This window comes from Schistocerca americana, unplaced genomic scaffold (genome assembly GCF_021461395.2).
Source record: "Schistocerca americana isolate TAMUIC-IGC-003095 unplaced genomic scaffold, iqSchAmer2.1 HiC_scaffold_17, whole genome shotgun sequence".
Taxonomy (NCBI): domain Eukaryota; kingdom Metazoa; phylum Arthropoda; class Insecta; order Orthoptera; family Acrididae; genus Schistocerca; species Schistocerca americana.
In genome coordinates this window covers 8,020,874-8,165,052 of record NW_025725790.1, presented here as the reverse complement: position 1 = coordinate 8,165,052, position 144,179 = coordinate 8,020,874, and positions in this window count along the sequence as shown.

The window sequence follows — 144,179 nt, the reverse complement described above, 5'->3', positions numbered from 1 at the left end:
CCGACTTCTCTCCAAGGGGATATTGCTGCCTCGGGCACCATACGGTCTATCTCCTGTGAGTCTAGATTTTTGAACCCGACGCGAAACTGATAGTTAATTGTAACGTTCATGGGCTCCTAATGACGATGGAACACTCAAATTGCGTCGAGATTAGTTACGTCGCCCTCCAGCCGACTGGTCTCCAAGGGGATATAGCTGTTTCGGGCACCATATGGTCCGTCTCCTGTGAGTCTAGATTTTCGAATCCGACGCGAAACTGATAGTTAATTGTAACGTTCGAGCGTCCTAATGGCGATGGAACACTCAAATTGCGTCGAGATTCAGTACATCGTCCTCCAGCCTACTTGTCTCCAAGGATCTAATGCTGCATCGATCACCCTATGGTCCGACTCCTCTGTCTAGAATTTCGAATCCGACGCAAAACTGATAGTTCATTGTAACGTTCAGGGCATCCTGATGACGATGGAACACTCAAATTGCGTCGAGATTCAATACATCGTCCTCCAGCCGACTTGTCTCCAAGGGGTTATTGCAGCCTCGATCACCATATAGTCCTTCTCCTGTGAGTCTAGAATTTTGAATCCGACGCAAAACTGATAGTTAATTGTGACGTTCAGGACATCCTAATCTCGATGGAACACTCAAATTGCGTCGAGATTGAATACATCGTCCTCCAGCCGACTTGTCTCCAAAGGGAATTGCTGTCTCGGGCACCTTATCCTCCGACCACTGTGAGTCTAGATTTTCGAATCCGACGCAAAACTTGTAGTTAATTGTAACGTTTAGGGCCTCTTAATGACGACTGATCACTCAAATTGCGCCGTGATTCAATTCATCGTCCTCCTGCCGACTTGTGTCCAACAGGATATTGCTGCCTCGGGCACCATGTGGTCCGTCTCCTGTGAGTCTAGATTTTCGAATCCGCCGCAAAAATGATACTTAATTGTAACGTTCAGGGCCTCCTAATGACGAAGGAACACTCAAATTGCGTCGAGATTCAATACATCGTCCTCCAGCCGCCTTGTCTCCATGGGTCTACTGCTACCTCGGTCGCCTTATGGTCGTTCTCCTGTGAGTCCAGATATTCGAATCCGACGCAAAACGGACTGCTAATTGTAACGTTCAGAGCCTCCTAATGATAATGGAACACTCAAATTGCGTCGAGATTCAATACATCGTCCTCCAGCCGACTTGTCTCCAAGGGGTTATTGCAGCCTCGGGCACCATATAGTCCTTCTCCTGTGAGTCTAGAATTCTGAATCCGACGCAAAACTGATAGTTAATTGTGACGTTCAGGACCTCCTAATCTCGATGGAACACTCAAATTGCGTCGAGATTCAATACATCGTCCTCCAGCCGACTTGTCTCCAAAGGGAATTGCTGTCTCGGGCACCTTATCCTCCGACCCCTGTGAGTCTAGATTTTCGAATCCGACGCAAAACTTGTAGTTAATTGTAACGTTTAGGGCCTCCTAATGACGACGGAACACTCAAATTGCGTCGAGATTCAATACATCGTCCTCTAGCCCACTTCTCTCCAAGGGGATATTGCTGCCTCGGGCACCATACGATCCTTCTCCTGTGAGTCTAGATTTTTGAATCCGACGCGAAACTGATAGTTAATTGTAACGTTTAGGGCCTCTTAATGACGACGGAACACTCAAATTGCGTCGAGATTCAACACATCGTCCTCCCGCCGACTTGTGTCCAACGGGATATTGCTGCCTCTGGAACCATGTGGTCCGCCTCCTGTGAGTCTAGATTTTCGAATCCGACGCAAAAATTATTCTTAATTGTAACGTTCAGCGCCTCCTAATGACTATAGAACACTCAAATTGCTTCGAGATTCAATACGTCGTCCTCCAGCCGCCTTGTCTCCAAGGGGATATTGCTGCCTCGGGCACCATATGGTTCGTCTCCTGTGAGTCTAGATTGTCGAATCCGACGCGAAACTGATAGTTAATTGTAACGTTCGTGCGACCTAATGACGATGGATCACTCAAATTGCGTCGAGATCAAAAACATCGTCCTCCAGCCTACTTGTCTGCCTCGGTCACCCTATGGTCCGACTCCTGTGACTCTAGAATTTCGAATCCGACGCAAAACTGATAGTTAATTGTAACGTTCATTGCCTCCTGATGACGTTGGAACACTCAAAATGTGTCGAGATTCAATACATCGTCCTCCAGCCGACTTGTCTCCAAGGGGATATTGCTACCTCGGGCACCATTTAGACAATCTCCAGTGAGTCTAGAATTTCGAATCCGACGCAAAAATGATAGTTAATTGTAACGTTAAGGGCCTCCTGATGACGATGGAACACTCAATTTGCGTCGAGATTCAATACGTCGTCCTCCAGCCTACTTGTCTCCAAGGGTCTATTGCTGCCTCGGGCACCTTATGGTCGTTGTCCAGTGAGACTAGATTATCGAATCCGACGCAAATCTGATAGTTAATTGTAACGTTCAGGACCTCCTAATCTCGATGGAACACTCAAATTGCGTCGAGATTCAATACATCGTCTTCCAGCCGACTTGCCTCCAAAGAGAATTGCTGTCTCGGGCACCTTATCCTCCGACCCCTGTGAGTCTAGATTTTCGAATCCGACGCAAAACTTGTAGTTAATTGTAACGTTTAGGGCCTCTTAATGACGACGGATCACTCGAATTGCGCCGTGATTCAATTCATCGTCCTCCTGCCGACTTGTGTCCAACAGGATAGTGCTGCCTCGGGCACCATGTGGTCCGTCTCCTGTGAGTCTAGATTTTCCAATCCGCCGCAAAAATGATACTTAATTGTAACTTTCAGGGCCTCCTAATGACGAAGGAACACTCAAATTGCGTCGAGATTCAATACATCGTCCTCCAGCCGACTTGTCTCAAAGGGGATATTGCTGACTCGGGCACCATATGGTCCGTCTCCTGTGAGTCTAGATGTCGAATCCGACGCAAAACTGATAGTTAATTGTAACGTTCGTGCGACCTAATGACAATGGAACACTCAAATTGCGTCGAGATCAATACATCGTCCTCCAGCCAACTTTTCTCCAAGGTGAAATTGCTGCCTCGGACACCTTATGTTCATTCTCCTGTGAGTCTAGATTTTAGAATCCGACGCATAAATGATAGTTAATTGTAACGTTCAGCGCCTCCTAATGACGATGGAACACTAAAATTCCGTCGAGATTCAATACTTCGTCCTCCAGCCGTTTTGTCTCGTAGGGGATATTCCTGCCTCGGGCACCTTATGGTCGTTCTCCCGTGAGTCTACATTTTCGATTCCGACACATATCTGATAGTTAATTGTAACGTTCAGGGCCTCCTAATGACGATGGAACTATGAAATTGCGTCAAGATTCAATACATCGTCCATCAGCCTACTTGTCTCCAAGGGTCCATTGCTACCTCGGTCACCTTATGGTCGTTCTCCTGTGAGTACAGATATTCGAATCCGACGCAAAACGAACTGCTAATTGTAAGGTTCAGAGCCTCCTAATGATGATGGAACACTCAAATTGCGTCGAGATTCAATACATCGTCCTCCAGCCGAATTGTATCCAAGGGGATGTTGCTGCCTCCGGCACCATACAGTCCTTCTCCTGTGAATCTAGAATTTCGAATCCGACGCAAAACTGATTGTTAATTGTAACGTTCAGGACCTCCTAATCACGATGGAACTTTCAAATTGAGTCGAGATTCAATACATCGTCCTCCAGCAGACTTGTCTCCAAAGGGATATTGCTGTCTCGGGCACCTTATGCTCCGACTCCTGTGAGTCTAGATTGTCGAATCCGACGCTATACTGATTGTTAATTGTAACGTTCGGGGCCTCCTAATGACATGGGAACACTCGAATTGCGTCGAGAGTCAATATATCGTCCTCCAGGCGACTTGTCTCCAATGGTCTAATCCTGCCTCGGGCACCTAATTGTCGTTCTCCTGGGAGTCTCGATTTTCGAATCCGACGGAAATCTGATAGTTAATTGTAGCGTTCATGGCCCCCTAATGACGACGGAACCCTCAAATTGCGTCGAGATTTAATACATCTCCCTCCAGCCGACTTGTCTCCAAGGGGTTATTGCTCCCTCGGGCACCTTATCGTCGCTCTTCTGTGAGTCTAGATTTTCGAATCCGTCGCAAAACTAATGACGATGGAACACTCAAATTGCGTCAAGATTCAATACGTCGTCCTCCAGCCGACTTGTCTCCAAGGGGATATTGCTGCCTCGGGCACCATATGGTCCGTCTCCTGTGGGTCCAGATTTTCGAATCCGACGCGCAACCGATAGTTAATTCTAACTTTCGGGCGTCCTAATGACGATGGAACACTCAAATTGCGTCGATATTCAATACATCGTCCTCCAGCCTACATGTCTCCAAGGGTCTATTGCAGCCTGTGGCACATAATTGTCGTTCTCCTGGGAGTCTAGATTTTCGAATCCGACGGAAATCTGACAGTTAATTGTAACGTTCAGGACCTCCTAATGATGATGGAACACTCGAATTGCGTCGAGAGTCTATACATCGTCCTCCAGGCGACTTGTCTCCAAGGCTCTATTTATGTCTCGGGCACCTTTTGGTCGTTCTCCAGTGTGTCTAGATTTTCGAATCAGACGCTAAGCTGATGGTTAATTTTAACGTTCATGGCCTCCTAATGACGATGGAACACTCAAATTGCGTCGAGATTCAATACATCGTCCTCCAGCCGACTTGTGTCCTACGGGATATTGCTGCCTCGGGCACCATGTGGTCCGTCTCCTGTGAGCCTAGATTTTCGAATCCGACGCAAAAATGATACTTAAATGTAACTTTCAGGGCCTCCTAATGACGATGGAACAATCAAATTGCGTAAAGGTTCAATACATTCTCCTCCAGCCGACTTGTCTCCAAGGGGATATTGCTACCTCGGGCACCATTTAACCCGCCTCCTGTGAGTCTACAATTTCGAATCCGCGCAAAACTGATAGTTAATTGTACCGTTCAGGGCCTCCTAATGACGATGGAACACTGAAATTGCGTCGAGATTAAATACATCGTCCTTCAGCCGACTTGTCTCCAAGGGTCCATTGCTGCCTCGGGCACCTTATGATCGTTCCCCTGTGAGTCTACATTTTCGATTCCGACACATAACTGATAGTTAATTGTAACATTCAGGGCCTCCTAATGACGATGGAACACTCAAATTGCGTCGAGATTCAACACGTCGACCTCCAGCCGACTTGTCTCCAAGGGGATATAGCTGCCTCGAACACCACATGGTCCGCCTCCTGTGAGTCTAGATTTTCGAATCCGACGCGAAACTGATTGTTAATTGTAACGTTCGGGCGTCCTAATGACGATGGAACACTCAAATTGCGTCGAGATTCAACACGTCGTCCTCGAGCCTACTTGTCTCCAAGGGTCTATTGCAGCCTCGGTCACCCAATGGTCCGACTGCCGTGAGTCTAGAATATCGAATCCGACGCAAAACTGATAGTTAATTGTAACGTTCAGTGCCTCCTAATATCGAAGGAAGACTCAAATTGCGTCGAGATATAATACATCGTCCTCCAGACGACTTGTCTCCATGGGTCTACTGCTACCTATGTCACCTTATGGTCGTTCTCCTGTGAGTCCAGATATTCGAGTCCGACGCAAAAGGGACTGCTAATTGTAACGTTCAGAGATTCCTATTGATGATGGAACACTCAAATTGCGTCGAGATTCAATACATCGTCCTCCAGACGACTTGTCTCCATGGGTCTACTGCTACCTCGGTCACCTTATAGTCGTTCTCCTGTGAGTCCAGATATTCGAATCCGACGCAAAAGGGACTGCTAATTGTAACGTTCAGAGATTCCTAATGATGATGGAACACTCAAATTGCGTCGATATTCAATACATCGTCCTCCAGCCGAATTGTCTCCCATGGGATATTGCTGTCTCGGGCACCATATAGTCATTCTCCTGTGAGTCTAGATTTTCGAATCCGACGCAAAACTGATTGTAATTGTAACGGTCAGGGCCTCCTAATGACGATGGAACACACAAATTGCGTCGCGATTCAATACATCGTCATCCAGCCGTTTTGTCTCCATGGGTCTATTGCAGCCTGTGGCACCTAATTGTCGTTCTGTTGGGAGTCTAGATTTTCGAATCCGACGGAAATCTGACAGTTAATTGTAACGTTCAGGACCTCCTAATGATGTTGCAACACTCGAATTGCGTCGAGAGTCTATACATCGTCCTCCAGGCGACTAGTCTCCAAGGCTCTATTGCTGTCTCGGGCACCTTATGGACGTTCTCCAGTGAGTCTAGATTTTCGAATCCGACGCTAAGCTGATGGTTAATTGTAACGTTCATGGCCTCATAATGACGAAGGAACACTCAAATTGCGTCGAGATTCAATACATCGTCATCCAGCCGACTTGTCTCCAAGGGTCTATTGCTGCCTCGGGCACCTTATGGTCGTTCTTCTATGAACCTAGAAATTTCGGAGCCGACGCATAACTGATAGTTAATTGTAACGTTCAACGCCTCCTAATGAGGATAGAACACTCAAATTGCGTCGAGATTCAATACGTCGCCCTCCAGCCGACTTGTGTCCAAGGGGATATTGCTGCCTCGGGCACCATATAGTCCTACTCCTGAGAGTCTAGAATTTTGAATCCGACGCAAAACTGATAGTTTATTGTGACGTTCAGGACCTCCTAATCTCGATGGAACACTCAAATTGCGTCGAGAGTCAATACATCGTCCTCCAGCCGACTTGTCTCCAAAGGGAATTGCTGTCTCGGGCACCTTATCCTCCGACCCCTGTGAGTCTAGATTTTCGAATCCGACACAAAACTTGTAGTTAATTGTAACGTTTAGTTCCTCTTAATGACGACGGAACACTCAAATTGCGTCGAGATTCAATTCATCGACCAACCCGCCGAATTGTGTCCAACGGGATATTGATGCCTCGGGCACCATGTGGTCCGTCTCCTGTGAGTCTAGATTTTCGAATCCGACGCGAAACTGATAGTTAATTGTAACGTTCGTGCGACCTAATGACAATGGAACACTCAAATTGCGTCGAGATCAATACATCGTCCTCCAGCCTACTTGTCTGCCTCGGTCACCCTATGGTCTGACTCCTGTGACTAGAATTTCGAATCCGACGTAAAACTGCTAGTTAATTGTAACGTTCATTGCCTCCTGATGACGTTGGAACACTCAAATTGCGTCGAGATTCAATACATCGTCCTCCAGCCGACTTGTCTGCAAGGGTCTGTCTCTTGTGAGTCTAGGTTTCGAATTCGACGCACAAATGGTAGTTAATTGTAACTTTCAGGGCCTCCTAATGACGATGGAACACTCAAATTGCGTCGAGATTCAATACATCGTCCTCCAGGCGACTTGTCTCCAAGGGTCTATTGCTGCCTCGGGCACCTTATGGTCGTTCTCCTATGAGTCTAGATTTTCGGAGCCGTCGCATAACTGATAGTTAATTGTAACGTTCAGCGCCTCCTAATGACGATAGAACACTCAAATTGCGTCGCTATTCAATACGTCGCCCTCCAGCCGACTTGTCTCCAACGGTCTATTGCTGCCTCGGTCACCCTATGCTCCGACTCCTGTGACTCTAGAATTTCCAATCCGACGCAAAACTGATAGTTAATTGTAACGTTTAGGGCCTCATAATGTCGATGGAATACTCAAATTGCGTCGAGATTCAATGCATCGTCCTCTAGCCGACTTCTCTCCAAGGGGATATTGCTGCCTCGGGCACCATACGGTCTATCTCCTGTGAGTCTAGATTTTTGAACCCGACGCGAAACTGATAGTTAATTGTAACGTTCGAGCGTCCTAATGACGATGGAACACTCAAATTGCGTCGAGATTCAATACATCGTCCTCCAGCCTACTTGTCTCCAAGGATCTAATGCTGCATCGATCACCCTTTGGTCCGACTCCTCTGTCTAGAATTTCGAATCCGACGCAAAACTGATAGTTCATTGTAACGTTCAGGGCTTCCTAATGACGATGGAACACTCAAATTGCGTCGAGATTCAATTCATCGTCCTCCAGCCGACTTGTCTCCAAGGGGTTATTGCAGCCTCGATCACCATATAGTCCTTCTCCTGTGAGTCTAGAATTTTGAATCCGACGCAAAACTGATAGTTAATTGTGACGTTCAGGACATCCTAATCTCGATGGAACACTCAAATTGCGTCGAGATTCAATACATCGTCCTCCAGCCGACTTGTCTCCAAAGGGAATTGCTGTCTCGGGCACCTTATCCTCCGACCACTGTGAGTCTAGATTTTCGAATCCGACGCAAAACTTGTAGTTAATTGTAACGTTTAGGGCCTCTTAATGACGACGGATCACTCAAATTGCGCCGTGATTCAATTCATCGTCCTCCTGCCGACTTGTGTCCAACAGGATATTGCTGCCTCGGGCACCATGTGGTCGTTCTCCTATGAGTCTAGATTTTCGGATCCGACGCATAACTGATAGTTAATAGTAACGTTCAGCGCCTCCTAATGACGACAGAACACTCAAATTGCGTCGAGATTCAATACGTCGTCCTCCAGCCGCCTTGTCTCCAAGGGGATATTGCCGACTCGGGCACCATATGGTCCGTCTCCTGTGAGTCTAGATGTCGAATCCGACGCGAAACTGGTAGTTAATTGTAACATTCGTGCGACCTAATGACAATGGAACACTCAAATTGCGTCGAGATCAATACATCGTCCTCCAGCCTACTTGTCTGCCTCGGTCACCCTATGGTCCGACTCCTGTGACTCTAGAATTTCGAATCCGACGCAAAACTGATAGTTAATTGTAACGTTCAGGGCATCCTCATGACGATGGAACACTCAAATTGCGTCGAGATTCAATACGTCGTCCTCCAGCCGACTTGTCTCCATGGGTCTACTGCTACCTCGGTCGCCTTATGGTCGTTCTCCTGTGAGTCCAGATATTCGAATCCGACGCAAAACGGACTGCTAATTGTAACGTTCAGAGCCTCCTAATGATAATGGAACACTCAAATTGCGTCGAGATTCAATACATCGTCCTCCAGCCGACTTGTCTCCAAGGGGTTATTGCAGCCTCGGGCACCATACAGTCCTTCTCCTGTGAGTCTAGAATTTTGAATCCGACGCAAAACTGATAGTTAATTGTGACGTTCAGGACCTCCTAATCTCGATGGAACACTCAAATTGCGTCGAGATTCAATACATCGTCCTCCAGCCGACTTGTCTCCAAAGGGAATTGCTGTCTCGGGCACCTTATCCTCCGACCCCTGTGAGTCTAGATTTTCGAATCCGACGCAAAACTTGTAGTTAATTGTAACGTTTAGGGCCTCCTAATGACGACGGAACACTCAAATTGCGTCGAGATTCAATACATCGTCCTCTAGCCCACTTCTCTCCAAGGGGATATTGCTGCCTCGGGCACCATAGGATCCTTCTCCCGTGAGTCTAGATTTTTGAATCCGACGCGAAACTGATAGTTAATTGTAACGTTTAGGGCCTCTTAATGACGACGGAACACTCAAATTGCGTCGAGATTCAATACATCGTCCTCCCGCCGACTTGTGTCCAATGGGATATTGCTGCCTCTGGAACCATATGGTCCGTCTCCTGTGAGTCTAGATTTTCGAATCCGACGCAAAAATTATTCTTAATTGTAACGTTCAGCGCCTCCTAATGACTATAGAACACTCAAATTGCGTCGAGATTCAATACGTCGTCCTCCAGCCGCCTTGTCTCCAAGGGGATATTGCTGCCTCGGGCACCATATGGTTCGTCTCCTGTGACTCTAGATTGTCGAATCCGACGCGAAACTGATAGTTAATTGCAACGTTCGTGCGACCTAATGACGATGGATCACTCAAATTGCGTCGAGATCAAAAACATCGTCCTCCAGCCTACTTGTCTGCCTCGGTCACCCTATGGTCCGACTCCTGTGACTCTAGAATTTCGAATCCGACGCAAAACTGATAGTTAATTGTAACGTTCATTGCCTCCTGATGACGTTGGAACACTCAAATTGTGTCGAGATTCAATACATCGTCCTCCAGCCGACTTGTCTCCAAGGGGATATTGCTACCTCGGGCACCATTTAGACAATCTCCAGTGAGTCTAGAATTTCGAATCCGACGCAAAAATGACAGTTAATTGTAACGTTAAGGGCCTCCTGATGACGATGGAACACTCAATTTGCGTCGAGATTCAATACGTCGTCCTCCAGCCTACTTGTCTCCAAGGGTCTATTGCTGCCTCGGGCACCTTATGGTCGTTGTCCAGTGAGACTAGATTATCGAATCCGACGCAAATCTGATAGTTAATTGTAACGTTCAGAACCTCCTAATCTCGATGGAACACTCAAATTGCGTCGAGATTCAATACATCGTCCTCCAGCCGACTTGCCTCCAAAGAGAATTGCTGTCTCGGGCACCTTATCCTCCGACCCCTGTGAGTCTAGATTTTCGAATCCGACGCAAAACTTGTAGTTAATTGTAACGTTTAGGGCCTCTTAATGACGACGGATCACTCAAATTGCGCCGTGATTCAATTCATCGTCCTCCTGCCGACTTGTGTCCAACAGGATATTGCTGCCTCGGGCACCATGTGGTCCGTCTCCTGTGAGTCTAGATTTTCGAATCCGCCGCAAAAATGATACTTAATTGTAACTTTCAGGGCCTCCTAATGACGAAGGAACACTCAAATTGCGTCGAGATTCAATACATCGTCCTCCAGCCGACTTGTCTCCAAGAGTCTTTTGCTGCGTCGGAAACCTTATGGTCGTTCTCCTATGAGTCTAGATTTTCGGATCCGACGCATAACTGATAGTTAATAGTAACGTTCAGCGCCTCCTAATGACGACAGAACACTCAAATTGCGTCGAGATTCAATACGTCGTCCTCCAGCCGCCTTGTCTCCAAGGGGATATTGCTGACTCGGGCACCATATGGTCCGTCTCCTGTGAGTCTAGATGTCGAATCCGACGCAAAACTGATAGTTAATTGTAACGTTCGTGCGACCTAATGACAATGGAACACTCAAATTGCGTCGAGATCAATACATCGTCCTCCAGCATACTTCTCTGCCTCGGTCACCCTATGGTCCGACTCCTGTGACTCTAGAATTTCGAATCCGACGTAAAACTGATAGTTAATTGTAACGTTCAGGGCATCCTCATGACGATGGAACACTCAAATTGCGTCGAGATTCAATACATCGTCCTCCAGCCGACTTGTCTCCATGGGTCTACTGCTACCTCGGTCGCCTTATGGTCGTTCTCCTGTGAGTCCAGATATTCGAATCCGACGCAAACCGGACTTCTAATTGTAACGTTCAGAGCCTCCTAATGATAATGGAACACTCAAATTGCGTCGAGATTCAATACATCGTCCTCCAGCCGACTTGTCTCCGAGGGGTTATTGCAGCCTCGGGCACCATATAGTCCTTCTCCTGCGAGTCTAGAATTTTGAATCCGACGCAAAACTGATAGTTAATTGTGACGTTCAGGACCTCCTAATCTCGATGGAACACTCAAATTGCGTCGAGATTCAATACATCGTCCTCCAGCCGACTTGTCTCCAAAGGGAATTGCTGTCTCGGGCACCTTATCCTCCGACCCCTGTGAGTCTAGATTTTCGAATCCGACGCAAAACTTGTAGTTAATTGTAACGTTTAGGGCCTCCTCATGACGACGGAACACTCGAATTTCGTCGAGATTCAATACATCGTCCTCCCGCCGACTTGTGTCCAACGGGATATTGCTGCCTCGGGAACCATGTGGTCCGTCTCCTGTGAGTCTAGATTTTCGAATCCGACGCAAAAATGATTCTTAATTGTAACGTTCAGCGCCTCCTAATGACGAAGGAACACTCAAATTGCGTCGAGATTCAATACGTCGTCCTCCAGCCGCCTTGTGTCCAAGGGGATATTGCTGCCTCGGGCACCATATGGTTCCTCTCCTGTGAGTCTAGATTGTCGAATCCGACGCGAAACTGATAGTTAATTGTAACGTTCGTGCGACCTAATGGCGATGGAACACTCAAATTGCGTCGAGATCAAAAACATCGTGCTCCAGCCTACTTGTCTGCCTCGGTCACCCTATGGTCCGACTCCTGTGACTCTAGAATTTCGAATCCGACGCAAAACTGATAGTTAATTGTAACGTTCATTGCCTCCAGATGACGTTGGAACACTCAAATTGTGTCGAGATTCAATACATCGTCCTTCAGCCGGCTTGTCTCCAAGGGGATATTGCTACCTCGGGCACCATTTAGACCGTCTCCAGTGAGTCTAGAATTTCGAATCTGACGCAAAAAAGGTAGTCAATTGTAACGTTAAGGACCTCCTGATGACGATAGAACACTCAATTTGCGTCGAGATTCAATACGTCGTCCTCCAGCCTACTTGTCTCCAACAGGATATTGCTACCTCGGGCACCTTATGGTCGTTGTCCAGTGAGACTAGATTATCGAATCCGACGCAAACCTGATAGTTAATTGTAACGTTCGTGCGACCTAATGGCGATGGAACACTCAAATTGCGTCGAGATCAAAAACATCGTGCTCCAGCCTACTTGTCTGCCTCGGTCACCCTATGGTCCGACTCCTGTGACTAGAATTTCGAATCCGACGCAAAACTGCTAGTTAATTGTAACGTTCATTGCCTACTGATGACGTTGGAACATTCAAATTGCGTCGAGATTCAATACATCGTCCTCCAGCCGACTTGTCTGCAAGGGTCTGTCTCTTGTGAGTCTAGGTTTTCGAATCCGACGCACAAATGGTAGTTAATTGTAACTTTCAGGGCCTCCTAATGACGATGGAACACTCATATTGCGTCAAAATTCAATACATCGTCCTCCAGGCGACTTGTCTCCAAGGGTCTACTGCTGCCTCGGGCACCTTATGGTCGTTCTCCTATGAGTCTAGATTTTCGGAGCCGTCGCATAACTGATAGTTAATTGTAACGTTCAGCGCCTCCTAATGACGATAGAACACTCAAATTGCGTCGCTATTCAATACGTCGCCCTCCAGCCGACTTGTCTCCAACGGTCTATTGCTGCCTCGGTCACCCTATGGTCCGACTCCTGTGACTCTAGAATTTCCAATCCGACGCAAAACTGATAGTTAATTGTAACGTTCAGGGCCTCATAATGTCGATGGAATACTCAAATTGCGTCGAGATTCAATGCATCGTCCTCTAGCCGACTTCTCTCCAAGGGGATATTGCTGCCTCGGGCACCATACGGTCCATCTCCTGTGAGTCTAGGTTTTTGAATCCGACGCGAAACTGATAGTTAATTGTAACGTTCATGGGCTCCTAATGACGATGGAACACTAAAATTGCGTCGAGATTCCTTACGTCGCCCTCGAGCTGACTGGTCTCCAAGGGGATATTGCTGTTTCGGGCACCATATGCTCCGTCTCCTGTGAGTCTAGATTTTCGAATCCGACGCGAAACTGATAGTTAATTGTAACGTTCGAGCGTCCTAATGACGATGGAACACTCAAATTGCGTCGAGATTCAATACATCGTCCCCCAGCCTACTTGTCTCCAAGGATCTAATGCTGCATCGATCACCCTATGGTCCGACTCCTCTGAGTCTAGAATTTCGAATCCGACGCAAAACTGATAGTTCATTGTAACGTTCAGGGCATCCTGATGACGATGGAACAATCAAATTGCGTCGAGATTCAATACATCGTCCTCCAGCCGACTAGTCTCCAAGGGGATATTGCAGCCTCGATCACCATATTGTCCTTCTCCTGTGAGTCTAGAATTTTGAATCCGACGCAAAACTGATAGTTAATTGTGACGTTCAGGACCTCCTAATCTCGATGGAACCCTCAAATTGCGTCGAGATTCAATACATCGTCCCCCAGCCGACTTGTCTCCAAAGGGAATTGCTGTCTCGGGCACCTTATCCTCCGACCCCTGTGAGTCTAGATTTTCGAATCCGACGCAAAACTTGTAGTTAATTGTAACGTTTAGGGCCTCCTAATGACGACGGAACACTCAAATTGCGTCGAGATTCAATACATCGTCCTCTAGCCGACTTCTCCCCAAGGGGATATTGCTGCCTCGGGCACCATACGGTCCTTCCCATGTGAGTCTAGAATTTTGAATCCGACGCGAAACTGATAGTTAATTGTAACGTTTAGGGCCTCTTAATGACGACGGAACACTCAAATTGCGTCGAGATTCAATACATCGTCCTCCCGCCGACTTGTGTCCAACGGGATATTGCTGCCTCGGGAACCATGTGGTCCGTCTCCTGTGAGTCTAGATTTTCGAATCCGACGCAAAAATGATTCTTAATTTTAACGTTCAGCGCCTCCTAATGACTATAGAACACTCAAATTGCGTCGAGATTCAATACGTCGTCCTCCAGCCGCCTTGTCTCCAAGGGGATATTGCTGCCTCGGGCACCATATGGTTCGTCTCCTGTGAGTCTAGATTGTCGAATCCGACGCGAAACTGATAGTTAATTGTAACGTTCGTGCGACCTAATGACGATGGATCACTCAAATTGCGTCGAGATCAAAAACATCGTCCTCCAGCCTACTTGTCTGCCTCGGTCACCCTATGGTCCGACTCCTGTGACTCTAGAATTTCGAATCCGACGCAAAACTGATAGTTAATTGTAACGTTCATTGCCTCCTGATGACGTTGGAACACTCAAATTGTGTCGAGATTCAATACATCGTCCTCCAGCCGACTTGTCTCCAAGGGGATATTGCTACCTCGGGCACCATTTAGACAATCTCCAGTGAGTCTAGAATTTCGAATCCGACGCAAAAATGATAGTTAATTGTAACGTTAAGGGCCTCCTGATGACGATGGAACACTCAATTTGCGTCGAGATTGAATACGTCGTCCTCCAGCCTACTTGTCTCCAAGGATCTATTGCTGCCTCGGGCACCTTATGGTCGTTGTCCAGTGAGACTAGATTATCGAATCCGACGCAAAACTGATAGTTAATTGTTACGTTCAGGACCTCCTAATCTCGATGGAACACTCAAATTGCGTCGAGATTCAATACATCGTCCTCCAGCTGACTTGCCTCCAAAGGGAATTGCTCTCTCGGGCACCTTATCCTCCGACCCCTGTGAGTCTAGATTTTCGAATCCGACGCAAAACTTGTAGTTAATTGTAACGTTTAGGGCCTCTTAATGACGACGGAACACTCAAATTGCGCCGTGATTCAATTCATCGTTCTCCTGCCGACTTGTGTCCAACAGGATATTGCTGCCTCGGGCACCATGTGGTCCGTCTCCTGTGAGTCTAGATTTTCGAATCCGCCGCAAAAATGATACTTAATTGTAACGTTCAGGGCCTCCTAATGACGAAGGAACACTCAAATTGCGTCGAGATTCAATACATCGTCCTCCAGCCGACTTGTCTCCAAGAGTCTTTTGCTGCGTCGGAAACCTTATGGCCGTTCCCCTATGAGTCTAGAATTTCGGATCCGACGCATAACTGATAGTTAATTGTAACGTTCAGCGCCTCCTAATGACGACAGAACACTCAAATTGCGTCGAGATTCAATACGTCGTCCTCCAGCCGCCTTGTGTCCAAGGGGATATTGCTGCCTCGGGCACCATATGGTTCGTCTCCTGTGAGTCTAGATTGTCGAATCCGACGCGAAACTGATAGTTAATTGTAACGTTAGTGCGACCTAATGACGATGGAACACTCAAATTGCGTCGAGATCAAAAACATCGTGCTCCAGCCTACTTGTCTGCCTCGGTCACCCTATGGTCCGACTCCTGTGACTCTAGAATTTCTTATCCGAGGCAAAACTGATAGTTAATTGTAACGTTCATTGCCTCCTGATGACTTTGGAACACTCAAATTGTGTCGAGATTCAATACATCGTCCTTCAGCCGACTTGTCTCCAAGGGGATATTGCTACCTCGGGCACCATTTAGACCGTCTCCAGTGAGTCTAGAATTTCGAATCTGACGCAAAAATGATAGTTAATTGTAACGTTAAGGACCTCCTGATGACGATGGAACACTCAATTTGCGTCGAGATTCAATACGTCGCCCTCCAGCCTACTTGTCTCCAACAGGATATTGCTGCCTCGGGCACCTTATGGTCGTTGTCCAGTGAGACTAGATTATCGAATCCGACGCAAAACTGATAGTTAATTGTAACGTTCAGGACCTCCTAATCTCGATGGAACACTCAAATTGCGTCGAGATTCAATACATCGTCCTCCAGCCGACTTGCCTCCAAAGGAAATTGCTGTATCGGGCATCTTATCCTCCGACCCCTGTGAGTCCAGATTTTCGAATCCGACGCAAAACTTGTAGTTAATTGTAACGTTTAGGGCCTCTTAATGACGACGGAGCACTCAATTTGCGTCGAGATTCAATTCATCGTCCTCCCGCCGACTTGTGTCTAACGGGATATTGCTGCCTCGGGCACCATGTGGTCCGTCTCCTGTGAGTCTAGGTTTTCGAATCCGACGCACAAATGGTAGTTAATTGTAACTTTCAGGGCCTCCTAATGACGATGGAACACTCAAATTGCGTCGAGATTCAATACGTTGCCCTCCAGCCGATTTGACTCCAAGGGGATATTGCTTCCTCGGGCACCATATGGTCCGTTACGTGTGAGTCTACATTTTCGAATCCGACGCGAAACTGATAGTTAATTGTAACTTTCGGGCGTCCTAATGACGATGGAACTCTCAAACTGCGTCGAGATTCAATACATCGTCCTCCAGCCTACTTGTCTTCAAGGGTCTATTGCTGCCTCGGTCACCCTATGGTCCGACTCCTGTGACTCTAGAATTTCCAATCCGACGCAAAACTGATAGTTAATTGTAACGTTTAGGGCCTCCTAATGACGATGGAATACTCAAATTGCGTCGAGATTCAATACATCGTCCTCTAGCCGACTTCTCTCCAAGGGGATATTGCTGCCTCGGGTACCATACGGTCCTTCTCCTGTGAGTCTAGATTTTTGAATCCGATGCGAAACTGATAGTTAATTGTAACGTTCATGGGCTCCTAATGACGATGGAACACTCAAATTGCGTTGAGATGCCTTACGTCGCCCTCCAGCCGACTGGTCTCCAAGGGGATATTGCTGCGTCGGGCACCATATGGTCCGTCTCCTGTGAGTCTAGATTTTCGAGTCCGACGCGAAACTGATAGTTAATTGTAACGTTCGAGCGTCCTAATGACGATGGAACACTCAAATTGCGTCGAGATTCAATACATCGTCCTCCAGCCTACTTGTCTCCAAGGATCTAATACTGCATCGATCACCCTATGGTCCGTCTCCTGTGAGTCCAGATATTCGAATCTGACGCAAAACGGACTGCTAATTGTAACGTTCAGAGCCTCCTAATGATGATGAAACACTCAAATTGCGTCGAGATTCAGTACATCGTCCTCCAGCCGACTTGTCTCCAAGGGGATATTGCAGCCTCGGGCACCATATAATACTTCTCCTGTGTGTCTCGAATTTTGAATCCGACGCAAATTTATAGTTAATTGTGACGTTCAGGTCCTCCTAATCTCGATGGAACACTCAAATTGCGTCGAGATTCAATACATCGTCCTCCAGCCGACTTGTCTCCAAAGGGAATTGCTGTCTCGGGCACCTTATCCTCCGACAGCTGTGAGTCTAGATTAACGAATCCGACGCAAAACTTGTAGTTAATTGTAACGTTTAGGGCCTCTTAATGGCGACGGAACACTCAAATTGCGCCGTGATTCAATTCATCGTCCTCCCGCCGACTTGTGTCCAACAGGAAATTGCTGCCTCGGGCCACATGTGGTCCGTCTCCTGTGAGTCTAGATTTTCGAATCCGCCGCAAAAATGATACTTAATTGTAACGTTCAGGGCCTCCTAATGACGAAGGAACACTCAAATTGCGTCGAGATTCAATACATCGTCCTCCAGCCGACTTGTCTCCAAGGGTCTTTTGCTGCGTCTGAAACCTTATTGTCGTTCTCCTATGAGTCTAGATTTTCGGATCCGACGCATAACTGATAGTTAATTGTAACGTTCAGCGCCTCCTAATGACGATGGAACACTCAAATTGCGTCGACATTCAATACATCGTCCTCTAGCCGACTTCTCTACAAGGGGATATTGCTGCCTCGGGTACCATACGGTCTTTCTCCCGTGAGTCTAGATTTTTGAATCCGACGCGAAACTGATAGTTAATTGTAACGTTTAGGGCCTCTTAATGACGACGGAACACTCAAATTGCGTCGAGATTCAATACATCGTTCTCCCGCCGACTTGTGTCCATCGGGATATTGCTGCTAGGGAACAACGTGGTCCGTCTCCTGTGAGTCTAGATTTTCGAATCCGACGCAAAAATTATTCTTAATTGTAACGTTCAGCGCCTCCTAATAACTATAGAACACTCAAATTGCGTCGAGATTCAATACGTCGTCCTCCAGCCGCCTTGTCTCCAAGGGGATATTGCTGCCTCGAGCACCATATGGTCCGTCTCCTGTGAGTCTACATTGTCGAATCCGACGCGAAACTGATAGTTAATTGTAACGTTCGTGCGACCTAATGACGATGGAACACTCAAATTGCGTCGAGATCAAAAACATCGTCCTCCAGCCTACTTGTCCGCCTCGGTCACCCTATGGTCCGACTCCTGTGACTCTAGAATTTCGAATCCGACGCAAAACTGATAGTTAATTGTAACGTTAAGGGCCTCCTGATGACGAGGGAACACTCAATTTGCGTCGAGATTGAATAGGTCGTCCTCCAGCCTACTTGTCTCCAAGGGTCTATTGCTGCCTCGGGCACCTTATGGTCGGTGTCCAGTGAGACTAGATTATCGAATCCGACGCAAAACTGATAGTTAATTGTAACGTTCAGGGCCTCCTAATGACGATGGAACACTCAAATTGCGTCGCGATTCAATACATTGTCCTCCAGCCGACTTGTCTCCATGTGTCTATTGCTACCTCACTCACCTTATGGTCGTTCACCTGTGAGTCCAGATATTGGAATCCAACGCAAAACGGACTGCCATTGTAACGTTCAGAGCCTCCTAATGACGATGAAACACTCAAATTGCATCGAGATTCAATACATCGTCCTCCATCCGACTTGTCTCCAAAGGGAATTGCTGTCTCGGGCACCTTATCCTCCGACCCCTGTGAGTCTAGATTTTCGAATCCGACGCAAATCTTGTAGTTAATTGTAACGTTTAGGGCCTCTTAATGACGACGGAACACTCAAATTGCGTCGAGATTCAATACATCGTCCTCCCGCCGACTTGTGTCCAACGCGATATTGCTGCCTCGGGCACCATGTGGTCCGTCTCCTGAGAGTCTAGATTTTCGAATCCGACGCAAAAATGATTCTTAATTGTAACGTTCAGGGCCTCCCGATGACGAAGGAACACTCAAATTTCGTCGAGATTCGACACATCGTCCTCCAGCCGACTTGTCTCCAAAGGTCTATTGCTGCCTCGCAAAACCTTATGGTCGTTCTCCTATGAGTCTAGATTTTCGGATCCGACGCATAACTGATAGTTAATTGTAACGTTCAGCGCCTCCTAATGACGATAGAACACTCAAATTGCGTCGAGATTCAATACATCGTCCTCTAGCAGACTTCTCTCCATGGGGATATTGCTGCCTCGAGCATCATACGGTCCTTCTCCTGTGAGTCTAGATTTTCGAATCCGACGAATAACTGATAGTTAATTGTAAGGTTTAGGGCCTCTTAATGACAACGGAACACTCAAATTGCGTCAAGATCAAAAACATCGTCCTTCAGCCTACTTGTCAGCCTCGGTCACCCTATGGTCCGACTCCTGTGACTCTAGAATTTCGAATCCGACGCAAAACTGATAGTTAATTGTAACGTTCATTGCCTCCTGATGACGTTGAAACACTCAAATTGCGTCGAGATTCAATACATCGTCCTCCAGCCGACTTGTCTCTAAGGGTCTGTCTCCTGTGAGTCTAGGTTTTCGAATCCGACGCACAAATGATAGCTAATTGTAACTTTCAGGGCCTCCTAATGACGATATAAAACTCAAATTGCGTCGAGATTCAATACGTCGCCCTCCAGCCGACTTGTCTCCAAGGGGATATTGCTGCCTCGGGCACCATATGGTCGTTACCTGTGAGACTAGATTTTTGAATCCGAAGCGAAACTGATAGTTAATTGTAACGTTCAGGGCCTCCTAATGACAATGGAACACTCAAATTGCGTCGAGATTCAATACATCGTCCACTAGCCGACTTCTCTCCAAGGGGATATTGCTGCCTCGGGCACCATACGGTCCTTCTCCTGTGAGTCTAGATTTTTGAATCCGACGCGAAACTGATAGTTAATTGTAACTTTCGTGCGTCCTAATGACGATGGAACTCTCAAATTGCGTCGAGATTCAATACATCGTCCTCCCGCCGATTTGTGTCCAACGGGATATTGCTGCCTCGGACACCATTTGGACCGTCTCCTGTGAGTCTAGATTTTCGAATCCGACGCTAAAATGATACTTAATTGTAACATTCAGGGCCTCCTAATGACGAAGGAACACTCAAGCTGCGTCGAGATTCAATACATCATCCTCCAGCCGACTTGACTCCAAGGGTCTATTGCTGCCTCGGGCACCTTATGGTCGTTCCCCTATGAAACTCGATTTTCGGATCTGACGCATAACTGATAGTTAATTGTAACGTTCAGCGATTCCTAATGACGATAGAACACTCAAATTGCGTCGAGATTCAATACGTCGTCCTCCAGCCGACTTGTCCCGAAGGAGATATTTCTGCCTCGGGCATCTTATGATACGCCTCCTGTGAGTCTAGATTTTCGAATCCGACGCAATACTGATGGTTAATTTTAACGTTCATGGCCTCCTAATGACGATGGAACACTCAAATTGCGTCGAGATTCAATACATCGTCCTCTAGCCGACTTCTCTCCAAGGGGATATTGCTGCCTCGGGCACCATACGGTCCTTCTCCAGAGAGTCTAGATTTTTGAATCCGACGCGAAACTGATAGTTAATTGTAACGTTTAGGGCCTCTTAATGACAACGGAACACTCAAATTGCGTCGAGATTCAATACATCGTCCTCCCGCCGACTTGTGTCCAACGGGATATTGCTGCCTCGGGTACCATGTTGTCCGTCTCCTGTGAGTCTAGATTTTCGAATCCGACGCAAAAATGATACTTAATTGTAACGTTCAGGGCCTCCTAATGACGAAGGAACACTCAAATTGCGTCGAGATTCAATACATAGTCCTCCAGCCGACTTGTCTCCAAGGGTCTATTGCTGCCTCGGAAACCTTATGGTCGTTCTCCCATGAGTCTAGATTTTCGGATCCGACGCATAACTGATAGTTAATTGTAACGTTCAGCGATTCCTAATGACGATAGAACACTCAAATTGCGTCGAGATTCAATACGTCGTCCTCCAGCCGACTTGTCTCGAAGGGGATATTTCTGCCTCGGGCATCTTATGATACGCCTCCTGTGAGTCTAGATTTTCGAATCCGACGCAATACTGATGGTTAATTTTAACTTTCAGGGCCTCCTAATGATGATGGAACACTCAAATTGCGTCGAGATTCAATACGTCGTCCTCCAGCCGACTTGACTCCAAGGGTCTATTGCTGCCTCGGGCACCTTATGGTCGTTCCCCTATGAAACTCGATTTTCGGATCCGACGCATAACTGATAGTTAATTGTAACGTTCAGCGATTCCTAATGACGATAGAACACTCAAATTGCGTCGAGATTCAATACGTCGTCCTCCAGCCGACTTGTCTCGAAGGAGATATTTCTGCCTCGGGCATCTTATGATACGCCTCCTGTGAGTCTAGATTTTCGAATCCGACGCAATACTGATGGTTAATTTTAACTTTCAGGGCCTCCTAATGATGATGGAACACTCAAATTGCGTCGAGATTCAATACGTCGTCCTCCAGCCGACTTGACTCCAAGGGTCTATTGCTGCCTCGGGCACCTTATGGTCGTTCCCCTATGAAACTCGATTTTCGGATCCGACGCATAACTGATAGTTAATTGTAACGTTCAGCGATTCCTAATGACGATAGAACACTCAAATTGCGTCGAGATTCAATACGTCGTCCTCCAGCCGACTTGTCTCGAAGGAGATATTTCTGCCTCGGGCATCTTATGATACGCCTCCTGTGAGTCTAGATTTTCGAATCCGACGCAATACTGATGGTTAATTTTAACGTTCATGGCCTCCTAATGACGATGGAACACTCAAATTGCGTCGAGATTCAATACATCGTCCTCTAGCCGACTTCTCTCCAAGGGGCTATTGCTGCCTCGGTCACCCTATGGTCCGACTCCTGTGAGTCTACAATTTCGAATCCGACGCAAAACTGATAGTTAGTTGCAACGTTCAGGGCCTCCTGATGACAATGGAACACTCAAATTGCGTCGAGATTCAATACATCGTCCTCCAGGGACTAGTCTCCAAGGGTCTATTGCTGCCTCGGGCACCTTAAGGTCGTTCTCCTGTGAGTCTAGATTATCGAATCAGACGCAAAAATGATAGTTAATTGTAACGTTCAGGGCCTCCTAATGACGAAGGAACACTCAAATTGCGTCGAGATTCAATACATCGTTCTCCAGACGACTTGTCCCAAAGGGTCTAATGCTGCCTCGGGCACCTGATGGTCGTTCTCCTGTGAGTCTAGATTTTCGGATCCGACGCATAACTGATAGTTAATTGCAACGTTCAGCGCCTCCTAATGACGATAGAACACTCAAATTGCATCGAAATTCAATACATTGTCCTCCAGCCGAACTGCCTCCAAGGGGATATTGCTACCTCGTGCACTATTTAGTGCGTCTCCTGTAAGTCTAGAATTTCGAATCCGACGCAAAAATGATAGTTGATTGTAACGTTCAAGGCCTAATGACGATGAAACACTCGAATTGCGTCGAGAGTCAATACATCGTCCTCCAGGCGACTTGTCTCCAAGGGTCTATTGCTGTCTCCGGCACCTTATGGTCGTTCTTCAGTGAGTCTAGATTTCGAAGCCGACGCTAAACTGATGGTTAATTGTAACGTTCATGGCCTCCTAATGACGATGGAACACTGAAATTGCGTCGAGATTCAATACGTCGTCCTCCAGCCGCCTTGCCTCCAAGGGGATATTGCTGCCTCGGGCACCATATGGTCCGTCTCCTGTGAGTCTAGATTGTAGAATCCGACGCGAAACTGGTAGTTAATTGTAACGTTCGTGCGACCTAATGACGATGGAACACTCAAATTGCGTCGAGATCAATACATCGTCCTCCAGCCTACTTGTCTGCCTCGGTCACACTATGGTCCGTCTCCTGTGACTCTAGAATTTCGAATCCGACGCAAAACTGATAGTTAATTGTAACGTTCATTGCCTCCTGATGACGTTGGAATACTCAAATTGCGTCGAGATTCAATACATCGTCCTCCAGCCAACTTGTCTCCAAAGGTCTGTCTTGTGTGAGTCTAGGTTTTCGAATCCGGCGCGCAAATGATAGTTAATTGTAACTTTCAGGGCCTCCTAGTGACGAAGGAACACTGAAATTGCGTCGTGATTCAATACATGGTCCTTCAGCCGACTTGTTTCCAAGGGTCCATTACTGCCTCGGGCACCTTATGGTCGTTCTCCTGTGAGTACATTTTCGATTCCGACACATAACTGTTAGTTAATTGCAACGTTCAGGGCCTCCTAATGACGATGGAACACTCAAATTGCATCGATATTCTATACATCGGCCTCCAGCCCGTTTTGTCTCCAAGGATCTATTGCTGTCTCGGGCACCTTATGGTAGTTCTCCAGTGAGTCTAGATTTTCGAATCCGACGCAAAACTGGTGGTTAATTGTAACGTTCATGGCCTCCTAATGACGATGGAACACTCAAATTGTGTCGAGATTCAATACATCGTCCTCCAGCCGACTTGTCTCCAAGGGTCTATTGCTGCCTCGGGCACCTTATGTTCGTTCTCCAGTGAGTCTAGATTTTCGAATCCGACGCAAAACTGGTGGTTAATTGTAACGTTCATGTCCTCCTAATGACGATGGAACACTCAAATTGCGTCGAGATTCAATACATCGTCCTCCAGCCGACTTGTCTCCAAGGGTCTATTGCTGCCTCGGGCACCTTATGGTCGTTCTCCTATGAGTCCACATTTTCGGATCCGACGCATAACTGTAACAATTGTGACAATCAGCGCCTCCTAAAGACGATAGAACACTCAAATTGCGTCGTGATTCAATACATCGTCCTCCAGCCGACTTGTCTCCAAGGGTCTATTGCTGCCTCGGGCACCTTATGGTCGTTCTCCAGTGAGTCTAGATTTTCGAATCCGACCCAAAACTTGGTGTTAATTGTAACGTTCATGGAGTCCTAATGACGATGGAACACTCAAATTGCGTCGAGATTCAATACATCGTCCTCCAGCCGACTTGTCTCCAAGGGTCTATTACTGCTTCGGGCACCTTATGGTCATGCTCCTATGAGTCTAGATTTTCGGATCCGTCGCATAACTGTAACAATTGTGGCATTCAGCGCCTCCTAATGACGATAGAACACTCAAATTGCATCGAGATTCAATACATTGTCCTCCAGCCGACTTGTCTCCAAGTGTCTATTGCTGCCTCGGGCACCATATGGTCGTTCTCCTGTGTGTCTAGATTGTCAAATCCGACGCAAAACTGATAGTTAATTGCAACGTTCAGGGCCTCCTAATGACAATGGAACACTGAAATTGCGTCGAGATTCAATACATGGTCCTTTAGCCGACTTGTCTCCAAGGGTCCATTGCTGCCTCGGGCACCTGATGGTCGTTCTCCTGTGAGTCTACATTTTCGATTTCGACACATAACTGATAGTTAATTGTAACGTTCAGGGCCTCCTAATGACGATGGAACACTCAAATTGCGTCGAGATTCAATACGTCGTCCTCCAGCCGAATTGTCTCCAAGGGGATATTGCTGCCTTGGGCACCATATGGTCTGTCTTTTGTGAGTCTAGATTTTCGAATCCGACGCGAAACTGATGGTTAATTGTAACGTTCGGGCCTCCTAATGACGATGGAACACTCAAATTGCGTCGAGATTCAATACATTGTCCTCCAGCCCATTTGTCTCCAAGGGTATATTGCTGCCACGGTCACCCGATGGTCCGACTCCTGTGAGTCTAGAATTTCGAATCCGACGCAAAACTGATAGTTCATTGTAACGTTCAGGGCCTCCTGATGACGATGGAACACTCAAATTGGGTCGAGATTCAATACATCGTCCTCCAGGCGACTTGTGTCCTATTGGGATATTGCTGCCTCGGGCACCAAGAGGTCCGTCTCCTTTGGGTCTAGGTTGTCGAATCCGACGCAAAAATGATACTTAATTGTAATTGTTCAGGGCCTCCTAATGACGAAGGAACACTCGAATTGCGTTGAGATTCAATACATGGTCCTCCAGCCGACTTGTCTCCAAGGGGATATTCTGTCTGCTTTGAGTCTAGATTTTCGAATCCGACGCAAACCTAAAGGTTAATTGTAACGCACATGGCATCCAACCGACGATGGAACACTCAAATTGCGTCGACATTCAATACATCGTCATCCAGCCGACTTGTCTCCTAGGGGATGTTCCTGCCTCGCCCACCTTGTGGTGGTTCTCCTGTGAGTCTAGATTTTCGAATCCGACGCAAAACTGATAGTTAATTGTAACGTTCATGCCCTCCTAATGACGATGGAATACTCAATTTGCGTCGAGATTCGATACATCGTTCTCCGTCCGACTTGTCTCCAAGGGGATATTGCAGCCTCAGACACCATAAAGTCCGTGTCCTGTGAGTATAGAATTTCGACTCCGACGCAAAACTGATTGTTAATTGTAACGGTCAGGGCCTCCTAATGACGATGGAACACTCAAATTGCGTCGCGATCCAATACATCGTCCTCCAACCGATTTGTCTCTAAGGGTCTATTGCAGCCTCTGGCACCTAATTGTCGTTCTCCTGGGGGTCTAGATTTTCGAATCCGACGGAAATCTGATAGTTAATTGTAACGTTCAGGGCCTCCTAATGAGGATGGAACACTCGAATTACGTCGAGAGTAAATACATCGTCCTCCCGCCGACTTGTGTCCAATGGGATATTGCTGCCTAGGGCACCATGTGGTCCGTCTCCTGTGAGTCTAGATTTTGGAATCCGACGCGAAACTGATAGATAATTGTAACGTTCGGGACTCCTAATGACGATGGAACACTCCAATTGCGTCGAGATTCAATACAGCGTCCTCCAGCCTACTTGTCTCCAATGGTCAATTGCTGCCTCGGTCACCCTATGGTCCGACTCCTGTGAGTCTAGAATTTCGAATCCGACGACAAACTGATAGTTAATTGTAACGTTCAGAGCCTCCTAATGACGGTGGAACACTCAAATTGCGTCGCGATTCAATACATCGTCCTCCAGCCGACTTGTCTCCATGGGTCTATTGCTACTTCATTCACCTTATGTTCGTTCTCCTGTGAGTCCAGATATTCGAATCCGACGCAAAACGGACTGCCAATTGTAACGTTCAGAGCCTCCTAATGACGATGGAACACCTAAATTGCATCAAGATTCAATACATCGTCCTGTAGCCGACTTGTCTCCATGGGTCTATTGCTACCTCGCTCACCTTATGGTAGTACTCCTGTGAGTCCAGATATTCGAATCCGATGCAAAACGGACTCCCAATTGTAACATTCAGCGCCTCCTAATGACGATAGAACACACAAATTGCATCGAGATTCAATACGTCGTCCTCCAGCCGACTTGTCTGCAAGGGGATATTGCTGCCTCGGGCACCATATGTTCCGTCTCCTGTGAGTCTAGATTTTCGAATCCGACGCAAAACTTATAGTTAATTGTAACGTTCAGGTCCTCCTAATGACGATGGAACACTCAAATTGCGTCGAGATTCAATACATCGTCCTCCCGCCGACTTGTGTCCAACGGGATATTGCTGCCTCGGGCATCATGGGGTCCGTCTACTGTGAGTCTAGATTTTCGAATCCGACGCAAAAATGATACTTAATTGTAACATTCAGGGCCTCCTACTGACGAAGGAACACTCAAGTTACTTCGACATTCAATACGCCCTCCTCCAGCCGGATTGTCTCCAAGGGGATATTGCTGCCTCGGGCATCTTATGGTTCGGCTCCTGTGAGTCTAGGTTTTCCAATCCGACGCGAAACTGATAGTTAATAGTAACGTTCATGGCGTCCTAATGACGACTGAACACTCAAATTGCGTCGAGATTCAATACATCGTCCTCCAGCCGACTTGTCTCCAAGGGGAAATTGCTCCCTCGGGCACCATATGGTCGTTATCCTGTGAGTCTAGGTTTTCGAATCCGACGCACAAATGATAGTTCATTGTAACTTTCAGGGCCTCCTAATGACGATGGAACACTCAAATTGCGTCGAGATTCAATACATCGTCCTCCAGGCGACTTGTCTCCAAGTGGAAATTTCTGGCTCGGGCACCATATGGTCGTTCTCCTGTGATTCTAGATTATAGAATCCAACGAAAAACTGATAGTTAATTGTAACGTTCAGGGCCTCTTAATGACGATGGAACACTGAAATTGCGTCGAGATTCAATACATCGTCCTTCAGCCGACTTGTCTCCAAGGGTCCATTGCTGCCTCGGGCACCTTATGGTCGTTCTCCTATGAGTCTACATTTTCGATTCCGACACATAACAGATAGTTAATTGTAACGTTCAGGGCCTCCTAATGACGATGGAACACTCAAATTGCGTCGAGATTCAATACATCGTCCTCCAGCCGACTTGTCTCCATGTTTTTACTGCTACCTCGGTCACCTTATGGTCGTTCTCCTGTGACTCCAGATATTCGAATCCGACGCAAAACGGACTGCTAATTGTAACGTTCAGAGCCTCCTGATGATGATGGAACTCTCAAATTGCGTCGAGATTCAATTCTTCGTCCTCCAGCTGACTTGTCTCCAAGGGTCTATTGCTACCTCGGGCACCTTATGGTCGTTCTCCTGTGAATCTAGATTTTCGGATCTGACGCATAACTGATAGTTAATTGTAACGTTAAGGGCCTCCTAATGACGATGGAAACTGAAATAGCGTCGAGATTCAATACATCGTCCTCCAGCCGACTTGTCTCCAACAGGATATTGCTGCCTCGGGCACCATGTGGTCCGTCTCCTGTGGGTCTAGATTCTCGAATCCGACCCAAATCTGATAATTAATTGTAACGTTCAAGGCCTCCTGATGACGATGGAATACTCAAATTGCGTCGAGATTCAATACATCGTCCTCCAGCCGACTTGTCTACAAGGGGATATCGCTACCTCGGGCAACTTATGGTCCGCATCCTGTAAGTCAAGATTTTCAAATCCGACGCAAAACTGACGGTTAATTGTAACGTTCATGGCCTCCTATTGACGATGGAACACTCAAATTGCGTCGAGATTAAATACATCGTCCTCCAGCCGACTTGTCTCCAAGGGGATATTGCTGCCTCGGGGACCTTATTGTCGTTCTCCTGTGAGTCTAGATTTTCGAATCCGATGCAAAACTTGTAGTTAATTGTAACGTTCAGGTCCTCCTAATGACGATGGAACACTCAAATTACGTCGAGATTCAATACACCGTCCTCCCGCGACTTGTGTCCAAGGGGAAATTGCTGCCTCGGGCACCATATGGTCGTTCTCCTGTGAGTCTAGGTTTTCGAATCCGACGCATAACTGACAGTTAATTGTAACGTTCATGGCCTCCTAATGACGATGGAACACTCAAATAGCGTCGAGATTCAATACATCGTCCACCAGCCGACTTGTCTCCAAGGGACTATTACTGCCTCGGGCACCTTATGGTCGTTCTCCTGTGAGTCTAGATTATCGAATCCGACACAAAACTGAGAGTTATTTGTAACGGTCAGGGCCTCCTAATGACGATGTATCACTCAAATTGCATCAAGTAACAATACATCGTCCTCCAGCCAACTTGTCTCCATGGGTCTACTGCTACTTCGGTCACTTTAAGATCGTTCTCCTGTGAGTCCAGATATTCGAATCCGACGCAAAACGGACTGCTAATTGTAACGTTCAGAGCCTCCTAATGAAGATGGAACACTCAAATTCCGTCGAGATTTAATACATCGTCCTCCAGCCGACTTGTCTCCATCACGATATTGCTGCCTCGGGCACCATGTGGTCCGTCTCCTGTGAGTGTAGATTTTCGAATCCGACGCAAATCTGATAGTTAATTGTAACGTTGAGGGCCTCCTGATGACGATGGAACACCCAAATTGCGTCGAGATTAAATACATCGTCCTCCTGCCGACTTGTCTCCTAGGGGATATTGCTATCTCGGGCACAATTTAGTCTGTCTCCTGTGAGTCTTGAATTTCGAATTCGACGCAAAACTGATATTTACTTGTAATATTCAGGGTCACCTAATGACTGAAGTTGCGTCTATATTCAATACATCGTCCTCCAGCCGACTTGTCTAAAGGGGTCCATTGCTGATTCGGGCACCTTATGGTCGTTCTCCTGTGAGTCTACATTTTCGATTCCGACACATAACTGATAGTTAATTGTAACGTACAGGCCCTTCTAATGACGATGGAACACTCAAATTGCGTCGAGATTCAATACATCGTCCTTCAGCCGACTTGTCTCCAAGGGTCCATTGCTGCCTCGGGCACCTTACGGTCGTTCTCCTATGAGTCTCCATTTTCGATTCCGACACATAACAGATAGTTAATTGTAACGTTCAGTGCCTCCTAATGACGATGGAACACCCACATTGCGTCGAGATTCAATACATCGTCCTCCAGCCGACTTGTCTCCATGATTTTACTGCTACCTCGGTCGCCTTATGGTCGTTCTCCTGTGAGTCCAGATATTCGAATCCGACGCAAAACGGACTGCTAATTGTAACGTTCAGAGCCTCCTAATGATGATGGAACACTCAAATTGCGTCGAGATTCAATTCATCGTCCTCCAGCCGACTTGTCTCCAGGGGGATATTGCTGCCTCGGGCACCATATAGTCCTTCTCCTGTGACTCTAGAATTTCGAATCCGACGCAAAACTGATAGTTAATTGTAACGTTCAGGACCTCCTAAACACGATGGAACACTCAAATTGCGTCGAGATTCAATACATTGTCCTCCAGCCGACTTGTCTCCAAGGGGATATTGCTGCCTCGGGCACCATATAGTCCTTCTTCTGTGACTCTAGAATTTCGAATCCGACGCAAAAGTGATTGTCAATTGTAACGGTCAGGGCCTCCTAATGACGATGGAACACTCGAATTGCGTCGAGAGTCAATACGTCGTCCTCCATGCGACTTGTCTCCAAGGGTCTATTGCTGTCTCGGGCACCTCGTCGTTCTCCAGTGGGTCTAGATTTTCGAAACCGACGCAAAACTGATGGTTAATTGTAACGTTTATGGCCTCCTAATGACGATGGAACACTCAAATTGCGTCGAGATTCAATACATCGTCCTCCAGGCGACTTGTCTCCAAGGGTGTATTGCTGCCTCGGGCACCTTGTGGTCGTCTCCTTTGAGTCTAGATTTTCGGATCCGACGCATAACTGATAATTAATTGTAACGATCAGCGCCTCCTAATGACGATAGAACACTCAAATTACGTCGAGATTCAATACGTCGTCCTCCAGCCGACTTGTCTCTAAGGGGATATTGCTGCCTCGGGCACCATTTGGTCCATCTCTTTCGAGTCTAGATATTCGAATCCGACGCGAAACTGATAGTTAATTGTAACGTTCGGGCCTCCTAATGACGATGGAACACTCAAATTGCGTCAAGAATTAATACATCGTCCTCCAGCCTACTTGTCTCCAAGGGTCTATTGCTGCCTCGGTCACCTTATGGTCGTTCTCCTGTGAGTCTAGAATTTCGAATCCGACGCAATACTGATAGTTAATTGTAACGTTCAGGGCCTCCTGATGACGATGGAACACTCAAATTGCGTCGAGATTCAATACATCGTCCTCCAGGCGACTTGTCTCCAAGGGTCTATTACTGCCTCGGTCACGTTATGGTCGTTCTCCTGTGAGTCTAGATTACCGAATCAGACGAAAAACTGATAGTTAATTGTAACGTTCAGGGCCTCCTAATGATGATGGAACACTCAAATTGCGTCGAGAGTCAATACATCGTCCTCCATGCGACTTGTCTCCAAGGGTCTATTGCTGTCTCGGGCACCTCGTCGTTCTCCAGTGGGTCTAGATTTTCGAAACCGACGCAAAACTGATGGTTAATTGTAACGTTTATGGCCTCCTAATGACGATGGAACACTCAAATTGCGTCGAGATTCAATACATCGTCCTCCAGGCGACTTGTCTCCAAGGGTGTATTGCTGCCTCGGGCACCTTGTGGTCGTCTCCTTTGAGTCTAGATTTTCGGATCCGACGCATAACTGATAATTAATTGTAACGATCAGCGCCTCCTAATGACGATAGAACACTCAAATTACGTCGAGATTCAATACGTCGTCCTCCAGCCGACTTGTCTCTAAGGGGATATTGCTGCCTCGGGCACCATTTGGTCCATCTCTTTCGAGTCTAGATATTCGAATCCGACGCGAAACTGATAGTTAATTGTAACGTTCGGGCCTCCTAATGACGATGGAACACTCAAATTGCGTCAAGAATTAATACATCGTCCTCCAGCCTACTTGTCTCCAAGGGTCTATTGCTGCCTCGGTCACCTTATGGTCGTTCTCCTGTGAGTCTAGAATTTCGAATCCGACGCAATACTGATAGTTAATTGTAACGTTCAGGGCCTCCTGATGACGATGGAACACTCAAATTGCGTCGAGATTCAATACATCGTCCTCCAGGCGACTTGTCTCCAAGGGTCTATTACTGCCTCGGTCACGTTATGGTCGTTCTCCTGTGAGTCTAGATTACCGAATCAGACGAAAAACTGATAGTTAATTGTAACGTTCAGGGCCTCCTAATGATGATGGAACACTCAAATTGCGTCGCGATTCAATACGTAATCCTCCAGCCGACTTGTCTCCAGGGGGATATTGCTACCTCATTCACCTTATGGTCGTTCTCCTGTGAGTCCAGATATTCGAATCCGACGCAAAACGGACTGCCGATTGTATTGTTCAGAGCCTCCTAATGACGATGGAACAGTCAAATTGCGTCGAGATTCAATACATCGTCCTTCAGCCGACTTGCCTCCAACGGGATATCGCTGCCTCGGGCACCATGTGGTCCTTCTCCTGAGAGTCTAGATTTTCCAGTCCGACGCAAAAATGATAGTTAATTGTAACTTTCAGGGCCTCCTAATGACGAAGGAACACTCAAATTGCGTCGAGATTCAATACATCGTCCTCCAGCCGACTTCCCTCCAACGGTCTAATGCAGCCTCGGGCACCTTATGGTCGTTCTCCTGTGAGTCTAGATTTTCGGATCCGACGCATAACTGATAGTTAATTGTAACGTTCAGCGCCTCCTAGTGACGATAGAACACTCAAATTGCGTCGAGATTCAATACATCGTCCGCCAGCCGACTTGTCTACAAGGAGATATTGCTGCGTCGGGCATCTTATGGTCCGCCTCGTGTGAGTCTAGATTTTCGATTCCGACGCAAAAGTGATTGTGAAACACGTATGTAACATAGCAGCGATGGCGAGGCATTGTAGCATCTGTGACCAGAGAGTATGCGCTATACCGCGCGAGTGTTGCGTGCAGTTCGCTAGTTGTCGCTATGCAGAGCAGTACTCTGTCAGTTAGTCGTTGCGAGTCGGTCAGTCAGTCGTTGCGAGTCTGTAGCACGGTTTAGTTGCGAGCAGTCGGTCAGTAGTCGTCATGTAGTGCTGTATGCTAATAGTCGTCATGCAGGGCAGTCGGTCAGTAGTATCACCCCAGTGCGGTTGTGTGATGTAGGCGGTCGGCAACACTGGTCAAGATGCTGAATGAGGTATACTGTTAATTAACATAATCATTAGATAATGTAAAATTTATTTATTGTAATTAATCTCCAACAAATCCCCCAATAATAATTTTGATTTCAAAAGCATTTTTCAAAAATTTTATTTTTTATTGAACTAAAGATTTAATTGCACTTCCCATTTCATTCCACTTCTTTTAAAGAAAATTTTCAGTAAAATCACAGAAAAAAGGAATATTATTATTTGCAATGCAGTTCCTCTAAGCCGTGCGCAAAGATAAGAGCAGAAATTTGAGATCCAGTTATTCTGAGGTAAGACTTTAATTCTGATTGTTTTGCACAGGGCCAAAGACCGATGTTTCGGTTTAATTGAATTTTCTTATCACTGAATGGACTTTAAATTTTCGTGAAGAACTTATATTTGAGTCAGATTGCGAATTTCACATTTTTGTTGCCATTGTCAGTACATTTCATTGTGGGCAGGTTACGCTTAGCGCAATGTCCATTAGCATTCTTAAATAATATTTCTGTCTTGTAAATTTTTTGTGGGGAGGTTACACTCGGCTCCCATTTCTATTAAGTATTGTCATGTTTATTTCCCTATAATATTACTGTTGGGAGGTTACACTTGGCGACACCCAGTCCAGGATCGTATTTCGTTGAGAGTCTTTTGAGCGACAGTCAGATATCTGCTCTTATTTGCTTAGATATAATTAGGATTTGGCGCAACGCTTTTATTAACTTGTGACTTTCTTTCTACAGGTCAACGGCAATTCTTTGCTCTGTTGTATTTGTGTGTTACTTTTGCATTGTGCTTATTTGTTTTGTGAATAATTGTGACTATTGCAAAAATGCCGCGAAAGACTGTGAATAGTGTATCGCGAGGTGTTATGAATGAAATTACCGACGCAAACAATTTTACCGATAGGACATGTGACACGCAGTGTAATGATGACAATCCTGCGTTCACTAACAATCAGTGCATTCCAACCACTAGTGATGATTTTTACCTTGATAATGAACAAACGAACTCAATTGTCTCGTCTGTTAATTTGACGACAATTGATGACGCAGAACGCTCTATTGCAATGAGCGCTGCCGAGCTTAGCACACCCGATTTAGAAAATCCAAGTAATGTACAGACAAATTTGTCTAATGTAAATGGACAGTGTTCTGAAAGTACGACGGATCCATTTAATTCCGAAATAATGACCGACAGTGTACGTTCGACTGACAAATCTTTTTGCAAATTACGGAATGACCAAATGGTCACACAAAGCGCGACAATTCCAAGTTCACAATCAAACAGCACAGATAATGGAGTAGGTAATGTTACTTTGGAACAATTTATGGCAATAATGCTACAGTTTAGGAACGAACAGAACGAAAAACAAGACAACTATAGTAAAGATCTCAAACAACTTAGTGAACAGGTCAGACAACAGAGGGAAGATAGCAAACAAGATAATGAAGATTTCAAACAACAATTTAGTGAACAGGATAAAAAATTTAATAAAATTAATGAGAAACTTGACAATAATGATGAAAATTTCAAACAACTTAGGGAACAGAACAGGCAGCTTAGTGAACAAATTAGAGACGTTGCCGCGCAGTGCCATGACACTAAGGAACAGTTGCGCGTGGAAATTGAGGCTTGTTCTCAAAAAAATAGCGAAGAAATTAAGTCTGTTGCGCAAGAATTAAGGGAAATGCAGACAGCCGCAACAGAAACACTCAGAGACGAAATTAGCGGAGTCGCTAAACAATGCTCTGAAAAAGCTACACAATTACGGGAAGAGTTTAAACCTATGACGGTAGAACTTTCGCGCACAGTGGACGCAAAGATAGACGCGAAATTCGAACAGCAGAACACTCAGATGAACGAGCGCTTTAATCAGCACATAGAGAACAGTGATACGCGTTTCCGCAGATTTATTCAAGATCAAAACAAAGTAAAACGACAAGTCATGGAAACAATCACTGCACAAAGACAAGAGGACAAACGTAAAATGTTCGCGAAAGCAAAAACGTATGTAGACAATAATATTACTACAGTGTCCGACAAAATTAATACCATAGAACAATTGAACGCGGAATTACGGGATGAAATTTCTGATCTTAAATCAAAAACAGATACACACACAGTAAATATTCAAACAGTGACAGACAGATTCGAACAATTAGATCTAACACAGGATTGCGATGTCATCAAAGCTGATGTTAAAAAACTGAGCGAAACTACGCGCAAGTTGCAAAAACAGATTAATGCGTCTTATTCTAAAACCGATGATCAGGTTAAAATACTGACTGAAAAATGTGATGAATTGGCCAGTCGTATTGAGGTTATCGAAAATACTAATGACAATAAATCAGACGATACTGCACCGGTTTCATTTATCCAAACACCTGAATTTCAAAATTTGCAGCAGACAATTAATGAGATCGATTCATCTAACAACACGTTACGTAGGAAGTTATCAAATTTACAACAAGAAGTAACAGAGATGAAAAACATTTCAGTTAATAACATGCCACAACAGACGCCACTTTATGAACATGAGTCAGACTCACGCAGTGCGTATAATTTGGGTAATCTACAGAGAGTACGGGACTTAGATTCCGATCAACCACAGTTCAATAGATTCTCTTACGATCCTGAACCTGTTCCATCACACAGAGATGATAATTTCGACTACAAACATTTTCTGTCAGTGAGAAAGTTTAAGGTTTTCAAAAACGATAGAACGCAGATTAAACCACTGGATTGGATTCAACAATTTAGCTTTGCTTTTCCACCGACTTGGCCTGTAACACATAAACTTGAATTTATTTGCAGTTTTTTGGAAGGCGAACCGGCAACTCGTATGAGACCGATCGCGAGGCAATGCTATTCAGTAGAGGAATTTCAGAATGCTTTTCTGTCAGCGTACTGGTCGAAGACGACACAGCGCGGAATTAAAGATCAGTTGATTAGTTTGCCGAATTACGAGAACTCCAATTTTCCCAGTGTGACGCAATTTTTTGAGCACATGGTACAACAAAACCAGTACCTAAGTGAACCGTACAGTGAATCCGCACTTATACAATTATGCATCTCTAAATTACCACGGTCATTACGAGTGTCACTTCTAACGGGCCAGCAAAAAGAAAACATTTCAGCATTCAGAGATCTTTTACAGCTCCTGGAAGTACAGCAATCTGATTATTCTTTTGTAAACAAAAACCTTTCGTATAATAACCAAGGTCAACAAACTTACGGTAATTATGATAAAGGACGTAACTTCAATAGGAAAAATAACAGACGCTTTAGGAACGGCAACTACCAGAACTTAAATCACAGACAAAATTCAGATTATCAATATCGTCAAAATTTTCAGCAACAGGAATCACATTTTGGTAACAATAGACGTTTTCCACCACAACAGCATGAAAGTCAGCCGGTTGGAATACATAACCAACAATGTAATGCACAAGGTCAACCAGGCTTTAATGTTCCGCCGCGTGCGCATATAGTCCAAGATCCAACAAATAGTAACGTACGGCAGCAAGGAAACAACTACGTACAAAGAAGACAGTATTTCAATTCCTATCGTCATGCACCGTATAGGAATGACTTTCACGACAGACGTAAAAACGATGAGCACAATTATCAGCGTACATATAACAACAGTCGGTCTCACCAACAGCAAAATCATACGCAAGAACATATTCTCATGAATCAACCCGACAGTAGGTACCATCCAGAGCGTAACACGTCTGGAAGGAGTAATAGGACAGTTCAAATAGTCGAAATGCCACAGAATCCTCCTAATAATAATAACACGTCAGATAGAATCTGACTAGATACTGTACAGATCGCATCTTCCAATAACACAAGCACTACCTTTGACACGCAAAATGTTGTTCACGAAAACGTAATTACTTTTGACGATATCAGAGACACTCTCTTGCAGGAAAGACCAGTTATTCAGAAAACCATTTCACATCCTGTTATCGAAATTAAGATTGGTTCATCGAAATTCTCAGCAGTAATTGATTCCGGCTCACCTATATCTGTAATAAATGAGGAGACTTTCAACGAGTGCAACAAAGAGAATACGTATCCGACATTACCTTTAGGCAAAACAAAAGTGAAGGGAGCAGTATCGAGTAAAGGTGTAGACGTTAAATTACAGACGCATTTATCATTTTGTATTGGAGGTCATACTTTCCACTCTAATTTTTGGATTGTTCCTTTATTGACAACAGACATAATTTTAGGTACGAATTTTCTGGTACAACACGACGCAGTTATTGATTTTCAGAATTCTTATTTAATGTTAAAGGATGAAAACGTACAACTTGCTTTAGAATTTCAGCACTCATTATCTGCGGAAGAACAAACAATTAACCGCACAGAGGTCATTTCCGCAACACGTAACATAGACTGTAATCCCACATTGTTCACGGATACGTACGTACATAACTATAATACTCCAGACGAAGCTGACTACGACGTTATGCAGTTGATTTCTGATAAGGTTAAAGAGAGCAGTGCAACTACAGACGACGAACGAACGCAATTACACAAAATTCTTTTACAGCAAGCACCAGTTTTTGACAACATTCCTGGTACTATGTCCGGCTTTATGTATGAATTTCAAGTCAAACCGCACGACACATTTAAAGCAAAGCATTATCCCATTCCGTATATTCACAGAGAACAAGTTAAAAAAGAATTGCAGGATATGCTCGATCAAGGAATTATTGAACCAGCAGTTAGTCCGTACATAAACCCGCTACATATTGTTAAGAAAAAAGATGGCTCACTTCGCCTTGTACTTGATTCACGTCACATTAATGACATTATTATTAACGAAACAGATCGACCACAGACACTAGAGGAACTTTTACAGAAATTTCATGGTACAGCTATTTATTCTACACTAGATTTGAAATCGGGATTTTGGCAAACTCAACTTCATCCGAATTGTAGAAAATATACAGCTTTTCTCTGTTTCGGCGACTGTTATCAATTTTGCAAATTACCGTTCGGCTTAACTATTTCTTCTGCAGCCTTTATTCGCGGTTTGAACACTATACTTCCGACAGAACTTAAAGACAGAATTACGACGTACGTAGACGATATTCTTATCGCAGAAGCTAACTGGTCTGAACACAATGTGATTTTAGAACGTCTGTTACAAACTTTCCATGCACAAGGACTTACAGTTAATCTTAGTAAATCGCATTTTGGCAAAACTTCCATAAAATTTCTTGGACACGTAATTTCAGCAGAAGGCATTACGCCTGATCCGGAAAAACTTCAAGCTCTACGTGACATTACTGTTCCTACGACAAAGAAACAACTACGCAGTTTTTTGGGCTTAATTAACTTTTTTCGCAAATTTATTCATCACTCCGCTTTAGACACGCCTAGATTATGCCAATTAACAGGTAAAAACACTATTTGGTCATGGGATAAGCAAGCACATTCTGAATTTATGAACCTGAAATATGCTCTGTTGAATGCACCACTTTTATCGCACCCAGATCTTACCAGAAATTTTTCCATTGCCACCGACAGTTCCAACACCGCTTTAGGCGTACACATTTTCCAGGAAATTGAAGAAGATGGTTCTACAGTAATTAAAAACATCGCATTTGCAAGTCGCATTTTGTCACCTGCTGAGCGAAATTATTCCGTTACAGAACTTGAAACATTATGTGTTGTATGGGCTTTTATGAGATTTCGGCACTTTCTTTATGGCAGACATACCACCGTTTACACAGACCACAGAGCGATACAATTTTTACTCTCGGCTAAATTTACTCACGACAGGTTAAGTAGATGGAAACTTTATTTACAGGAATTTAATTTTACAATTGTTCACATTCCCGGCACACAAAATGTTATAGCAGACGCACTATCGCGTTCTCTCGGCAACAATCAGCAAGACGTAGCAACCAACTTCTGCAAAACAAATTTCAGTGTCATGTACATTCAGCAAGTTGCATTTGAAAACTTTATTTCATCGTCATTACAGGACATAGCAAAGGAGCAAAATAAAGACAATGTGTGGAAAGAAATTAAACACCTTTGGGAAGATAGAAAAAATGTTACGATTAGGAACCACTACACAGTACGCAATGACATTCTGTTTCGCCGCTCTCATCCTGACAGCAACAATTGGTTATTATGCATTCCTGACGAACTGGTTAACAAATTAATTTGGTACACTCATTTAAGTTACGCACATTACGGAGCACGAAAATGTTTTCTTATACTGAGACAGAACTGTTATTTTACTAACATGGAAAAACGTATACGACGAGTTTTAGCGTCTTGTAAAATTTGCCAGAAAGCTAAATCAGACACCACTTCACATATTCCTCCTTTATATCCCATTGTTCCTGTTAAATTAAGACACATGGCCGCAGTAGATATTTTTGGTCCGATTCCGAAAACTAACAGAGGTTTTTGCTACATTTTTATCGCTGTTGAGCTCACTTCAAAATTTGTTACTTTCACTCCGTTACGCAAAGCTACTGCTAAAACTGTTTCTAAAGCATTTGTAAAACATTTTCTATTTCATGTAGGGCATGTGATGAAAGTAATTTCTGACAATGGATCACAATTTCGTAGTAGCGTATGGACACGCATGTTACGAGCTAGAAACATTTCTCCGATCTATATATCCAAGTACCACGCTTCTTCGAACCCCTGTGAAAGATTAATGAAGGAAATTGGTAAACTGTGTAGAATATACTGCCACAAAAGACATATTGATTGGGATACACACATACTCTCATTCCAAGATGTAATTAATTCCATTCCAAATGAATCCACTATGCTATCTCCGACTGTTATACTAAAAAACGTTGAACCACCAAACAAAATTAAAGAATTAGTAAAATTCCCTAAATGTCGTCGCCTACGACACCATGAAATAATTGACATTGCGCTGAAGAACATCAAACGTGCCGCAGAGCGCCGGAGAAGACAGCAAAAACAGGTTTGTACACGCCGCGACTTTCACGTTGGACAGAAGATATTAGTACGTACACACTATTTATCCAGCAAATTAAAAGGTAAGTGCACTAAATTTGAACTTCTATACGCAGGTCCGTATCGGATTCGCAGCATCCCTCACCCCAATGTTGTACACGTCGAAACTTTGAGAACTAGAAAATCGAAAGGCAATCACCATATCTCAAACATTAAACCGTTTATTGAGTGAAACCACTGTATGATTCAACACACTATGATGCCATTTACTAATGCAATTATTTCACCTGACTAATTACTGATGATTATCGTATTTTTTCTTGGCAAGTGCCCGGCAAGGTAAGGTTAGCAGGTCGCTTTTCTTGTCGTTACACATCAGACCGTGCATATTTTTCTAAATGAACTTACGTATTTTATGAATAATTATGCAATTCTATGTAATGACGTATTAATTTTATCAAATTCTCTTTCCATTAAAGTCTTTAATTCTCGCCTCGATTAACTACACTACATACAAGCTGAACACAACGAACGTCACATTTTGTCTTTTTATGTATGATTGTATTCCAGTTTTGTTTATATGCACTGTGAAATAGTTAAGATATAACACACACCAGTCGACTTTGACTTTCCCTTTTTTTTTTTTTGCCCTATGATATCTCAACATCGTGACTGTTTTACATTTTTCCTTTTGCTGCTGCATTGTGATATTCTGTGTACATTTTTTGCATCTGAACACTGTCAATGTCTTTGACATATTACGTTTTCTGTCATGTTATGCTGTATGCTTAAGTATGTTACCATAAACCAGTCCTTATTTAGTGGGTATATGATTTAAATGCAGGACATTAATCTCTGTCATCAATTTCAGAAAGAAATGATGCATGTAAGAAATAAATTCAACAGGAATGGGAATTTCACCTACGGGATAAACGAAAGGAGATGCAATAACTTTATGAGGAAGAGTAAATGGATCAGGATTAACAAGCATTAACAAGACTATACTATACTCATCACAGAATAGCAGTCTTAACTAATTTTTTCTTTCAGAATACAAGGTGATTGATGCAGGCTGTCAGACTGAACTACAAATTTTAGTTTTAGTGATGAAATATGCTAGAGATAAGGAATAGTTATGTAATGAGTAATGAAGTGATTTTTTGCAGATGATAATGAATACTGATGAATAATGATAAAGGAAATGGTATTATGAATAATGAAGTTTTTCTTTACAGATGATGATAATAGTGAAGTTATGATGATATGGATAATGAAGTTTTCTTTACAGATGAGGATAATGTTGAAGTTATGTATTTATGTTATGTAGTTATTTAAGTATTTGTTGCAGTTTGTTTTGACAGCAGGTGTTATATTGCATAGTAGGATGACGGAAAGTTTTGGAAAGGACAGCTATGGAACACATTTTTATACACATTTCACTACCTGTTAATTCGAAGTTCACTACTTTTCAGCATAGTGTGCGTTTCTTCTTTCAGGTCAATAATCCGTTTTTGTATTTTTTCCAGGAGAAGTTTTTCATGATACTTACTAAACCTGTTACTTATTATACCTGTTCTAGTACTTGCATTTTTTTTGTATTTTACCCATTTGTGTTTATCATTTATAAATGTGATCACATGTACTGCCTTGTTACATAATCTTGCTACAGCTGACTCTTGACGAATGACGTTACCTATCCTCATTTGCAGCAATAGGTCAAAAGCAAATAGTGTTATGTCTCAGCAATTAATTATCGATCCCAACGCAATGCATTGCTAACAAAAAAAAATGTATTACCAGTCCCAAGTAGTGATACCAGTTTGAGAAAATTCTGAATAATACTGATTAGCTCTGAATAGTATGTCACTTGAGTAATGACCTCTTAATGAGACAAAAAAAAAGAAGTATATATTTAAAATAATGCTTTGTCACTAGTTAATAACTGCCACTGTTTATTGTAATGAGACTACTTATAATGCCTGTGATTATTAATGCTATGACTGTAATTAGCTGATTTTTAATAATGACTTCGTAATGATCTGAATAATACTGAATGATGAAGTATGTTCTATTCTATTCAATACTTGCTGGCCACTGAGTGCCAATAATTAATGTCACTTGAAGAATTGTTATTAATTATGCCATTAATTAGCCCTTTTTTTCCATGTTGAGTTTTCATGTTTTGGTTAATGGCCAATGAGTGCCAATAATTTGTATCACTCAATGTATTATGTTAATGCTAGGCCAACTCTCCTTTTCAACTAAGACTTCTGATGAACATTATTCTGTCATACTAAATATACTTTGTAACTGGCCAAGGACCGCCATTGTTTATTGTAATACGATTACCCATGATGCCAGCTAGTGATTCTTAATAGATTGGAATGACACATAATTAATTAACTATGGTACTGTTTAATAATGCTTTGTAATTAGGAGAAGACTAATGATTCTTACTATATTAGAATGACAAATGATTAATTAACGACAAATGATTAATTAACTGTAATTAGACAAATGATTAATTAACTGTAATTAGACAAATGATTAATTAACTGTAATTAGACAAATGATTAATTAACGACAAATGATTAATCAACTGTAATTAGCAAAAGGCTAATGATTATTATTGGAATGACAAATGATTAATTAACTGTAATTAGGAGAAGGTTAATGATTCTTAATTATACTCTGTAACTGAAAAGAATGCGATTATTTCATAATATTTTGTAACCAGGAAAAGAAGGCTACTGATTCTATGTAAAACAATTAATGAACATTTTTCTGTAATACTACATACTTGGTACAGAAATGTTCAATAACTGGGCTATGAATGCCACAAACTATCAATGAAGACTGTAATTGTCAATATTATGTGACATAATGTCCTTCACCTCATGAGTTAACTACCCTGAATTACTGCAATGTCCATTTGTCCTGTTTATCCCACTGATCATGGAGCACTGTATTTGGTTTTGCACTAATTCTACGTGGGTGTGCCTTGTAAGAGCGTGGTGTTGACACGACATGCTGTCCACCACCGTGAGCGATGAAGACGTTATTACGGTCCCACTGTTTGGTGTACCTAATGTACTGCCAAAATGAAAACATGGAACATTACTACGACAGTTCAGTGTCTTGGCTACACTGATAAATTCTGATGGGAAAAGAACTTCAAGTTGTGTCACTTGGTGTTGTACTTCTGTGGAAAGATATGGACTTTCAGAACAGCTGTGTGCAATCTAAAGTGCTACAACCATGATGCAATCCTTCCCTTTCCTATCCTAATTCTTGTCACATAATGAAAATAATTTTTTTTGGTTAACAGCATTTATGTTCGTAGGTTATACATTTTTTTTTCGATTCACTGAACTCCAGTGTGAGTACACTTATGTCACTTGTCATCATGATATTTTTTCTTACCAGTCTGTTTATTTGTTCTGAATATGCTAAAGAATTTTTTCAGTGCCTGTGCACTTTGTTATCTGTCAAATAATTTGTATATACATTTTTCTGATTTGCTACTATGTTTTGTACTCACATTTTGTCTTTGTCTTATATATTTTGTACTTAGTGCGTGTGCACAACATTTAAATATTCTGTAAGTTGTAGAATTTTGTTAATTAAGGAAAAATTTTGCCGCGCTTGGCAAGTCCAAATGACTCACCATCGCTGCCAAATTTTTGCCCCCCCAGTGGAGGGTTATGAAACACGTATGTAACATAGCAGCGATGGCGAGGCATTGTAGCATCTGTGACCAGAGAGTATGCGCTTGACCGCGCGAGTGTTGCGAGCAGTTCGCTAGTTGTCGCTATGCAGAGCAGTACTCTGTCAGTTAGTCGTTGCGAGTCGGTCAGTCAGTCGTTGCCAGTCTGTAGCACGGTTTAGTTGCGAGCAGTCGGTCAGTAGTCGTCATGTAGTGCTGTATGCTAGTAGTCGTCATGCAGGGCAGTCGGTCAGTAGTATCACCCCAGTGCGGTTGTGTGATGTAGGCGGTCGGCAACACTGGTCAAGATGCTGAATGAGGTATACTGTTAATTAACATAATCATTAGATAATGTAAAATTTATTTATTGTAATTAATCTCCAACAAATCCCCCAATAATAATTTTGATTTCAAAAGCATTTTTCAAAAATTTTATTTTTTATTGAACTAAAGATTTAATTGCACTTCCCATTTCATTCCACTTCTTTTAAAGAAAATTTTCAGTAAAATCACAGAAAAAAGGAATATTATTATTTGCAATGCAGTTCCTCTAAGCCGTGCGCAAAGATAAGAGCAGAAATTTGAGATCCAGTTATTCTGAGGTAAGACTTTAATTCTGATTGTTTTGCACAGGGCCAAAGACCGATGTTTCGGTTTAATTGAATTTTCTTATCACTGAATGGACTTTAAATTTTCGTGAAGAACTTATATTTGAGCCAGATTGCGAATTTCACATTTTTGTTGCCATTGTCAGTACATTTCATTGTGGGCAGGTTACGCTTAGCGCAATGTCCATTAGCATTCTTAAATAATATTTCGGTCTTGTAAATTTTTTGTGGGGAGGTACACTCGGCTCCGATTTCTATTAAGTATTGTCATGTTTATTTCCCTATAATATTACTGTGGGGAGGTTACAATTGTTAATTGTAACGTTCTTGTTCTCCTAATGACGATGGAACACTCAAATTGCGTCGAGATTCAATACATCGTCCTCTTGCCGACTTCTCTCCAAGGGGATATTTCAGCCTCGGGCACAATACGGTCCTTCCATTGTGATTTTCGAATCCGACGCGAAACTGATGGGTAACTGTAACATTCAGCGTCTCCTAATGACGATGGATTACTCATATTGCGTCGAGATTCAATACATCGTCCTTCCGCCGACTTGTCTCCAAGGGTCTATTGCTGCCTCGGGCACCTTATGGTCGTTCTCCTGTGAGTCTACATTTTCGATTCCTACACATAACTGATAGTTAATTATAATGTGCAGGCCCCCCTAATGACGATGGAACACTCAAATTGCGTCGAGATTCAATACATCGTCCTCCTGCCGACTTGTCTCCTAGGGGATATTGCTATCTCGGGCACAATTTAGTCTGTCTCCTGTGAGTCTTGAATTTCGAATTCGACGCAAAACTGATATTTACTTATAATATTCAGGGTCACCTAATGACTGAAATTGCGTCTATATTCAATACATCGTCCTTCAGCCGACTTGTCTAAAGGGGTCCATTGCTGATTCGGGCACCTTATGGTCGTTCTCCTGTGAGTCTACATTTTCGATTCCGACACATAACTGATAGTTAATTGTAACGTACAGGCCCTTCTAATGACGATGGAACACTCAAATTGCGTCGAGATTCAATACATCGTCCTTCAGCCGACTTGTCTCCAAGGGTCCATTGCTGCCTCGGGCACCTTTTGGTCGTTCTCCTATGAGTCTCCATTTTCGATTCCGACACATAACAGATAGTTAATTGTAACGTTCAGGGCCTCCTAATGACGATGGAACACTTACATTGCGTCGAGATTCAATACATCGTCCTCCAGCCGACTTGTCTCCATGTTTTTACTGCTACCTCGGTCACCTTATGGTCGTTCTCCTGTGAGTCCAGATATTCGAATCCGACGCAAAACGGACTGCTAATTGTAACGTTCAGAGCCTCCTAATGATGATGGAACACTCAAATTGCGTCGAGATTCAATTCATCGTCCTCCAGCCGACTTGTCTCCAGGGGGATATTGCTGCCTCGGGCACCATATAGTCCTTCTCCTGTGACTCTAGAATTTCGAATCCGACGCAAAACTGATAGTTAATTGTAACGTTCAGGACCTCCTAAACACGATGGAACAGTCAAATTGCGTCGAGATTCAATACATTGTCCTCCAGGCGACTTGTCTCCAAGGGGATATTGCTGCCTCGGGCACCATATAGTCCTTCTTCTGTGACTCTAGAATTTCGAATCCGACGCAAAAGTGATTGTCAATTGTAACGGTCAGGGCCTCCTAATGACGATGGAACACTCGAATTGCGTCGAGAGTCAATACATCGTCCTCCATGCGACTTGTCTCCAAGGGTCTATTGCTGTCTCGGGCACCTCGTCGTTCTCCAGTGGGTCTAGATTTTCGAAACCGACGCAAAACTGATGGTTAATTGTAACGTTTATGGCCTCCTAATGACGATGGAACACTCAAATAGCGTCGAGATTCAATACATCGTCCTCCAGGCGACTTGTCTCCAAGGGTCTATTGCTGCCTCGGGCACCTTGTGGTCGTCTCCTTTGAGTCTAGATTTTCGGATCCGACGCATAACTGATAATTAATTGTAACGATCAGCGCCTCCTAATGACGATAGAACCCTCAAATTAAGTCGAGATTCAATACGTCGTCCTCCAGCCGACTTGTCTCTAAGGGGATATTGCTGCATCGGGCACCATATGGTCCATCTCTTTCGAGTCTAGATATTCGAATCCGACGCGAAACTGATAGTTAATTGTAACGTTCGGGCCTCCTAATGACGATGGAACACTCAAATTGCGTCAAGAATTAATACATCGTCCTCCAGCCTACTTGTCTCCAAGGGTCTATTGCTGCCTCGGTCACCTTATGGTCGTTCTCCTGTGAGTCTAGAATTTCGAATCCGACGCAATACTGAAAGTTAATTGTAACGTTCAGGGCCTCCTGATGACGATGGAACACTCAAATTGCGTCGAGATTCAATACATCGTCCTCCAGGCGACTTGTCTCCAAGGGTCTGTTGCTGCCTCGGTCACGTTATGGTCGTTCTCCTGTGAGTCTAGATTACCGAATCAGACGAAAAACTGATAGTTAATTGTAACGTCCAGGGCCTCCTAATGATGATGGAACACTCAAATTGCGTCGCGATTCAATACATCGTCCTCCAGCCGACTTGTCTCCAGGGGGATATCGCTGCCTCGGGCACCATGTGGTCCTTCTCCTGAGAGTCTAGATTTTCCAGTCCGACGCAAAAATGATAGTTAATTGTAACTTTCAGGGCCTCCTAATGACGAAGGAACACTCAAATTGCGTCGAGATTCAATACATCGTCCTCCAGCCGACTTGTCACCAAGGGTCTATTGCGGCCTCGGGTACCTTAAGATCGTTTTCCTGTGAGTCTAGATTTTCGGATCCGACGCATAACTTATACTTAATTGTGACGTTCAACGCCTCCTAATGACGATAGAACACTCAAATAGCGTCGAGATTCAATACATCGTCGTCCAGCCGACTTGTCTACAAGGGGATATTGCTGCCTCGGGAACCTTATCGTCGTTCTTCTGTGAGTCTAGATTTTCGAATCCGACGCAAAACTGATGGTTAATTGTAACGTTCATGGCCCCCTAATGACGATGGATCATTCAAATTGCGTTGAGATTCAATACATCGTCGAGTAGGCCAACTTGTCTCCATGGGTCTAATGCTGCCTCGGGCACCTTATGGTCGTTCTTTGTAACGTTCAAGGCCTCCTAATGACGAATGAACACTCAAATTGTGTCGAGATTCAATACGTCGTCCTCCAGGCGACTTGTCTCCAAGGGGAAATTGCTGCCTCGGGCACCTTATGGTCGTTCTCCTGTGGGTCTAGATTAACGAATCCGATTCAAAACTGATAGTTAATTGTAACGTTCAGGGCCTCCTAATGACGATGGAACTCTCTAATTGCGTCGAGATTCAATACAGCGGCCTCCAGCCGACTTGTCTCCAAAGAGTTATTGCTGCCTAGGGCACCTTATGTTCGTTCTACTGTGAGTCTAGATTTTCGTATCCGACGCAAACCTGATGGTTAATTGCAACGTTCATGGCCCCCTAATGACGATGGATCACTCAAATTGCGTCGAGATTCAATACATCGTCCACCAGCCGACTTGTCTCGAAGGGTCTATTGCTGGCTCGGTCACTATATGGTCGTTCTCCTGTGAGTCTACATTTTCGATTCCGACACATAACTGATAGTTAATTGTAACGTTCAGGGCCCCCTAATGACGATGGAACACTCAAATTGCGTCGAGATTTAATACATCGTCCTCCAGCCGACTTGTCTCCATGGGTCGATTGCTACCTCGCCCACCTTATGGTCGTTCTCCTGTGAGTCCAGATATTCAAATCAGACGCAAAAGGTCTGCCAATAGTAACGTTCAGAGCCTCCTAATGACGATGGAACACTCACATTCCATCAAGATTCAATACGTCGTCCTCCAGCCGACTTGTCTGCATGGGTCTATTGCTACATCGCTCACCTTATGCTCGTTCACCTGTGAGGCCAGATATTAAAATCCGACGCAAAACGGACTGCCAATTGTAACGTTCAGAGACTCCTAATGACGATGGTACACTAAAATTGCATCGAGATTCAATGCATCGTCCTCCAGCCGACTTGTCTCCAACGGGATATTGCTGCTATGGGGCACCATGTGGTCCGTCTAATGTGAGTCTAGATTTTCGAATCCGACGCAAAAATGATAATTAATTGTAACGTTCAGGTCCTCCTAATGACGAAGGAACAACCAAATTGCGTCGAGATTCAATACATCGTCCTCCAGCCGACTTGTCTCCAAGGGGCTATTGCTACCTCAGGCACCTTGTGGTCGTTCTCCTGTGAATCTAGATTTTCGGATCCGACGCATAACTGATAGTTAATTGTAACGTTCAGGGCCCCTATTGACGATGGAACACTCAAATTGCTCCGAGATTCAATACATCGTCCTCCAGCCGACTTGTCTCCATGGGGCTATTGCTACTTCGCCCACCTTATGGTCGTTCTCCTGTGAGACCAGATATTCGAATCAGACGCTAAAGGACTGCCAATAGTAACGATCAGAGCCTCCTAATGACGATGGAACACTCACATTCCATCAAGATTCAATACATCGTCCTCCAGCCGAATTGTCTGCATGGGTCTATTGCTACCTCGCTCACCTTATGCTCGTTCACCTGTGAGTCCAGATATTCAAATCCGACGCAAAACGGACTGCCAATTGTAACGTTCAGAGACTCCTAATGACGATGGAACACTCAAATTGCATCGAGATTCAATGCATCGTCCTCCAGCCGACTTGTCTCCAACGGGATATTCCTGCCTTGGGCACCATATGTCCGTCTCATGTGAGTCTAGATTTTCGAATCCGACGTGAAACTGATAGTTAATTATTACGTTCATGGCCTCCTAATGACGATGGAACACTCAAATAGCGTCGAGATTCAATACATCGTACTTCAGCCGACTTGTCTCCAGGGGTCCATTCCTGGTTCGGGCACCTTATGGTCGTTCTCCTGTGAGTCTACATTTTCGATTCCGACACATAACTGATAGTTAATTGTAACGTTCATGGCCTCCTATTGACGATGGAACACTCAAATTGCGTCGAGATTCAATACATCGTTCTCCAGCCGACTTAGCTCCAAGGGGATATTGCTGCCTCGGGCACCTTATGGTCGTTCACCTGTGAGTCTAGATTTTCGAATCCGACGCAAAACTAATAGTTAATTGTAGCGTTCAGGGCCTCCTAATGACGATATAACACTCAAATTGCGTCGAGATTCAATACGTTGTCCTCCAGCCGACTTGTCTCCAAGGGGATATTGCTGCCTCTGGCACCATACGGTCCTTCTCCTGTGAGTCTTGATTTTCGAATCCGACCCGAAACTGATAGTTAATTGTAACGTTCAGGGAATCCTAATGACGATGGAACACTCAAATTGCGTCGAGATTCAATACAGCGGCCTCCGGCCGACTTGTCTCCAACTGTCTATTGATGCCTGGGGACCTTATAGTCGATCTCCTGTGAGTCTAGTTTTTCAAATCCGACGCATAACTGATAGTTAATTGTAACGTTCAGGGCCTCCTAATGACGAAGGAACACTCAAATTGCGTCGAGATTCAATACATCGTCCTCCAGCCGACTTGTCTCCAAGGGGATCTTGCTGCCTCGGGCACCTTATCGTCGTTCTTATGTGAGACTAGAATTTCGAATCCGACGCAAAACTGATGGTTAATTGTAACGTTCATGGCCCCATAATGACGATGGATCACTCAAATTGCGTTGAGATTCAATACATCGTCCACTAGGCCAACTTGTCTCCAAGGGTCTATTGCTGCCTCGGGCACCTTATGGTCGTTCTTTGTTACGTTCAGGGCCTCCTAATGACGAATGAACACTCAAATTGTGTCGAGATTCAATACGTCGTCCTCCAGGCGACTTGTCTCCAAGGGGAAATTGCTGCCTCGGGCACCTTATGGTCGTCCTCCTGTGGTTCTAGATTATCGAATCCGACGCAAAACTGATAGTTAATTGTAACGTTCAGGGCCTCCTAATGACGATGGAACACTCTAATTGCGTCGAGATTCAATACAGCAGCCTCCAGCCGACTTGTCTCCAAAGGTCTATTGCTGATTAGGGCACCTTATGGTCGTTCTACTGCGAGTCTAGATTTTCGTATCCGACGCAAAACTGATGGTTAATTGCAACGATCATGGCCCCCTAATGACGATGGATCACTCAAATTGCGTCGAGATTCAAGACATCGTCCACCAGCCGACTTGTCTCCAAGGGTCTATTTCTGCCTCGGGCACCTTATGGTCGTTCTCCTGTGAGTCTACATTTTCGATTCCGACACATAACTGATAGTTAATTGTAACGTTCAGGCCCTGCTAATGAGGATGGAACACTCAAATTGCGTCGAGATTCAATACATCGTCCTCCAGCCGACTTGTCTCCATGGGTCTACTGCTACCTCGGTCACTTTATGATCGTTCTCCTGTGAGTCCACATATTCGAATCCGACGCAAAACGGAATGGTAATTGTAACGTTCAGAGCCTCCTAATGAAGATGGAACACTCAAATTGCGTCGAGATTCAATACATCGTCCTCCAGCTGATTTGTCTCCAACAGGATATTGCTGCCTCGGGCACCATGTGGTCCGTCTCCTGTGAGTCTAGATTTTCGAATCCGACGCAAATCTGATAGTTAATTGTAACGTTCAGGGCCTCCTAATGACAATGGAATACACAAATTGCGTCGAGATTCAATACATCGTTCTCCAGCCGACTTGTCTACAAGGGGATATCGCTACCTCGGGCACCTTATGGTCCGCATCCTGTAAGTCAAGATTTTCAAATCTGACGCAAAACTGATGGTTAATTGTAACGTTCGTGGCCTCCTATTGACGATGGAACACTCAAATTGCGTCGAGATTCAATACATCGTCCTCCAGCCGACTTGTCTCCAAGGGGATATTGCTGCCTCGGGCACGTTATGGTCGTTCTCCTGTGAGTCTAGATTTTCGAATCCCACGCAAAACTAATAGTTAATTGTAGCGTTCAGGGCCTCCTAATGACGATAGAACACTCAAATTGCGTCGAGATTCAATACGTTGTCCTCCAGCCGAATTGTCTCCAAGGGGATATTGCTGCCTCGGGCACCATAAGGTCCTTCTCCTGTGAGTCTTGATTTTCGAATCCGACACGAAACTGATAGTTAATTGTAACGTTCAGGGAATCCTAATGGCGATGGAACACTCAAATTGCGTCGAGATTCAATACAGCGGCCTCCAGCCGACTTGTCTCCAAGGGGATCTTGCTGCCTCGGGCACCTTATCGTCGTTCTTCTGTGAGTCTAGATTTTCGAATCCGACGCAAAACTGATGGTTAATTGTAACGTTCATGGCCCCCTAATGACGGTGGATCACTCAAATTGCGTTGAGATTCAATACATCGTCCACTAGGCCAACTTGTCTCCAAGGGTCTATTGCTGCCTCGGACACCTTATGGTCGTTCTTTGTAACGTTCAGGGCCTCCTAATGACGAATAAACAGTCAAATTGTGTCGAGATTCAATACGTCGTCCTCCAGCCGACTTGCCTCCATGGATCTATTGCTACCTCACCCACCTTATGGTCGTTCTCCTGTGAGTCCAGATATTCGAATCAGACGCAAAAGGACCGCCAATAGTAATGTTCAGAGCCTCCTAATGACGACGGAACACTCGCATTCCATCAAGATTCAATACATCGTCCTCCAGCCGACTTTCTGCATGGGTCTATTGCTACCTCGCTCGCCTTATGCTCGTTCACCTGTGAGTCCAGATATTCAAATCCGACGCAAAACGGACTGCCAATTGTAACGTTCAGAGTCTCCTAATGACGATGGAACACTCAAATTGCATCGAGATTCAATGCATCGTCCTCCAGCCGACTTGTCTCCAACGGGATATTGCTGCCTCGGGGCACCATGTGGTCCGTCTCATGTGAGTCTAGATTTTCGAATCCGACGCAAAAATGATAGTTAATTGTAACGTTCAGGTCCTCCTAATGACGAAGGAACACTCAAATTGCGTCGAGATTCAATACATCGTCCTCCAGTAGACTTGTCTCCAAGGGTCTATTTCTACCTGAGGCACCTTATGGTCGTTCTCCTGTGAATCTAGATTTTCGGATCCGACGCATAACTGATAGTTAATTGTAACGTTCATGGCCTCCTAATGACGAAGGAACATTCAAATAGCGTCGAGATTCAATACATGGTCTTCCAGCCGACTTGCCTCCAAGGGGATTTTGCTATCTCGAGCACCTTATCGTCGTTCTTCTGTGAGTCCAGAAATTCGAATCCGACGCAAAACGGACTGCCAATAGTAACGTTAAGAGCCCCCTAATGACGATGGAACGCACAAATTGCATCAGTATTCAATACATCGTCCTCCAGCCGACTTGTCTCCAAGGGGATATTCCTGCCTTGGGCACCATATGTTCCGTCTCATGTGAGTCCACATTTTCGAATCCGACGCGAAACTGATAGTTAATTGTTACGTTCATGGCCTCCTAATGACGATGGAACACTCAAATTGCGTCGAGATTCAATACATCGTCCTTCGGCCGACTTGTCTCCACGGGTCCATTGCTGGTTCGGCCACCTTAAGGTCGATCTCCTGTGAGTCTACTTTTTCGATTCCGACACATAACTGATAGTTAATTGTAACGTTCAGGCCCTCCTAATGACGATGGAACACTCAAATTGCGTCGAGATTCAATACATCGTCCTCCAGCCGACTGGGCTCAATGGGTCTACTGCTACTTCGGCCACTTTATGATCGTTCTCCTGTGGGTCCAGATATTCGAATCCGACGCAAAATGGACTGCTAATTGTAACGTTCAGAGCCTCCTAATGAAGATGGAACACTCAAATTGCGTCGAGATTCAATACATCGTCCTCCAGCCGACTTGTCTCCAACAGGGTATTGCTGCCTCGGGCACCATGTGGTCCGTCTCCTGTGAGTCTAGATTTTCGAATCCGACGCAAATCTGATAGTTAATTGTAACGTTCAGGGCCTCCTGATGACGATGGAACACCCAAATTGCGTCGAGATTGAGTACATCGTCCTCCAGCCGACTTGTCTCCTAGGGGATATTGTTATCTCCATCACAATTTAGTCCGTCTCCTGTGAGTCTAGAATTTCGAATCCGACGCAAAACTGATAGCTATTTGTAATATTCAGGGTCTCCTAATGACTGAAATTGCGTCTAGATTCAATACATCGTACTTCAGCCGACTTGTCTCCAGGGGTCCATAGCTGGTTCGGGCACCTTATGGTCGTCCTCCTGTGAGTCTACATTTTCGATACCGACACATAACTGATAGTTAATTGTAACGTTCAGGCCCTCCTAATGACGATGGAACACTCAAATTGCGTCGAGATTCAATACATCGTCCTCCAGCCATCTTGCCTCCATGGGTTTACTGCTACCTCGGTCACTTTATGATCGTTGTATGTATTGAATCTCGACGCAATTTGAGTGTTTCATCGTCATTAGGAGGCCCTGAACATTACAATTAACTATCAGTTTGCGTCGGATTCAAAAATCTAGACTTACAGGGGAACGACAACAAGGTGTCCGAGGCAGCAACAGACCCTTGGAGACAAATCGGCTGAATGTCGATGTATTGAATTTCGACGCAATTTGAGTGTTCCATCGTCATTAGGAGGCCCTGAACGTTACAATTCACTATCAATTTTGCGTCGGATTCGAAAACGTAAAATCACCGGAGACGGACCATGTGGTGCCAGAGGCAGCGATATCCCCTTGGAGACAAGTCGGCTGGAGGACGACGTATTGAATCTCGACGCAATTAGAGTGTTCCATCGTCATTAGGAGGCCCTGGACTTTACAATTAACTATCAGTTATTTGTCGGATTCGAAAATCTAGACTCACAGGAGAACGACCACAAGGTGCCCGAGGCAGCAATAGACCCTTGGAGACAAGTCGGCTGGAGGTCGATGTATTGAATCTCGACGCAATTTGAGAGTTCCATCCTCATTTGGAGGCCCTGAACGTTACAATTAACTATCTGTTTTGCGTCGGATTCGAAAATCTAGACTCTCAGGAGAACGACAATAAGGTGCCCGAGGCAGCAATAGACCCTTGGAGACAAGTCGGCTCGAGGCCGATGTATTGAATCTCGACGCAATTAGAGTGTTCCATCGTCATTTGGAGGCCCTGAACGTTACAATTAACTATCAGATTTGCGTCGGAATCGAAAATTTAGACTCACAGGAGAACGACCATAAGGTGCCCGAGGCAGCAATAGACTTTGGAGACAAGTCGGCTGAAGTACGATGTATTGAATCTCAACGCTATTTGAGTGTTCCATCGTCATTAGGAGGCCCTGAACGTTACAATTGACTATCACATTCGCGTCGGATTCGAAAATCTAGACTCACAGGAGACGGACAATATGGTGCCCGAGACTGCAATATCCCCTTGGAGACAAGTTGGTTGGAGGACGATGTATTGAATCTCGACGCAATTTGAGCGTTCCATCGTCATTAGGAGGCCCTGAACTTTACAATTATATAGAAGTTATTTGTAGGATTCGAAAATCTAGACTCACAGGAGAACGACCACAAGGTGCCGGAGGCAGCAATAGACATTTGGAGACAAGTCGTCTGTAGGCCGATGTATTGAATCTCGATGCAATTTGAGTGTTCCATCGTCATTAGGAGGCCCTGAACGTTGCAATTAACTATCAGTTATGCGTCGGATTCGAAAATCTAGACTCACAGGAGATCGACCATAAGGCGCCCGAGGCAGCAATAGACCCTTGGAGACATTCGGCTGGAGGCCGATGTATTGAATCTCGACGCAATTTGAGTGTTCCATCGTCATTAGGAGGCCCTGAACGTTACAATTAACTATCAATTTCGCGTCGGAGTAAAAAATCTAGACTCACAGGAGACAGACTACAAGGAGCCCGAGGCAGCAATATCCCGTTGGAGACAAGTCGTCTGGAGGACGATGTATTGAATCTCGACGCAATTTGAGTGTCCCATCGTCATTAGAAAGCCCTGAGCGTTACAATTAACAATCAATTTCGCGTCGGATTTGAAAATCTAGATTCACAGGATAGCGACTATATGGAGCCCGAGGCAGCAATATCCCCATGGAGACAAGTCGGCTGGAGGACGATGTATTGAATCTCGACGCAGTTTGAGTGTTCCATCGTCATTAGGATGCCCTGAACGTTACAATTAACTATCAGTTACGCATCGGATTCGAAAATTTAGACTTACAGGAGACGGACCACATGGAGCGCGAGGCACCAATATACCCTTGTAGACAAGTCGGCTGGAGGCCGATGTATTGACACTCGACACTATTTGAGTGTTTTATCGTCATTAGGAAGCCCTGAACGTTACAATTAACTATCAGTTTCGCGTCGGATACGAAAATCTAGACTCACAGGAGACGGACCATTTGGTGCCCGAGGCAACATTATCGGCTTGGAGACAAGTCGGCAGGAGGACGATGTATTGAATCTAGACGCAATTTTAGTGTTCCATCTTCATTAGGAGGCTCTGAGAGTTACAATTATCCATCAGTTATGCGACGGATTCGAAAATCTAGATTCACAATAGAACGACCATAAGGTGCCCGAGGCAGCAATAGACCCTTGAAGACAAGTCGGCTGGAGGCGGATGTATTGAATTTCGACGCAATTTGTGTGTTCCATCGTCCTTAGGAGGCCCTGAACGTTACAATTCACTATCAGTTTTGCGTCGGATTCGAAAACGTAAAATCACCGGAGACGGACCATGTGGTGCCAGAGGCAGCGATATCCCCTTGGAGACAAGTCGGCTGGAGGACGATGTATTGAATCTCGACGCAATTTGAGTGTTCCATCATTATTAGGAGGCTCTGAGCGTTACAATTAACTATCAGTTATGCGTCGGATTCGAAAATCTAGACTCACAGGAGAACGAACATAAAGTGCCCGAGGCAGCACTAGACCCTTGAAGACAAGTCGGCTGGAGGCCGATGTATTGAATTTCGACGCAATTTGAGTGTTCCATCGTCATTAGGAGGCCCTGAACGTTACAATTCACTATCAGTTTTGCGTCGGATTCCAAAACGTAAAATCACCGGAGACGGACCATGTGGTGCCAGAGGCAGCGATATCCCCTTGGAGACAAGTCGGCTGGAGGACGATGTATTGAATCTCGACGCAATTTGAGTGTTCCATCGTCATTAGGAGGTCCAGAACGTTACAATTAACTATCAGGCTCGCGTCGGAGTCGAAAATATAGACTCACAGGAGACGGACCACATGGAGCCCGAGGCAGCAACATCCCCTTGTAGACAAGTCGGCTGGGGTTCGATGTATTGACTCTCGACGCAATTTGAGTGTTCCATCGTCATTAGGAGGCCCTGAACGTTACAATTAACTATCTGTTTTGCGTCGGATTCAAAAATCTAGACTCACAGGAGAACGACCATAAGGTGCCCGAGGCAGCAATAGACCCTTGGAGACAAGTCGGCTCGAGGCCGATGTATTGAATCTCGACGCAATTTGAGCGTTCCATCGTCATTAGGAGGCCCTGAACTTTACAATTAACTATCAGTTATTTGTAGGATTCGAAAATCTAGACTCACAGGAGAACGACCACAAGGTGCCCGAGGCAGCAATAGACATTTGGAGACAAATCGTCTGTAGGCCGATGTATTGAATCTCGACGCAATTTGAGTGTTCCATCGTCATTAGGAGGTCCTGAACGTTGCAATTAACTATCAGTTATGCGTCGGATTCGAAAATCTAGACTCACAGGAGATCGACCATAACGTGCCCGAGGCAGCAATAGACCCTTGGAGACATTCGGCTGAAGGCCGATGTATTGAATCTCGACGCAATTTGAGTGTTCCATCGTCATTAGGAGGCCCAGAACGTTACTATTAACTATCAGTTTCGCATCGGATTCGAAAATTTAGACTCACAGGAGACGGACCACATGGAGCCCGAGGCACCAATATACCCTTGTAGACAAGTCGGCTGGAGGCCGATAGATTGAATCTCGACACAATTTGAGTGTTCCATCGTCATTAGGAAGCCCGGAACGTTACAATTAACTATCAGTTTCGCGTCGGATACGAAAATCTAGACTCACAGGAGACGGAGCATATGGTGCCCGAGGCAGCATTATCCCCTTGGAGAAAAGTCGACTGGAGGACGATGTATTGAATCTTGACGCAATTTGAGTGTTCCATCTTTATTAGGAGGCTATGAGCGTTACAATTAACTATCAGTTATGCGTCGGATTCGAAAATCTAGACTCACAGGAGAACGAACATAAAGTGCCCGAGGCAGCAATAGACCCTTGAAGACAAGTCGGCTGGAGGACGATGTATTGAATCTCGACGCAATATGAGCGTTCCATCGTCATTAGGAGGTCCAGAACGTTACAATTAACTATCAGTTTCGCGTCGGAGTCGAAAATCTAGACTCACAGGTGTCGGACCACATGGAGCCCGAGGCACCAACATCCCCTTGTAGACAAGTCGGCTGGAGTTCGATGTATTGACTCTCGACGCAATTTGAGTGTTCAATCGTCATTAGGAGGTCCAGAACGTTACAATTAACTATCAGTTTCGCGTCGGAGTAGAAAATCTAGACTCACAGGAGACGGACCACATGGAGCCCGAGGCAGCAACATCCCCTTGTAGACAAGTCGGCTGGAGTTCGATGTATTGACTCTCGACGCAATTTGAGTAATCTATCGTCATTAGGAGGCCCTGAACGTTACAATTAACTATCTGTTTTGCGTCGGATTCGAAAATCTAGACTCACAGGAGAACGACCATAAGGTGCCCGAGGCAGCAATAGACCCTTGGAGACAAGTCGGCTCGAGGCCGATGTATTGAGTCTCGACGCGATTTGAGTGTTCCATCGTCATTTGGAGGCCCTGAAAGTTACAATTAACTATCAGATTTGCGTGGGATTCGAAAATTTAGACTCACAGGAGAGCGACCATAAGGTGTCCGAGGCAGCAATAGACTCTTGGAGACAAGTCGGCTGAAGGACGATGTATTGAATCCCAACGCTATTTCAGTGTTCCATCGTCATTAGGAGGCCCTGAATGTTACAATTGACTATCACATTGGCGTCGGATTCGAAAATCTAGACTCACAGGAGACGGACTACAAGGAGCCCGAGGCAGCAATATCCCGTTGGAGACAAGTCGTCTGGAGGTCGATGTATTGAATCTCGACGCAATTTGAGTGTTCCATCGTCATTTGGAGGCGGTGAACTTTACAATTAACTATGATTTTTAAGTCGGATTCGAAAATCTAGACTCACAGGAGACGGACCATATGGTGCCCGAGGCAGCAATATCCCCTTGGAGACAATTAGGAAGCCGTGAACGTTACAATTAACTATCAGTTTCGCGTCGGATACGAAAATCTAGACTCACAGGAGACGGACCTTATGGTGCCCGAGGCAGCATTATCCCCTTGGAGACAAGTCGACTGGAGGACGATGTATTGAATCTTGACGCAATTTGAGTGTTCCATCTTTATTAGGAGGCTCGAAGCGTTACAATTAAGTATCAGTTATGCGTCGAATTCGAAAATCTAGACTCACAGGAGAACGATCATAAAGTGCACGAGGCAGCAATAGACCCTTGTAGACAAGTCGGCTGGAGGACGATGTATTGAATCTCAACGCTATTTGAGTGTTCCATCGTCATTAGGAGGCCCTGAACGTTACAATTGACTATCACATTGGCGTCGGATTCGAAAATCTAGACTCACAGGAGACGGACCATATAATGCCCGAGACAGCAATATCCCTTTGGAGACAATTTGGCTGGAGGACGATGTATTGAATCCTGACGCAATTTGAGTGTTCCATCTTTATTAGGAGGCTCTGTGCGTTACAATTAACTATCAGTTATGCGTCGGACTCGAAAATCTAGATTCACAGGTGAACGACCAAAAGGTGCCCGAGGTAGCAACAGACCCTTGGAGACATGTCGGCTGAAGGGCCGATGTATTGTATCTCGACGCAATTTGAGTGTTCCATCGTCATTAGGAAGCCCTGAACGTAACAATTAACTATCAGTTTCGCGTCGGATTCGAAAATGTAGTGTCACAGGAGAAGGACCATATGGTGCCCGAGGCAGCAATATCCCGTTGGAGACAAGTCGGCTGGAGGACGATGTATTGAATCTCGACGGAATTTGAGTGTTCCATCGTCATTAGGAGGCGCTGTACGTTACATTTAACTATCAGTTATGCGTCGGTTTCGAAAATCTAGATTCACAGGAGCACGACCATAAGGTGCCAGGGGTAGCAACAGACCCTTGGAGACAAGTCGGCTGGAGGCCGATGTATTGAATTTCGACGCAATTTGAGTATTCCATCGTCATTAGGAGGCCCTTATTGTTTCAATTAACTATCATTTTTGCGTCGGATTCGAAATTCAAGACACACAGGAGAACGACCATAAGGTGCCCGAAGCAGCAATAGACCCTAGGAGGCAAGTCGGCTGGAGGACGATGTATTACCTCGACGCAATTTGAGTGTTCCATCGTCAATAGGAGGCCCTGAACGTTATAATTAACAATCATTTTTGCGTCGAATTAGAAAATCTAGACTCACAGGAGAACGACCATAAGGTCCCCGAGGCAGCAATAGACCCTTGGTGACAAATCGGCTGAAGGACGGTGTATTGAATCCCGACGGATATTGAGTGTTCCATCGTCATTAGGAGGCCCTGAACGTTACAATTCACTATCAGTTTTGCGTCGGATTTGATACCGTAGAATCACCGGAGACGGACCATGTGGTGCCCGAGGCAGCGATATCCCCTTGGAGACAAGTCGGCTGGAGGACGATGTTGTGAATCTCGACGCAATGAGAGTGTTCCATCGAAATTATAAGGCCCTGAACGTTACAATTAACTATCATTTTGCGTCGGATTCGAAAATCTAGACTCACAGGAAAACGACCATAAGGTGCCCGAGGCAGCAATAGACCCTTGGAGGCAAGTCGGCTGGAGGACGATGTATTGACTCTCGACGCAATTTGTGTGTTCCATCGTCATTAGGAGGCCCTGAACGTTACAATTAACTATCATTTTTGCGTCGAATTAGAAAATCTAGACTCACAGGAGAACGACCATAAGGTGCCCGAGGCAGCAATAGACCCTTGGAGGCAAGTCGGCGGGAGGACGATGTATTGGCTCTTGACGCAATTTGAGTGTTCCATCGTCATTAGGAGGCCCTGAAGGTTACAATTAACAATCATTTTTGCGTCAAATTAGAAAATTTAGACTCACAGGAGTACGACCATAAGGTGCCCGAGGCGGCAATAGACCCTTGTAGACAAGTCGGCTGGAGGCCATTGTATGACTCTCGACGCAATATGGGTGTTCCATCGTCATTAGGAGTCGGTGAACGTTACAATTAACTATCTTTTTTGCGTCGGATTCGAAAATCTAGACTCACAGGAGACGGACCATACGGTGCCCAAGGCAGTAATATCCCGTTGGAGACTAGTCGACTGGAGGACGAAGTACTGAATCTTGACGCAATTTGAGTGTTCCATCCTCATTAGGAGGCTCTGAGCGTTACAATTAACTATCAGTTATGCGTCGGATTCGAAAATCTAGACTCACAGGAGAACGAACATAAGGTGCCCGAGGCAGCAATAGACCCTTAAAGTCAAGTCGGCTGGAGGACGATGTATTGAATCTCGACGCAATTAGAGCGTCCCATCGTCATTAGGAGGCCCTGAACTTTACAATTAACTATCAGTTATGTGTAGGATTCGAAAATCTAGACTCACAGGAGAACGACCACAAGGTGCCCGAAGCAGCAATAGACATTTGGAGACAAGTCGGCTGTAGGCCGATGTATTGTATCTCGACGCAATTTGAGTGTTCCATCGTCATTAGGTGGCACTGAACGTTGCAATTAACTATCAGTTATGCGTCGGAATCGAAAATCTAGACTCACAGGAGTTCGACCATAAGGTGCCCGAGGCAGCAATAGACCCTTGGAGACAAGTCGGCTGGAGGCCGATGAATTGAATCTCGACGCAATTAGAGTGTTCCATCGTCATTAGGAGGCCCTGAACGTTACAATTGACTATCAATTTAGCGTCGGAGTCGAAAATCTAGTCTCACAGGAGACGGACCACATGGAGCCCGAGGCAGCAATATCCCGTTGGCGACAAGTCGTCTGGAGGACGTTGTATTGAATCTCGACGCAATTTGAGTGTTCCATCGTCATTAGGAAGCCCTCAGCGTTACAATTAACAATCAATTTCGCGTCGGATTCGAAAATCTAGACTCACAGGAGAGCGACCATATGGAGCCCGAGGCAGCAATATACCCTTGTAGACAAGTTGACTGGAGGCCGATATATTGACTCTCGACGCAATTTGAGTGTTCCATCGTCATTAGGAGGCGGAGAACGTTACAATTAACTAGCATTTTTAAGTCGGATTCGAAAATCTAGACTCACAGGAGACGGACCATATGCTGCCCGAGGCAGCAATATCCCCTAGGAGACAAGTCGGCTGGAGGCCTATGTATTGAATCTTAACGCAATTTGAGTGTTCCATCCTCATTAGGAGGCTCTTAGCGTTACAATTAACCATCAGTTATGCGTCGGATTCGAAAATCTCGACTCGCAGGAGAACGACCATAAGGTGCCCGAGGCAGCAATAGACCCTTGGAGACAAGTCGGCTGGAGGACGATGTATTGAATCTCGACGCAATGTGAGTGTCCCATCGTCATTAGGAGGCCCTGAACTTTACAATTAACTATCAATTATGTGTCGGATTAGAAAATCTAGACTCACAGGACAACGACCACAATGTGCCCGAGGCAGCAATAGACCCTTGGAGACAAGTCGTCTGGAGGCCGATGTATTGAATCGCGATGCAATTTGAGTGTTCCATCGTCATTAGGAAGCCCTGAGCGTTATAATTAACAATCAATTTCAGGTCGGATTCCAAAATATAGACTCACAGGAGTGCGACCATATGGAGCCCGAGGCAGCAATATCCCCATGGCGACAAGTCGGCTGGAGGCCGATGTATTGAATCTTGACGCAATTTGAGTTTTCCATTTTCATTAGGAGGCTCTGAGCGATACAATTAACTATCAGTTATGCATCGGATTCGGAATTCTAGACTCACAGGGGAGCGACCATAAGGTGCCCGAGGCAGCAATACACCCTTGGAGCTAAGCCGGCTCGAGGACGATGTTGTGAATCTCGACGCAATTTGAGGGTTCCATCGTCATTAGGAGGCCCTGAACGTTACAATTAACAATCATTTTTGCGTAGAATTAGAAAATCTAGACTCACAGGAGAACGACCATGAGGTGCCCGAGGCAGCAATATCCCGTTGGAGACAAGTCGGCTGGAGCCCGATGTATTGAATCTCGACGCAATTTGAGTGTTCCATCGTCAATAGGAGGCCCTGAATGTTACTATTAACAATCAGTTTGCGTCGGATTCTAAAATCTAGACTTACAGGGGAACGACAATAAGGTGCCCGAGGCAGCAATAGACCATTGGAGACAAATCGGCTGAATGTCGATGTATGGAATTTCGACGCGATTTGAGTGTTCCATCGTTATTAGGAAGTCCTGAACGTTACAATTAACCATCAGTTTCACGTCGGATACGAAAATCTATACTCACAGGAGACGGACCATATGGCGCCTGAGGCAGCATTATCCCCTTGGAGACAAGTCGGCTGGAGGACGATGTATTGAATCTTGACGCAATTTGAGTGTTCCATCTTCATTAGCAGGCTCTGAGCGTTACAATTAACTATCAGTTATGCGTCGGATTCGAAAATCTAGACCCACAGGAGGACGACCATAAGGTGCCCGAGGCAGAAATAGACCCTTGGAGACAAGTCGACTGGAGGACGATAAATTGAATCTCGACGCAATTTGAGTGTTCCATCGTCATTAGGAGGCCCTGAACTTTACAATTAACTATCAGTTATGTGTCGGATTCGAAAATCTAGACTCACAGGAGAAGGACCACAAGGTGCCCGAGGCAGAAATAAACCCTTGGAGTAAAGTCGGCTGGAGGCCGATGTATTGAATCTCGACGCAATTTAAGTGTTCCATCGTTATTAGGAGGCCCTGAACGTTACAATTAACTATCAGTTTCGCGTCAGATTCGAAAATCTAGACTCACAGGAGACAGACCACAAGGAGCCCGAAGCAGCACTATCCCCTTGTAGACAAGTCGGCTGGAGGACGATGTATTGACTCTCGACGCAATTTGAGTGTTCCATCGTCATTAGGAAGCGCTGAACGTTCCAATTAACTATCATTTTAGCGTCGGATTCGAACATCTACTCACTGGAGAAGGATCATTTGGTACCCGAGACAGCAATACCCCCTTGGATACAAGTCGGCTGGAGGACAATGTGTTAAATCTCGACGCAATTTGAGTGTTCCATCGTCATTAGGAGGCGCTGAACGTTACAATTAACAATCATTTTTGCGTCGAATTAGAAAATCTAGACTCACAGGAGAACGAGCATAAGGTGCCAGAGGCAGCAATAGACCCTTGGAGACAAATCGGCTGAAGGACGAAGTATTGAATATCGACGGAATATGAGTGTTCCATCGTCACTAGGAGGCCCTGAACGTTACAATTCACTATCAGTTTTGCGTCGGATTCGAAAACGTAGTATCGCCGGAGACGGACCATGTGGTGCCCGAGGCAGCAATAGCCCCTTGGAAACATGTCGGCTGAATGTCGATGTATTGAATTTCGACGCAATTTGAGTGTTCCATCGTCATTAGGAAGCACTGAACGTTACAATTAACTATCAGTTTCGCGTCGGATACGAATATCTAGACTCACAGGAGACGGACCATATGGTGCCCGAGGCAGCATTATCCCCTTGGAGACAGGTCGACTGGAGGACGATGTATTGAATCTTGACGCAATTTGAGTGTTCCATGTTTATTAGGAGGCTCTGAGCGTTACAATTAACTATCAGTTATGTGTAGGATTCGAAAATCTAGACTTACAGGAGAACGACCACAAGGTATCCGAGGCAGCAATAGACATTTGGAGACAAGTCGGCTGTAGGCCGATGTATTGAATCTCGACGCATTTTGAGTGTTCCATCGTCATTAGGAGGCTCTGAACGTTGCAATTAACTATCAGTTATGCGTCGGATTCCAATATCTAGACTCACAGGAGATCGACCATTAGGTGCCCGAGGCAGCAATAGACCCTTGGAGACAAGTCGGCTGGAGGCCGATGTATTGAATCTCTACGCAATTAGAGTGTTCCATCGTCATTAGGACGCCCTGAACGATACAATTAACTATCAATTTCACGTCGGAGACGAAAATCTAGACTCACAGGAGACGGACCACATGGAGCCCGAGGCAGCAATATCCCGTTGGAGACAAGTCGTCTGGAGGACGATGTATTGAATCTCGACGCAATTTGAGTGTTCCATCGTCATTAGGAGGCCCTGAACGTTACAATTAACTATCAGTTTCGCGTCGGATTCGAAAATCTAGAGTCACAGGAGAAGGACCATATGGTGCCCGAGGCAGCAATATCCCGTTGGATACAAGTCGGCTGGAGGACGATGTATTGAATCTCGACGCAGTTTGAGTGTTCCATCGTCATTAGAAGGCGCTGAACGTTACATGTAACTATCAGTTATGCGTCGGATTCGAAAATCTAGAGTCACAGGAGAGCGACCATATGGAGCCCGAGGCAGCAATATCCCCATGGAGACAAGTCGGCTGGAGGACGATGTATTGAATCTTGACGCAATTTGAGTGTTCCATCTTCATTGGGAGGCTCTGAGCGTTACAATTAACTATCAGTTATGCGTCGAATTCGAAAATCTAGACCCACAGGAGAACGACCATAGGGTGCCCGAGGCAGAAATAGACCCTTGGAGACAAGTCGACTGGAGGACGATGAATTGAATCTGGACGCAATTTGAGTGTTCCATCGTCATTAGGAGGCGCTGAACATTACAATTAACTATCAGTTTCGCGTCGGATTCGAAAATCTAGACCCACAGGAGACGGACCACAAGGAGCCCGAAGCAGCAATATCCCCTTGTAGACAAGTCGGCTGGAGGACGATGTATTGACTCTCGACGCAATTTGAGTGTTCCATCGTCATTAGGAGGCACTGAACGTTACAATTATCAGTCAGTTTTGCGTCGGATTAGAAAATCTAGACTCACAGGAGAACGATCATAAGGTGCCCGAGGCAGCAATAGACCCTTGGAGACAAGTCAGCTGGAGGACGATATATTGACTCTCGACGCAATTTGAGTGTTCCATCGTCATTAGGAGGCCCTGAACTTTACAATTAACTATCAGTTATGTGTCGGATTCGAAAATCTAGACTCACAGGAGAAGGACCACAAGGTGCCCGAGGCAGAAATAAACCCTTGGAGTAAAGTCGGCTGGAGGCCGATGTATTGACTCTTGACGCAATTTGAGTGTTCCATCGTCATTAGGAAGCGCTGAACGTTACAATTAACTATCATTTTAGCGTCGGATTCGAACATCTACTCACTGGAGAAGGATCATATGGTACCCGAGACAGCAATATCCCCTTGGATACAAGTCGGCTGGAGGACAATGTGTTGAATCTCGACGCAATTTGAGTGTTCCATCGTCATTAGGAGGCGCTGAACGTTACAATTAACAATCATTTTTGCGTCGAATTAGAAAATCTAGACTCACAGGAGAACGAGTATAAGGTGTCAGAGGCAGCAATAGACCCTTGGAGACAAATCGGCTGAAGGACGAAGTATTGAATATCGACGGAATTTAAGTGTTCCATCGTCACTAGGAGGCCCTGAACGTTTCAATTCACTATAAGTTTTGCGTCAGATTCGAAAACGTAGTATCGCCGGAGACGGACCATGTGGTGCCCGAGGCAGCAATAGCCCCTTGGAAACATGTCGGCTGGAGGCCGATGTATTGAATCTCGACGCAATTTGAGTGATCCATCGCCATTAGGAGACCCTGAACATTACAATTAACTATCAGTTTCGCGTCGGATTCTAAAATCTAGACTTACAGGGGAACGGCAATAAGGTGCCCGAGGCAGCAATAGACCCTTGTTGACAAATCGGCTGAATGTCGATGTATTGAATTTCGACGCAATTTGAGTGTTCCATCGTCATTAGGAAGCACTGAACGTTACAATTAACTATCAGTTTCGCGTCGGATACGAAAATCTAGACTCACAGGAGACGGACCATATGGTGCCCGAGGCAGCATTATCCCCTTGGAGACAAGTCGACTGGAGGACGATGTATTGAATGTTGACGCAATTTGAGTGTTCCATGTTTATTAGGACGCTCTGAGCGTTACAATTAACTATCAGTTATGAGTAGGATTCGAAAATCTAGACTTACAGGAGAACGATCACAAGGTATCCGAGGCAGCAATAGACATTTGGAGACAAGTCGGCTGTAGGCCGATGTATTGAATCTCTACGCAATTAGAGTGTTCCATCGTCATTAGGACGCCCTGAACGATACAATTAACTATCAATTTCACGTCGGAGACGAAAATCTAGACTCACAGGAGACGGACCACATGGAGCCCGAGGCAGCAATATCCCGTTGGAGACAAGTCGTCTGGAGGACGATGTATTGAATCTCGACGCAATTTGAGTGTTCTATCGTCATTAGGAGGCCCTGAACGTTACAATTATCTATCAGTTTCGCGTCGGATTCGAAAATCTAGAGTCACAGGAGAGCGACCATATGGAGCCCGAGGCAGCAATATCCCCATGGAGACAAGTCGGCTGGAGGACGATGTATTGAATCTTGACGCAATTTGAGTGTTCCATCTTCATTGGGAGGCTCTGAGCGTTACAATTAACTATCAGTTATGCGTCGAATTCGAAAATCTAGACCCACAGGAGAACGACCATAAGGTGCCCGAGGCAGAAATAGACCCTTGGAGACAAGTCGACTGGAGGACGATGAATTGAATCTGGACGCAATTTGAGTGTTCCATCGTCATTAGGAGGCGCTGAACGTTACAATTAACTATCAGTTTCGCGTCGGATTCGAAAATCTAGACCCACAGGAGACGGACCACAAGGAGCCCGAAGCAGCAATATCCCCTTGTAGACAAGTCGGCTGGAGGACGATGTATTGACTCTCGACGCAATTTGAGTGTTCCATCGTCATTAGGAGGCACTGAACGTTACAATTATCAGTCAGTTTTGCGTCGGATTAGAAAATCTAGACTCACAGGAGAACGATCATAAGGTGCCCGAGGCAGCAATAGACCCTTGGAGACAAGTCAGCTGGAGAACGATGTATTGACTCTCGACGCAATTTGAGTGCTCCATCGTCATTAGGAGGCGCTGAACGTAACAATTAACTATCATTTTAGCGTCGGATTCGAAAATCTACTCACAGGAGAAGGATCATATGGTGCCCGAGACAGCAATATCCCCTTGGATACAAGTCGGCTGGAGGACGATGTAGTGAATCTCGACGCAATTTCAATGTTCCCTCGTCATTAGGAAGGCCTGTACGTTACAATTAACTGTTTTGCGCCGTATTCGAAAATCTAGACTCACAGGAGAAAGACCATAAGGTGCTCGAGGCAGCAATAGACCCTTGGAGACATGTCGTCTCGAGGCCGATGTATTAAATCTCAACGCAATTTGAGTGTTCCATCGTCATTAGGAGGCCCTGAACGTTACAATACACTATCAGTTTTGCGTCGGATTCGAAAATCTAGACTAACAGGAGACAGACCATATGGTGCCCGAGGCAGCAATATCCCCTTGGAGACAAGTCGGCTGGAGGCCGATGTATTGAATCTCCACGCAATTTGAGTGTTCCATCTTCATTAGGAGGCCGTGAACAGTACAATTAACTATCAGTTTGCGTCGGATTCTAAAATCTAGACTTGCAGGGGAACGACAATAAGGTGCCTGAGGCAGCAATAGACCCTTGGAGACAAATCGGCTGAATGTCGATGTATTGAATTTCGACGCAATTTGAGTGTTCCATCGTCATTAGGAAGCCCTGAACGTTACAATTAACTATCAGTTTCGCGTCGGATACGAAAAACTACACTCACAGGAGACGGACCATATGGTGCCCGAGGCAGCATTATCCCCTTGGAGACAAGTCGGCTGGAGGACGACGTATTGAATCTTGACGCAATTTGAGTGTTCCATCGTCATTAGGAGGCTCTGAGCGTTACAATTAACTGTCAGTTATGCGTCGGATTCACAGGAGAACGACCATAAGGTGCCCGAGGCAGCAATAGACATTTGGAGACAAGTCGGCTGTAGGACGATGTATTGATTCTCGACGCAATTTGAGTGTTCCATCGTCATTAGGAGGCACTGAACGTTGCAATCAACTATCAGTTATGCGTCGGATTCGAAAATATAGACTCTCAGGAGATCGACCATAAGGTGCCCGAGGCAGCAATAGACCCATGGATACAAGTCGGCTGGAGGCCGATGTATTGAATCTCGACGCAATTGGAGTGTTCCGTCGTCATTAGGAGGCCCTGAACGATACAATTAACTATCAATTTCGCGTCGGAGTCGAAAATCTAGACTCACAGGAGACGGACCACATGGAGCCCGAGGCAGCAATATCCCGTTGGAGACAAGTCGTCTGGAGGACGATGTATTGAATCTCGACGCAATTTGAGTGTTCCATCGCCATTAGGAAGCCCTGAGCGTTACAATTAACAATCAATATCGCGTCGTATTCGAAAATCTAGACCCACAGGAGAGCGACCATATGGAGCCCGAGGCAGCAATATCCCCACGGAGACAAGTCGGCTGGAGGACGATGAATTGAATCTCGACGAAATTTGAGTGTTCCATCGTCATTAGGAGGCCCTGAACGATACAATTAACTATCAATTTCGCGTCGGAGTCGAAAATCTAGAGTCACAGGAGAAGGACCATATGGTGCCCGAGGCAGCAATATCCCGTTAGAGACAAGTCGTCTGGAGGTCGATGTATTGAATCTCGACGCAATTTGAGTGTTCCATCGTCATTAGGACGCCCTGAAAGTTACAATTAACTATCATTTTTGCGTGGGATTCGAAAATCTAGACTCACAGGAGAACGACCATAAGGTGCCCGATGCAGCAATAGACACTTGGAGGCAAGTCGGCTGGAGGACGATGTATTGACTCTCGACGCAATTTGAGGGTTCCATCGTCATTAGGAGACCCTGAACGTTGCAATTAACAATCATTTTTGCGTCGAATTAGGAAATCTAGACTCACAGGAGAACGACCATAAGGTCCCCGAGGCAGCAATAGACCCTTGGATTCTAATCGGCTGAAGGACGATGTATTGAATCTCGACGGAATTTGAGTATTCCATCGTCATTAGGAGGCCCTGAACGTTACATTTCACTATCAGTTTTGCTTCGGATTCGAAAACGTAGAATCACCGGACACGGAACAAGTGGTGCCCGAGGCAGCGTTATCCCCTTGGAGACAAGTCGGCTGGAGGACGATGTTGTGAATCTCGACGCAATTTGAGTGTTCCTTCCTCATTAGGTGGCCCTGAACTTTACAATTAACTATCTGTTTTGCGACGGATTCGAAAATCTAGACTCACAGGTGAACGACCATAAGGTGCCCGAGACAGCAATAGACCCTTGGAGACAAGTCGGCTGGAGGACGATGTATTGAATCTCGACGCAATTTGAGTGTTCCATCGTCATTAGGAGGCCCTGAACGTTAAATTAACTATCAGTTTCGCATCGGATTCGAAAATCTGGACTCACAGGAGACGGACCACATGGAGCCCGAGGCAGCAATATTCCCTTGTAGACAAGTCGGCTGGAGGCCGATGTATTGACTCTCGACGCAATTTGAGTGTTCCATCGTCATTAGGAGGCCCTGAACTTTACAATTAACTATCAGTTATGTGTCGGATTCGAAAATCTAGACTCACAGGAGAAGGACCACAAGGTGCCCGAGGCAGAAATAAACCCTTGGAGTAAAGTCGGCTGGAGGCCGATGTATTGAATCTCGACGCAATTTAAGTGTTCCATCGTCATTAGGAGGCCCTGAACGTTACAATTAACTATCAGTTTCGCGTCGGATTCGAAAATCTAGACTCACAGGAGACAGACCACAAGGAGCCCGAAGCAGCACTATCCCCTTGTAGACAAGTCGGCTGGAGGACGATGTATTGACTCTTGACGCAATTTGAGTGTTCCATCGTCATTAAGAAGCGCTGAACGTTACAATTAACTATCATTTTAGCGTCGGATTCGAACATCTACTCACTGGAGAAGGATCATATGGTACCCGAGACAGCAATATCCCCTTGGATACAAGTCGGCTGGAGGACAATGTGTTGAATCTCGACGCAATTTGAGTGTTCCACCGTCATTAGGAGGCGCTGAACGTTACAATTAACAATCATTTTTGCGTCGAATTAGAAAATCTAGACTCACAGGAGAACGAGCATAAGGTGCCCGAGGCAGCAATAGACCCTTGGAGACAAGTCGGCTGGAGGCCGATGTATTGAATCTCGACGGAATTTGATTGTTCCATCGTCATTAGGAGGCCCTGAACGTTACAATTAACAATCATTTTTGCGTCGAATTAGAAAATCTAGACTCACAGGAGAACGAGCATAAGGTGTCAGAGGCAGCAATAGACCCTTGGTGACAAATCGGCTGAATGTCGATGTATTGAATTTCGACGCAATTTGAGTGTTCCATCGTCATTAGGAAGCACTGAACGTTACAATTAACTATCAGTTTCGCGTCGGATACGAAAATCTAGACTCACAGGAGACGGACCATATGGTGCCCGAGGCAGCATTATCCCCTTGGAGACAAGTCGACTGGAGGACGATGTATTGAATGTTGACGCAATTTGAGTGTTCCATGTTTATTAGGACGCTCTGAGCGTTACAATTAACTATCAGTTATGAGTAGGATTCGAAAATCTAGACTTACAGGAGAACGACCACAAGGTATCCGAGGCAGCAATAGACATTTGGAGACAAGTCGGCTGTAGGCCGATGTATTGAATCTCGACGCATTTTGAGTGTTCCATCGTCATTAGGGGGCTCTGAACGTTGCAATTAACTATCAGTTATGCGTCGGATTCCAATATCTAGACTCACAGGAGATCGACCATTAGGTGCCCGAGGCAGCAATAGACCCTTGGAGACAAGTCGGCTGGAGGCCGATGTATTGAATCTCTACGCAATTAGAGTGTTCCATCGTCATTAGGACGCCCTGAACGATACAATTAACTATCAATTTCACGTCGGAGACGAAAATCTAGACTCACAGGAGACGGACCACATGGAGCCCGTGGCAGCAGTATCCCGTTGGAGACAAGTCGTCTGGAGGACGATGTATTGAATCTCGACGCAATTTGAGTGTTCCATCGTCATTAGAAGGCCCTGAACATTACAATTAACTATCAGTTTCGCGTCGGATTCGAAAATCTAGAGTCACAGGAGAAGGACCATATGGTGCCCGAGGCAGCAATATCCCGTTGGATACAAGTCGGCTGGAGGACGATGTATTGAATCTCGACGCAGTTTGAGTGTTCCATCGTCATTAGAAGGCGCTGAACGTTACATGTAACTATCAGTTATGCGTCGCATTCGAAAATCTAGACTCACAGGAGAGCGACCATATGGAGCCCGAGGCAGCAATATCCCCATGGAGACAAGTCGGCTGGAGGACGATGTATTGAATCTTGACGCAATTTGAGTGTTCCATCTTCATTAGGAGGCTCTGAGCGTTACAATTAACTATCAGTTATGCGTCGAATTCGAAAATCTAGACCCACAGGAGAACGACCATAAGGTGCCCGAGGCAGAAATAGACCCTTGGAGACAAGTCGACTGGAGGACGATGAATTGAATCTGGACGCAATTTGAGTGTTCCATCGTCATTAGAAGGCGCTGAACGTTACAATTAACTATCAGTTTCGCGTCGGATTCGAAAATCTAGACCCACAGGAGACGGACCACAAGGAGCCCGAAGCAGCAATATCCGCTTGTAGACAAGTCGGCTGGAGGACGATGTATTGACTCTCGACGCAATTTGAGTGTTCCATCGTCATTAGGAGGCACTGAACGTTACAATTATCAGTCAGTTTTGCGTCGGATTAGAAAATCTAGACTCACAGGAGAACGATCATAAGGTGCCCGAGGCAGCAATAGACCCTTGGAGACAAGTCAGCTGGAGGACGATGTATTGACGCTCGACGCAATTTGAGTGCTCCATCGTCATTAGGAGGCGCTGAACGTAACAATTAACTATCATTTTAGCGTCGGATTCGAAAATCTACTCACAGGAGAAGGATCATATGGTGCCCGAGACAGCAATATCCCCTTGGATACAAGTCGGCTGGAGGACGATGTAGTGAATCTCGACGCAATTTCAATGTTCCTTCGTCATTAGGAGGGCCTGTACGTTACAATTAACTGTTTTGCGCCGTATTCGAAAATCTAGACTCACAGGAGAAAGACCATAGGGTGCTCGAGGCAGCAATAGACCCTTGGAGACATGTCGTCTCGAGGCCGATGTATTAAATCTCAACGCAATTTGAGTGTTCCATCGTCATTAGGAGGCCCTGAACGTTACAATATACTATCAGTTTTGCGTCGGATTCGAAAATCTAGACTAACAGGAGACAGACCATATGGTGCCCGAGGCAGCAATATCCCCTTGGAGACAAGTCGGCTGGAGGCCGATGTATTGAATCTCCACGCAATTTGAGTGTTCCATCTTCATTAGGAGGCCGTGAACATTACAATTAACTATCAGTTTGCGTCGGATTCTAAAATCTAGACTTACAGGGGAACGACAATAAGGTGCCTGAGGCAGCAATAGACCCTTGGAGACAAATCGGCTGAATGTCGATGTATTGAATTTCGACGCATTTTGAGTGTCCCATCGTCATTAGGAGGCTCTGAGCGTTACAATTAACTATCAGTTATGCGTCAGATTCACAAGAGAACGACCATAAGGTGCCCGAGGCAGCAATAGACATTTGGAGACAAGTCGGCTGTAGGCCGATGTGTTGATTCTCGACGCAATTTGAGTGTTCCATCGTCATTAGGAGGCACTGAACGTTGCAATTAACTATCAGTTATGCGTCGGATTCGAAAATATAGACTCACAGGAGATCGACCATAAGGTGCCCGAGGCAGCAATAGACCCATGGAGACAAGTCGGCTGGAGGCCGATGTATTGAATCTCGACGCAATTGGAGTGTTCCGTCGTCATTAGGAGGCTCTGAACGATACAATTAACTATCAATTTCGCGTCGGAGTCGAAAATCTAGACTCACAGGAGACGGGCCACATGGAGCCCGAGGCAGCAATATGCCGTTGGAGACAAGTCGTCTGGAGGACGATGTATTGAATCTCGACGCAATTTGAGTGTTCCATCGTCATTAGGAAGCCCTGAGCGTTACAATTAACAATCAATATCGCGTCGTATTCGAAAATCTAGACCCACAGGAGAGCGACCATATGGAGCCCGAGGCAGCAATATCCCCACGGAGACAAGTCGGCTGGAGGACGATGAATTGAATCTCGACGAAATTTGAGTGTTCCATCGTCATTAGGAGGCCCTGAACGTTACAATTAACTATCAGTTTTCGCGTCGGATTCGAAAATCTAGAGTCACAGGAGAAGGACCATATGGTGCCCGAGGCAGCAATATCCCGTTAGAGACAAGTCGTCTGGAGGGCGATGTATTGAATCTCGACGCAATTTGAGTGTTCCATCGTCATTAGGACGCCCTGAACGTTACAATTAACTATCATTTTTCGTGGGATTCGAAAATCTAGACTCACAGGAGAACGACCATAAGGTCCCCGAGGCAGCAATAGACCCTTGGAGACAAATCGGCTGAAGGACGGTGTATTGAATCTCGACGGAATTTGAGTGTTGCATCGTCATTAGAAGGCCCTGAACGTTACAGTTCACTATCAGTTTTGCGTCGGATTTGAAAACGTAGAATCACCGGAGACGGAACTTTTGGTGCCCGAGGCAGCGATATCCCCTTATAGACAAGTCAGCTGGAGGTCGATGATGTCAATCTCGACTCAATTTGAGTGTTCCATCGTCATTAGGAGGTCCTGAACGTTACAATTAACTATCTGTCTTGCGCCGGATTCGAAAATCTAGACTCACAGGAGAACGACCATAAGGTGCCCGAGGCAGCAACAGACATTTGGAGGCAAGTCGGCTCGAGGCCGATGTATTGAATCTAGACGCAATTTGAGTGTTGCATCGTCATTAGGAGGCTCTGAGCGTTACAATTAACTATCAGTTAAGCGTCGGATTCACAGGAGAACTACCATAAGGTGCCCGAGGCAGCAATAGACCCTTGGAGACAAGTCTTCTGTATGCCGACGTATTGAATATCGACGGAATTTGAGTGTTCCATCGTCATTAGGAGGCCCTGAACGTTACAATTAACTATCTGTCTTGCGCCGGATTCGAAAATCTAGACTCACAGGAGAACGACCATAAGGTGCCCGAGGCAGCAATAGACCCTTGGAGACAAGACGGCTGGAGGCCGATGTATTGATTCTCGACGCAATTAGAGTGTTCCATCGTCATTAGGAGGCCCTGAACGATACAATTAACTATCAATTTCGCGTCGTAGTCGAAAGTCTAGACTCACAGGAGGCGGACCACATGGAGCCCGAGGCAGCAATATCCCGTTGGAGACAAGTTGTCTGGAGGACGATGTATTGAATCTCGACGCAATTTGAGTGTTCCATCGTCATTAGGAAGCCCTGAGCGTTACAATTAACAAACAATTTCGCGTCGGATTCGAAAATCTAGACCCACAGGAGAGCGACCATACGGAGCCCGAGGCAGCAATATCCCCATGGAGACAAGTCGGCTGGAGGACGATGTATTGAATCTCGACGAAATTTGAATGTTCCATCGTCATTAGGAGGCCCTGAACGTTACAATTAACTATCATTATTGCGTGGGATTCGAAAATCTAGACTCACAGGAGATCGACCAGTAGGTGCCCGAGGCAGCAATAGACCCTTGGAGGAAGGCGGCTGGGGGACGATGTATTGACTCTCGACGCAATTTGAGTGTTCCATCGTCATTAGGAGGCCCTGAAGGTTTCAATTAACAATCATTTTTGCGTCGAATTAGAAAATCTACACTCACAGGAGAACGACCATAAGGTCCCGAGGCAGCAATAGACCCTTGGAGACAAATCGGCTGAAGGACGATGTATTGAATCTCGACGCAATTTGAATGTTCCATCGTCATTAGGAGGCCCTGAACGTTACAATTAATTATCAGTTTCGCATCGGATTCGAATATCTAGACTCACAGGAGACGGACCACATGGAGCCCGAGGCAGCAATATACAATTGTAGACAAGTCGGCTGGAGGCCATTGTATGGACTCTCGACTCAATTTGAGTGTTCCATCGTCATTAGGAGGCGGTGAACGTTACAATTAACTATCTTTTTAGCGTCCGATTAGAAAATCTATTCACAGGAGAAGGATTATATGGTGCCCGAGACAGCAATATCCCCTTGGATACAAGTCGGCTGGGGGACGATGTACTGAATCTCGACGCAATTTGAGTGTTCCATCGTCATTAGGAGGCACTGAACGTCACTATTTGCAATCAGTTTTGCGTCGGATTAGAAAATCTAGACTCACAGGAGAACGATCATAAGGTGCCCGAGGCAGCAACAGACCCTTGGAGACAAGTCGGCTGGAAGACGATGTATTGGATCGCTACGCAATTTGCGTGTTCCATCGTCATTAGGAGGCACGGAATGTTACAATTAACTACCGGTTTTTCGTCCGATTCGAAAATTTAGACTCACTGGAGACGGACCGTAAGGTGCCCGAGACAGCAATATCCCCTGTGAGACCAGTCCGCTGGAGGACGATGTATTGAATCGCGACGCAATTTGAGTGCTCCATCGTGATTAGGAGGCCCTGAATCTTACAATTAACTATCAGTTTTGCGTCGGATTCGAAAATGTAGAATCACAGTAGACACACTATGTGGTGGCCGAGGCAGCGATATCCCCTTGGAGACAAGTCGGCTGGAAGACGATGAAGTGAATCTCGACGCAAATTGAGTGTTCCTTCGTCATTAGGAGGCCCTGAACGTTGCAATTAACTATCTGTTTTGCGCCGGATTCGAAAATCTAGACTCACAGGAGAACGACCATAAGGTGCCCGAGGCAGCAATAGACCCTTGGAGACAAATCGGCTGAAGGACGAAGTATTGAATCTTGACGCAATTTCAGTGTTCCATGTTTATTAGGAGGCTCTAAGCGTTACAATTAACTATCAGTTATGCGTCGGATTCGAAAATCTAGACTCACAGGAGGACGAACATAAGGTGCCCGAGGCAGCAATAGACCTTGAATACAAGTCGGATGGAGGACGATGTGTTGAATCTCTACGCAATTTGAGCGTTCTATCGCCATTAGGAGGCCCTGAACTTTACAATTAACTATCAGTTATGTGTAGGATTCGAAAACCTAGACACACAGGAGAACGACCACAAGGTGCCCGAGGCAGCAATAGACATTTGGAGACAAGTCGGCTGTAGGCGGATGTACTGAATCTCGACGCAATTAGAGTGTTCCATCGTCATTAGGAGGCACTGAACGTTGCAATTAATTATCATTTATGCTTCGGATTCGAAAATCTAGACTCACAGGAGATCGACCATAGGTGCCCGAGGCAGCAATAGACCCTTGGAGACAAGTCGGCTGGAGGCCGATGTATTGAATCTCGACGCAATTAGAGTGTTCCATCGTCATTAGGAGGCCCTGAACGATACAATTAACTATCAATTTCGCGTCGATTTAGAAAATCTAGACTCACAGGAGAACGACCATAAGGTCCCCGAGGCAGCAATGGACCCTTGGAGACTAATCGGCTGAAGGACGATGTTGTGAATCTCGACGCAATTTGAGTGTTCCATCGCCATTAGGAGGCCCTGAACGTTACAATTCACTATCAGTTTTGCTTCGGATTCGAAAACGTAGAATCACGGACACGGACCAAGTGGAGCCCGAGGCAGCAATATACCCTTGTAGACAAGTCGGCTGGAGGCCGATGTATTGAATCTCGACGCAATTTGAGTGTTCCATCGCCATTAGGAGGCCCTGAACATTACAATTAACTATCAGTTTCGAGTCGGATTCTAAAATCTAGACTTACTGGGGAACGACAATAAGGTGTCCGAGGCAGCAATAGAACCTTGGAGACAAGTCGGCTGGAGGCCGATGTATTGAATCTCGACGCAATTAGAGTGTTCCATCGTCATTAGGAGGCCCTGAACGTTACAATGAACTATCAATTTCGCGTCGGAGTCGAAAATCTAGACTCACAGGAGACAGACCACATGGAGCCCTAGGCAGCAATATCCCGTTGGAGACAAGTCGTCTGGAGGACGATGTATTGAATCTCGACGCAATTTGAGTGTTCCATCGTCATTAGGAGGCCCTGAACGTTACAATTAACTATCAGTTATGCGTCGGATTCGAAAATCTAGATTCACAGGAGAACGACAATAAGGTGCCCAAGGTACCAACAGACCCTTGGAGACAAGTCGGCTGGAGGCCGATGTATTGAATCTCGACGCAATTTGAGTATTCCATCGTCATTAGGAGGCCCTGAACGTTACAATTAACTATCATTTTTGCGTCGGATTCGAAAACCTATACTCACAGGAGAACGACCATAAGGTCCCCGAGGCAGCAATAGACCCTTGGAGGCAAGTCGGCTGGAGGACGATGTATTGACTCTCGACGCAATTTGAGTGTTCCATCGTCATTAGGAGGCCCTGAGCGTTACAATTAACTATCAGTTATGTGACGGATTCGAAAATCTAGACTCACAGGAGAACGACCAAGAGGTGCCCGAGGCAGCAATAAACCCTTGGTGACAAGTCGGCTGGACGCCGATGTCTTGAATCTCGACGTAATTTAAGTGTTCCATCGTCATTAGGAGGCCCTGAACTTTACAATTAACTATCAGTTTCGCGTCGGATTCGTAAATCAAGACTCACAGGAGACGGACCACAAGGAGCCCGATGCAGCAATATCCCCTTGTAGACAAGTCGGCTGGAGGACGATGTATTGACTCTCGACGCAATTTGAGTGTTCCATCGTCATTAGGAGGCTCTGAACGTTACAATTAACTATCATTTCAGTGTCCGATTCGAAAATCTATTCACAGGAGAAGGATCATATGGTGCCCGAGACAGCAATATCCCCTTGGATACAAGTCGGCTGGAGGACGATGTATTGACTCTCGACGCAATTTGAGTGTTCCATCGTCATTAGGAGGCGCTGAACGTTACAATTAACTATCATTTTAGCGTCCGATTCGAAAATCTATTCACAGGAGAAGGATCATATGGTGCCCGAGACAGCAATATCCCCTTGGATACAAGTCGGCTGGAGGACGATGTATTGAATCTCGACGCAATTTGAGTGTTCCATCTTCGTTAGGAGGCTCTGAGCGTTACAATTAACTATCAGTTATGCGTCGTATTCGAGAATCTAGACCCACAGGAGAACTACCATAAGGTGTCCGAGGCAGCAATAGACCCTTGGAGACAAGTCGACTGGAGGACGATGTATCGAATCTCGAAGCAATCTGAGTGTTTCATCGTCATTAGGTGGCCCTGAACTTTACAATTAACTATCAGTTATGTGACGGATTCGAAAATCTAGACTCACAGGAGAACGACCAAGAGGTGCCCGAGGCAGCAATAAACCCTTGGTGACAAGTCGGCTGGACGCCGATGTCTTGAATCTCGACGTAATTTAAGTGTTCCATCGTCATTAGGAGGCCCTGAACTTTACAATTAACTATCAGTTTCGCGTCGGATTCGTAAATCAAGACTCACAGGAGACGGACCACAAGGAGCCCGATGCAGCAATATCCCCTTGTAGACAAGTCGGCTGGAGGACGATGTATTGACTCTCGACGCAATTTGAGTGTTCCATCGTCATTAGGAGGCGCTGAACGTTACAATTAACTATCATTTTAGCGTCCGATTCGAAAATCTATTCACAGGAGAAGGATCATATGGTGCCCGAGACAGCAATATCCCCTTGGATACAAGTCGGCTGGAGGACGATGTATTGAATCTCGACGCAATTTGAGTGTTCCATCGTCATTAGGAGGCACGGAATGTTACAATTAACTATCGGTTTTTCGTTCGATTCGAAAATCTAGACTCACTGGAAACGGACCATAAGGTGCTCGAGACAGCAATATAATCTGTGAGACCAGTCCGCTGGAGGACGATGTATTGAATCGCGACGCAATTTGAGTGCTCCATCGTCATTAGGAGGCCCTGAATCTTACAATTAACTATCAGTTATGTGTCGGATTCAAAAATCTAGACTCACAGGAGAACGACCACAATGTGCCCGAGACAGCAATATCCCCTTGGAGACAAGTCGGCTGGAGGCCAATGTAATGAATCTCGACGTAATTTGAGCGTTCCATCTTCATTAGGAGGCCCTGAACGTTACAATTAACTATCTGTTTCGCGTCGGATTCGAAAATCTAGACTCACAGGAGACGGACCACATGGAGCCCGAGGCAGCAATATCCCCTTCTAGACAAGTCGGCTGGAGGACGATGTATTGGCTCTCAACGCTATTTGAGTGTTCCATCGACATTAGGAGGCACTGTACGTTAAAATTAACTATAATTTTTGCGTCGGATTCGAAAATCTAGAGTCAGAGGAGACGGACCATATGGTGCCCGAGGCAGCAATATTCCCTTGGAGACAAGTTGGCTGGAGGCCCATGTGTTGAATCTCGACGCAATTTCAGTGTTCCATCGTCATTAGGAGGCCCTGAACATTACAATTAACTATCAAATTTGCGTCGGATTCTAAAATGTAGACTCACAATGGACCCTTGGAGACACGTCGGCTGGAGGACGATGTATTGAAGCTCGACGCAATTTGAGTGTTCCATCGTCATTAGGAGGCGCTGAGCGTTACAATTAACTATCAGTTATGCGTCGGATTCGAAAATCTAGACTCACAGGAGTACGACCATATGGTGCCCGAGGCAGCAATAGACCCTTGGAGACAAGTCGGCTGGAGGCCGATGTATTGAATCTCGACGCAATTTGAGTGGTCCATCGTCATTAGGAGGCCCTGAACATTACAATTAACTATCAGTTTTGCGTCGGATTCTAAAATTTACTCTCACAGGGAATGACCATAAGGTGCCCCAGGCAGCAACAGAGCCTTGGAGGCAAGTCGGCTGGAGGCCGATGTATTGAATCTCGACGCAATTTGAGTGTTCCATCGTCATTAGGAGGCACGGAATGTTACATTTAACTATCAGTTTTTCGTCGGATTCGAAAATCTAGACTCACTGGAGACGGACCATAAGGTGCCCGAGCCAGCAATAACCCCTGTGGGACCAGTCCGCTGGATGACGATGTATTGAATCTCGACGCAATTTGAGTGTTCCATCGTCATTAGGAGGTCCTGAACATTACAATTAACCATCAGTTATGCGTCGGATTCGAAAATCTAGACGCACAGGAGAGGGACCATATGCAGCCCGAGGCAGGAATATCCCCTTGGAGACAAGTCGGCTGGAGGCTGATGTATTGAATCTCGAAGCAATTTGAGTGTTCCATCGTCATTAGGAGGCCGTGAACGTTACAAGTATCTATCAGTTTTGCGTCGGATTCGAAAATCTAGACTCACAGGAGAACGACCATAAGGTGTCCGAGGCAACAATAGACTCTTGGAGACAAGTCGGCTGAAGGACGATGTATTGAATCTTAACGCAATTTGAGTGTTCCATCGTCATTAGGTGGCCCTGAACGTTGTAATTAACAATCGGTTTCGCGTCGGATACGAAAATCTAGACTTACAGGAGACGGACCATATGGTGCCCGAGGCAGCAATATCCCCTTGGAGACAAGTCGGCTGGAGGACGATGTATTGAATCTCGACGCATTGTGAGTGTTCCATCATCATTAGGAGGTGCTGAGCGTTACAATTAACTATCAGTTATGCGTCGGATTCGAAAATCTAGACGCACAGGAGAACGACCATAAGGTGCCCGAGGCAGCAATAGACCCTAGGAGACAAATCGGCCGGGTGACGATGTATTGAATCTCGACGCAATTTGAGTGTTCCATCGTCATTAGGAGGCCCTGAACTTTACAATTAACTATCAGTTATGTGTCGGATTCGAAAATCTAAACTCACAGGAGAACGAACACAAAGGTGCCCGAAGCAGCAATAGACCCTTGGAGACAAGTCGGCTGGAGGCCCATGTATTGAATCTCGACGCAATTTGAGCGTTCCGTCGTCATTAGGGGGCCCTGAACGTTACAATTAACTATCAGTTTCCCGTCGGAATCGAAAATCTAGACTCACAGGACACGGACCAGATGGAGCCCGAGGCAGCAATATCCCCTTGTAGACAAGTCGGCTGGAGGACGATGTATTGGCTCTCAACGCAATTTGAGTGTTCCATCGTCATTAGGAGGCGCTGAACGTTACAATTTACTATCAGTTTTGCGTCGGATTCTAAAATCTAGACTCACAGGGGAATGGCCATAAGGTGCCCCAGGCAGCAACAGACCCTTTTAGACAAGTCGGCTGGAGGACCATGTATTGAATCTCGACGCAATTTGAGTGTTCCATCATCATTAGGAGGTGCTGAGCGTTACAATTAACTATCAGTTATGCGTCGGATTCGAAAATCTAGACGCACAGGAGAACGACCATAAGGTGCCCGAGGCAGCAATAGACCCTAGGAGACAAGTCGGCCGGATGACGATGTATTGAATCTCGACGCAATTTGAATGTTCCATCGTCATTAGGAGGCCCTGAACATTACAATTAACTATCAGTTTTGCGTCGGATTCTAAAATCTAGACTCACAGGGGAATGGCCATAAGGTGCCTCAGGCAGCAACAGACCCTTTTAGACAAGTCGGCTGGAGGACCATGTATTGAATCTCGACGCAATTTGAGTGTTCTATCGTCATTAGGGGGCCCTGAAAGTTATAATTAACTATCAGTTTTGCGTCGTATTCGAAAATCTAGACTCACAGGAGAACGATCATAAGGTGCCCGAGGCAGAAATATCCCCTTGGAGACAAGTCTACTGAAGGACGATGTATTGAATCACGACGCAATTTGTGAGTTCCTTCGTCATTAGGAGGCCCTGAACTTTACAATTAACTATCTGTTTTGCGTCGGATTCGAAACTCTAGACTCACAGGAGAACGGACATAAGCTGCCCGAGGCAGCAATAGACCCTTGGAGACAAGTCGGCTCGATGCCGATGTATTGAATCTCGACGCAATTTGAGTGTTCTATCGTCATTAGGAGGCCCTGAACGTTACAATCAACTGACATTTTAGCGTCGGAATCGAAAATCTACTCACAGGAGAAGGATTATATGGTGCCCGAGGCAGCAATATCCCCTTGGAGAGAAGTCGGCTGGCAGACGATGTATTGAATCTCGACGCAATTTGAGTGTTCCATCGTCATTAGGAGGCGCTGAACGTTACAATTAGCCATCATTTTTGCGTCGGATTCGAAAATCTGGACTCACAGGAGACGGACTAGCAATATCCGCTTGGAGACAAGTCGGCTGAAGAACGAAATATTGTATCTCGACGCAATTTGAGTGTTCTACCGACATTAGGAGGCCCTTGAACTTCACAATTAACTATCAGTTTCGCGTTGGATTCGAAAATCTAGACTCACAGGAGCAGGACCGTATGGTGCCAGAGGTAGCAGTATCCCCTCGGAGACGAGTCGGCTGGAGGACGATGTATTGAAACTCGACGCAATTTGTGTGTTCCATCGTCATTAGGAGGCGCTGAACGTTACAATTAACTATCAGTTATGCGTCGGCTTCGAAAATCTAGACTCACAGGAGAACGACCATAAGGTGCCCGAGGGAGCAATATCCCCTTGGAGACAAGTCGGCTCGAACACGCTGTAGTAAATCTAGATGCAATTTGAGAGTTCCTTCGTCATTAGGAAGCCCTGAACGTTACAATTAACAATCAGTTTCGCGTCGGACTCCAAAATCTACACTCACAGGAGAGCGACCATAAGGAGCCCGAGGCAGCAATATCCCCATGGAGACAAGTCGGCTGGAGGACGATGTATAGAATATCGACGCAATTTGAGTGTTCTATCGACATTAGGAGGATCTGAACGTTACAATTAACCATCAGTTATGTGTCGGCTGGAGGACGAGTATTGGATCGCGACGCAATTTCAGTGCTTCATCGTAAATAGGAGGCCCTGAATGTTACAATTAACTACCTGTTTTTCGTCGGATTCGAAAATCTAGACTCACTGGAGACGGACCATCAGTTGCCCGAGGCAGCAATTTCCCCTTGGAGACCAGTCCGCTGAAGAACGATGTATTGAATCGCGACGCAATTTGAGTTCTCCATCGTCATTAGGAGGCGCTGAACGTTACAATTAACTATCTGTTTTGCGTCGGATTCGAAAATCTAGACTCACAGGAGAACGACCATAAGCTGCACGAGGCAGCAATAGACCCTTGGAGACAAGTCGGCTGAAGGACGATGTATTGAATCTCAACGCAATTTGAGTGTTCCATCGTCATTAGGAGGCCCTGAACGTTACAATTAACTATCAGTTTCGCGTCGGATTCGAAAATCTAGAATCACAGGAGACGGACCATATCGTGCCCGAGGCAGCAATATCCCCTTGGAGACAAATCGGCTGGATGACGATGTATTGAATCTCGACGCAATTTGAGTGTTCCGTCGTCATTAGGAGGCGCTGAGCGTTTCAATTAACTATCAGTTATGCGTTGGATTCGAAAATCTAGATTCACAGGAGGACGACCTTAATGTGCCCGAGGCAACAATAGACCCTTGGAGACAAGTCGGCTGGAGGACGATGTATTGAATCTCGACGCAATTTGAGTGTTCCATCGTCATTAGGAGGCGCTGAACGTTACAATTACCTATCAGTTATGCGTCGGATTCGAAAATCTAGATTCACAGGAGAACGATCATAAGGTGCCCCAGGCAGCAATAGACCACTGGAGACAAGTCGGCTGGAAGACGATGTATTGGATCGCGACGCAATATCAGTGCTCCATCGTAAATGGGAGGCCCTGAATATTACAATTAACTATCAGTTTTTCGTCGGATTCGAAAATCTAGACTCACTGAAGACGGACCATAAGGTGTCCGAAGCAGCAATAGACTCTTGGAGACAAGTCGGCTGAAGGACGATGTATTGAATCACGACGCAATTTGAGTGTTCCATCGTCATTAGGAGGCCCTGAACGTAACAATTAACTATCAGTTTCGCGTCGGATTCGAAAATCTAGAATCACAGGAGACGAACCATATCGTGCCCAAGGCAGCAATATCCCCTTGGAGACAAGTCGGCTGGAGGACGATGTATTGAATCTCGACGCTATTTGAGTGTTCCATCGTCATTAGGAGGCCCTGTACTTTACAATTAACTATCAGTTATGTGTCGGTTTTGAAAGTCTAGACTCACAGGAGAACGATCATATGGTGCCCCAGGCAGCAATAGACACTTGGAGACAAATCGGCTGGAGGACGATGTATTGGATCGCGACGCAATTTCAGTGCTTCATCGTAAAAAGGAGGCCCTGAATGTTACAATTAACTATCTGTTTTTCGTCGGATTCGAAAATCTAGACTCACTGGAGACGGACCATAAGGTGCCCAAGGCAGCATCTTCCCGTTGGAGACCAGTCCGCTGGAGAACGATGTATTGAATCGCGACGCAATTTGAGTTCTCCATCGTCATTAGGAGGCGCTGAACGTTACAATTAACTATCTGTTTTGCGTCGGATTCGAAAATCTAGACTCACAGGAGAACGACCATAAGCTTCACGATGCAGCAATAGTCCTTTGGAGACAAGTCGGCTGAAGGACGATGTATTGAATCTCAACGCAATTTGAGTGTTCCATCGTCATTGGGAGGCCATGAACGTTACAATTAACTATAAGTTTCGCGTCGGATTCGAAAATCTAGAATCACAGGTGACGGACCATATCGTGCCCGAAGAAGCGGTATCCCCTTGGAGACAAATCGGCTGGATGACGATGTATTGAATCTCGACGCAATTTGAGTGTTCCATCGTCATTAGGAGGCGCTGAACGTTACAATTAACTATCATTTTTGCGTCGGATCCGAAAATGTAGACTAACAGGAGACGGACCATATGGTGCCCGAGGCAGCAATATCCCCTTGGAGACAAGTCGGCTGGAGGCCGATGTATTGAATCTCGACGCAATTTGAGTGTTCCATCGTCATTAGGAGGCCCTGAACATTTCAAGTAACTATCAGTTTTGCGTCGGATTCTAAAATCTAGACTCACAGGTGATGAGCATAAGGTGCTTGAGGCAGCAATAGACCCTTGGAGACAAATCGGCTGAATGCCGATGTATTGAATCTCGACGAAATTTGAGTGTTCCATCGTCATTAGGAAGCCTTGAACGTTACAATTAACAATCAGTTTTGCGTCGGATTCGAAAATCTAGATTCACAGGAGAACGATCATAAGGTGCCCTAGGCAGCAATAGGCCCTTGGAGACAAGTCTGCTGGAGGACGATGTATTAAATCGCGACGCAATTTCAGTGCTTCATCGTAAATAGGAGGCCCTGAATGTTACAATTAACTATCTGTTTTTCGTCGGATTCGAAAATCTAGACTCACTGGAGACGGACCATAAGGTGCCCGAGGCAGCAGTTTCCCCTTGGAGACCAGCCCGCTGGAGAACGATGTATTGAATCGCGACGCAATTTGAGTTCTCCATCGTCATTAGGAGGCTCTGATCGTTACAATTAACCATCAGTTTTGCGTCGGATTCGAAAATCTAGATTCACAGGAGAACGATCATAAGGTGCCCCAGGCAGCAATAGACCCTTGGAGACAAGTCGGCTGGAGGACGATGTATTGGATCGCGACGCAATTTCAGTGCTTCATCGTAAATAGGAGGCCCTGAATGTTACAATTAACTATCTGTTTTTCGTCGGATTCGAAAATCTAGACTCACTGGAGACGGACCATGAGGTGCCCGAGGCAGCAATTTCCCCTTGGAGACCAAACCGCTGAAGAACGATGTATTGAATCGCGACGCAATTTGAGTTCTCCATCGTCATTAGGAGGCGCAGAGCGTTACAATTAACTATCAGTTATGCGTTGGATTCGAAAATCTAGATTCACAGGGGGACGACCACAAAGTGCCCGAGGCAGCAGTAGACTCTTGGAGACAAGTCGGCTGAAGGACGATGTATTGAATTTAAACGCAATTTGAGTGTGCCATCGTCATTAGGAGGCCCTGAACGTTACAATTAACAATCAGTTTCGCGTCGGATTCGAAAATCTAGAATCACAGGAGACGGACCATATCGTCCCCGAGGCAGCAATATCCCCTTGGAGGCAAGTCGGCTGGAGGACGATGTATTGAATCTCGAAGCAATTTGAGTGTTCCATCGTCATTAGGAGGCGCTGAACGTTACAATTAACTATCAGTTATGCGTCGGATTCGAAAATCGAGATTCACACGAGAACGATCATAAGGTGCCCCAGGCAGCAATAGACCCCTGGAGACAAGTCGGCTGGAAGACGATGTATTGGATCGCGACGCAATTTCAGTGCTCCATCGTAAATAGGAGGCCCTGAATATTACAATTAACTATCAGTTTTTCGTCGGATTCGAAAATCTGGACTCACTGAGGACGGACCATAAGGTGTCCGAGGCTGCAATAGACTCTTGGAGACAAGTCGGCTGAAGGACGATGTATTGAATCACGACGCAATTAGAGTGTTCCATCGTCATTAGGAGGCCCTGAACGTAACAATTAACTATCAGTTTCGCGTCGGATTCGAAAATCTAGAATCACAGGAGACGAACCATATCGTGCCCGAGGCAGCAATATCCCCTTGGAGACAAGCCGGCTGGAGGACGATGTATTGAATCTCGACGCAATTTGAGTGTTCCATCGTCATTAGGAGGCCCTGTACTTTACTATTCACTATCAGTTATGTGTCGGTTTTGAAAATCTAGACTCACAGGAGAACGACCATAAGGTGCCCGAGGCAGCAATATCCCCTTGTAGACAAGTCGGCTGGAGGACGATGTAGTGTATCTCAACGCAATTTGAGTGTTCCTTCGTCATTAGGAGGCCATGAACGTTACAATTAACTATCTGTTTTGCGTAGGATTCGAAAATCTAGACGCACAGGAGAACGACTATAAAGTGTCCGAGGCAGCAATAGACTCTTGGAGACAAGTCGGCTGAAGGACGATGTATTGAATCTCAACGCAATTTGAGTGTTCCATCGTCTTTAGGAGCCCCTGAACGTTACAATTAACTTTCAGTTTCGCGTCGGACTCGAAAATCTAGACTCACAGGAGACGGACCATATTGTGCCCGAGGCAGCAATATCCCCTTGGAGACAAGTCGGCTGGAGGCCGATGTATTGAATCTCGACGCAATTTGAGTGTTCCATCGTCATTAGGAGGCCCTGACCATTACAATTAACTATCAGTTTTGCGTCGGATTCTAAAGTCTAGACTCACAGGTGAATGAGCATAAGGTGCTTGAGGCAGCAATAGACCCTTGGAGACAAATCGGCTGAATGCCGATGTATTGAATCTCGACGAAATTTGAGTGTTCCATCGTCATTAGGAAGCCCTGAACGTTACAATTAACAATCAGTTTCGCGTCGGACTCGAAAATCTACACTCACAGGAGAGCGACCATAAGGAGCCCGAGGCAGCAATATCCCCATGGAGACAAGTCGGCTGGAGGACGATGTATAGAATATCGACGCAATTTGAGTGTTCTATCGACATTAGGAGGACCTGAACGTTACATTTAACCATCAGTTTTGCGTCGGATTCGAAAATCTAGATTCACAGGACAACGATCATAAGGTGCCCTAGGCAGCAATAGACCCTTGGAGACAAGTCTGCTGGAGGACGATGTATTAAATCGCGACGCAATTTCAGTGCTTCATCGAAAATAGGAGGCCCTGAATGTAACAATTAACTATCTGTTTTTCGTCGGAATCGAAAATCTAGACTCACTGGAGACGGACCATAAGGTGCCCGAGGCAGCAATTTCCCCTTGGAGACCAGACCGCTGGAGAACGATGTATTGAATCGAGACGCAATTTCAGTTCTCCATCGTCATTAGGAGGCTCTGATCGTTACAATTAACCATCAGTTTTGCGTCGGATTCGAAAATCTAGATTCACGGGAGAACGATCATAAGGTGCCCCAGGCAGCAATAGACCCTTGGAGACAAGTCGGCTGGAGGACGATGAATTGGATCGCGACGCAATTTCAGTGCTTATTCGTAAATAGGATGCCCTGAATGTTACAATTAACTATCTCTTTTTCGTCGGATACGAAAATCTTGACTCACTGGAGACGGACCATAAGGTGCCCGAGGCAGCAATTTCCCCTTGGAGACCAGTCCGCTGAAGAACGATGTATTGAATCGCGACGCAATTTGAGTTCTCCATCGTCATTAGGAGGCGCTGAACGTTACAATTAACTATCTGTTTTGCGTCGGATTCGAAAATCTAGACTCACAGGAGAACGACCATAAGCTGCACGAGGCAGCAATAGACCCTTGGAGACAAGTCGGCTGAAGGACGATGTATTGAATCTCAACGCAATTTGAGTGTTCCATCGTCATTGGGAGGCCCTGGACGTTACAATTAACTATCAGTTTCGCGTCGGATTCGAAAATCTAGAATCACAGGAGACGGACCATATCGTGCCCGAGGCAGCAATATCCCCTTGGAGACAAATCGGCTGGATGACGATGTATTGAATCTCGACGCAATTGGAGTGTTCCATCGTCATTAGGAGGCGCAGAGCGTTACAATTAACTATCAGTTATGCGTTGGATTCGAAAATCTAGATTCACAGGGGGACGACCACAAGGTGCCCGAGGCAGCAATAGACTCTTGGAGACAAGTCGGCTGAAGGACGATGTATTGAATCTCAACGCAATTTGAGTGTTCCATCGTCATTAGGAGGCCCTGAACGTTACAATTAACTATCAGTTTCTCGTCGGATTCGAAAATCTAGAATCACAGGAGACGGACCATATCGTGCCAGAGGCAGCAATATCCCCTTGGAGACAAGTCGGCTGGAGGACAATGTATTGAATCTCGACGCAATTTGAGTGTTCCATCGTCATTAGGAAGCCTTGAACGTCACAATTAACTATCAGTTATGCGTTGGATTCGAAAATCTAGATTCACAGGAGAACAACCATAATGTGCCCGAGGCAGCAATAGACCCTTGGAGACAAGTCGGCTGGAGGACGATGTATTGAATCTCGACGCAATTTGAGTATTCCATCGTCATTAGGAGGCCCTTAACTTTGCAATTAACTATCAGTTATGTGTCGGATTTGAAAATCTAGACTCACAGGAGAACGACCACAAGGTGCCCTAGGCAGCAATAGACTCTTGGAGACAGTCGGCTGAAGGACGATGTAGTGAATTTACACGCAATTTGAGTGTGCCATCGTCATTAGGAGGCATTGAACGTTACAATTAACAATCAGTTTTGCGTCGGATTCGAAAATCTAGAATCACTGGAGACGGACCATATCGTCCCCGAGGCAGCAATATCCCCTTGGAGACAAGTCGGCTGGAGGACGATGTTTGAATCTCGAAGCAATTTGAGTGTTCCATCGTCATTAGGAGGCGCTGAACGTTACAATTAACTATCAGTTATGCGTCGAATTCGAAAATCTAGATTCACAGGAGAACGATCATAAGGTGCCCCAGGCAGCAATAGACCCCTGGAGACAAGTCGGCTGGAAGACGATGTATTGGATCGCGACGCAATTTCAGTGCTCCATCGTAAATAGGAGGCCCTAAATATTACAATTAACTATCAGTTTTTCGTCGGATTCGAAAATCTAGACTCACTGATGACGGACCATAAGGTGTCCGAGGCAGCAATAGACTCTTGGAGACAAGTCGGCTGAAGGACGATGTATTGAATCACGAAGCAATTTGAGTGTTCCATCGTCATTAGGAGGCCCTGAACGTTACAATTAACTATCAGTTTCGCGTCGGATTCGAAAATCTAGAATCACAGGAGACGGACCATACCGTGCCCGAGGCAGCAATATCCCCTTGGAGACAAGTCGGCTTGAGGACGATGTATTGAATCTTGACGCAATTTGAGTGTTCCATCGTCATTAGGAGGCGCTGAACGTTACAATTAAATATCAGTTATGCGTCGGATTCGAAAATCTAGACTCACAGGAGAACGACCATAAGGTGTCCGAGGCAGCAATAGACTCTTGGAGACAAGTCGGCTGAAGGACGATGTATTGAATCACGACGCAATTTGAGTGTTCCATTGTCATTAGGAGGCCCTGAACGTAACAAAATAACTATCAGTTTCGCGTCGGATTCGAAAATCTAGAATCACAGGAGACGGACCATATCGTGCCCGAGGCAGCAATATCCCCTTGGAGACAAGTCGGCTGGAGGCCGATGTATTGAATCTCGACGCAATTTGAGTGTTCCATCGTCATTAGGCGGCCCTGAACATTACTAATAACTATCAGTTTTGCGTCGGATTCTAAAATCTAGACTCACAGGCGAATGAGCATAAGGTGCTTGAGGCAGCAATAGACCCTTGGAGGCAAATCGGCTGAATGCCGATGTATTGAATCTCGACGAAATTTGAGTGTTCCATCGTCATTAGGAAGCCCTGAACGTTACAATTAACAATCAGTTTCGCGTCGGACTCAGAAAATCTACACTCACAGGAGAGCGACCATATAGAGCCCGAGGCAGCAATATCCCATGGAGACAAGTCGGCTGGAGGACGATGTATAGAATATCGACGCAATTTGAGTGTTCTATCGACATTAGGAGGACCTGAACGTTACATTTAACCATCAGTTTTGCGTCGGATTCGAAAATCTAGATTCACAGGACAACGATCATAAGGTGCCCTAGGCAGCAATAGACCCTTGGAGACAAGTCTGCTGGGGGACGATGTATTAAATCGCGACGCAATTTCAGTGCTTCATCGTAAATAGGAGGCCCTGAATGTTACAATTAACTATCTGTTTTTCGTCGGATTCGAAAATCTAGACTCACTGGAGACGGACCATAAGGTGCCCGAGGCAGCAATTTCCCCTTGGAGACCAGTCCGCTGAAGAACGATGTATTGAATCGCGACGCAATTTGAGTTCTCCATCGTCATTAGGAGGCGCTGAACGTTACAATTAACTATCTGTTTTGCGTCGGATTCGAAAATCTAGACTCACAGGAGAACGACCATAAGCTGCACGAGGCAGCAATAGACCCTTGGAGACAAGTCGGCTGGAGGACGATGTATTGAATCTCGACGTAATTTGAGTGTTCCATCGTCATTAGGAGGCCCTGAACGTTACAATTAACAATCAGTTTCGCGTCGGATTCGAAAATCTAGAATCACAGGAGACGGACCATATCGTCCCCGAGGCAGCAATATCCCCTTGGAGACAAGTCGGCTGGAGGACGATGTTTGAATCTCGAAGCAATTTGAGTGTTCCATCGTCATTAGGAGGCGCTGAACGTTACAATTAACTATCAGTTATGCGTCGAATTCGAAAATCTAGATTCACAGGAGAACGATCATAAGGTGCCCCAGGCAGCAATAGACTCCTGGAGACAAGTCGGATGGAAGACGATGTATTGGATCGCGACGCAATTTCAGTGCTCCATCGTAAATAGGAGGCCCTGAATATTACAATTAACTATCAGTTTCGCGTCGGATTCGAAAATCTAGAATCACAGGAGACGAACCATTCCGTGCCCGAGGCAGCAATATCCCCTTGGAGACAAGTCGGCTTGAGGACGATGTATTGAATCTTGACGCAATTTGAGTGTTCCATCGTCATTAGGAGGCGCTGAACGTTACAATTAAATATCAGTTATGCGTCGGATTCGAAAATCTAGACTCACAGGAGAACGACCATAAGGTGTCCGAGGCAGCAATAGACTCTTGGAGACATGTCGGCTGAAGGACGATGTATTGAATCACGACGCAATTTGAGTGTTCCATTGTCATTAGGAGGCCCTGAACGTAACAAAATAACTATCAGTTTCGCGTCGGATTCGAAAATCTAGAATCACAGGAGACGGACCATATCGTGCCCGAGGCAGCAATATCCCCTTGGAGACAAGTCGGCTGGAGGCCGATGTATTGAATCTCGACGCAATTTGTGTGTTCCATCGTCATTAGGCGGCCCTGAACATTACTAATAACTATCAGTTTTGCGTCGGATTCTAAAATCTAGACTCACAGGCGAATGAGCATAAGGTGCTTGAGGCAGCAATAGACCCTTGGAGGCAAATCGGCTGAATGCCGATGTATTGAATCTCGACGAAATTTGAGTGTTCCATCGTCATTAGGAAGCCCTGAACGTTACAATTAACAATCAATTTCGCGTCGGACTCGAAAATCTACACTCACAGGAGAGCGACCATAAGGAGCCCGAGGCAGCAATATCCCCATGGAGACAAGTCGACTGGAGGACGATGTATAGAATATCGACGCAATTTGAGTGTTCTATCGACATTAGGAGGACCTGAACGTTACAATTAACCATCAGTTTTGCGTCGGATTCGAAAATCTAGATTCACAGGAGAACGATCATAAGGTGCCCCAGGCAGCAGTAGACCCTTGGAGACAAGTCGGCTGGAGGACGATATATTGGATCGCGACGCAATTTCAGTGCTTCATCGTAAATAGGAGGCCCTGAATGTTACAGTTAACTATCTGTTTTTCGTCGGATTCGAAAATCTAGACTCACTGGAGACGGACCATAAGGTGCCCGAGGCAGCAATTTCCCCTTGGAGACCAGTCCGCTGAAGAACGATGTATTGAATCGCGACGCAATTTGAGTTCTCCATCGTCATTAGGAGGCGCTGAACGTTACAATTAACTATCTGTTTTGCGTCGGATTCGAAAATCTAGACTCACAGGAGAACGACCATAAGCTGCACGAGGCAGCAATAGACCCTTGGAGACAAGTCGGCTGAAGGACGATGTATTGAATCTCAACGCAATTTGAGTGTTCCATCGTCATTAGGAGGCCCTGAAAGTTACAATTAACAATCAGTTTCGCGTCGGATTCGAAAATCTAGAATCACAGGAGACGGACCATTTCGTCCCCGAGGTAGCAATATCCCCTTGGAGACAAGTCGGCTGGAGGACGATGTATTGAATCTCGACGCAATTTGAGTGTTCCATCGTCATTAGGAGGCCCTGTACTTTACAATAAACTATCAGTTATGTGTCGGATTCGAAAATCTAGACTCACAGGAGACGGACCATATGGTGGCCGAGGCAGCAATATCACCTTGGAGACAAGTCGGCTGGAGGACGATGTATTGGAACGCGACGCAATGTCAGTGCTCCATCGTAAATAGGAGGCCCTGAATGTTACAATTAGCTATCAATTTTTCGTCGGATTCGAAAATCTAGACTCACTGGAGACGGACCATAAGGGGCCCGAGGCAGCAATTTCACCTTGATGACCAGTCCGCTGGAGAACGATGTATTGAATCGCGACGCAATTTGAGTTCTCCATCGTCAGTAGGAGGCCCTGAACGTTACAATTACCTATCAGTTTCGCGTCGGATTCGAAAATCTAGACTCACAGGAGAAGGTCCGTATCGTGCCCGAGGCAGCAATATACCCTTGGAAACAAGTTGGCTGCAGGACGATGTATCTCGACGCAATTTGAGAGTTCCATCGTCATTAGGAGGCGCTGAACGTTACAGTTAACTATCTGTTTGGCGTCGGATTCGAAATCTAGACTCACAGGAGAATGACCATAAGCTGCACGAGGCAGCAATAGACCCTTGGAGACAAGTCAGCTCGAGGCCGATATATTGAATCTCGACGCAATTTGAGTGTTCCATCGTAATTAGGAGGCCCTGAACTTTACAATTAACTATCAGTTATGTGTCGCATTTGAAAATCTAGACTCACAGGAGGACGACCACAAGGTGCCCGAGGCTGCAATAGACTCTTGGAGACAAGTCGTCTGAAGGACGGTGTATTGAATCTCAAACGCAATTTGAGTGTTCCATCGTCATTAGGAGGCCCTGAACGTTACAATTAACTATCAGTTTCGCGTCGGATTCGAAAATCTAGACTCACAGGAGAACGACCATAAGGTGCCCGAGGCAGCAATATCCACTTGCAGAAAAGTCGTCTGGAGGACGACGTAGTGTATCTCGACGCAATTTGAGTGTTCCTCCGTCATTAGGACGCCCTGAACGTTACAATTAACTATCTTTTTTGCGTAGGATTCGAAAATCTAGACGCACAGGAGAAGGACCATAAAGTGTCCGAGGCAGCAATAGACTCTTGGAGACAAGTCGGCTGAAGGACGATGTATTGAATCTCGACGCAATTTGAGTGTTCCATCGTCATTAGGAGGCGCTGAGCGTTACAATTAACTATCAGTCTCGCGTCGGATTCGAATATCTAGAATCACAGGAGACGGACCACATGGTGCCCGAGGCAGCAATATCCCCTTGGAGACAAGTCGGCTGGAGGACGATGTATTGAATCTCGACGCATTTTGAGTGTTCCATCGTCATTAGGAGGCGCTGAACGTTACAATTAACTTTCAGTTATGCGTCGAATTCGAAAATCTAGACTCACAAGAGAACGACCGTAAGGTGCCCGAGGCAGCAATATCCCCTTGTACACAAGTCGGCTGGAGGACGATGTATTGGATCGCGACGCAATTTCAGTGCTCCATTGTAAATAGGAGGCCCTGAATGTTACAATTAACTATGAGTTTTTCGTCGGATTCGAAAATCTAGACTCACTGGAGACGGACCATAAGGTGCCCGAGGCAGCAATTTCCCCTTGATGACCAGTCCGCTGGAGAACGATGTATTGAATCGCGACGCAATATGAGTTCTCCATCGTCATTAGGAGGCCCTGAACGTTATAATTAACTATCAGTTTCGCGTCGGATTCGAAAATCTAGACTCACAGGAGAACGACCATAAGGTGCCCGAGGCAGCAATATCCCCTTGTAGACAAGTCGGCTGGAGGACGATGTAGTGTATCTCGACGCAATTTGAGTGTTCCTTCGTCATTAGGATGCCCAGATCGTTACAATTAACTATCTGTTTTGCGTAGGATTCGAAAATCTAGACGCACAGGAGAAGGACCATAAAGTGTCCGAGGCAGCAATAGACTCTTGGAGACAAGTCGGCTGAAGGACGATGTATTGAATCTCGACGCAATTTGAGTGTTCCATCGTCATTAGGAGGCGCTGAACGTTACAATTAACTATCTGTTTTGCGTCGGATTCGAAAATCTAGACTCACAGGAGAACGACCATAAGCTGCACGAGGCAGCAAAAGACCCTTGGAGACAAGTCGGCTCGAGGACGATATATTGAATCTCGACGCAATTTGAGTGTTCCATCGTAATTAGGAGGCCCTGAACGTTACAATTAACTATCAGTTTTGCGTCGGATTCGAAAATCTAGATTCACAAGAGAACGATCATAAGGTGCCCCAGGCAGCAATAGACCCTTGGAGACAAGTCGGCTGGAGGACGATGAATTGGATCGCGACGCAATTTCAGTGCTTCATCGTAAATAGGATGCCCTGAATGTTACAATTAACTATCTGTTTTTCGTCGGATACGAAAATCTTGACTCACTGGAGACGGACCATAAGGTGCCCGAGGCAGCAATTTCCCCTTGGAGACCAGTCCGCTGAAGAACGATGTATTGAATCGCGACGCAATTTGAGTTCTCCATCGTCATTAGGAGGCGCTGAACGTTACAATTAACTATCTGTTTTGCGTCGGATTCGAAAATCTAGACTCACAGGAGAACGACCATAAGCTGCACGAGGCAGCAATAGACCCTTGGAGACAAGTCGGCTGGAGGACGATGTATTGAATCTCGACGTAATTTGAGTGTTCCATCGTCATTAGGAGGCCCTGAACGTTACAATTAACAATCAGTTTCGCGTCGGATTCGAAAATCTAGAATCACAGGAGACGGACCATATCGTCCCCGAGGCAGCAATATCCCCTTGGAGACAAGTCGGCTGGAGGACGATGTTTGAATCTCGAAGCAATTTGAGTGTTCCATCGTCATTAGGAGGCGCTGAACGTTACAATTAACTATCAGTTATGCGTCGAATTCGAAAATCTAGATTCACAGGAGAACGATCATAAGGTGCCCCAGGCAGCAATAGACTCCTGGAGACAAGTCGGATGGAAGACGATGTATTGGATCGCGACGCAATTTCAGTGCTCCATCGTAAATAGGAGGCCCTGAATATTACAATTAACTATCAGTTTTTCGTCGGATTCGAAAATCTAGACTCACTGATGACGGACCATAAGGTGTCCGAGGCAGCAATAGACTCTTGGAGACAAGTCGGCTGAAGGACGATGTATTGAATCACGACGCAATTTGAGTGTTCCATCGTCATTAGGAGGCCCTGAACGTTACAATTAACTATCAGTTTCGCGTCGGATTCGAAAATCTAGAATCACAGGAGACGAACCATACCGTGCCCGAGGCAGCAATATCCCCTTGGAGACAAGTCGGCTTGAGGACGATGTATTGAATCTTGACGCAATTTGAGTGTTCCATCGTCATTAGGAGGCGCTGAACGTTACAATTAAATATCAGTTATGCGTCGGATTCGAAAATCTAGACTCACAGGAGAACGACCATAAGGTGTCCGAGGCAGCAATAGACTCTTGGAGACATGTCGGCTGAAGGACGATGTATTGAATCACGACGCAATTTGAGTGTTCCATTGTCATTAGGAGGCCCTGAACGTAACAAAATAACTATCAGTTTCGCGTCGGATTCGAAAATCTAGAATCACAGGAGACGGACCATATCGTGCCCGAGGCAGCAATATCCCCTTGGAGACAAGTCGGCTGGAGGCCGATGTATTGAATCTCGACGCAATTTGTGTGTTCCATCGTCATTAGGCGGCCCTGAACATTACTAATAACTATCAGTTTTGCGTCGGATTCTAAAATCTAGACTCACAGGCGAATGAGCATAAGGTGCTTGAGGCAGCAATAGACCCTTGGAGGCAAATCGGCTGAATGCCGATGTATTGAATCTCGACGAAATTTGAGTGTTCCATCGTCATTAGGAAGCCCTGAACGTTACAATTAACAATCAGTTTCGCGTCGGACTCGAAAATCTACACTCACAGGAGAGCGACCATAAGGAGCCCGAGGCAGCAATATCCCCATGGAGACAAGTCGACTGGAGGACGATGTATAGAATATCGACGCAATTTGAGTGTTCTATCGACATTAGGAGGACCTGAACGTTACAATTAACCATCAGTTTTGCGTCGGATTCGAAAATCTAGATTCACAGGAGAACGATCATAAGGTGCCCCAGGCAGCAGTAGACCCTTGGAGACAAGTCGGCTGGAGGACGATATATTGGATCGCGACGCAATTTCAGTGCTTCATCGTAAATAGGAGGCCCTGAATGTTACAGTTAACTATCTGTTTTTCGTCGGATTCGAAAATCTAGACTCACTGGAGACGGACCATAAGGTGCCCGAGGCAGCAATTTCCCCTTGGAGACCAGTCCGCTGAAGAACGATGTATTGAATCGCGAAGCAATTTGAGTTCTCCATCGTCATTAGGAGGCGCTGAACGTTACAATTAACTATCTGTTTTGCGTCGGATTCGAAAATCTAGACTCACAGGAGAACGACCATAAGCTGCACGAGGCAGCAATAGACCCTTGGAGACAAGTCGGCTGAAGGACGATGTATTGAATCTCAACGCAATTTGAGTGTTCCATCGTCATTAGGAGGCCCTGAAAGTTACAATTAACAATCAGTTTCGCGTCGGATTCGAAAATCTAGAATCACAGGAGACGGACCATTTCGTCCCCGAGGTAGCAATATCCCCTTGGAGACAAGTCGGCTGGAGGACGATGTATTGAATCTCGACGCAATTTGAGTGTTCCATCGTCATTAGGAGGCCCTGTACTTTACAATAAACTATCAGTTATGTGTCGGATTCGAAAATCTAGACTCACAGGAGACGGACCATATGGTGGCCGAGGCAGCAATATCACCTTGGAGACAAGTCGCCTGGAGGACGATGTATTGGAACGCGACGCAATGTCAGTGCTCCATCGTAAATAGGAGGCCCTGACTGTTACAATTAGCTATCAATTTTTCGTCGGATTCGAAAATCTAGACTCACTGGAGACGGACAATAAGGGGCCCGAGGCAGCAATTTCACCTTGATGACCAGTCCGCTGGAGAACGATGTATTGAATCGCGACGCAATTTGAGTTCTCCATCGTCAGTAGGAGGCCCTGAACGTTACAATTACCTATCAGTTTCGCGTCGGATTCGAAAATCTAGACTCACAGGAGAAGGTCCGTATCGTGCCCGAGGCAGCAATATACCCTTGGAAACAAGTTGGCTGCAGGACGATGTATCTCGACGCAATTTGAGAGTTCCATCGTCATTAGGAGGCGCTGAACGTTACAATTAACTATCTGTTTGGCGTCGGATTCGAAATCTAGACTCACAGGAGAATGACCATAAGCTGCACGAGGCAGCAATAGACCCTTGGAGACAAGTCAGCTCGAGGCCGATATATTGAATCTCGACGCAATTTGAGTGTTCCATCGTAATTAGGAGGCCCTGAACTTTACAATTAACTATCAGTTATGTGTCGCATTTGAAAATCTAGACTCACAGGAGGACGACCACAAGGTGCCCGAGGCTGCAATAGACTCTTGGAGACAAGTCGTCTGATGGACGGTGTATTGAATCTCAAACGCAATTTGAGTGTTCCATCGTCATTAGGAGGCCCTGAACGTTACAATTAACTATCAGTTTCGCGTCGGATTCGAAAATCTAGACTCACAGGAGAACGACCATAAGGTGCCCGAGGCAGCAATATCCACTTGCAGAAAAGTCGTCTGGAGGACGACGTAGTGTATCTCGACGCAATTTGAGTGTTCCTCCGTCATTAGGACGCCCTGAACGTTACAATTAACTATCTTTTTTGCGTAGGATTCGAAAATCTAGACGCACAGGAGAAGGACCATAAAGTGTCCGAGGCAGCAATAGACTCTTGGAGACAAGTCGGCTGAAGGACGATGTATTGAATCTCGACGCAATTTGAGTGTTCCATCGTCATTAGGAGGCGCTGAGCGTTACAATTAACTATCAGTCTCGCGTCGGATTCGAATATCTAGAATCACAGGAGACGGACCACATGGTGCCCGAGGCAGCAATATCCCCTTGGAGACAAGTCGGCTGGAGGACGATGTATTGAATCTCGACGCATTTTGAGTGTTCCATCGTCATTAGGAGGCGCTGAACGTTACAATTAACTTTCAGTTATGCGTCGAATTCGAAAATCTAGACTCACAAGAGAACGACCGTAAGGTGCCCGAGGCAGCAATATCCCCTTGTACACAAGTCGGCTGGAGGACGATGTATTGGATCGCGACGCAATTTCAGTGCTCCATTGTAAATAGGAGGCCCTGAATGTTACAATTAACTATGAGTTTTTCGTCGGATTCGAAAATCTAGACTCACTGGAGACGGACCATAAGGTGCCCGAGGCAGCAATTTCCCCTTGATGACCAGTCCGCTGGAGAACGATGTATTGAATCGCGACGCAATATGAGTTCTCCATCGTCATTAGGAGGCCCTGAACGTTATAATTAACTATCAGTTTCGCGTCGGATTCGAAAATCTAGACTCACAGGAGAACGACCATAAGGTGCCCGAGGCAGCAATATCCCCTTGTAGACAAGTCGGCTGGAGGACGATGTAGTGTATCTCGACGCAATTTGAGTGTTCCTTCGTCATTAGGACGCCCAGATCGTTACAATTAACTATCTGTTTTGCGTAGGATTCGAAAATCTAGACGCACAGGAGAAGGACCATAAAGTGTCCGAGGCAGCAATAGACTCTTGGAGACAAGTCGGCTGAAGGACGATGTATTGAATCTCGACGCAATTTGAGTGTTCCATCGTCATTAGGAGGCGCTGAACGTTACAATTAACTATCTGTTTTGCGTCGGATTCGAAAATCTAGACTCACAGGAGAACGACCATAAGCTGCACGAGGCAGCAAAAGACCCTTGGAGACAAGTCGGCTCGAGGCCGATATATTGAATCTCGACGCAATTTGAGTGTTCCATCGTAATTAGGAGGCCCTGAACGTTACAATTAACTATCAGTTTTGCGTTGGATTCGAAAATCTAGACTCACAGGAGAACGACCATAAGGTGTCCGAGGCAGCAATAGAGTCTTGGAGACAAGTCGGCTGAAGAACGATGTATTGAATCTCAACGCAAATTGAGTGTTCCATCGTCATTAGGAGGCCCTGAACGTTACAATTAACTCTCAGTTTCGCGTCGGATTCGAAAATCTGGAATCACAGGGGACGGACCATATCGTGCCCGAGGCAGCAATATCCCCTTGGAGACAAGTCGGCTGGAGGACGATGTATTGAATCTCGACGCAATTTGAGTGTTCCATCGTCATTAGGAGGCGCTGAGCGTGCCAATTAACTATCAGTTATGCGTTGGATTCGAAAATCAAGATTCACAGGAGAACAACCATAAGGTGCCCGAGGCAGCAATAGACCCTTGGAGACAAGTCGGCTGGAGGACGATGTATTGAATCTCGACCCAATTTGAGTGTTCCATCGTCATTAGGAGCCCCTGAACTTTACAATTAACTATCAGTTATGTGTCGAATTTGAAAATCTAGACTCACAGGAGGACGACCACAAGGTGCCCGAGGCAGCAATAGACTCTTGGAGACAAGTCGGCTCAAGGACGATGTATTGAATCTCGAGGCAATTTGAGTATTCCATCTTCATTATGAGGCGCTGAACGTTACAATTAACTATCCGTTTCGCGTCGGATTCGTAAATCTAGACTCACAGGAGACGGACCACATGGAGCCCGAGGCAGCAATATTCCCTTGTAGACAAGTCGGCTGGAGGACGATGTATTGACTCTCAACGCAATTTGAGTGTTCCATCGTCATTAGTAGGTGCTGTAAGTTACAATAAGCTATCATTTTTGCGTCGGATTCGAAAATCTAGACTTACAGGAGACGGACCATATGGTGCCCGAGGCAGCAATATTCCCTAGTAGACAAGTCGGCTCGAGGCCGATGTATTGAATCTCGACGCAATTTGAGTGTTCCATCGTCATTAGGAGGCCCTGAACGTTACAATTAACTATCAGTTATGCGTCGGATTCGAAAATCTAGTCTCACAGGAGAACCACTATAAGGTGTCCGAGACAGCAATAGACTCTTGGAGACAAGTCAGCTGGAGGACGATGAATTGACTCTCAACGCAATTTGAGTGTTCCGTCGTCATTAGGAAGCGCTGAACGTTACAATTAACTATCATTTTCGCGTCGGATTCGAAAATATAGAATCACAGGAGAAGGACACGAGGTAGCAATATCCCCTTGGAGACAAGTCGGCTGGAAGACGATGTATTGAATCTCGACGCAATTTGAGTGTTCCATCGTCATTAGGAGGCGCTGAACGTTACAATTAACTATCAGTTATGTGTCGGATTCGAAAATCTAGACTCACAGGAGAACGACCACAAGGTGCCCGAGGCAGCAATATCCCCTTGGAGACAAGTCGGCTGGAGGACGATGTATTGAATCTCGACGCAATTTGAGTGTACCATCGTCATTAGGAGGCCCTGTACGTTACAATTAACTATCATTTTTGCGTCGGATCCGAAAATCGAGACTCACAGGAGACGGACCATATGGTGCCCGAGGCAGCAATATCCCCTTGGAGACAAGTCGGCTGGAGGCCGATGTATTGAATCTCCACGCAATTTGAGTGTTCCATCGTCATTAGGAGGCCCTGAACATTACAATAAACTATCAGTTTTGCGTCGGATTCTAAAATCTAAGCTCACAGTGGAAAGGTGCCCGAGGCAGCAATAGACCCTTGGAGACAAATCATCTGAATGCCGATGTATTGAATCTCGACGCAATTTGAGTGTTCTATCGACATTAGGAGGCCCTGAACGTTTCAATTAACTATCAGTTTTGCGTCGGATTCGAAAATCTAGATTCACAGGAGAATAACCATAAAGTGCCCGAGGCAGCAATAGACCCTTGGAGACAAGTCAGCTGAATGCCGATGTATTGAATGTCGACGCAATTTGAGTGTTCCATCGTAAATAGGAGGCCCTGAATGTTACAATTAACTATCAGTTTTTCGTCGGATTCGAAAATCTAGACTGACTGGAGACGGACCATAAGGTGCCCGAAGCAGCAATTTCCCCTTGGAGACCAATCCGCTGGAGAACGATGTAGTGAATCGCGACGCAATTTGAGTGCTCCATCGCCATTAGGAGGCGCTGAACTTTGCATTTAACTATCAGTTATGCTGTTGGATTCGAAAATCTAGATTCACAGGAGAACAACGATAAGGTGCCCGAGGCAGCAATAGACCCTTGGAGACAAGTCGGCTGGAGGACGATGTATTGAATCTCGACCCAACTTGAATGTTCCATCGTCATTAGGAGGGCCTGAACTTTACAATTAACTATCATTTTTGCGTCGGATTCGAAAATCTAGACTCACAGGAGAAGGACCGTATGGTGATCGAGGCAGCAATATCCCCTTGGAGACAAGTCGGCTGGAGGACGATGTATTGAATCTCGACGCAATTTGAGTGTTCCTTCGTCATTAGGAGGCCCTGAACGTTACAATTAACTATCTGTTTTGCGTCGGATTCGAAAATGTAGAATCACAGGAGATGGACCATATGGTGCCCGAGGCAGCAATATCCCCTTGGAGACAAGTCGGCTGGAGGACGATGTATTGAATCTCGACGCAATTTGAGGGTTCCATCGTCATTAGGAGACGCCGAGCGTTACAGTTAACTATCAGTTATGCGTTGGGTTCGAAAATATAGACTCACAGGAGAGCGACCATAAGGTGCCCGAGGCCGCAATAGACCCTTGGAGACAAGTCGGCTGGAGGACGATGTATTGAATCTCGACGCAATTTGAGTGTTCCATCGTCATTAGGAGGCCCTGAACGTCACAATTAACTATCAGTTATGTGTCGGATTCGAAAATCTAGACTCACAGGAGAACGACCACAAGGTGCCCGAGGCAGCAATAGACCCTTGGAGACAAGTCGGCTGTAGGCCGATGTATTGAATCTCGACGCAATTTAAGTGTTCTATCGACATTAGGAGGCCCTGAACGTTTCAATTAACTATCAGTTTTGCGTCGGATTCGAAAATCTAGATTCACAGGTGAACGATCATAAGGTGCCCCAGGAAGCAATAGTCCCTTGGAGACAAGTCGGCTGGAGGACGATGTATTGAATCTCGACGCAATTTGAGGGTTCCATCGTCATTAGGAGGCGCCGAACGTTACAGTTAACTATCAGTTATGCGTTGGGTTCGAAAATATAGACTCACAGAGAACGACCATAAGGTGCCCGAGGCCGCAATAGACCCTTGGAGACAAGTCGGCTGGAGGACGATGTATTGAATCTCGACGCAATTTGAGTGTTCCATCGTCATTAGGAGGCCCTGAACTTCACAATTAACTATCACTTATGTGTCGGATTCGAAAATCTAGACTCACAGGAGAACGACCACAAGGTGCCCGAGGCAGCAATAGACCGTTGGAGACAAATCGGCTGAATGCCGATGTATTGAATCTCGACGCAATTTGAGTGTTCTATCGACATTAGGAGGCCCTGAACGTTTCAATTAACTATCAGTTTTGCGTCGGATTCGAAAATCTAGATTCACAGATGAACGATCGTAAGGTGCCCCAGGCAGCAATAGGCCCTTGGAGACAAGTCGGCTGGAGGACGATGTTTTGGATCGCGACGCAATTTCAGTGTTCCATCGTAAATAGGAGGCCCTGAATGTTACATATAACTATCAGTTTTTCGTCGGATTCGAAAATCTAGACTGACTGGCGACGGACCATAAGGTGCCCGAAGCAGCAATTTCCCCTTGGAGACAAGTCGGCTGGAGGACGATGTATTGACTCTCAACGCAATTTGAGTGTTCCATCGTCATTAGGAGGCCCTGAACTTCGCAATTAACTATCAGTTATGTGTCGGATTCGAAAATCTAGACTCACAGGAGAACGACCATAAGGTGCCCGAGGCAGCAATAGACCTTTGGAGACAAGTCGGCTCGAGGCCGAAGTATAGAATCTCGACGCAATTTGAGAGTTCCATCGAGATTAGGAGGGCCCGAACGTTACAATTAACTATCAGTTTTGCGTCGGATTCGAAAATCTAGACTCACAGGAGAACGACCATAAGGTGTCCGTGGCAGCAATAGACTCTTGGAGACAAGTCGGCTGAAGGACGATGTATTGAATCTCAACGCAATTTGAGTGCTCCATCGTCATTAGGAGGCCCTGAACTTTACAATTAATTATCGGTTTCGCGTCGGATTCGAAAATCTAGAATCACAGGAGAAGGATAGTATGGTGCACGAGGAAGCAATATCCCCTTTGAGACAAGTCAGCTGGACGACGATGTATTGAATCTTGACGCAATTTGAGTGTTCCATCGTCATTAGGAGGCCATGAACGTTACAATTAACTATTAATTATGCGTCGGATTCGAAAATCTAGACTCACAGTAGAACGACCATAAGGTATACGAAGCAGCAACAGACTCTAGGAGACAAGTCGGCTGGAGGCCGATGTATTGATTCTCGACGCAATTTGAGAGTTCCATCGTCAATAGGAGTCCCTGAACGTTACAATTAACTATCAGTTTCGCGTCGGATTCAAATATCTAGACTCACAGGAGACGGACCATATGGTGCCCGAGGCAGCAATATCCCCTTGGAGACAAGTCGGCTGGAGGACGATGTATTGAATCTCGACGCAATTTGAGGGTTATCATCATTAGGAGGCGCTGATCGTTACATCTCACTATTACTTTTGCGTCGGATTCGAAAATCTTCACTCACAGGGGAAGGTTCATTTGGTGCCCGAGACAGCAATAGACCCCTGGAGACAAGTCGGCTGAATGACGATGTTTCGAATCTGCGCAATTTGAGTGTTCCATCGTAATTAAGAGGCGCTGAACGTTACAATTATCTATCAGTTTTGCGTCGGATACGAAAATGTAGAATCACCGGAGATGGACCATGTGGTGCACGAGGCAGCGATATCCCCTTTGTGACAAGACGGCTGGACGACGATGTATTGAGACTCGACGCAATTTGAGTGTTCCATCGTCATTAGGAGGCGCTGAGCGTTACAGTTAACTATCAGTTATGCGTTGGGTTCGAAAATATAGATTCACAGGACAACGACCATAAGGTGAACGAGGCCGTAATAGACCCTTGGAGACAAGTCGGCTGGAGGACGTTGTATTGAATCTCGACGCAATTTGAGTGTTCCATGGTCATTAGGAGGCCCTGAACTTCACAATTAACTATCAGCTATGTGTCGGATTCGAAAATCTAGACTCACAGGAGAACGACCACAAGGTGCCCGAGGCAGCTATAGACCCTTGGAGACAAGTCGGCTGTAGGCCGATGTATTGAATGTCGGCGCAATTTGAGTGTTCCATCGTCATTAGGAGGCCCTGAACGTTACAATTAACTATCACTTTCGCGTCGGATTCAAAAATCTAGACTCACAGGAGACGGACTATATGGTGCCCGAGGCAGCAATATCCCCTTCTGGACAAGTCGGCTGGAGGACGATCCATTGAATCTCGTCGCAATTTGAGTGTTCCATCGTCATTAGGAGGCCATGAACGTTACAATTAACTATCAATCATGCGTCGGATTCGAAAATCTAGACTCACAGTAGAACGACCATAAGGTATACGAGGCAGCAACAGACTCTAGGAGACAAGTCGGCTGGAGGCCGATGTATTGATTCTCGACGCAATTTGAGAGTTCCATCGTCAATAGGAGTCCCTGAACGTTACAATTAACTATCAGTTTCGCGTCGGTTTCAAATATCTAGACTCACAGGAGACGGACCACATGGAGCCCGAGGCAGCAATATTCCCTTGTAGACAAGTCGGCTGGAGGACGATGTATTGACTCTCAACGCAATTTGAGTGTTCCATCGTCATTAGTAGGTGCTGTAAGTTACAATAAGCTATCATTTTTGCGTCGGATTCGAAAATCTAGACTTACAGGAGACGGACCATATGGTGCCCGAGGCAGCAATATTCCCTAGTAGACAAGTCGGCTCGAGGCCGATGTATTGAATCTCGACGCAATTTGAGTGTTCCATCGTCATTAGAAGGCGCTGAACGTTTCAATTAACTATCAGTTTTGCGTCGGATTCGGTAATGTAGAATCACCGGAGACGGACCATGTGGTGCACGAGGCAGCGATATCCCCTTGGAGACAAGTCGGCTGGAGGACGATGTATTGAATCTTGACGCAATTTGAGTGTTCCATCGTCATTAGGATGCCCTGAACGTTACAATTAACTATCAGTTATGCGTCAAATTCTAAAATCTAGACTCAAAGGACAACGACCATAAGGTGCCCGAGGCAGAAATAGACCCTTGGAGACATGTCGGCTGAATGACGATGAATTGAATCTCGACGCAATTTGAGTGTTCCATCGTCATTAGGATGCCCTGACCGTTACAATTGACTATCAGTTATGCGACGGATTCGAAAACTAGACTCACAGGAGAAGGACCGTATGGTGCCCGAGGCAGCAATATCCCCTTGGGGACAAGTCGGCTGGAGGCCGATGTTTTGAATCTCGACGCAATTTGAGTGCTCCATCGTCATTAGGAGGCGCTGAACGTTTCAATTAAATATCAGTTATGCGTGGGATTCTAAAATCTAGACAAACATTAGACGGACCACATGGAGCCCGAGGCAGCAATATCCCCTTTGAAACAAGACGGCTCGAGGCTGATGTATTGAACCTCGACGCAATTTGAGTGTTCCATCGTGATTAGGAGGCCCTGAACATTACAATTAATTATCAGTTTTGCGTCGGATTCGAAAATCTAGACTCACAGGAGAACGACCATAAGGTGTCCGTGGCAGCAAGAGACTCTTGGAGACAATTCGGCTGAAATTCTATGTATTGAATTTCAACGCAATTTGAGTGTTCCATGGTCATTAGGAGGCCCTGAACTTCACAATTAACTATCAGCTATGTGTCGGATTCGAAAATCTAGACTCGCAGGAGAACGACCACAAGGTGCCCGAGGCAGCAATAGACTCTTGGAGACAAGTCGTCTGAAGGACGATGTATTGAATCTCAACGCAATTTGAGTGTTCCATCGTCATTAGGAGGCCCTGAACGTTACAATTAACTATCAGTTTCGCGTCGGATTCGATAATCTAGAATCACAGGAGACGGACCATACCGTGCCAGAGGCAGCACTTTCCCCGTGGCGACAAGTCGGCTTGAGGACGATGTATTGAATCTTGACGCAATTTGAGTGTTCCATCGTCATTAGAAGGCGCTGAACGTTACAATTAACTATCAGCTATGCGTCGGATTCGAAAATCTAGACTCACAGGAGAACGACCATAAGGTGCCCGAGGCAGCAATATCCCCTTGTAGACAAGTCGGCTGGAGGACAATGTAGTGTATCTCAACGCAATTTGAGTGTTCCTTCGTCATTAGGAGGCCGTGAACGTTACAATTAACTATCTGTTTTGAGTAGGATTCGAAAATCTAGACGCACAGGAGAACGACCATAAAGTGTCCGAGGCAGCAATAGACTCTTGGAGACAAGTCGGCTGAAGGACGATGTATTGAATCTTAACGCAATTTGAGTGTTCCATCGTCATTAGGAGCCCCTGAACGTTACAATTAACTATCAGTTTCGCGTCGGATTCGAAAATCTAGACTCACAGGAGACGGACCATATTGTGCCCGAGGCAGCAATATCCCCTTGGAGACAAGTCGGCTGGAGGCCGATGTATTGAATCTCGACGCAATTTGAGTGTTCCATCGTCATTAGGAGGCCCTGACCATTACAATTAACTATCAGTTTTGCGTCGGATACTAAAATCTAGACTCACAGGTGAATGAGCATAAGGTGCTTGAGGCAGCAATAGACCCTTGGAGACAAATCGGCTGAATGCCGATGTATTGAATCTCGACGAAATTTGAGTGTTCCATCGTCATAAGGAAGCCCTGAACGTTACAATTAACAATCAGTTTCGCGTCGGACTCGAAAATCTACACTCACAGGAGAGCGACCATAAGGAGCACGAGGCAGCAATATCCCCATGGAGACAAGTCGGCTTAAGGACGATGTATAGAATATCGACGCAATTTGAGTGTTCTATCGACATTAGGAGGACCTGAACGTTACAATTAACCATCAGTTTTGCGCCGGATTCGAAAATCTAGATTCACAGGACAACGATCATAAGGTGCCCTAGGCAGCAATAGACCCTTGGAGACAAGTCTGCTGGAGGACGATGTATTAAATCGCGACGCAATTTCAGTGCTTCATCGTAAATAGGAGGCCCTGAATGTAACAATTAACTATCTGTTTTTCGTCGGATTCGAAAATCTTGACTCACTGGAAACGGACCATAAGGTGCCCGAGGCAGCAATTTCCCCTTGGAGACCAGTCCGCTGAAGAACGATGTATTGAATCGCTACGCAATTTGAGTTCTCCATCGTCATTAGGAGGCGCTGAACGTTACAATTAACTATCTGTTTCTCGTCGGATTCGAAAATCTAGAATGACAGGAGACGGACCATTTCGTGCCAGAGGCAGGAATATCCCATAGGAGACAAGTCGGCTGGAGGACAATGTATTGAATCTCGACGCAATTTGAGTGTTCCATCGTCATTAGGAGGCGCTGAGCGTTACAATTAACTATCAGTTATGCGTTGGATTCGAAAATCTAGATTCACAGGAGAACAACCATAATGTGCCCGAGGCAGCAATAGACCCTTGGAGACAAGTCGGCTGGAGGACGATGTATTGAATCTCGACGCAATTTGAGTGTTCCATCGTCATTAGGAGGCCCTTAACTTTACAAATAACTATCAGTTATGTGTCGGATTTGAAAATCTAGACTCACAGGAGAACGACCACAAGGTGCCCTAGGCAGCAATAGACTCTTGGAGACAGTCGGCTGAAGGACGATGTATTGAATTTAAACGCAATTTGAGTGTGCCATCGTCATTAGGAGGCCCTGAACGTTACAATTAACAATCAGTTTCGCGTCGGATTCGAAAATCTAGAATCACAGGAGACGGACCATATCGTCCCCGAGGCAGCAATATCCCCTTGGAGACAAGTCGGCTGGAGGACGATGTATTGAATCTCGATGCAATTTGAGTGTTCCATCGTCATTAGGAGGCGCTGAAAGAACGATCATAAGGTGCCCCAGGCAGCAATAGACCCCTGAAGACAAGTCGGCTGGAAGACGATGTATTGGATCGCGACGCAATTTCAGTGCTCCATCATAAATAGGAGGCCCTGAATATTACAATTAACTATTAGTTTTTCGTCGGATTCGAAAATCTAGACTCACTGAAGACGGACCATAAGGTGTCCGAGGCAGCAATAGACTCTTGGAGACAAGTCGGCTGAAGGACGATGTATTGAATCACGACGCAATTTGAGTGTTCCATCGTCATTAGGAGGCCCTGAACGTTACAATTAACTATCAGTTTCGCGTCGGATTCGAAAATCTAGAATCACAGGAGACGGACCATACCGTGCCCGAGGCAGCAATATCCCCTTGGAGACAAGTCGGCTTGAGGACGATGTATTGAATCTTGACGCAATTTGAGTGTTCCATCCTCATTAGGAGGCGCTGAACGTTACAATTAAATATCAGTTATGCGTCGGATTCGAAAATCTAGACTCACAGGAGAACGACCATAAGGTGTCCGAGGCAGCAATAGACTCTTGGAGACAAGTCGGCTGAAGGACGATGTATTGAATCTCAACGCAATTTGAGTGTTCCATCGTCATTAGGAGGCCCTGAACGTTACAATTAACTATCAGTTTCGCGTCGGATTCGAAAATCTAGACTCACAGGAGACGGACCATATGGTGCCCGAGGTAGCAATATCCCCTTGGAGACAAGTCGGCTGGAGGCCGATGTATTGAATCTCGACGCAATTTGAGTGTTCCATCGTCATTAGGCGGCCCTGAACTTTACAAATAACTATCAGTTTTGCGTCGGATTCTAAAATCTAGACTCACAGGTGAATGAGCATAAGGTGCTTGAGGCAGCAATAGACCCTTGGAGGCAAATCGGCTGAATGCCGATGTATTGAATCTCGACGAAATTTGAGTGTTCCATCGTCATTAGGAAGCCCTGAACGTTACAATTAACAATCAGTTTCGCGTCGGACTCGAAAATCTACACTCACAGGAGAGCGACCATAAGGAGCCCGAGGCAGCAATATCCCCATGGAGACAAGTCGGCTGGAGGACGATGTATAGAATATCGACGCAATTTGAGTGTTCTATCGACATTAGGAGGACCTGAACGTTACAATTAACCATCAGTTTTGCGTCGGATTAGAAAATCTAGATTCACAGGACAACGATCTTAAGGTGCCCTAGGCAGCAATAGACCCTTGGAGACAAGTCTGCTGGAGGACGATGTATTAAATCGCGACGCAATTTCAGTGCTTCATCGTAAATAGGAGGTCCTGAATGTAACAATTAACTATCTGTTTTTCGTCGGATTCGAAAATCTTGACTCACTGGAGACGGACCATAAGGTGCCCGAGGCAGCAATTTCCCCTTGGAGACCAGTCCGCTGGAGAACGATGTATTGAATCGCGACGCAATTTGAGTTCTCCATCGTCATTAGGAGGCTCTGTTCGTTACAATTAACCATCAGTTTTGCGTCGGATTCGAAAATCTAGATTCACAGGAGAACGATCATAAGGTGCCCCAGGCAGCAATAGACCCTTGGAAACAAGTCGGCTGGAGGACGATATATTGGATCGCGACGCAATTTCAGTGCTTCATCGTAAATAGGAGGCCCTGAATGTTACAATTAACTATCTGTTTTTCGTCGGATTCGAAAATCTAGACTCACTGGAGACGGACCATAAGGTGCCCGAGGCAGCAATTTCCCCTTGGAGACCAGTCCGCTGAAGAACGATGTATTGAATCGCGACGCAATTTGAGTTCTCCATCGTCATTAGGAGGCGCTGAACGTTACAATTAACTATCTGTTTTGCGTCGGATTCGAAAATCTAGACTCACAGGAGAACGACCATAAGCTGCAGGAGGCAGCAATAGACCCTTGGAGACAAGTCGGCTGAAGGACGATGTATTGAATCTCAACGCAATTTGAGTGTTCCATCGTCATTGGGAGGCCCTGAACGTTACAATTAACTATCAGTTTCGCGTCGGATTCGAAAATCTAGAATCACAGGAGATGGACCATATCGTGCCCGAGGCAGCAATATCCCCTTGGAGACAAATCGGCTGGATGACGATGTATTGAATCTCGACGCAATTTGAGTGTTCCATCGTCATTAGGAGGCGCAGAGCGTTACAGTTAACTATCAGTTATGCGTTGAATTCGAAAATCTAGATTCACAGGGAGACGACCACAAGGTGCCCGAGGCAGCAATAGACTCTTGGAGACAAGTCGGCTGGAGGACGATATATTGGATCGCGACGCAATTTCAGTGCTTCATCGTAAATAGGAGGCCCTGTACTTTACAATTAACTATCAGTTATGTGTCGGTTTTGAAAATCTAGACTCACAGGAGGACGACCACAAGGTGCCCGAGGCAGCAATAGACTCTTGGAGACAAGTCGTCTGAAGGACGATGTATTGAATCTCAACGCAATTTGAGTGTTCCATCGTTATTAGGAGGCCCTGAACGTTACAATTAACTATCAGTTTCGCGTCGGATTCGAAAATCTAGAATCACAGGAGACGGAGCATACCGTGCCCGAGGCAGCAATATCTCCTTGGAGACAAGTCGGCTTGAGGACGATGTACTGAATCTTGACGCAATTTGAGAGTTCCATCGTCATTAGGAGGCGCTGAACGTTACAATTAACTATCAGTTATGCGTCGGATTCGAAAATCTAGACTCACAGGAGAATGACCATAAGGTGCCCGAGGCAGCAATATCCCCTTGTAGACAAGTCGGCTGGAGGACGATGTAGTGTATCTCGACGCAATTTGAGTGTTCCTTCGTCATTAGGAGGCCCTGAACGTTACAATTAACTATCTGTTTTGCGTAGGATTCGAAAATCTAGACGCAGAGGAGAACGACCATAAAGTGTCCGAGGCAGCAATAGACTCTTGGAGACAAGTCGGCTGAAGGACGATGTATTGAATCTCAACGCAATTTGAGTGTTCCATCGTCATTAGGAGGCCCTGAACGTTACAATTAACTATCAGTTTCGTGTCGGATTCGAAAATCTAGACTCACAGGAGACGGACCATATGGTGCCCGAGGCAGCAATAACACCTTGGAGACAAGTCGGCTGGAGGACGATGTATTGGATCGCGACGCAATTTCAGTGCTCCATCGTCATTAGGAGGCCCTGAACGTTACAATTAACTATCAGTTTCGCGTCGGATTCGAAAATCTAGACTCACAGGAGAAGGACCGTACGGTGCCCGAGGCAGCAATATCCCCTTGGAGGCAAGTCGGCTGCAGGACGATGGATCTCGACGCTATTTGAGTGTTCCATCGTCATTAGGAGGCGCTGAGCGTTACAATTAACTATCAGTTATGCGTTGGATTCGAAAATCTAGATTCACAGGAGAACAACCATAAGGTGCCCGACGCAGCAATAGACCCTTGGAGACAAGTTGGCTGGAGGACGATATATTGAATCTCGACCCAATATAAGTGTTCCATCGTCATTATGAGGCCCTGAACGTTACAAAATAACTATCAGTTTCGCGTCGGATTCGAAAATCTAGACTCGCAGGAGAAGGAACGTATCGTGCCCGAGGCAGCAATATCCCCTTGGAACCAAGGTGGCTGCAGGACGATGTATCTCGACGCAATTTGAGAGTTCCATCGTCATTAGGAGGCGCTGAACGTTACAATTAACTATCTGTTTGGCGTCGGATTCGAAATCTAGACTCACAGGAGAACGACCATAAGCTGCACGAGGCAGCAATAGACCCTTGGAGACAAGTCGGCTCGAGGCCGACATATTGAATCTCGACGCAATTTGAGTGTTCCATCGTAATTAGGAGGCCCTGAACGTTACAATTAACTATCAGTTTTGCGTTGGATTTGAAAATCTAGACTCAGGAGAACGACCATAAGGTGTCCGAGGCAGCAATAGACTCTTGGAGACAAGTCGGCTGAAGGACGATGTATTGAATCACGACGCAATTTGAGTGTTCCATCGTCATTAGGAGGCCCTGAACGTTACAATTAACTATCAGTTTCGCGTCGGATTCGAAAATCTAGACTCACAGGAGGCGGACCATATGTTGCCGAGGCAGCAATATCACCTTGGAGACAAGTCGGCTGGAGGACGATGTACTGGATCGCGACGCAATATCAGTGCTCCATCGTAAATAGGAGGCGCTGAATGTTACAATTAACTATCAGTTTTTCGTCGGATTCGAAAATCTAGACTCACTGGAGACGGACCATAAGGTGCCCGAGGCAGCAATTTCCCCTTGATGACCAGTCCGCTGGAGAACGATGTATTGAATCGCGACGCAATTTGAGTTCTCCATCGTCATTAGGAGGCCCTGAACGTTACAATTAACTATCAGTTTCGCGACGGATTCGAAAATCTAGACTCACAGGAGAAGGACCGTATGGTGCCCGAGGCAGCAATATCCCCTTGGAGACAAGTCGGCTGCAGGACGATGTATCTCGACGCAATTTGAGTGTTCCATCGTCATTAGGAGGCGCTGAACGTTACAATTAACTGTCTGTTTTGGGTCGGATTCGAAAATCTAGACTCACAGGAGAACGACCAGAAGCTCACGCGGCAGCAATAGACTCTTGGAGACAAGTCGGCTGAAGGACGATGTATTTAATCTCAAACGCAATTTGAGTGTTCCATCGTCATTAGGAGGCCCTGAACGTTACAATTAACTATCAGTTTCGCGTCGGATACGAAAATCTAGACTCACAGGAGAACGACCATTAGGTGCCCGAGGCAGCAATATCCCCTTGTAGACAAGTCGGCTGGAGGACGATGTAGTGTATCTCGACGCAATTTGAGTGTTCCTTCGTCATTACGACGCCCTGAACGTTACAATTAACTATCTGTTTTGCGTAGGATTCGAAAATCTAGACGCACAGGAGAACGACCATAAAGTGTCCGAGGCAGCAATAGACTCTTGGAGACAAGTCGGCTGAAGGACGATGTATTGAATCTCAACGCAATTTGAGTGTTCCATCGTCATTAGGAGGCCCTGAACGTTACAATTAACTATCAGTTTCGCGTCGGATTCGAACATCTAGAATCACAGGAGACGAACCATATGGTGCCCGAGGCAGCAATATCCCCTTGGAGACAAGTCGGCTGGAGGACGATGTATTGAATCTCGACGCATTTTGAGTGTTCCATCGTCATTAGGAGGCGCTGAACGTTACAATTAACTATCAGTTATGCGTCGAATTCGAAAATCTAGATTCACAGGAGAACGACCATAAGGTGCCCGAGGCAGCAATATCCCCTTGTATACAAGTCAGCTGGAGGACGATGTAGTGTATCTCGACGCAATTTGAGTGTTCCTTCGTCATTAGGAGGCCCTGAACGTTTCAATTAACTATCAGTTTTGCGTAGGATTCGAAAATCTAGACGCACAGGAGAACGACCATTATGTGTCCGAGGCAGCAATAGACTCTTGGAGACAAGTCGGCTGAAGGACGATGAATTGAATTTCAACGCAATTTGAGTGTTCCATCGTCATTAGAAGGCCCTGAACGTTACAATTAACTATCAGTTTCGCGTCGGATTCGAAAATCTAGACTCACAGGAGACGGACCATATGGTGCCCGAGGCAGCAATATCTCCTTGGAGACAAGTCGGCTGGAGGACGATATATTGGATCGCGACGCAATTTCAGTGCTCCATTGTAAATAGGAGGCCCTGAATGTTACAATTAACTATCAGTTTATCGTCGGATTCGAAAATCTAGACTCACTGGAGACGGACCATAAGGTGCCCGAGGCAGCAATTTCCCCTTGATGACCAGTCCGCTGGAGAGCGATGTATTGAATCGCGACGCAATATGAGTTCTCCATCGTCATTAGGAGGCCCTGAACGTTACAATTACTATCAGTTTCGCGTCGGATTCCAAAATGTAGGCTCACAGGAGAAGGACCGTATGGTGCCCGAGGCCGCAATATCCCCTTGGAGACAAGTCGGCTGCAGGATGATGTATCTCGACGCAATTTGAGTGTTCCATCGTCATTAGGAGGCGCTGAACGTTACAATTAACTATCTGTTTTGCGTCGGATTCGAAAATCTAGACTCACAGGAGATCGACCATAAGCTGCACGAGGCAGCAAAAGACCCTTGGAGACAAGTCGGCTCGAGGCCGATATATTGAATCTCAACGCAATTTGAGTGTTCCATCGAAATTAGGAGGCCCTGAACGTTACAATTAACTATCAGTTTTGCGTTGGATTCGAAAATCTAGACTCACAGGAGAACGACCATAAGGTGTCCGAGGCAGCAATAGACTCTTGGAGACAAGTCGGCTCAAGGACGATGTATTGAATCTCGAGGCAATTTGAGTGTTCCATCTTCATTATGAGGCGCTGAACGTTACAATTAACTATCAGTTTCGCGTCGGATACGTAAATCTAGACTCACAGGAGACGGACCACATGGAGCCCGAGGCAGCAATATTCCCTTGTAGACAAGTCGGCTGGAGGACGATGTATTGACTCTCAACGCAATTTGAGTGTTCCATCGTCATTAGTAGGTGCTGAACGTTACAATAAGCTATCAATTTTGCGTCGGATTCGAAAATCTAGACTCACAGGAGACGGACCATATGGTGCCCGAGGCAGCAATATTCCCTAGTAGACAAGTCGGCTCGAGGCCGATGTATTGAATCTCGACGCAATTTGAGTGTTCCATCGTCATTAGGAGGCCCTGAACGTTACAATTAACTATCAGTTATGCGTCGGATTCGAAAATCGAGACTCACAGGAGACGGAACATATGGTGCCCGAGGCAGCAATATCCCCTTGGAGACAAGTCGGCTGGAGGCCGATGTATTGAATCTCCACGCAATTTGAGTGTTTCATCGTCATTAGGAGGCCCTGAACATTACAATGAACTATCAGTTTTGCGTCGGATTCTAAAATCTAAGCTCACAGGGGAAAGAGCATAAGGTGCCCTAGGCAGCAATAGACCCTTGGAGACAAATCGGCTGAATGCCGATGTATTGAATCTCGACGCAATTTGAGTGTTCTATCGACATTAGGAGGCCCTGAACGTTTCAATTAACTATCAGTTTTGCGTCGGATTCGAAAATCTAGATTCACAGGAGAATAACCATAAAGTGCCCGAGGCAGCAATAGACCCTTGGAGACAAGTCGGCTGAATGCCGATGTATTGAATGTCGACGCAATTTGAGTGTTCCATCGTAAATATGAGGCCCTGAATGTTACAATTAACTATCAGTTTTTCGTCGAATTCGAAAATCTAGACTGACTGGAGACGGACCATAAGGTGCCCGAAGCAGCAAATTCCCCTTGGAGACTAATCCGCTGGAGAACGATGTAGTGAATCGCGACGCAATTTGAGTGCTCCATCGCCATTAGGAGGCGCTGAACTTTGCATTTAACTATCAGTTATGCTGTTGGATTCGAAAGTCTAGATTCACAGGAGAACAACCATAAGGTGCCCGAGGCAGCAATAGACCCTTGGAGGCAAGTCGGCTGGAGGACGATGTATTGTATCTCGACCCAATTTGAGTGTTCCATCGTCATTAGGAGGCCCTGAACTTTACAATTAACTATCATTTTTGCGTCGGATTCGAAAATCTAGACTCACAGGAGAAGGACCGTATGGTGATCGAGGCAGCAATATCCCCTTGGAGACAAGTCGGCTGGAGGACGATGTATTGAATCTCGACGCAATTTGAGTGTTCCTTCGTCATTAGGAGGCCCTGAACGTTACAATTAACTATCTGTTTTGCGTCATATTCGAAAATGTAGAATCACAGGAGATGGACCATATGGTGCCCGAGGCAACAATATCCCCTTGGAGACAAGTCGCCTGGAGGACGATGTATTGAATCTCGACGCAATTTGAGGGTTCCATCGTCATTAGGAGGCGCCGAGCGTTACAGTTAACTATCAGTTATGCGTTGGGTTCGAAAATATAGACTCACAGGAGAGCGACCATAAGGTGCCCGAGGCCGCAATAGACCCTTGGAGACAAGTCGGCTGGAGGACGATGTATTGAATCTCGACGCAATTTGAGTGTTCCATCGTCATTAGGAGGCCCTGAACGTCACAATTAACTATCAGTTATGTGTCGGATTCGAAAATCTAGACTCACATTAGAACGACCACAAGGTGCCCGAGGCAGCAATAGACCCTTGGAGACATGTCGGCTGTAGGCCGATGTATTGAATCTCGACGCAATTAGAGTGTTCTATCGACATTAGGAGGCCCTGAAAGTTTCAATTAACTATCAGTTTTGCGTCGGATACGAAAATCTAGATTCACAGGTGAACGATCATAAGGTGCCCCAGGCAGCAGTAGTCCCTTGGAGACAAGTCGGCTGGAGGACGATGTATTGAATCTCGACGCAATTTGAGGGTTCCATCGTCATTAGGAGGCGCCGAGCGTTACAGTTAACTATCAGTTATGCGTTGGGTTCGAAAATATAGACTCACAGAGAACGACCATAAGGTGCCCGAGGCCGCAATAGACCCTTGGAGACATGTCGGCTGGAGGACGATGTATTGAATCTCGACGCAATTTGAGTGTTCCATCGTCATTAGGAGGCCCTGAACGTCACAATTAACTATCAGTTATGTGTCGGATTCGAAAATCTAGACTCACAGGGGAACGACCACAAGGTGCCCGAGGCAGCAATAGACCCTTGGAGACAGGTCGGCTGTAGGCCGATGTATTGAATCTCGACGCAATTAGAGTGTTCTATCGACATTAGGAGGCCCTGAACGTTTCAATTAACTATCAGTTTTGCGTCGGATTCGAAAATCTGGATTCACAGGTGAACGATCATAAGGTGCCCCAGGCAGCAATAGTCCCTTGGAGACAAGTCGGCTGGAGGACGATGTATTGAATCTCGACGCAATTTGAGGGTTCCATCGTCATTAGGAGGCGCCGAGCGTTACAGTTAACTATCAGTTTTGGGTCGGATTCGAAAATCTAGACTCACAGGAGAAGGACCGTATGGTGCCCGAGGCAGCAATATCCCCTTGGAGACAAGTCGGCTGCAGGACGATGTATCTCGACGCAATTTGAGTGTTCCATCGTCATTAGGAGGCGCTGAACGTTACAATTAACTGTCTGTTTTGGGTCGGATTCGAAAATCTAGACTCACAGGAGAACGACCAGAAGCTCACGCGGCAGCAATAGACTCTTGGAGACAAGTCGGCTGAAGGACGATGTATTTAATCTCAAACGCAATTTGTGTGTTCCATCGTCATTAGGAGGCCCTGAACGTTACAATTAACTATCAGTTTCGCGTCGGATACGAAAATCTAGACTCACAGGAGAACGACCATAAGGTGCCCGAGGCAGCAATATCCCCTTGTAGACAAGTCGGCTGGAGGACGATGTAGTGTATCTCGACGCAATTTGAGTGTTCCTTCGTCATTACGACGCCCTGAACGTTACAATTAACTATCTGTTTTGCGTAGGATTCGAAAATCTAGACGCACAGGAGAACGACCATAAAGTGTCCGAGGCAGCAATAGACTCTTGGAGACAAGTCGGCTGAAGGACGATGTAGTGTATCTCGACGCAATTTGAGTGTTCCTTCGTCATTAGGAGGCCCTGAACATTTCAATTAACTATCAGTTTTGTGTAGGATTCGAAAATCTAGACGCACAGGAGAACGACCATTATGTGTCCGAGGCAGCAATAGACTCTTGGAGACAAGTCGGCTGAAGGACGATGAATTGAATTTCAACGCAATTTGAGTGTTCCATCGTCATTAGGAGGCCCTGAACGTTACAATTAACTATCAGTTTCGCGTCGGATTCGAAAATCTAGACTCACAGGAGACGGACCATATGGTGCCCGAGGCAGCAATATCTCCTTGGAGACAAGTCGGCTGGAGGACGATGTATTGGATCGCGACGCAATTTCAGTGCTCCATTGTAAATAGGAGGCCTTGAATGTTACAATTAACTATCAGTTTATCGTCGGATTCGAAAATCTAGACTCACTGGAGACGGACCATAAGGTGCCCGAGGCAGCAATTTCCCCTTGATGACCAGTCCGCTGGAGAGCGATGTATTGAATCGCGACGCAATATGAGTTCTCCATCGTCATTAGGAGGCCCTGAACGTTACAATTACTATCAGTTTCGCGTCGGATTCCAAAATGTAGGCTCACAGGAGAAGGACCGTATGGTGCCCGAGGCCGCAATATCCCCTTGGAGACAAGTCGGCTGCAGGATGATGTATCTCGACGCAATTTGAGTGTTCCATCGTCATTAGGAGGCGCTGAACGTTACAATTAACTATCTGTTTTGCGTCGGATTCGAAAATCTAGACTCACAGGAGATCGACCATAAGCTGCACGAGGCAGCAAAAGACCCTTGGAGACAAGTCGGCTCGAGGCCGATGTATTGAATCTCGACGCAATTTGAGTGTTCCATCGTCATTAGGAGGCCCTGAACGTTACAATTAACTATCAGTTATGCGTCGGATTCGAAAATCGAGACTCACAGGAGACGGAACATATGGTGCCCGAGGCAGCAATATCCCCTTGGAGACAAGTCGGCTGGAGGCCGATGTATTGAATCTCCACGCAATTTGAGTGTTTCATCGTCATTAGGAGGCCCTGAACATTACAATGAACTATCAGTTTTGCGTCGGATTCTAAAATCTAAGCTCACAGGGGAAAGAGCATAAGGTGCCCTAGGCAGCAATAGACCCTTGGAGACAAATCGGCTGAATGCCGATGTATTGAATCTCAACGCAATTTGAGTGTTCTATCGACATTAGGAGGCCCTGAACGTTTCAATTAACTATCAGTTTTGCGTCGGATTCGAAAATCTAGATTCACAGGAGAATAACCATAAAGTGCCCGAGGCAGCAATAGACCCTTGGAGACAAGTCGGCTGAATGCCGATGTATTGAATGTCGACGCAATTTGAGTGTTCCATCGTAAATAGGAGGCCCTGAATGTTACAATTAACTATCAGTTTTTCGTCGAATTCGAAAATCTAGACTGACTGGAGACGGACCATAAGGTGCCCGAAGCAGCAAATTCCCCTTTGAGACCAATCCGCTGGAGAACGATGTAGTGAATCGCGACGCAATTTGAGTGCTCCATCGCCATTAGGAGGCGCTGAACTTTGCATTTAACTATCAGTTATGCTGTTGGATTCGAAAGTCTAGATTCACAGGAGAACAACCATAAGGTGATCGAGGCAGCAATATCCCCTTGGAGACAAGTCGGCTGGAGGACGATGTATTGAATCTCGATGCAATTTGAGTGTTCCTTCGTCATTAGGAGGCGATGAACTTTACAATTAACTATCTGTTTTGCGTCGGATTCGAAAATCTAGACTCACAGGAGAAGGACCATATGGTGCCCGAGGCAACAATATCCCCTTGGAGACAAGTCGCCTGGAGGACGATGTATTGAATCTCGACGCAATTTGAGGGTTCCATCGTCATTAGGAGGCGCCGAGCGTTACAGTTAACTATCAGTTATGCGTTGGGTTCGAAAATATAGACTCACAGGAGAGCGACCATAAGGTGCCCGAGGCCGCAATAGACCCTTGGAGACAAGTCGGCTGGAGGACGATGTATTGAATCTCGACGCAATTTGAGTGTTCCATCCTCATTAGGAGGCCCTGAACGTCACAATTAACTATCAGTTATGTGTCGGATTCGAAAATCTAGACTCACATTAGAACGACCACAAGGTGCCCGAGGCAGCAATAGACCCTTGGAGACATGTCGGCTGTAGGCCGATGTATTGAATCTCGACGCAATTAGAGTGTTCTATCGACATTAGGAGGCCCTGAACGTTTCAATTAACTATCAGTTTTGCGTCGGATACGAAAATCTAGATTCACAGGTGAACGATCATAAGGTGCCCCAGGCAGTAGTAGTCCCTTGGAGACAAGTCGGCTGGAGGACGATGTATTGAATCTCGACGCAGTTTGAGGGTTCCATCGTCATTAGGAGGCGCCGAGCGTTACAGTTAACTATCAGTTATGCGTTGGGTTCGAAAATATAGACTCACAGAGAACGACCATAAGGTGCCCGAGGCCGCAATAGACCCTTGGAGACATGTCGGCTGGAGGACGATGTATTGAATCTCGACGCAATTTGAGTGTTCCATCGTCATTAGGAGGCCCTGAACGTCACAATTAACTATCAGTTATGTGTCGGATTCGAAAATCTAGACTCACAGGAGAACGACCACAAGGTGCCCGAGGCAGCAATAGACCCTTGGAGACAGGTCGGCTGTAGGCCGATGTATTGAATCTCGAAGCAATTAGAGTGTTCTATCGACATTAGGAGGCCCTGAACGTTTCAATTAACTATCAGTTTTGCGTCGGATTCGAAAATCTGGATTCACAGGTGAACGATCATAAGGTGCCCCAGGCAGCAATAGTCCCTTGGAGACAAGTCGGCTGGAGGACGATGTATTGAATCTCGACGCAATTTGAGGGTTCCATCGTCATTAGGAGGCGCCGAGCGTTACAGTTAACTATCAGTTATGCGTTGGGTTCGAAAATATAGACTCACAGAGAACGACCATAAGGTGCCCGAGGCCGCAATAGACCCTTGGAGACATGTCGGCTGGAGGACGATGGATTGAATCTCGACGCAATTTGAGTGTTCCATCGTCATTTGGAGGCCCTGAACTTCACAATTAACTATCAGTTATGTGTCGGATTCGAAAATCTAGACTCACAGGAGAACGACCACAAGGTGCCCGAGGCAGCAATAGACCGTTGGAGACAAATCGGCTGAATGCCGATGTATTGGATCTCGACGCAATTTGAGTGTTCTATCGACATTAGGAGGCCCTGAACGTTTCAATTAACTATCAGTTTTGCGTCGGATTCGAAAATCTAGATTCACAGATGAACGAATGTAAGGTGCCCCAGGCAGCAATAGGCCCTTGGAGACAAGTCGGCTGGAGGACGATGTTTTGGATCGCGACGCAATTTCAGTGTTCCATCGTAAATAGGAGGCCCTGAATGTTACATATAACTACCAGTTTTTCGTCGGATTCGAAAATCTAGACTGACTGGCGACGGACCATAAGGTGCCCGAAGCAGCAATGTCCCCTTGGAGACCAATCCGCCGGAGAACGATGTATTGAATCGCGACGCAATTTGAGTGCTCCATCGTCATTAGGAGGCGCTGAACTTTGCAATTAACTATCAGTTATGCTGTTGGATTCGAAAATCTAGATTCACAGGAGACGGACCATACGGTGCCCGAGGCAGCAATATCCCCTTTGATACAAGTCGGCTGGAGGACGATGTATTGAATCTCGACGCAATTTGAGTGTTCCATCGTCATTAGGGGCCCTGAACGTTACAATTAACTATCAGTTTCGCGTCGGATTCCAAAATCGAGACTCACAGGAGAAGGACCATAAGGTGTCCGTGGCAGCAATAGACTCTTGGAGACAAGTCGGCTGAAGGACGATGTATTGAATCTCAACGCAATTTGAAAGGTCCATCGTCATTAGGAGGCCCTTGACTTTTCAATTAACTATCAGTTTCGCGTCGGATTCGAAAATCTAGAATCACAGGAGACGGACCATATGGTGCCTGAGGCAGCAATATCCCCTTGGAGACAAGTCGGCTGGAGGACGATGCATTGAATCTCGACGCAATTTGAGGGTTCCATCGTCATTAGGAGGCGCCGAGCGTTACAGTTAACTATCAGTTATGCGTTGGGTTCGAAAATATAGACTCACAGGAGAACGACCATAAGGTGCCCGAGGCCGCAATAGACCCTTGGAGACAAGTCGGCTGGAGGAAGATGTATTGAATCTCGACGCAATTTCAGTGTTCCATCTTCATTAGGAGGCCCTGAACTTCGCAATTAACTATCAGTTATGTGTCAGATTCGAAAATCTAGACTCACAGGAGAACGACCATAAGGTGCCCGAGGCAGCAATAGACCCATGGAGACAAGTCGGCTCGAGGCCAAAGTATAGAATCTCGACGCAATTTGAGTGTTCCATCGAGATTAGGAGGCCCCGAACGTTACAATTAACTATCAGTTTTGCGTCGGATTCGAAAATCTAGACTCACAGGCGAACGACCATAAGGTGTCCGTGGCAGCAATAGACTCTTGGAGACAAGTCGGCTGAAGGACGATGTATTGAATCTCAACGCAATTTGAATGTTCCATCGTCATTAGGAGGCCCTGAACTTTACAATTAACTATCAGTTTTGCGTCGGATTCGAAAACCTAGAATCACAGGAGACGGACCATATGGTGCCCGAGGCAGCAATATGCCCTTGGAGACAAGTCGGCTGGAGGACGATGTATTGAATCTCGACGCAATTTGAGGGTTCCATCGTCATTAGGAGGCGCCGAGCGTTACAGTTAACTATCAGTTATGCGTTGGGTTCGAAAATATAGACTCACAGGAGAACGACCATATGGTGCCCGAGGCCGCAATAGACCCTTGGAGACAAGTCGGCTGGAGGACGATGTATTGAATCTCGACCATATTTGAGTGTTCCATCGTCATTAGGAGGTCCTGAACTTCACAATTAACTATCAGTTATGTGTCGGATTCGAAAATCTAGACTCACAGGAGAACGACCACAAGGTGCCCGAGGCAGCAATAGACCCTTGAGACAAGTCGGCTGTAGGCCGATGTATTGAATCTCGACGCAATTTGAGTGTTCCATCGTCATTAGGAGGCCCTGAACGTTACAATTAACTATCAGTTTCGCGTCGGATTCGAAAATGTAGACTCACAGGAGACGGACCACATGGAGCCCGACGCAGCAATATCCCCTTGTAGACAAGTCGGCTGGAGGACAGTGTATTGACTCTCAACGCAATTTGAGTGTTCCATAGTCATTAGAAGGCGCTGAACGTTACAATTAACTATCAGTTTCGCGACGGATTCAAAAATCTAGAATCACAGGAGACGGAACATATGGTGCCCAAGGCAGCAATATCCCCTTGGAGACAAGTCGGCTGGAGGACGATGTATTGAATCTCGACGCAATTTGAGGGTTCCATCGTCATTAAGAGGCGCCGAGCGTTACAGTTAACTATCAGTTATGCGTTGGGTTTGAAAATATAGACTCACTGGAGAACGACCATAAGGTGCCCGAGGCCGCAATAGACCCTTGGAGACAAGTCGTCTGGAGGACGATGTTTTGAATCTCGACGCAATTTGAGTAATCCATCATCATTAGGAGGCACTGATCGTTACATCACACTATTATTTTTGTGTCGGGTCGAAAATCTAGACTCACAGGAGAAGGATCATTTGGTGCCCGAGACAGCAATAGATCCTTGGAGACAAGTCGGCTGAATGACGATGTATTGAATCTGCGGAATTTGAGCGTTCCATCGTCATTAGGAGGCGCTGAACGTCATACTTAACTATTAGTTTTGCGTCGGATTCGAAAACGTAGAATCACCGGAGACGGACCATGTGGTGCCCGAGGCAGCTATATCCCCTTGGAGACAAGACGGCTGGAGGACGATGTATTGAATCTCGACGCAATTTGAGTGTTCCATCGTCATTAGGATGCCCTGACCGTTACAATTAACTATCAGTTATGCGACGGATTCGAAAATCTAGACTCACAGGAGAAGGACCGTATGGTGCCCGAGGCAGCAATATCCCCTTTGAAACAAGACGGCTCGAGGCTGATGTATTGAATCTCGACGCAATTTGAGTGTTCCATCGTGATTAGGAGGCCCTGAACTTTACAATTAACTATCAGTTTTGCGTCGGATTCGAAAATCTAGACTCACAGGAGAACGACCATAAGGTGTCCGTGGCAGCAAGAGACTCTTGGAGACAATTCGGCTGAAATTCGATGTATTGAATTTCAACGCAATTTGAGTGTTCCATGGTCATTAGGAGGCCCTGAACTTCACAATTAACTATCAGCTATGTGTCAGATTCGAAAATCTAGACTCACAGGAGAACGACCACAAGGTGCCCGAGGCAGCTATAGACCCTTGTAGACAAGTCGGCCGTAGGCCGATGTATTGAATCTCGGAGCAATTTGAGTGTCCATCGTCATTAGGAGGCCCTGAACGTTACAATTAACTATCACTTTGGCGTCGGATTCGAAAATGTAGACTCACAGGAGACGGACCACATGGAGCCCGAGGCAGCAATATCACCTTGTAGACAAGTCGGCTGGAGGACAATGTATTGACTCTCAACGCAATTTGAGTGTTCAATCGTCATTAGGAGGCGCTGAACGTTACAATTAACTATCAGTTATGTGTCGGATTCAAATATCTAGACTCACAGGAGACGGACCATATGGTGCTCGAGGCAGCAATATCCCCTTGGAGACAAGTCCGCTGGAGGACGATCTATTGAATCTCGTCGCAATTTGAGTGTTCCATCGTCATTAGGAGGCCCTGAACATTACAATTAATTATCTGTTTCGCGTCGGATTCGAAAATCAAGAATCACAGGAGAAGGATAGTATGGTGCACGAGGAAGCAATATCCCCTAGGAGACAAGTCGGCTGGAGGACGATGTATTGAATCTCGACGCAATTTGAGTGTTCCATCGTTATTAGGATGCCCTGACCGTTACAATTAACTATCAGTTATGCGACGGATTCGAAAATCTAGACTCACAGGAGAAGGACCGTATGGTGCCCGAGGCAGCAATATCCCCTTGGAGACAAGTCGGCTGGAGGCCGATGTTTTGAATCTCGACGCAATTTGAGTGTTCCATCATCATTAGGAGGCGCTGATCGTTACATCTCACTATTACTTTTGCGTCGGATTCGAAAATCTAGACTCACAGGGGAAGGTTCATTTGGTGCCCGAGACAGCAATAGACCCCTGAAGACAAGTCGGCTGAATGACGATGCTTTGAATCTGCGCAATTTGAGTGTTCCATCGTCATTAGGAGGCGTTGAACGTTACAATTATCTATCAGTTTTGCGTCGGATTCGAAAATGTAGAATCACCGGAGATGGACCATGTGGTGCACGAGGCAGCGATATCCCCTTTGAGACAAGTCGGCTGGACGACGATGTATTGAATCTCGACGCAATTTGAGTGCTCCATCGTCATTAGGAGGCGCTGAACGTTTCAATTATCTATCAGTTATGCGTGGGATTCGAAAATCTAGACAAACAGGAGACGGACCACATGGAGCCCGAGGCAGCAATATCCCCATTGATACAAGACGGCTCGAGGCTGATGTATTGAATCTCGACGCAATTTGTGTGTTCCATCGTCATTAGGAGGCGATGAACGTTACAATTAACTATCAATTATGCGTCGGATTCGAGAATCTAGACTCACAGTAGAACGACCGTAAGGTATCCGAGGCAGCAACACACTCTAGGAGACAAGTCGGCTGGAGGCCGATGTGTTGAATCTCGACGCAATTTGAGAGTTCCATCGTCAATAGGAGACCCTGAACGTTACAATTAACTATCATTTTAGCGTCGGATTCGAAAATCTACTAACAGGGGAGGGATCATATGGTGCCCGAGACAGCATTATCCCCTTGGATACAAGTCGGCTGGAGGACGATGTATTGAATCTCGACGCAATTTGAGTGTTCCATCGTCATTAGGAGGCCCTGAACGTTACAATTAAGAATCAGTTTTGCGTCGGATTAGAAAATCTAGACTCACAGGAGAACTACCATAAGGTGCCCGAGCCAGCAATAGACCCTTGGAGACAAGTCAGCTGAAGGATGACGTATTTAATCTCGATGCAATTTGAGTGTTCCATCGTCATTAGGAGGCCCTGAACGTTACAATGAACTATCAGTTTCGCGTCGGATTCTAAAATCTAGACTCACAGGAGACGGACCATAAGGTGCCCGTGGCAGCAATATCCCCTTGGAGACAAGTCGGCTGGAGGACGATGTAATCAATCTCGACGCAATTTGAGTGCTCCATCGTCATTAGGAGGCGCTGAAAGTTTTAATTAACTATCATTTTTGCGTCGGTTTCAAAAAATCTAGACTCACAGGAGAAAGACAGTATGGTGCACGAGGCAGCAATATCCCCAATGGAGACAAGTCGCCTGGAGGACGATGTTTTGAATCTCGGCGCAATTTGAGTTTCTATCGACATTAGGAGGAGCTGAACGTTTCAATTAACTATCAGTAATGCGTGGGATTCGAAAATCTAGACTCACAGGAGAACGACCATAATGTGCCCGAGGCAGCAAAATCCCCTTGTAGACAAGTCAGCTGGAGGACGATGTATTGACTCTCAGCGCAATTTGAGTGTTCCATCGTCATTAGGAGGCGCTGAACGTTACAATTATCTATCATTTTTGCGTCGGTTTCGAAAAACCTAGACTCACAGGAGAAGGACAATATGGTGCAAGAGGCACTAATATCCCCATGGAGACAAGTCGGCTGGAGGACGATGTATTGAATCTCGACGCAATTTGAGTGTTCTATCGACATTAGGAGGCGCTGAACGTTTCAATTAACTATCAGTTATGCGTGGGATTCGAAAATCTAGACTCACAGGAGAACGACCATAAGGTAGCCGAAGCAGCAATAGACCCTTGGAGACAAGTCGGCTGGAGGACGATGTATTGAATCTCGACGCAATTTGAGTGTTCCATCGTCATTAGGAGACCCTGAACTTCACAATTAGCTATCAGTTATGTGTCGGATTCGAAAATCTAGACTCACAGGAGAACGACCACAAGGTGCCCGAGGCAGCAATAGACCCTTGGAGACAAGTCAGCTGTAGGCCGATGTATTAAATCTCGACGCAATTTGAGTGTTCCATCGTCATTAGGAGGCCCTGAACGTTACAATTAACTATCAGTTACGCGTCGGATTCAAAAATGTAGACTCGCAGGAGACGGACCACGTGCAGCCCGAAGCAGCAATATCCCCTTGTAGACAAGTCGGCTGGAGGACAATGTATTGACTCTCAACGCAATTTGAGTGTTCCATCGGCATTAGGAGGCGCTGAACGTTACAATTGACTATCAGTTTCGCGTCGGATTCAAAATCTAGACTCACAGTAGACGGACCATATCGTGCCCGAGGCAGTAATATCCCCTTGGAGACAAGTCGGCTGGAGGACGATGTATTGAATCTCGACGCAATTTGAGTGTGCCATCGTCATTACAAGGCCCTGAACGTTACTATTCACTATCATTTTAGCGTCGGATTCCAAAATCTACTCACAGGAGAAGTTCATACGGTGCTCGAGACAGCAATATACCCCTTGGAGACAAATCGACTGGAGGCCGATGTATTGAATATCGACGCAAATTGAGTGTTCCATCGTCATTAGGAGGCCCTGAACGTTACAATTAACTATCATTTTTGCGTCGGATTCGAAAATCTAGACTCACAGGAGAAGGATCATATGGTGCACGAGACTGCAATATCCCCTTGTATACAAGTCGACTGGAGGTCGATGTATTGACTCTCGACGCAATTTGAGTGTTCCATCGTCTTTAGGAGTCCCTGAACGTTACAATTAACTATCATTTATGCGTCGGATTCGACAATCTAGACTCACAGGAGAACGACCATAAGGAGCCCGAGGCAGCAATATCCCCTTGGAGACAAGTCGGCTGGAGGCCGATGTATTGAATCTCGACGCAATTTGAGTGTTCCATCGTCATTACAAGGCCCTAAACGTTACAGTTAACTATCATTTTTGCGTCGGATTCGAAAATCTAGACTCACAGGAGAACGACCATAAGGTGCCCGAGGCAGCAACAGACCCTTGGAGACAAGTCGGCTGGAGGCCGATGTATTGAATCTCGACGCAATCTGAGTGTTCCATCGTCATTACAAGGCCCTGAACGTTACAATTAACTATCAGTTTTTCGTCGGATTCCAAAATCTTAACTCACAGGAGACGGACTATGTGGTGCCCGAGGCAGCAATATCCCCTTGGAGACAAGTCGGCTGGAGGACGATGTATTGAATCTCGACGCAATTTGAGTCTTACATCGTCATTAGGAGGCGATGAACGTTACAATTAACTATCAATTATGCGTCGGATTCGAAAATCTAGACTCACAGTAGAACGACCATAAGGTATCCGAGGCAGCAACAGACTCTAGGAGACAAGTCGGCTGGAGGCCGATGTGTTGAATCTCGACGAATTTTAGAGAGTTACATCGTCAATAGGAGTCCCTGAACGTTACAATTAACTATCATTTTAGCGTCGGATTCGAAAATCTACTAACAGGGGAGGGATCATATGGTGCCCGAGACAGCATTATCCCCTTGGATACAAGTCGGCTGGAGGACGATGTATTAAATCTCGACGCAATTTGAGTGTTCCATCGTCATTAGGAGGCCCTGAACGTTACAATTAAGAATTAGTTTAGCGTCGGATTAGAAAATCTAGACTCACAGGAGAACTACCATAAGGTGCCCGAGCCAGCAATAGACCCTTGGAGACAAGTCGGCTGAAGGATGACGTATTTAATCTCGACGCAATTTGAGTGTTCCATCGTCGTTCGGAGGCCCTGAACGTTACAATGAACTATCAGTTTCGCGTCGGATTCTAAAATCTAGACTCACAGGAGACGGACCATAAGGTGCCCGTGGCAGCAATATCCCCTTGGAGACAAGTCGGCTGGAGGACGAAGTATTCAATCTTTACGAAATTTGAGTGCTCCATCGTCATTAGGAGGAGCTGAACGTTTCAATTAACTATCAGTTATGCGTGGGATTCGAAAATCTAGACTCACAGGAGAACGACCATAACGTGCCCGAGGCAGCAAAATCCCCATGTAGACAAGTCAGCTGGAGGACGATGTATTGAATCTCGACGCAATTTGAGTGTTCTATCGACATTAGGAGGCGCTGAACGTTTCAATTAACTATCAGTTATGCGTGGGATTCGAAAATCTAGACTCACAGGAGAACGACCATAAGGTGGCCGAGGCAGCGATAGACCCTTGGAGACAAGTCGGCTGGAGGCCGATGTATTGAATCTCGACGCAATTTGAGTGTTACATCGTCATTAGGAGGCACTGAACGTCACAATTAACTATCAATTTTGCGTCGGATTCGAAAATCTAGACAAACACCAGACGGACCACATGGAGCCCGAGGCAGCAATATCCCCTTTGATACAAGTCGGCTGGAGGACGATGTATTGAGTCTCGACGCCATTTGATTGTTCCATCGTCATTAGGGGCCTTAACGTTACAATTAACTATCAGTTTCGCGTCGGATTCGAAAATCTAGACTCACAGGAGAAGGGCCGTATGGTGATCGAGGCAGCAATATCCCCTTGGAGAAAAGTCGTCTCGAGGACGATGTAGTGAATCTCGACGCAACTTGAGTGTTCCATCGACATTAGGAGGCCCTGAACGTTACAATTAACTACCTGTTTTGCGTCGGATTCGAAAATCTAGACTCACAGGAGAACGACCATAAGGTGTCCGTGGCAGCAATAGACTCTTGGAGACAAGTCGGCTGAAGGACGATGTATTGAATCTCAAAGCAATTTTAGTGTTCCATCGTCATTAGGAGGCCCTGAACTTTACAATTAACTATCAGTTTCGCGTCGGATTCTAAATCTAGAATCACAGGAGACGGACCATATGGTGCCCGAGGCAGCAATATCCACTTGGAGACAAGTCGGCTGGAGGAAGATGTATTGAATCTCGACGCAATTTGAGTGTTCCATCGTCATTAGGAGTCGCTGAGCGTTACAGTTACCTATCAGTTATGCGTTGGGTTCGAAAATATAGACTCACTGGAATACGACCATAAGGTGACCGAGGCCGCAATAGACCCTTGGAGACAAGTCGGCTGGAGGACGATGTATTGAATCTCGACGCAATTTGAGTGTTCCATCGTCATTAGGAGGCCCTGAACTTCACAATTAGCTATCAGTTATGTGTCGGATTCGAAAATCTAGACTCACAGGAGAACGACCACAAGGTGCCCGAGGCAGCAATAGACCCTTGGAGACAAGTCGGCTGGAGGACAATGTATTGACTCTCAACGCAATTTGAGTGTTCCATCGGCATTAGGAGGCGCTGAACGTTACAATTAACTATCAGTTTCGCGTCGGATTCAAAATCTAGACTCACAGTAGACGGACCATATGGTGCCCGAGGCAGTAATATCCCCTTGGAGACAAGTCGGCTGGAGGACGATGTATTGAATCTTGACGCAATCTGAGTGTTCCATCGTCATCACAAGGCCCTGAACGTTACTATTCACTATCATTTTAGCGTCGGATTCGAAAATCTACTCACAGGAGAAGTTCATACGGTGCTCGAGACAGCAATATACCCCTTGGAGACAAATCGACTGGAGGCCGATGTATTGAATATCGACGCAATTTGAGTGTTCCATCGTCATTAGTAGGCCCTGAACGTTACAATTAACTATCATTTTTGCGTCGGATTCGAACAACTAGACTCACAGGAGAAGGATCATATGGTGCACGAGACTGCAATATCCCCTTGGATACAAGTCGACTGGAGGTCGATGTATTGACTCTCGACGCAATTTGAGTGTTCCATCGTCATTAGAAGGCCCTGAATGTTACAATTAACTATCATTTTTGCGTCGGATTCGAAAATCTAAACTCACAGGAGAACGACCATAAGGTGTCCGATGCAGCAGTATCCCCTTGGAGACAAGTCGGCTGGAGGTCGATGTATTGAATCTCGACGCAATTTGAGTGTTCCATCGCCAATAGGAGGCCCTATGAGTTTTGCGTCGGATTCGAAAACGTAGAATCACCGGAGACGGACCATGTGGTGCCCGAGGCAGCGATATCCCCTTGGAGACAAGTTGGCTGGAGTCCGATGTATTGAATCTCGACGCAATTTGAGTGTTCCATCGTCATTTCAAGGCCCTGAACGGTACAGTTAACTATCATTTTTGCGTCGGATTCGAAAATCTAGACTCACAGGAGAACGACCATAAGGTGCCCGAGGCAGCAACAGACCCTTGGAGACAAGTCGGCTGGAGGCCGATGTATTGAATCTCGACGCAATTTGAGTGTTCCATCGTCATTACAAGGCCCTGAACGTTACAATTAACTATCAGTTTTTCGTCGGATTCGAAAATCTAAACTCACAGGAGACGGACTATATGGTGCCCGAGGCAGCAATCTCCCCTTGGAGACAAGTCGGCTGGAGGACGATGTATTGAATCTCGACGCAATTTGAGTGTTCCATCGTCATTAGAAGGCCCTGAACGTTACAATTAACTATCATTTTTGCGTCGGATTCGATAATCTAAACTCACAGGAGAACGACCATAAGGTGCCCGAGGCAGCAACAGGCCCTTGGAGACAAGTCGGCTGGAGGCCGATGTATTGAATCTCGACGCAATTTGAGTGTTCCATCGGCATTAGGAGGCCCTGAACGTTACAGTTAACTATCATTTTAGCGTCGGATTTGAAAATCTACTAACATGAGAAGGATCATATGGTGCACGAAACTGCAATATCCCCTTGGATACAAGTCGGCTGGAGGCCGATGTATTGATTCTCGACGCAATTTGAGTGTTCCATCGTCATTAGGAGGCCCTGAACGTTACAATTAACAATCATTTTAGCGTCGGATTCGAAAATCTACTCACAGGAGAAGTTCATACGCTGCTCGAGACAGCAATATACCCCTTGGAGACAAATCGACTGAAGGAAGATGTATTGAATATCGACGCAATTTGAGTGTTCCATCGTCAATAGGTCGCCCTGAACGTTATAATGAGCTATCAGTTTTGCGTCGGATTCGAAAATCTAGACTTACAAGAGAACGACCATAAGGTGCCCGAGGCAGCATTAGACCCTTGGAGACAAGTCGGCTGGAGGACGATGTATTCAATCTCGACGCAATTTGAGTGCACCATCGTCATTAGGAGGCGCTGAAAGTTTTAATTAACTATCAGTTTCGCGTCGGATTCAAAAATCTAGACTCGCAGGAGACGGACCATATGTTGCCCGAGGCAGCAATATCCCGTTGGAGACAAGTCGGCTTGAGGCCGATGATTTGAACCTCGACGCAATTTGAGTGTTCCATCGTCATTAGGAGGCGCTGATCTTTACATCTCAGTATTATTTTTGCGTCGGATTCGAAAATCTAGACTCACAGGAGAGGGATCAACTGGTGCCCGAGACGGCAATAGACCCCTGGAGACAAGTCGTCTGAATGACGATGTATTGAATCTGCGCGGTTTGAGTGTTCCAACGTCATTAGGAGGCGCTGAACGTTACAATTAACTATCGGTTTTTGGTCGGATTCGAAAATGTAGAATGACCGGAGGTGGACCATGTGGTGCATGAGGCATTGTTATCCCCTTGGAGACAAGTCGGCTGGAGGACGATGTATTGAATCTCGACGCAATTTGAGTGGTCCATCGTCATTAGGAGGCGCTGAGCGTTACAGTTAATTATCAGTTATGCGTTGGGTTCGAAAAATCTAGACTCACAGGAGAACGACCATAAGGTGCCCGAGGCCGCAATAGACCCTTGGAGACAAGTCGGCTGGAGCACGATGTATTGAATCTCGACGGAATTTGAGTGTTCCATCGTCATTAGGAGGCCCTGAACGTTACAATTAACTATCATTTTCGCGTCGGATTCGAAAATGTAGACTCACAGGAGACGGACCACATTGAGCCCGAGGCAGCAATTTTCCCTTGTAGACAAGTCGGCTGGAGGACAATGAATTGACTCTCAACGCAATTTGAGTGTTCCATCGTCATAAGGAGGCGCTGAACTTTACAATTAACTTTCGTTTTTGCGTCAGAATCGATAATCTACACTCACAGGAGACGGACCATATGGTGCTCGTGGCAGCAATATCCCCTTGGAGACAAGTCGGCTGGATGACGATCTATTGAATCTCGTCGCAATTTGAGTGTTCCATCGTCGTTAGGAGGCCCTGAACTTTGCAATTAACTATCAGTTATGCGTCGGATTCGATAATCTAGACTCACAGGAGAACGACCATAAGGTGCCCGAGGCAGCAATATCTCCTTGGAGACAAGTCGGCTCGAGGACGATCTTTACATCTCACTATTATTTTTGCGTCGGATTCGAAAATCTAGACTCACAGGAGAGGGATCAATTGGTGCCCGAGACGGCAATAGACCCCTGGAGACAAGTCGTCTGAATGACGATGTATTGAATCTGCGCAGTTTGAGTGTTCCAACGTCATTAGGAGGCGCTGAACGTTACAATTAACTATCGGTTTTGGGTCGGATTCGAAAATGTAGACTCACAGGAGACGGATCACATGGAGCCCGAGGCAGCAATTTCCCCTTGTAGACAAGTCGGCTGGAGGACAATGTATTGACTCTCAACGCAATTTGAGAGTTCCATCGTCATAAGGAGGCGCTGAACTTTACAATTAACTTTCATTTTTGCGTCAGAATCGATAATCTACACTCACAGGAGACGGACCATATGGTGCTCGTGGCAGCAATATCCCCTTGGAGACAAGTCGGCTGGATGACGATCTATTGAATCTCGTCGCAATTTGAGTGTTCCATCGTCGTTAGGAGGCCCTGAACATTACAATTAACTATCAGTTTCCTTCGGATTCGAAAATCTAGACTCACAGGAGAAGGATAGTATGGTGCCCGAGGAAGCAATATCCCCTTGGAGACAAGTCGGCTGGAGGACGATGTATTCAATATCGACGCAATTTTAGTGCACCAACATCATTAGGAGGAGCTGAACGTTTCAATTACCTATCAGTTATGCGTCGGATTCGAAAATCTAGACTCACAGGAGAACGACCATAAGGTGCCCGAGGCAGCAATAGACCCTTGGAGACAAGTCGGCTGGAGGCCGATGTATTGAATCTCGACGCAATTTGGGTGTTCCATCGACATTAGGAGGCGCTGAACGTTACAATTAACTATCATTTTAGCGTCGGATTCGAAAATCTGCTCTCAGCAGAAGGCTCATATGGTGCCCGAGGCAGCAATATCCCCTTTGATACAAGATGGCTGGAGAACGATGTATTGAATCTCGACGCGATTTGAGTTATCCATCGTCATTAGGAGGCCCTGAACGTTACAATTAACTATCTGTTTAGCGTCGGGTTCGAAAATCTAGACTCTCAGGAGAACGATCATAAGGTGCCCGAGGCAGCAATAGACCTATGGTGACAAGTCGGCTGGAGAACGATGTATGGGATCGCGACGCAATATGAGTGTTCCATCGTCATTAGGTAGCCCTGAGTGTTGCAATTAACTATCAGTTTTTCTTCGGATTCGAAAATCTAGACTCACTGGAGACGGACCATAAGGTGCCCGAAGCAGCAATATCCCCTTGGAGACCAGTCCGCTGGAGGACGATGTATTGAACCGCAACGCAATTTGAGTGCTCCATCTTCATTAGGAAGACCTGATCGTTACAATTAACAATCAGTTTTGCGTCGGATTCGAAAATCGAGACTCACTGGAGAACGACCATGAGGTGCCCGAGGCAGCAACAGACCCTTGGAGACAAGTCGGCTGGAGGCCGATGTATTGAATCTCGACGCAATTTGAGTGTTCCATCGTCATTAGGAAGCGCTGAACTTTACAAGTAACTATCATTTTTGCGTCAGATTCGATAATGTACACTCACAGGAGACGGACCATATGGTGCTCGTGGCAGCAATATCGTCTTGGAGACTAGTCGGCTGGATGACGATGTATTGAATCTCGACGCAATTTGAGTGTTCCATCGTCAACAGGAGGCGATGAACGTTACAATTAACAATTAGTTTCGCGTCGGATTCAAAAATCTACACTCACAGGAGACGGAGCATATGGATCCCGAGGCAGCAATATCCCATTGGAGGCACGTCGGCTGGAGGACGGTGTATTCAACCTCGACGCAATTTGAGTGTTCCATCGTCATTAGGAGGCGCTGAACGTTACAATTAACTATGTTTCGCATCGGAATCGAAAATCTAGAATCACAGGAGAGATACCACATGGAGCGCGAGGCAGCAATTTCCCCTTGTAGACAAGTCGGCTGGAGGACAATGTATTGACTCTCAACGCAATTTGAGTGTTCCATCGTCATTAGGAGGCGCTGAACTTTACAAGTAACTATCATTTTTGCGTCAGATTCGATAATGTACACTCACAGGAGACGGACCATATGGTGCTCGTGGCAGCAATATCCTCTTGGAGACAAGTCAGCTGGATGACGATGTATTGAATCTCGACGCAATTTGAGTGTTCCATCGTCAACAGGAGGCGATGAACGTTACAATTAACAATTAGTTTCGCGTCGGATTCGAAAATCTAGTCTCACAGGAGACGGACAATATGGTGCCCGAGGCAGCAACATCTCCTTGGAGACAAGTCGGCTGGAGGACGGTGTATTCAATCTCGACGCAATTTTAGTGCACCAATGTCATTAGGAGGAGCTGAACGTTTCAATTACCTATCAGTTATGCGTCGGATTCGAAAATCTAGACTCACAGGAGAACGACCATAAGGTGCCCGAGGCAGCAATATCCCCATGGAGACAAGTCGGCTGGAGGACGATGTATTGAATCTCGACGCAATTTGAGTGTTCCATCGTCATTAGGAGGCCCTGAACGACACAATTAACAATCAGTTTCGCGTCGGATTAAAAAATCAACACTCACAGGAGACGGACAATATGGAACCCGACGCTGCAATATCCTCTAGGAGACAAGTCGTCTGGAGGACAATGTATTGAATTTCGACGCAATTTGAGTGTTCCATCATCATTAGGGGCGCTGATCGTTACGTCTCACTATCATTTTTGCGTCGGAATCGAAAATCTAGTCTCACAGGAGACGGACTATATGGTGCCCGAGGCAGCAATATCCCCTTGGAGGCACGTCGGCTGGAGGACGATGTAATGAACCTCAACGCTATTTGAGTGTTCCATCGTCACTTGGAGGGCCTGAACGTTGCAATTAACTATCAGTTTCGCATAGGAATCGAAAATCTAGACTCACAGGAGAACGATCATAAGATGCCCGAGGCAGCAATAGACCCTTGGAGACAAGTCTGCTGGAGGAAGGTGTATTGAATCACGACGCAATTTGAGTGTTCCATCGTCATTAGGAGGCCCTGAACGTTACAATTAACAATCAGTTTTGCATCGGATTAGAAAATCCAGACACACAGGAGATCGACCATAAGGTGCCCGAGGCAGCAATACACCCTTGGAGACAAATCGGCTGGAGGACGATGTATTGAGTCTCGACGCAATTTGAGTGTTCCATCGTCAGTAGGAGGCCCTGAACGTTACAATTAACTATCAGTTTTGCGTCGGATTCAGAAATCTAGACTCACAGGAGACGGACCATATCGTGCCCGTAGCAGCAATACCCCCTTGGAGACAATTCGGCTGGAGGACGATGTATTGAATCTCGACGCAATTTGATTGATCTATCGCCGTTAGGAGGCGCTGAACGTTACAATTCACTATCATCTTGCCGTCCTATTCGAAAATCTAGACTCATAGGAGAAAGATCATTTGGTTCCCAAGACAGCAATATCCCCTTAGAGACAAGTCGGCTGGAGGCCAATGTATTGAATCTCGACGCAATTTGAGTGTTCCATCGTCATTAGGTGGCCCTGAACGTTACAATTAACTATCAGCTTTGCGGCGGATTCTAAAATCTAGTCTCACAGGAGAACGACCACAAGGTGCCCAAGGCAGCAATAGACCCTGGGAGACAAGTCGGCTGAAGGATGATGTGTTGAATCTCGACGCAATTTGAGTGTTCCATCGTCATTAGGAGGCTCTGAACGTTACAATTAACTATCAGTTTCGCGTCGGATTCAAAATTCTAGACTCACAGCTGACGTACCATATGGTGCCCGAGGCAGCAATATCCCGTTGGAGACAAGTCGCCTGGATGACGATGTATTGAATCTCGACTCAATTTGAGTGTTCTATCGTCATTAGGAGGCGCTGAACGTTACAATTAACTATCAGTTATTCATCGGATTCGAAAATCTAGACTCACAGGAGACCGACCATACGGTGCCCGAAGCAACCCTTGGAGACAAGTCGGCTGGAGGACGATGTATTGAATCTCGACGCAATTTGAGTGTTCCATCGTCATTAGGAGGCCCTGAACGTCACAATTAACTATCAGTTTCGCGGCGGATTCAAAAATCTACACTCACAGGAGACGGACCAAATGGAACCCGAGGCAGCAACATCCCCTAGGAGACAAGTCGGCTGGAGGACGATGTATTGAATCTCGACGCAATTTGAGTGTTCCATCATCATTAGAGGCACTGATCGTTACATCTCACTATCATTTTTGCGTCGGAATCGAAAATCTAGTCTCACAGGAGACGGACCATATGGTGCCCGAGGCAGCAATATCCCCTTGGAGGCACGTCGGCCGGAGGACGATGTATTGAACCTCGACGCAATTTGAGTGTTCCGCCGTCTTTAGGAGGCCCTGAACGTTACAATTAACTATCAGTTTCGCGTCGGATTCAAAAATCTAGACTCACAGGAGACTTACCATATGGTGCCCGAGGCAGCAATATCCCGTTGAAGACAAGTCGGCTGGAGGACAATGTTTTGAATCTCGACGAAATTTGAGTGTTCCATCGTCATTAGGAGGCAGTGAATGTAACAATTAATTATCAGTTTCGCATCGGAATCGAAAATCTAGACTCACAGGAGACGGACCATATGGTGCCCGATTCAGCAATGTCCCCTTGGAGACATTCGGCTGGAGGCCGATGTAATGAATCTCGACGAAATTTGAGTGTTCCATCGTCATTAATAGGTCCTGAACGTTACAATTAACTATCAGTTATTCGTCGGATTATAAAATCTAGATTCACAGAAGAACTACCATAAGGTGCCCGAGGCGGCAATAGACCTTTGGAGACAAGTCGGCTGAACGACGATGTATTGAATCTCGACACAATTTGAGTGTTCCATCGTCATTAGGAAGCCCTGATCAATACAATTAACAATCAGTTTCGCGTCGGATTCGAAAATCTAAACTCACAGCAGAACGACCATAAGGTGCCCGAGGCAACAATACACCCTTGGAGACAAGTCGGCTGGAGGACGATTTATGAGATCGCGACGCTAATTGAGTGTTCCATCGTCATTATGAGGCTCTGAATGACTCAATTAACTATCGGTTTTTCGTCGGATTCGCAAATCTAGACTCACTGGAGACGGAACATATGGTGCCCGAGGCAGCAATAACTCGTTGAAGACAAGTCGGCTGGAGGACGATGTATTGAATCGCGACGCAATTTGAGTGTTCCATCGTCACTAGGAAGCCGTGAACGTTACAACTAACAATCGGTTTTGCGTCGGATTAGAAAATCTAGACTCACAGGAGAACGACCATAAGGTGCCCGAGGCAGCAATAGACCCTTGGAGACAAGTCTGCTGGAGGACGATGCATTGAGTATCGACGCAATTTGAGTGTTCCATCGTCATTATGAGGCCCTGAACGTTACAATTAACTATCAGTTTCGCGTCTGATTCAGAAATCTAGACTCACAGGAGACGGACCATATGGTGCCCGTGGCAGCAATATCCCCTTGGAGACAAGTCGGCTGGAGGACGATGTATTGAATCTCGACGCAATTTGATTGATCTATCGTCGTTACGAGGCGCTGAACGTTACAATTCACTATCATCTTGAAGTCGGATACGAAAATCTAGACTCATAGGTGAAGGATCATTTGCTTCCCGATACAGCAATATCCCCTTGGAGACAAGTCGGCTGGAGGCCGATGTATTGAATCTCGACGCAATTTGAGTGTTCTATCGTCATTAGGAGGCGCTGAACGTTACAATTAACTATCAGTTTCGCGTCGGATTCAAAATTCTAGACTCACAGCTGACGTACCATATGGTGCCCGAGGCAGCAATATCCCGTTGGAGACAAGTCGCCTGGATGACGATGTATTGAAACTCGACTCACTTTGAGTGTTCTATCGTCATTAGGAGGCGCAGAACGTTACAATTAACTATCAGTTATCCATCGGATTCGAAAATCTAGACTCACAGGAGAACGACCATAAGGTGCCCGAAGCAACCCTTGGAGATAAGTCGGCTGGAGGACGATGTATTGAATCTCGACGCAATTTGAGTGTTCCATCGTCATTAGGAGGCCCTGAACGTCCCAATTAACTATCAGTTTCGCGGCGGATTCAAAAATCTACACTCACAGGAGACGGACCATATGGAACCCGAGGCAGCAACATCCCCTAGGAGACAAGTCGGCTGGAGGACGATGTATTGAATCTCGACGCAATTTGAGTGTTCCATCATCATTAGAGGCACTGATCGTTACATCTCACTATCATTTTTGGGTCGGAATCGAAAATCTAGTCTCACAGGAGACGGACCATATGGTTCCCGAGGCAGCAATATCCCCTTGGAGGCACGTCGGCTGGAGGACGATGTATTGAACCTCGACGCAATTTGAGTGTTCCGCCGTCTTTAGGAGGCCCTGAACGTTACAATTAACTATCAGTTTCGCATCGGAATCGAAAATCTAGACTTACAGGACAGGGACCATATGGTGCCCGCGGCAGCAACGTCCAATTGGAGACAAGTCGGCTGGATGCTGATGTAATGAATCTCGACGAAATTTGAGTGTTCCATCGTCATTAGGAGGCCCTGAACGTTACAATTAACTATCAGTTATGCGTCGGATCCGAAAATCTAGACTCACAGGAGAACGACCATAAGGTGGCCGAGGCGACCCTTGGAGACAAGTCGGCTGAAGGACGATGTATTGAATCTCGACGCAATTTGAGTGTTCCATCGTCACTAGGAGGCCCTGAACGTAACAATAAACTATCAGTTTCGCGTCGGATTCAGAAAACTAGACTCACAGGAGACGGACCATATGGTGCCCGAGGCAGCAATAGATCTTTTGAGACAAGTCTGCAGAAGGACGATGTATTGAATCTCGGCGCAATTTGAGTGTTCCATCGACATTAGGAGGCCCTGAACGTAACAATTAACTATCAGTTTCGCATCGGAATCGAAAATCTAGACTCACAGGAGACGGACCATATGGTGCCCGATTCAGCAATGTCCCCTTGGAGACAAGTCGGCTGGAGGCCGATGTAATGAATCTCGACGAAATTTGAGTGTTCCATCGTCATTAGGAGGCCCTGAACGTTACAATTAACTATCAGTTATTCGTCGGATTATAAAATCTAGACTCACAGAAGAACGACCATAAGGTGCCCGAGGCGGCAATAGACCCTTAGAGACAAGTCGGCTGAACGACGATGTATTGCATCTCGACACAATTTGAGTGTTCCATCGTCATTAGGAAGCCCTGATCGATACAATTAAAAATCAGTTTCGCGTCGGATTCGAAAATCTAAACTCACAGCAGAACGACCATAAGGTGCCCGAGGCAGCAATAGACCCTTGGAGACAAGTCGGCTGGTGGACGATGTATTAGATCGCGACGCTAATTGAGTGTTCCATCGCCATTATGAGGCTCTGAATCTCTGAATTAACTATCAGTTTTTCTTCGGATTCGCAAATCTAGACTCACTGGAGACGGGCCATATGGTGCCCGAGGCAACAATAACCCGTTGAAGAAAAGTCGGCTGGTGGACGATGTATTGAATCTCGACGCAATTTGAGTGTTCCATCGTCATTAGGAGGCCCTGAACGTTACAACTAACAATCAGTTTTGCGTCGGATTAGAAAATCTAGACTCACAGGAGAACGACCATAAGGATCCCGAGGCAGCAATACACCCTTGGAGACAAGTCAGCTGGAGGACGATGTATTGAGTCTCGACGCAATTTGAGTGTTCCATCGTCATTAGGAGGCCCTGAACGTTACAATTAACTATCAGTTTCGCGTCGGAGTCAGAAATCTAGACTCACAGGAGACGGACCATATGGTGCCCGTGGGAGCAATATCCCCTTGGAGACAAGTCGGCTGGAGGACGATGTATTGAATCTCGACGCAATTTGATTGATCTACCATCGTTACGAGGTGCTGAACGTTACAATTCACTATCATCTTGCCGTCGGATTCGAAAATCTAGACTCATAGAAGAAGGATCATTTGGTTCCCGAGACAGCAATATCCCCTTGGAGACAAGTCGTCTGGAGGCCGAAATATTGAATCTCGACGCAATTTGAGTGTTCCATCGTCATTAGGTGGCCCTGAACGTTACAATTAACTATCAGTTTTGCGGCGGATTCTAAAATCTAGACTCACAGGAGAACGACCATTAGGTGCCCGAGGCAGCAATATCCCCTTGTAGACAAGTCGGCTGGAGGACGATGTATTGACTCTCGGCGCAATTTGAGTGTTTCATCGGCATTAGGAGGCGCTGAACGTTACAATTAACTATCGTTTTAGGGTCGGATTCGAAAATCTACGCTCAGGAGAATGATCATATGGTACCCGACACAGCATTATCCCCTTGCATACAAGTCGGCTGGAAGACGATGTATTGAATCTCGACGCAATTCGAGTGTTCCATCGTCATTAGCAGGCCCTGAACGTTACAATTAACAATCAGTTTTGCGTCGGATTCCTAATTCTAGACTCACAGGAGAACGACCATAATGTGACGTAGGCAGCAATAGACCCTTCGAGACAAGTCAGCTGAAAGACGATGTTTGAATCTCGACGCAATTTGAGTGCTCCATCGTCATTAGGAGGCCCTGAACGTCACAATTAACTATCAGTTTCGCGTCGGATTCAAAAATCTAGACTCACCGGAAACGGACCATATGGAGCCCGAGGCAGCAATATCCCCTTGGAGACAAGTCGGCTGGAGGACGATGTGTTGAATCTCCACGCAATTTGAGTGTTCCATCATCATTAGGATGCGCTGAGCGTTACATCTCACAATTATTTTTGCGTCGGATTCGAAAATCTAGACTCACAGGAGAAGGATCATTTGGTGCCCGAGACAGCAATATCCCCTTGGAGACAAGTCGGCTGGAGGACGATGTATTCAATCTCGACGCTATTTGAGTGCCCCATCGTCATTAGGAGGGTCTGAACGTTTCAATAAACAATCAGTTTGCGTCGGATTCGAAAATCTAGACTCACAGGAGAACGACCATAAGGTGCCCGTGGCAGCAATAGAACCTTGGAGACAAGTCGGTGCAATTTGAGTGTTCCATCGTCATTAGGAGGCCCAGAACGTTACAATTAACTATCAGTTTCACATCGGAATCGAAAATCTAGACTCACAGGTGACGGACCATATGGTGCCCGTGGCAGCAATGTCCCCTTGGAGACAAGTCGGCTGGAGGCCGATGTGATGAATCTCGACGAAAATTGAGTGTTCCATCGTCATTAGGAGGCCCTGAACGTTACGATTAACAATCAGTTTCGCGTCGGATTCGAAAATCTAAACTCACAGCAGAACGACCATAAGGTGCCCGATGTAGCAATATCACCATGGAGACATGTCGGCTGGAGGACGATGTATTGAATCTCGACGCAATTTGAGTGTTCCATCGTCATTAGGTGGCCCTGAACGTTACAATTAACTATCAGTTTCGCGTCGGATTCG